Source organism: Polypterus senegalus, chromosome 9, assembly GCF_016835505.1.
Source record: "Polypterus senegalus isolate Bchr_013 chromosome 9, ASM1683550v1, whole genome shotgun sequence".
Classification (NCBI taxonomy): Eukaryota; Metazoa; Chordata; class Cladistia; order Polypteriformes; family Polypteridae; genus Polypterus; species Polypterus senegalus.
Window position 1 is genome coordinate 150,200,805 of NC_053162.1, and position 144,179 is coordinate 150,344,983.

The 144,179-nt window shown below is 37.4% G+C and overlaps 1 long non-coding RNA gene across 1 annotated transcript; it reads left to right on the forward strand.

The window, feature by feature from the left end:
* Positions 1-38,617: 38,617 nt before the first annotated feature.
* LOC120535883 lies at positions 38,618-93,147 on the forward strand. The gene is made up of 4 exons (XR_005634983.1): positions 38,618-39,000; positions 87,417-87,463; positions 87,585-87,654; positions 93,108-93,147. It is a non-coding gene; the product is annotated as an uncharacterized LOC120535883 (long non-coding RNA).
* The last annotated feature ends 51,032 nt before the right edge of the window (positions 93,148-144,179 follow it).

The following is a 144,179-nucleotide window of genomic DNA, read 5'->3' on the forward strand; positions in this document are numbered from 1 at the left end:
AGCTTACAGAGCTAAAATAGAAGAAAGATGTTTGGAATGCACTGAGCATAATTACTATACATCTGGCACTAGAAGGAAATGTGGAGAAGGCTAACACCCTGCACAACTTTTTAATTAATTTTCTCTCATTCCACCAGCACCACCACCTTCTTCTATTAACCAGTCCCTCACATGTTCATAGTGCATGAATCAACCATTGACAAACCTTGATGGACAAAGCCTTCCACCAGTTGTCAATGTAAAGGCCAGGCTTATGTACAGCCAATAAACCAATGGCAAAACTTGAACTCCTTAATTCATCACCAATTCCAAATATAAGGCCATGCAGACAGAAAACAAAGAGAGAAGCTTCTACTTTACATAAAAGGATCCAGTGACACCTTTAACTCCAAAGGGTAAGTTATTGCTGGTCTTTAAGTGTGAAAGAAAGTCTGTAATGGAGTTGAATGTGTCACATGAATCCAAACATTCCAAAAGAACAGCAAGTAGCACAAGCAAGAGAAACCATATGTAAAATATTTCCACATTGCTGAAGAAGGGAGTTGACTGATCACAGATTGCCCTGCAGATACAAGGTTTATGCTAGTAAAACTGGACCACTGTTTGTGAAATCTCAATCATACACAGTACTGCCTGCATCCACAAGGTATGACTAAAGAGAAGGAGAAGAAGAACAACAACAACAAAGAAAGGAAAAGCAAACTAAATATCCCCTCAAACATAGTTAAGAATAAACCCTGAAGCAATACCTGCACCTAGCATCAACATGAAATAAACTGTAAGGAGACCTACTTCAATGCTAAAAGCTATCTACCCTAGCTTGGTGGTTATGATTAAGCCAGATAATGTATTCTGGTTATTACTATTTCTGTAATTAAAAGTAATAACCCATTTGAAGATTACATTTTTAGCTGTTTCAAGTTTCTCTTCTTTAATTCAACAGAGAAATTCAGAACATTGTTTTACACACAGAGAAGAAGTGAGCAAACAAAGAACAGGTTCTTGAGCATCGAAAAGATGCTATATAAATAAAATGTATTATTATTACTATTACTACTATTACTACATGCTAGAAACTTTCAAACTAGCTAAGAATTTATCCATCCATTTGGCTGAAAAAGCAAAACTGTTGCAAGAACATTTCAAAGCCAGTCCAGAATGAATGATGTTTTCTGGTTAATTCTTTAGATAAGAATTAAGGAAATAGAATTCACAAGGTAGGTGTAATTTTCTATAGGGGAGAAACAAAAATCTAAGTTAAAGTGTTGTTTGTTATTGTCCTTTATTTGTATATACAGTGCTGCTTGAAAGTTTGTGAACCCTTCAGAATTTGCTATATTTCTGCATAAATATGACCTAAAACATCATCAGATTTTCGCTCAAGTCCTAAAAGTAGATAAAGCGAAACCAGTTAAGCAAATGAAACAAAAATTTTATACTTGCTCATTAATTTATTGAGGAAAATGATAGAATATTACATATTTGTGAGTGACAAAAGTATGTGAACCTCTAGGATTATCAGCTAGTTTAAAGATGAAATTCGAGTCCGGTGTTTTCAATAATGGGATGACACACAGGTGTGAGTGGGCACCCTGTGTTATTTAAAGAACAGGAGGGATCTGTCAAAGTCTGCTCTTCACAACACATGTTTGTGGAAGTGTATCATGGCACGAACAAAGGAGATTTCTGAGGACCTCAGAAAAAGAGTTGCTGAAGTTCATCTGGCTGGAAAAGATTACAAAGCCATCTCTAAAGAGTTTTGACTCCACCAATCCACAGTCAGACAGATTGTGTACAAATGGAGGAAATTCAAGACCATTGTTACCCTCCCCAGGAGTGGTCGACCAACTAAGATCACTCCAAGAGCAAGGCGTGTAATAGTTGGCGAGGTCACAAAGGACCCCAACTGAAGGCCTCTCTCACATTGGCTAATGTTCATTTTCATGAGTCTACCATCAGGAGAACACTGAACAACAATGGTGTGCATGGCAGGGTTGCAAGGCGAAAGCCACTGCTCTCTAAAAAAAAAATTGCTGCTCGTCTGCAGTTTGCTAAAGATCATGTGGACAAACCAGAAGGCTATTGGAAGAATGTTTTGTGGACAGATGAGACCAAAATAGAACTTGGTTTAAATGAAAAGCGTAATGTTTGGAGAAAGGAAAACACTGCATTCCAGCATAAGAACCTTATCCCATCTGTGAAACATGGTGGTGGTAGTATCATGGTTTGGGTCTGTTTTGCTGCATCTGAGCCAGGACGGCTTGCCTTCATTGATGGAACAATAAATTCTGAATTATATGAGAGAATTCTAAAGGAAAATGTCAGGACATCTGTCCATGAACTGAATCTCATAAGAAGGTGTGTCATGCAGCAAGACAACGACCCTAAGCACATAAGTCATTCTACCAAAGAATGGTTAAAGAAGAATAAAGTTAATGTTTTAGAATGGCCAAGTCAAAGTTCTGACCTTAATCCAAACGAAATGTTGTGGAAGGACCTGAAGCGAGCAGTTAATGTGAGGGAACCCACCAACAACCAGAGTTGAAGCTGTTCTGTACGGAGGAATGGGCTAAAATTCCTCCAAGCCCGTGTGCAGGAATAGTACAAAGTTACCGAAAACGTTTAGTTGCAGTTATTGCTGCAAAGGGGGGGTCACACCAGATACTGAAATCAAAGGTTCACATACTTTTGCCACTCACAAATATGTAATATTCTATCATTTTTCTTAATAAATAAATGACCAAGTATAATATTTTTGTCTCATTTGTTTAACTTGTTTCTCTTTATTTACTTTTAGGACTTGAAAATCTAATGATGTTTTAGGTCATATTTATGCAAAAATATAGAAAATTCTAAAGGGTTCACAAACTTTCAAGCACCATTGTATTTGCAAATATTCAGTTTTTTATATGAAAAGTATTTGGACAATGCATTACAAGTCAGATTCCTTTTTAAAGTAATGGTTAATGTAATAAAATACATATTTCTTGGAGTAAAAATACCACTGTTATTAAAAAATAAATAAATAAATAAAAATGAACCAAATCTTTACTACCAAAGCTTATTCCAAACACTCCAAAAAAACAAAAACAAAATCACTGGACTTTGCCTGCTAATGCCTGAATAACATCAGGCATGCATGTGCATTCCTTCAATTTGGTGACAGTTAGTGAGGTTAAGCACATGTGTAATTTGCAATCAAGTGAAAAGAACTGAACAAAAGTTATAAGTATACATTTAATCCTACATCTTCTTTTTCTTCTAGCTGCTCCCATTAGGAGTCACCACAGCGGATCCCTAAATATGAGAAGTAAATTTGATCTGCCCTGTCTATGGTCGTCACAGGAAGCCAGTGAGCATCGCAGTAGCAGTAAGGCAAGTAGCCAAAGGGAATTTGCAGCCGGGAGACACAATCAAAGTACTCTATCCCCCTCCGTTGCTCAGGGATTTCTTTTTTAAAGCTCTTTTCTCCAGGTTTCCCCACAACCCCTCCGACTTGCTGTAACAAATCACATTTTATAACAACTACCTAAATAACATATTTAGGTACTGTTATTTGTAAGTAAGGAGTGTTGTAACTAAAAGTACATTCCTCACACTGCCTGTTAGACACAGGCTCTCTGCTTGGTTTTTGATTCATGGCAGCAGTTGATTCTATTTAATTCAGTCCATTTTTAATATATACAGTATATAAATAGATCAAAACCTCTAAATGATAACTGTCAGGTAAGGATGTGAATCACATGAACAGCAATGGGTGCCATTATTAAGGAAGCAATATGGTTGCACCAACAATCTGAAACACAAAATAACAGCATCTACAACCAAAACAAAATGGATTTATGTGATGTCACTCTCATAACCAATAAAAATTATGAAACAAAAAAGCAGTACATGCCAAAACTGGAAAAGTAATTTCAGGCAGAAAACAGAACTCAGATTAAAGCAGAAAAATTTAAGAGAGGGTAATTCTGGAGCAACACTTCAAAACCTTATGGAATCAGGAAAGCTGCTAAAACTCTGACGGCCATCCCCTTTAGGACTCTTCTGGAGTCCACAGTCCCATACCACCTGACCTTGATAATATCCACCATGGCCTTCCACATGCCTCCTATCTTTCAGGGGAGGAGAGTACTTATTTTTTTTTGTTGTTTTTGTTTCTAATCCCCAGTGATATCCCATTCACTTCACTGCCATCAGAGTACTGTACTTCCAAGGCAGTATTTAATATGACCTAATGTCCCCGTAATAAGTACAGTGGCACCTAGAGGGTCTCCAAATACAAGCATGGCAGTGTGGGCCCTACTAAAATGTGTGGACAATAAGATTCATTCTGTGTTTTGAAAGATGTCTGCAACCACCTGCTCTTTGCACTTCAATTTAGAATGCCTTCCAGGTTCTTCTTTGTTCTAGTGTGTTAGCACTGATTGAATGCAGTTTGCATTACAGTATTCCAGCAGTAAAAGAAAAATAGATTTGAAACCATCATCCATGAAAAACACATGAAAACGTTGGGTAATGTACTGCAAAGAATACAGCTGGTTTTGAATTTCTAACCGAGTTTAGAAATCTCTCTCTCCATCTCCCACAACTACCAGCCGTTTGCTGGAAGAAAAAAAGCAGAATTCAATTAAGACTTAAGAAGTTGTCTTTTAGATGTAATTTGCTTTTCTAAGTGTTCCGTCTGGAGTTTTCTTTCGTGTGTTTTGACACTGTGGCATTTCACTGCGTGAAACAGGTGGCTTTGAGGAAGACAACTCATATTGTGAGCTCGCTAGCAACAAAGTAAAGAGAAATGTCTGACTGGCAAGAGACTTGGGAACAGCAGGGCCAGCAACAAGTGTTGTTCTAGAAATATTATTAATAGTTTCTGCACCTGAGGCCAGGTCTGCCAGCCTAGTCCTAGTTGTTTTATTTGATGCTCGACTGTTTTGCATTAACCCCATAATATACTAGCATTTCTATCAAATGCAGGCTCTTTATTTTTCATATTAACGTTGTGGAAATGTGTTCACGAGAAAAGAGAGTGAATAAAGAGTGACATATGTATAATATTATTTCATGGTGGCTGCTACTGGCCCACAGTCCTGGGTTCAAATTTCAGCTACTGATTATGTGCAGTCTGCTCATAATTTGACCATGTGTGTCTTTCCCATTTACTTTGACTTTCAGTCCAAAGACAGTTAGACTGATTGACTGTGAACTGTAAATTGGCCAAGACAGATTTCATCCTGCCCAGTAATGGTTTCTACTTGATGTTGATTGTCTGCATCCTGATCTGGATTAAGCCAGTTTGAAGATGGATGGATACTTCTTTGAGTAACACTTTTAGAACCTACCCAACTCCAGCCATCAAGTTCTGGAAGGAAATGTACTTACTCAGATATATGTTATAGAACTAAAATTTATATCAATGAAAATGACACACAACAACATCTCCAGTGTTAAGTTAGCTCTTACAGTACATTATTAAAGTGACTCTTAATAGTGAATCTATGGAAACATACAGGCACTATATAAAAATGACCGCAATTCTGGCTTCCTGACACTTGATGAAAAATATTTATGTGATAGTGAAAAGTACTATAAAAATCAAAAGTGGCTTGATTGAAAGACTTACTTATTTTATTGTGCAGATAATGCCTAGCCACTATACTAAAGGCGGCCTCTGTGCTTTTCATTCTTGGTCAGTTTTACTGCAGTTTTATCTCGGCATTCTTTTTAAGTTTGAACAAATAAAAAGCTATATTTTGTTCATTCAAAACGTCTAATGTAGTCTGCCAGCCACCTCTCTTCTCCACATTGGGGTTTGTACAGCCTGATGCGGTGATTGCAGAAGGTGAAATCAAGCGCAACAAACATCAATGTCTGTTTTGCCTCTCCCTGTCAAAAAATCTCCACTTGAGGAAAAATGTCCTGTAGTGCTATGTTAGAAAAGCAACTCTTTTTCTGCTCTGGATGGCAAGAAAAAATATGAAGTGAATATCATTTCTTGGTAGCTTTTTTTTTCCCCCCAAATGGAAAGTGTGCAGATTTTGCAACTTAAAATACTACTTAGTAATGGATAAGTGAAAATATTTATTGCATGTTTGCTGATATGGGCCTTGTGAGGGACTGGCACTCTGTTCTGGACTGCTTTCCTGCTTTGTGCCCAGTGATTCTGGGATAGGCTACAGCTCCCCATGACCCTGAAATGAACTGAGTAGGTTTGAGATGCTATGGCATGTTATCCAATATTAAATAAATCTTTTCTTCATATTTGGAAGGCATAATATATTTTTATACATAATTATACACTCACTAAGCAAATTATTAGGAACACTATTCTAATACTTTTGCTCTCAAGACAGCCTCAGTTGTTCATTGCATGGATTACACAAGATGCTGGAAGCATTCCTTTAAGATTCTGGTTCATGTTGACATGATTATTTCAAGCATCTTCTTCTGCTGCAAATCTCCCGTTCTTCCACATTCCATAGGTGTTCTATTATGTTCAGATACAGTGAATGGGAATTCCACTGAAGATCACCAAACTCAACTAACTGTCATGTCTAAGGAGACTTTTGCTTTGTGACATGGTGCATTATCAAGCTGTACGTAGCCATCAGAAGATGTGGCCATGAAGTGATAAACATGATCAGCAAAAACACTCAAAAAACCACGGCATTCAAGCAATGACTGATTGGCATTCACTGGCCTAAAGTTTGCCAAGGAAACAATCCCCATATCATTACACCACCATCAGCCTTGACTGTGAACACAATGCAGATTGGTTGCCAAATTCTTACTGTACCATCTGTGGGCCTCAACCGCAACTGAGATTCATCAGATGAGGCTAAGTTTTCTCCTGTCTTCAACTATCCAATTTTGGTGAGTCTGTGTTCACTGCAGCCTAAACTTTGTTTTTGACTGGCAAAGGCAAAACCTGACATGGTCATCTGCTCCAGGGGTGCTGTACAATGGCTGACCCGGCGTTCTGACCCCAAGGGGTATGCGAAAACTAACAAATTCCTAATACGAGAAATTGTATAAGGCAAAATAAAGAACAAAAATTAAAAAAAAAAATAGTTTGTTTTGCTCTCTCCCTGAAACCTTGGCAATTTAAAGTGCACAGACTTGGAGGATTTTAGGTCACATCTTTTAGGAGTTTCAAATATGCAAAATATGTAAATATTCCAAAATCTGAAAATAACAAAAATTCTGGTCCCAGGCATTTTAATTAGGGATGCTCATCCTGTATGTGAAATTATCATTGTGCGGAGTACTGCAAGCCTGTTACCAGTTGAGGGGGCACCAATTGGTTCTGCATTATTCCATATACCTTTGAGTGTGCGTGTGCAAACCTGAACTTTAAACTTTAACAATTGGACTTGAAGGTCATCTCCTTAATTAAAAATGAACACCACCTGTTACTATTGTTTTTATTTTTTTTAATTGCTTGTTTGCACTTCTGGTTCTAGGTACATTATGCCAGTGAAGAACTATAAAAATCCGTTTAAAAGTTAGCTGTAATCATTTAAAAAAATTAAAATAATAAATAAATAATAGCAATAAAAATCATGAAGGCATTGCTCACAAGGCATGTTGCAGCTTGATTTTTATTCATCGCTGAGAACGACACAATAAATTTAAAAATCCACCAAGAAACCCAATGTTTTCTCCTTCCATTTTGTGGAAAAGAAACTAACAGTACAATGCTCCTGTTTTTTTAAGTGCAGAGTTCTGGTAATGTGTGTATCAAATTGTTTTTTAACTGTTTACCGGCCTTGCACTGACCAGTAAACAGATAACTACACATCAGTTAGAGCTGCTCCTGGACATGCAGTGTGTCTTGTCTGCATTTACTTTCTGTGGCTGGTCCTATTTCACATCAAGCTGTTTCAGTCTACTGTAAACTTGATGTGTTACTGCTTTAGCTTAAGCTGCTCGAAACCAATATATTTTCTTGAACAGTGTGTATGTGTGTTTGTTTGTTACAACACTATCCTTTATTTTTAATAGCGTTTCAGTTAATATGTTTGTATTTTGTCAGATTTGGATGATGTCAGGGGATGTAACAATGATCTGATGTCAATCAAGATAGAGCTGGAACCAGCATCCCATTTGTTTGATTGATTTCTTGTGAAGTGAAAAGTGTAAGAACTTATATACTGTATTTTTCAAGTCATTAGCAAAACATGAACTAAAATTTTTAGATAAGCAAGTCAATGTTTACATTACAGAAGTCTGTCCATATGCAGGAAAATTCAGTTATGATCATTGTCTGTAACATAAAATCTTTTAGCTATTATAACATTTTGGTACTGATTATACAATGTATTCTTGAGAAATGCTAAAATTTTAAAAAATGATGAAACATGTTGGACCAGTAGACATTGGATAAGAAAATGAGTTAAAAGTTCTTGGGGTGTCTTTAGTGAACAGTTTTCAAGTCAGGCTGACATTACGAAATGCCCTGGAATGAGTGACTGCATGTCAATGAATGCTGTGATGAACTGCCATCTAAATCAGGGATAGGTCTTCTACTTCTTTTGGACTATACAAAATGGATGGATGAGGCACATGCTTATGGAATCAACCACAGACCTGTTTTTAATTCTGCTATTATTTAACAAGTCCAGAGTTATTAACATGTGTATTTATGAAACATTTGCTAGAACACCATATTTCCACACAAAACAAAACATATAAATAATACATTTTAATTTGTCACTCCTGTTCTTATATTAAAACAAGGCAGTAGCTTAAGACAAAGTGATACAATTTAATGTGAAAACAGCACCTGTTCTGTGAAAGAAGCACTATTTTTAACTGGAAATTCCTCTCCCCCACCCCTTCCATGGAACATTACAAGTATAGTTTCAATGTTAATATTAGACAAAAGTGTTAAAAACACAAGGCTGGAAAAATGATGCAGCCAAAATGTGTGTTCTCTGCAACTCAAATACTGTAGTTTAATGCATTATTATTTCTGTCAATTTATTCATGAAGAAGTAAATAAATACAGTAGATCAGGCATTAGGCTACAATAAATTTGAGATCTGCTGCCTGTAACAGATAGATAGATAGATAGATAGATAGATAGATAGATAGATAGATAGATAGAAAGATAGATATGCATATACTGTAGCTTTTGGAATCATAAATGATTAAAGAGGCTATCAGGGTGAGAAGAAGTTCCTAACTTTAAAAGACATCTAAAAATAAAATTAAATTCCCATGCCCCACATTCACCACTGTAGATGATAGCAAGCATGGCAAATGTCATATGTAGCTCTAACATAAAATATATTAAGCAGCTTACTAATGACTACCATTTCCTTTGTTATCTTTGTCATGGCCCCAAGCCGCCCTGAATGAGGCTACATTGTCACCTCTGTTATTTTTTTAAAAATTATGGTCACACGCTATCTCACCATTATATCACCATTGCAGTCGGACTCTGTTTCTCTGCCATACTTGATGCTGTATTCTGCTAACCGATGGCTGTAAACCTGCAGCTGAGTCAAAACTCATAATCAATCGAGATCACTAATTGTATTTAGTATAAACACAATAAATCTTCTCTCTTTAAATTTACAGTAGACTTTTCAAATGATTACTCTTTCAATTTCAATTGGCTGCAATACCCCATAAGTCTGTGTTTTGCAGCCATACATATCTGGCTTCTGTCCTTGGTAACTGTACTTTTATGCTGCCAGCTCATAGGAGTGTAAAGTAACATTTACAGTGATGTTTTGAAATAATACCCAGGGAAACACACACACACACAGGAGGCAGCTTAAGGGCTCTGGTGATGGTAATTACTCACAGAACCTAAAGAAGGTAGTTATGTTCTATTGCCTTCTCTCTTCCTTCCTCTGCAGAACGGAAGATTGACTACCATTCCTCTACCGACGTCAATTCCATTGTCTGCCCTCTGGGACACACCCTTTCCTGTCTGGAACCCATATGACTGGAAGTTCAGCCATTTTGAATCAGTTCTATTTTACATTCTCATCTGAAAAGATACATCTGTGACTTGTTGTTCTGCCTACAACCTTTGCAATTATATGGGATGCGCTACAAAGCATTTTGTATATATATATTAAAGTAATATATGCAGTATATGTATATACACACAAAGCAATTAGACTCACATATTGATTATTTCTTACTTTTCACCTCTGGTTGACAAAAATATCTAAGGTAATGTAATTCTAATGTATTAAGTAATTCTAAATATCCTGGTTTGAAGTTTTGAATCACCTATATGTACACTACCATCACAAACAAACACTGTTTACCTGCCACAGTTACTTGGTGGTGTTCTCTGCTAACCAATAACTATAACCTCACAGCTGAGTCAAATCTCATGACCAGTTCAGATCTTGTATTGTATTTATTCTTACCAAAATAATTTTCCCACTATAAATTTACATCTGTCTTTTCAAATAACACTGGAAAACATGACTATATTTAGTACATAAAGCTGTCTTAGCACAAGTTTGTACGTATTCAGGTATATTAATTCTGGCATTGTTTAAATATTGCTACAAATATTTTCATGAAAATTGGTGGATACCTCAGGGGCAGTCCTACATTAGACTATAGGCTATATGCAAATCTGATATTCTTCAGCTCACTGGCATGCAATCTGCAGACCAGTCTGTCTGCTGAATACTAAGGTAGCTATTTCAGATAAGGCAGACAGAGGTTTTGATCACGGCCTTAAGTGCTGAAGTGTTGCATATAGATTAGAACATACAAGTAAAAATTTCACTGTGCTCTGTACATGTGACAATAATGGCCCAATAACCTTTGACCTATTGTCTGGTTTCTAATATCGAACTTTAAGACCTTCCTTTATGATATCAAAGGCAACCTTTTAAGCCGATCAGCTGGATGATGTTAGACCTGGTTGGCTCGGGGACACAAATGAGTGGTCACAATCTTAATGGGATGTGATAAAGAAACTGATGCAGTTCCCTGTAAGCATGTGTTTGGCATATACAGTATATAAATATAAAGCAATTAGGTTTGTATATTGGTTACTGCTTTATTTTTCCCCTCTGGTTGACAAAGAAGTCTATAAGGAGATAAAATTATATATATTAAAAAGTAGTTCTGGATGAAATTTTGAAATGCCTAAACATGTACAAAGTCCTGACCTAATTTATTTCAGAAGGCTAACCCCATGTTACCAACTAACATTTAAAGAAGATTGGAAGAAAATGGAGAGGGTTCATCAGGCACCGTCCCCCACATAGAACTGGGAAGAATTGAAGAGGAAGAAGAATAAGAAGATAAAGGTGTTTTAATTTATTTGAAATGCAAATACGTAGTTTTACCAGACTCCAAAGAAGGAAAGATCACTTGACTGATTTATGAAAAATGAAATGTCTGGCTTCTGCCAACACAAATCTGTTATATGATGCAGGAGAAGAACATTGTCTTTGAGCAAAGTTGCAGGATGTCAAGGGAAGTCCAGATACTCCCATCCTTAACATTAACTCATTATGTCACATAATATAAGTGGTCTTGTTAGTTTTGTATACAGTACTGTTTAGAAAAAAATAATATATATATATTGGAAGATTTGTGTTCATTCAGACATTTGTGTATACATAAAGTTGTATCTTTAACTAATTAGTAATTTTTAAAAACTGTAATTGCATTTACCTGTGAACATGTTACAGCATTCTGAGCCTGAAGAGCACAATACATAAAAAAGTGAAATTCAATTGGATTACTCCAATTTAAGGTCACGGAGGCTGATGCCAAACCAAGACAGAAAACAATCCAGTCCATTGCAGAAGATACTCATACAAACTGTCAAACAGGGCCAAGTAAAAGGTAAAAGTATAATGCAACTAAAACATTAATTTGGGGCTGACATCACACAGAGACACATGAAGAACATGAAACTTGGATTTAAGGCAAGTCTCTTGGATCAATGAGAGAGCAGCCATTCACTGCACCAACTATTTGAGCACAATAAACAGACAATTCAGTTTCTTCTGGAATATCCTGCAAGTCCTAAAATCCCTAGTCATTTGGTATAAACACATATTAATTTATTTGTTAATCAGCATTGTGACACAGTAGTTGGTTATTCTATCTCATAGGACAAAAGGCCAAGGTTTAGTCCTTCATGGTCACTGTCTGTGTAGATTTCCCATTCACATTTCAGAGATATTCATGTTTGATTTACTTTCAACATTAAATATGACTGAGGGGTGAGAGAATGTGTGAGTGTGTGGTGATTCTACCATGTAATGGACTGGCATTCCAGGCAGGGTTGGTTTCTGACTTGTGCTTGGTATCATCAAGGATGAGTTATTTAAAATTAAAAGTTTTAGTGTATGCTCTTCAGTACAAAGGTCACGCTATGGAATTCAGAAAGATGAGAAGAATTGGTTTTCCCAGAACAGATTGATATAAAATAAGAAGCATCCTTAACTAAAAGTTATACACTGATAAACCGGAGTGCCATAGGATGTCCAAGAACTATAAATGCTAATGCATTTCAGTACTCTCTCAGTTCAACCTGAAACCTGCTTAAGGTAACTGTGCTGGGCTCCCTTGGTACCCTGGCATAAATAATGGAACCTTCAAATCATCTGGAAATGCCATTTATTACTTAATAAAGAGAAAATCCTGGACAATCACCAGGAAAGATTCTTGTTCCCTGCTACCCTGTAATATAATAATCAAGTTCAGAAAACTTATGAATGGCTGTTATGTTCCCATTATCTCAAGTAGAGATTATTCTACTATGTGCACACAAAATGTTACAGTCTAACAAAATATAACAGTTTCAGAAATGTCCTCAGTTCACTTCAGGTTTGTGGGGTGTCCAGAGCCTAGCCCAAAAGTAGTGGGCACAAGGCAGACACCAGGCCTGGACAAAGCATCAGTCCATCTCACAGCCCACTCAAGCACTTATCCACATATTCAACTTAGAATTCCAAATTAATCCAAAGCACAAGGGGATTTGGGAGGACAGCCAGCATAAGTGGAGAAAATAGAGGAAGAACATGTAAACTCCACACAAACAAGTGCCAGACATGAATTCAAGCCTGGAGTGCTGGATCTGTGAGGCAGCATTTCTAATTACTGCACCACAGCATTTCCCTAATTTGAATGAGTGGTATGGATGATAAATTAATGAAGGAGTAACTGACAAAAATATTAAAATAAGATTAATGTTGTCAGGACTTTTAGGAGCTAAATAATCTGAAATTTTACCTTCTGGTGGCTGTTGTTCAATAATAGGCCATTATAGTTATGTGAATGTGCAGAGCAGCTGAGTGACAGAAACAGGTATTAGTTTCAGTCATAGGAGTGTGTATTATCTGAATAGTTTGTGAAGTGGATTTGAAAAATATAGTAAAAGAGAATTCCAAAGCATTTGTTTAAAATGCTAGGAGTTGAAGCTTTAAAATGCAAATTTAATGAACAATAAAAAAAAAAGATCCCTAAGTGAATGAGCTCAATGCAGTACAAAGCATTTGTCTTCATAATTTGATTGTGACCTTCTCCCAGAAGGTAAGTCTGGTTATATTGAACACCGATACAGTTATTTTAAAACCATAAATAATATAATCAGTGAATGTCTACTGGGGAAACAAAGACGGTGTATAAATTGACCTGGTTAGGCATCGATTGCTTCTCACAGGCAGTTAAAATATTTCATTTTGTTAAAAAGGCTCCTAAAATTGTAAAACATTTCAAAAAATATAAAGGCAGAATGTTTGTCAAAGGCTGTGCAAATCATAGAAACGGCACATTAACCTGTAGTGTGGCATCATTGTTTTGTAACGGTAAGGCATTGAGCCTTCATGAAGAGGAGATAATTGCAGCAGCGTTTACAGTAGATGCAACAAATTATTCAGAGTTTGGAGAGTTCAGCTCGCCTTGCAAAAGCTGTGGGAAAATAATGAAGACTTTCTTCCTGCTGGCATATCTGACTTGACGATGCATGAAGGCTTTCGAAAGATGCTTCCCATGTGGATAATAAGAAACATGGCAGAAACATATAAATGAATGGAAATACGCAAAATGCCAGAATTCTAGTTGTTTGCGTGGAAACTTGCTTTAGAATCTTGCAACCTCACCCTAGCTTTCTCTCCAATCTGTTTCTATTTTATCGTGTTAATGAGAGACCAATGTGTTAGCATTCATGGTGCTACAGACTTCAAACAAGAAAGTCGCTCATGCTCCCATTGTCCATTAGCCATTGAGTAAACACTCTTTTAGGAGACTTATACGCCGATTGTCACTCTCAGGATTTTAATAAGGCTGTTTTTAGCTTTTTTTGCCTTTTTTGTAATGCTTTAAAAAACTGCAGTATAATGAGGCACCCGCCCTACTCATACTTGGCATTTTCGTGCAATCAGTTAAATTTAGCTGCATGCTTCTTTTGAGCATCTGGAAATCTTTTTTTTTTCTGACAAGCTGTGGGCTGATACCACTTGTCCATCCTTCTCTGTAATTATTCCCAAAGATTTCCAAATCATTGGCTATCAGATTTCTGTCCTGCTCATGGCCGTCTTTTGCCATTGGGATGCTCATCGTACTGACAGTCTACTTGATGCTTTTTTTATATACAGAACCTCTGAGATATTGGAAGGTATTTGAGGGTTAATTCATTAACTCTAGTGTAAAGACCATTTTCATGAACTTTACAAAGCCAGGAGCATATTCTGGAGTTGGACAATCAGCATCCACTATAAGTATAAAGTTTGATAAATGTTAAGATAATAAAAACATACAGAAATTTAACAATTCGGATGGCCAAGTCTCAATCTGCTACCTGAAGAATTCCATCCATATATTTTCTGAAATCATTTGTTTGATTCAAGGGATGTGGAGAGCCAGATTCTATTAAAGACATATTGAGTACAAGGTAGGAATCAAGTATGGGTGATATGCCAGCTTATGACATACTGCAGTACACTCTTACTTACTAATACTGTGCCAATCTATAGTTGCCAATTAGCAAAAGACATGTCAATTTTGTTATGCTCTCTGGTTTATGTTTATTTTCATATGTTTTGTCATTTTTATTAATTCTGATTAAATATTTGTTTGTTAATTATGTACATTTTCTTCTATTTATGATTTATTATCTATGTACCATGTATCCCTTGTATTTTGTGGGTGGTACCTCAGGACAACCACTCTCATCATATATATTGGGAGGCTGGGGATTGGATCCTTCACTGGTTCATTGTTGTTGAGCTGTTCATATAGTTGTGAATATGGATTTTTTTGATTTTTGTTTTTGTTTTTTTATTATTGCTTAAGTTTTTAGCTTTTGATTTTCAATTATATTTGGAACTTCATTGGTCTGGGCTACCATCTTAAGAAGACCCCTTTTGCCCTATTTTTATTCTTTTTGCTAAATACAAATTAATTCCTTTTGATTATAAAGATTTTGTGTGGGTTTTATCGAGCCAGATGTTTTACAGTTCCTCTCCCTTGAAGGGCAAAGATGTGTAGTTTTGTGTATTTTGGGACATTTAAAAAATAATATTGAGCTTTGGAAGCTCCATTGCCTTTTTGGGCTTGATTTGTGGGTCATGTAGACTCCTTACACCCTTGTTTATTGAATGCACTCATATTATAACATCATTGGGGAAAAGGAGGACATCAGAGTCCCCCAGAAACACTGTCTGTTTTCCTCCCATTATATATGTTTACTCTACAGTATTCATTGGTTGATCTTTTAACTCAAAAGTGTCTCATAAATTAGATTACCAATTAGTCGTAGATTTGGTTACAAGTCTCTGTCTTTTTCAATACTTAATGTTAAAAATAGCATTCATTAATTTGAATAACTAATATGTAATAATCTGTTATTCAAAGGTCCTGAAATTATGTTTATTTTAGCTAATATGATTATAGTGATTTGCTGCTGTTTTACTAGATTCCTGATCAGGTGTGATAATTTCTGTTTGCCAGTTGAATAAGTTAATTAATGTGTACCTGTAAAGAACAGATGCATTATTAGTTATAGATTGTATTGAAAAATTAAATATTCTACCTTATTTTTTGAGCAAAGATAAAAAGTAAATTTTTTGTTTCCTAACACATTTGCTAAAATTAGGGGAATGGAATTCAAAATTCATCCTGGAAACTAGAGATTTTTCTTTTTGGTAAAACATTCTTATTTTTATACAACCCTTATGTCTGAAGTTTTATATTGTACATTCCAACTTTTAAAACTATAAATTTCAAATTGTGAAAGTCAGAGAGAATATTTTATAAAGGCCTTACAGAAATTCATAGAAATTATGGTTTAAAAATCAATTGTAGACCAAAAATGCTTGCAGGTATATACAGCACTAATCAATCAAACAGCATAAGTGATCGCAAGAAAATCATCTGAATTGCTGGGTGTTCATAATCAAAACAGATTGCAAATTAATAAATATCTCTCCCTGTCCCCCCAAAATAAACTATGAACGGGCACACATTGCAATTTGGTAACTGTTTAAGTAAACAGTTTTTTCTATCAACAACGTAGTGAATTCTGCAAAATGAATATTGAAAAGTTAGCCTTAGAAGATTACCTTTCTTCCTTAACTGCCAGTAACACGGGACAACACAGGGCACAAGACAGGAACAAATCCCGGGCACCGTCCAGACCAGTATCTTTACAAGATAATCACAAATGCCTCACAACTACATACCAAATTAATGACAAAGCACATGAGAAGCCAAAATGGATTGGCAAAATCTAAACTTCTATTATGCCAGTTCCCAAAACTGAAAGCACCCTGACAGCTCTGTATCTTGGACAACCACCACCAACCAGCCTTTCCCAAAGACAAAAATAAAATTGAAAAAAAAAAAAATCAATCTAAGGGTTGTGAGCGTTTTTTGAAGCCAGAGAGTTTTGCTGTTTTCACAGTCAAACAAGAGCTGTTCTCCAAAATTCTATTTTATGAAAACAGCCAAAATACTGAGATGAAAACCAAGATGAGACAAAAGAGGACAAGTCAAAACCAAACCAAGACTGCTGATCAAACGTGTATTTCTAAAAAAGGGACTCCTGAGCTGTACTGTAATTTATTAATAAGTTTTTGTGAAGCAAGTCAGGGAAGATGACCCCACTGACGATAGCCAAAAAAAAAAAATTGCAATATTATGCACTTAAAAGGTAAGCAAAAAAATTAAGAGTGTTCTCCAAAAACATAAATAAGAATAATAAGTAAAATACAATCTCATATATAAAAACAAGGCTGAAAAACGAAACTTTCAAAAGCAGTCGCTAGTGAATAATAGTACTGAACTGGGTACATATGGTGCAACTCAAACCACCTACACCTGGACACCAGCAAAACCAAGGAGGTGGTGGTGGATTTTAGGAGGCCCAGGCCCCTCCCGGACCCTTTGATCATCAGAGGCGACTGTGTGCAGAGAGTGCAGATCTATAAATACCTGGTAGTGCAGCTGGATGATAAAATGGACTGGACTGCCAATACTGATGCTCTGTGCAAGTGAGGACAGAACCGACTATACTTCCTTAGAAGGCTGATGTCTTTCAACATCTGCAATAAGATGCTGCAAATGTTCTATCAGATGGTTGTGGTGAGTGCTCTCTTCTATGCGGTGGTGTGCGGAGGCAGCATTAAGAAGAGGGACACCTCATGCCTGGACAATCTGGTAAGGAAGGCAGGCTCTATTGTAGGCACGGAGCTGGACAGTTTGACATCTGTGGCAGAGTGACGGATACTGAGCAGGCTCCTGTCAATCATGGAGAATCCACTGCATCCACTGAACAGGATTATCACCAGGCTGAGAAGCAGCTTCAGCAACAGATTGCTGTCACTGTCCTGCTGCACTGACAGACTGAGGAGATTGTTCCTCCCCCACACCATGTGACTTTTCAATTCTGCCTGGGGGCGTAAACGTTAACACTACACAAAATTTTAGACTGTTATACCTGCCTCACACTCTCAACCTTGCATTTTTTTAACTTGCACTGTGCTTTTATTGCTCTTTAATTAATATTGTTTTTATCAGTATGCTGCTGCTGGAGTATGTGAATTTCCCCTTGGGGATTAACAAAGTATTTATCTATATTGTACAAGAACTCCTCAACTCATTAACAATCTGTCGTCCGTCAAGTCAAGGAGAAAGTGCTTGAAATTGCCTGCCTGGTTAACTAGGATATTCTGATATGATTTGTCTACATACATACACATTTAAATTAAAGATAAAATCATATAAAATTTCAACCTTATGTTTTCTGATAATTTACATTTAAGAAGTTATTTCTGTGAAGAAGGTTTTTACCCAAGACTTTTAATTGATTAATTATTTTGGGACATTGAAACAGATAGATAGATACTTCATTAATTCCTAAGGAAATTGCGTTATATTAGCAGAAACAGAAGGCACAACAGAAACAAAAATTCTAATAGTCTTACGTGTGCTAACAAGGTACAAATACATTTGCAGCATGAATTGTCTCTAAGTACGCTAACAAAGTCCAGGTATTTACTATTTTTATAAGTTACAATTATTTAATGCTATTAAAAAAGTATGATACTAAATAGCATAGAGATGTTAAAGGAACATGCCATTTACCTGTGTGCTAAAAGGCGCAATGAAATGCTTTCTAGCTATTATGTGTAACTGAACCTAGCTGCCTTTCGTTTATGATATTTCAGTCTTGCCATGGAGAACTCAGCTGCTCACATGGTGAAGTTTCAAAACTGGCATAAACGAAAGACATTCATTTTAAATTTTATTTGAAACAGTGACTTATGACTCTTCCTTAATTATAGAGTATTTAATTCTGGCAGATGAGATTTAGAGGCTGGATCCTTCTTCTTTGGTAGTCTTCATGTAATTTTCATGTGCTACATTCTGCATTAGATTGTCGGGTGAAGAATACAAATAGATAACCTTTTAAGGTGAAGACATAATCAAAGTTTCTCACAAAATACTGTGGAAAGAGCCTCGGACACAGACAGGAAGACATGGTAAATTCACCACCACACGTTTATTTACAACTATATGTACACTGACAAGTGCCACACAACCCACAGACTCCCCCAAAGTCCAGGCCAACACCACACTATGCCTCTTCTTCAGGCCGCTTCCTTCTCTCTCCTCTAGACATTGTCCTCTTCCACCCAACTCCAGCCCTGAATGAAGGGAGGTGGCCCCTTTTATAGTCCTCTGGATGTGCTCCAGATGTGTTCTGGCAATCTTCCACAGACACACCCCAGTGTGGTGGAAGTGCCAGCTGCATCCCCGGAAGCACTCCGGGTGTTTTTGCTCTTCTTCCCCCCAGCAATTCCGGGTGTGGTGGAAGTGCTGAGGTCCAGGGTCCCCAAGGCATTGGGACACCCCCTGGTGGTGACCACGGGCCCCTACAGGGTTGAGCTTCAAAGGCCACCAAAGGCACCAGGGTGGTTGCCCCCACATGGTCTAAGGGAGACGCAAGCCCTCCTCCAGTCCTCCGAGGCGTCCCGGCTGGGTTACCCCCCCCCCAGCCATCTGCGACAATACATAATTCTATACATAGCGTGTACATTTTAATTTTAAGAGTATTCTTGTATTGTTTCCAGCTTCAAAATATCATTCTTCACTGTCGTTGTAACAAACAATAGCAAAGTGAAATTAAAACTTAGTGAGGTGAAGATCAAAGAACTTTGTGTTTGACCAAATAGAAAAATCGATATGGGAACAATCAAAAAAACATATTAGAACTTTATACAAATGAACATATCTACTGCGTGGTTCAAATATTCTGGCTATACATTGACTTAGTCTAGGCAATTTGAAATACCAAGAAATAGAACATATGCAAAGTGTAACAAACGTAACAAGTTACCTTTATTATTATCCCAACAGCACTAAATGTAAGGCAAGAAGCATACATACTAGTAAGACAGTCCTTTGAATTGCTCAATCACACAGCCAAGTAGAAAAACTGAGTGTTGCATACAATCTACTGATAGAAACCTAAACAAAAAGTGTCAGTTTAGTTTTCGTCCAGCTGTTTGCTATAGATATGTTGAAACAATGTGATCATATGAGACAGCGGGCAGTGTGCCTACTACAAATCATCTGTTGCTTAGATCGAGGATTTGAAAAGGGGATGAATGTTATTTACTTCACAGCACATGAAGGTTTTTATAAAAAAAGACAAGAAAATTAACATTCTTTATTCTTTTTTTTTGGATTCGCGGATTTCTCCCATAACCAGGTTGCTCAGCTTATCTCGGTTTTGTGTATAAATGTAAATACAATTACTGATCAACAGAAAAAGACTCTTTAATGTTAAAGTGAAAACAGTACAGGTAGTCGTCAACCTATGAACACGTTTGGTTCTGACAGAATGGTCGTAAGTAGATCTGGACATAAGACAGATCAGTATATGTTGTCAAACCTGACAGTATGTATAGTACTTTATAACAAGTCCCTTAAGTCATATTGTTTGTTGTATATCCTTTTTTAATCATCATTCTTAGCACATTGTGTAGATTTTCTATCTTCTTTTTTTTTTGTAAATGATTTTTTTTTATTTTATTATTTTGCTTCATTATTATTGTTGCTCGCATGGGTGCTGATCCTTAATCAGCTTCACAAATCCTTTCTTTGTCTTTTATGTCAAGTCATAAGAATGAGCTTCTCCCAGTGTTCACTGTGTTAACTGTGAGAGGAGGAATTGTACCAGAAGTTTGAGCATTCATATGTTTTCTGTTTTAACATTTCAGCTTGTTAACACTAGAATTACCAGAGCCTACGAAAAAACTCGTAATTCCGTCCCACCTTAAACTGCTTCTTAAATCCCTTCACACCTCTCCGCCAGCGCCCTTTGTCTTCTAAATGTGCTGATAAAGAGAAGCTAGGAGCAGCCGGCTATTCCATCCCCCCACCAATTTAGAACGTGCACGAACTTCTCTCAGCTCATGCCTTGATTGAGTATCTGGGAGTGAAGTGGAGTTTTAGAGTGGAAATAATAGATTGTTATTTGGAACACACGCATTTCATGTTTGTTCAGTATCTACAGTAATCTGTGTGAACACATTGTTAAAACAGAAACGTTTTTTATATTCTAGTAGTAGATGACAAAATGTAGGCATAAACTATATAATGTATGAAGCCTGAAGTCCAAATAGCAAAGAAACATTTTCACAAGAATAACACAATTGCGCTTTTATTCAAAAATATAACTGCAGAAACAAAAAGCCGCCTTAACATGCGACATTGACACCAGTTTACTGTAACTGCTTCCGTGGTTCAATAGACTCAGCCCCCGCTTGGGAATCAAGAGGTCACGAGTTCGATCCTGCGCCCCTCCGTTTTGAAAAGTAAACTGCTCTTATTCTTACTGTTTTAGAATAAAAGCATACATTTGATTTCAGTCTGTAACAGCCGGTGCAATTTATGATCCTTGTAAAGGTTAGCTTTTTTATTCACTTTTCATTCTCTCAGTCGCGTTCAAAATCAATCCATACAACCCCATCTGACACGGCTGTTTTCACTAAAGACGCGCTATAGCTCTGCAGTGTACCACGATGCATACTAACGCCAAACACCATTCCCCCACCATCCCCGGGTTCTGACACACAAACGCTGGCGAAGCTGCCGCCTTCGTATCTCACCGTCACTTGCTTTTCTTTTTATTCAGTTTTATTAAGTGTTCCTGCCAGTCCCTGCATGTTGCTGTATGCTGTTTCTTTTGTACTCCAGGACATGCAGAGGAAAGAATGGTAAAGACCAGTAACTTCGGCGCTATATGCAATCATCAGACACTCCCCATCTGCCCGTGTCGTTCAAACACAGGAACATATATTGGTGTAAAAGTATAACAACAGTGCACTTTTATTCAAGTGCACTTTTTCCATCGCCTTTTCCACTAAGAAGCAATGTACACACTTCTCTCTATGCTGTGGTTTCTATTACACACCTGAAAGAAAGAGACAATATATGTGAAAATATAATCGCACTAATGCAATATTATTTGAAAACGAACAGCGTCAGATCGGGTGTGAATTTATGCAGGAACTGGAGATTCTCTGATGCGGGACCTTCCCCCAGGGAAGAAAGTACAGTGTCAGGTGCTCATTCAGTGTAATAGAAACCATAGCAAAAAAGTCGGCCAAAATCATTAATCATTAAAAACATTAATTTTATGTCGCAGGAAAAATGCACCTTTGCAATAGCAATGGTTCAGGTATGTCACATTCAACTATTTCCTGCATTTTGCAAACTTTGAACGCCCTTACAATGTATGAATTAATTCACAGATATAGACATTCCAGTTAATGTGCGGTAATGTTAAAGATCACTGCCCCAGTGTGTATGAACAAGCATACGTGCATCAGAAGCGACAGTATCAGCTCACTGGTCATTATGGATGCAAAATGCAATGTAGTAGGTAGCATGTTGACCTGAAGATAAGCAAGGCTGGATGGGCGCTCTGCATTCCATGAATCACTGGAACATTCACATTACACTTTACAAGCACTGAGACACTGGATAAATAGAGCTTTACAAAAGATATGAGAGGATCATGGAGAGAGGAACGGCAACTCTCTAAGACAATCAGGAACACTGAAAGAGTGAACACAACTTTGAAAATAGCACTGGAATAGCCGTGGCAAGTTTTAGTAACTGTCGCTTTACAAGGAACTTCCAGTGGCTCTAAATGTGAAAAGGTGATTCTTTGGAAAGTATGGATGTGTTAAATAAATGTACCCATAACCAGGCCTTACTCTTATTTGGAGTGTGGATCTTGGTCTTTTCATCTTGGTGTTCGGTATAATATTATTTTTAATAATGTTGCAAAGTGGCAACAATTATGTTCAGGTTCACAGTATCCTACCTTACTATGTCTTCTCTCTTTTCCTACTACATTAAATATTATTTTTATTTATTATTATGTTTGTGGTGAAGCCTTATCATTAGCATCAGAAAACTACCAAATGAGTGACATTTTGTGACTTGGAGTGCCATAACATTATTCATTCTGAAACGTGAACTTAGATTTCCTTCTGGAGTAGGTGTAGCATACTTCATAACTTCTTCTCATATTCTACTCTGGGGTAGGACAAATTCTTATCCTAGTCAGAATTTTAGTGCAATTCCTAGGATTAATTCTGAAATGCTTAATAAATACAGTCACAGGGCTCTTCAAATTTCTGTCATTGCACACAGGGCTAAATTTTATGTGAGACCGAGACAGACTGAGCACCAGGTTCAAACTGCTACAAGATGAAACACACTTGAGTGAATTCTTGCTTACAGGTGAAATGTCAATATTAACATATATCCTGTAAAACAGACTTTGAACACTAATACCAATATACTGTATACTCTGAGCACTAACAGTAAATATACTTTACCAGTAACGGCACATTGCACGATAATTTGCAGTGAATACACTGGACTTGAGCATTCATAGTTTTCATACTCTTTCTCTGTATGTTTAGCATTCGTTTGCTTTAAGGTTGATGCGTTTGCTGCTTCCTGAGCAGATCTTTTTTTCTCCACCCTAGTGGCCCACTTCTTCTCTTCTTTGGTTGGCATCTTTTTGTATTAAAACTGATTAAGTCAGTGTTTGTGCTAGAATTATTTAGTATGTTTTCTTTAAGTTTTCACTTAAACTGGCACTTAAGATTTCAATCTGCCTCAAGAATGATTTAAGATATGAAGAGGTAGGAGAAGTAACAGCGAAGGTGGTAGGGATGAGAACGGGCCTATACACATGCACCGAGCTGAGAGTTGATTCTACAATGAAAAAAAATAAAAAGAGTAATAAAAATCATCACCCCGAAAACAGACAGTAGAGGTCACGTAGTATATGTATACCAAATATCAGGTCAATAGTTCAAATGGTTTGTGAGCTACAGGTGATTCAAAAATTCTGGACAGACAAACTAATAGCCACAGTAGCGTATTATATAAGAAGATAAGTTTGAAAATTTCACAAAATAATCATGTTTTTCACTGGCTGTCAACACATTAGTCTATTTAAGCCAAATTAAAGCTGCTTTTCTTCTGTAGATTGCATTTAATAGGCAGAAACATGTCTTTAGAGCTTTCTAGTATAGTTTATGTGCAAAATAAATTTTGAAATTATAGCTTTTCAAGTTGCATGCAGATTTAGAACTTGTTTTTCCACGTCTGCTGTACTTTTTTTTTAAATATGGTTATTTCGCATTTTAATTTAATCGTTGTAAAAAAAGATAATAAATAGACCTTCTACGATGAATAAAAAATTTGGACGGAGTTTTCCCTCGCCCTGACACGGGTCACCGGGGCCCCCCTCTGGAGCCAGGCCTGGAGGTGGGGCTCGATGGCGAGCGTCTGGTGGCTGAGCCTGCACCCATGGGGCTTGGCCGGGCACAGCCCAAAGAGGCAACGTGGGTCCCCCTTCTCATGGGCTCACCACCTATGGGAGGGGCCAAGGTGGTCGGGTGCAGTGTGACTTGGGTGGTGGCCGAAGGCGGGGACCTTGGCGGTCCGATCCTCGGCTACAAAAGCTGGCTCTTGGGACGTGGAATGTCACCTTTCTGAAGGGGAAGGAGCCTGAGCTAGTGTGCAAGGTCGAGAGGTTCCGGCTAGATATAGTCAGGCTCACCTCAATGCACAGCTTGGACTCTGGAACCAATCTCTTTGAGAGGGGCTAGACTCTCTACCACTCTGGAGTTGCCACTGGTGAGAGGCGCTGAGCGGGTGTGGGCATACTTATTACCCCCCCAACTTGGAGTCTGTACCTTTGGGTTTACCCCGGTGGACGAGAGGGTAGCCTCCCTCTGCCTTTGGGTGGGGGGACGGGTCCTGACTGTTGTTTGTGCGTATGTGCTGAACAGCAGTTTGGAGTACCCACCCTTTTTGGAGTCCCTGGAGGGGGTGTTAGAAGGCATACCTTCTGGGGACCCCTCGTACTGCTGGGAGACTTTAATGTTCACGTGGGCAATGACAGTGAGACCTGAAGGATGTGATTGGGAGAAATGCCCCCCCCCCACGATCTGAACCTGAGCGGTGTTTTGTTATTGGACTTCTGTGCTCGTCACGGATTCTACATAACGAACACCATGTTTAAGCATAGGGGTGTTCATATGTGCACTTGGCACCAGGACACCCTATGCTCCATGTTCGATGATCGACTTTGTGATCGTGTTGTCGGACTTGCGGCCACATGTCTTGGACACTCAGGTGAAGAGAGGGGTGGAGCTGTCAACTGATCACCACCTGGTGGTGAGTTCGCTTTGATGGTGGGGGAGGATGCCGGTTAGGCCTGGTAGTCTCAAACATGTTGTGAGGGTCTGCTGGGAACGTCTGGCAGAGTCCCCTGTCAGAAGGAGCTTCAACTCCCACCTCCGGCAGAACTTCGACCACGTCCTGAGGGAGGTGGGGGACATTGAGTCCGAATGGGTCAGGTTCCGTGCCTCTATTGTTGAGGCGGCTGACCAAAGCTATGGCCGTAAGGTGGTCGTGCTTGTCATGGCGGCAATCCCCGAACCCGCTGGTGGACACCGGCAGTGAGGGATGCCGTCAGGCTGAAGAAGGAGTCCTACTGGACCCTTTTGTCCTGTGGGACTCTGGAGGCAGCTAATAGATACTGACAGGCGCCAAGCGGAATGCGGCTTCTGTGTTTGCTGATGCAAAAACTCAGGCATGAGAGGAGTTTGGGGAGGCCATGGAGAACGATTTTTGGATGGCTTTGAGGAGATTCTGGTCCACAGTCCGGCATCTCAGGAGGAGGAAGCAGTGCAGTGTCAGCACCATATATGGTAGGGATGGTGCGCTGCTGACCTCGACTCGGAACGTTGTGGGTCGGTGGGGGGAGTACTTTGAAGACCTCCTTAATCCCACTGACATGCCTTCCAATGAGGAAGCAGAGCCTGGGGACTCGGAGGTGGGCTCCCCCATCTCTGGGGCTGAGGTCACCGAGGTGGTCAAAAACTCCTTGGTGGAAGGGCCCCGGGGATGGATAAGTAACTCCCGGAGTTCCTCAAGGCTCTGGATGTTGTAGGACTGTCTTGGTTGACACGTCTCTGCAACATCGCATGGACATCGGGGACAGTGCCTCTGGATTGGCAGACTGGGGTGGTGGTACCTCTCTTTAAAAAGGTTGGGGGAGAGATGCTGCCTCAAGTGGAGGAGTTTAAGTATTTCAGGGTCTTGTTCACGAGTGAGGGAAGAATGAAGCATGAGATCGACAGGCAGATCAGTGCGGCGTCCGCAGTGATGCGGGCTCTGCATCTGTCTGTCGTGGTGAAAAAAGAGCTGAGCCATAAGGCAAAGCTCTCAGTTTACCAGTCAATCTACATTCCTACTCTCACCTATAGTCATGAGCTATGGGTAGTGACCGAAAGAACGAGATCGCGAATAAAAGCGGCTGAAATAAATTTCCTCCACAGGCTTTCCCTTAAAGATACGGTGAGAAGCTCAGTCATCCGGGAGGGGCTCAGAGTAGAGACACTAGTCCTCCGCATCGAGAGGAGTCAGATGAGGTGGCTCAGGCATCTGATCAGGATGCCTCCTGGACACCTCCCTGGTGAGGTGTTCCGGGCACGTCTAACCGGGAGGAGGCCGCAGGGAAGACCCAGGACACACTGGAGGGACTATGTCTTTCGGCTGGCCTGGGAACACCATGGGATTCTCCTGGAAGAGCTAGAAGAATTGGCCAGGGAGAGGGGAGTCTGGGCCCCTCTGTTCAAGCTGCTGCCCCCGTGACCCGACCTCAGATAAGCGGAAGAGGATGGATGGATGGATGTAAGAAAAGAAGCAAACACCGGGAAATATTTGGGACACATCCTTGAACTTGTATCATGAAAATAAATGAAAGCAAAGTGATTCTTTTTTACAAAGGTGAAAATAATGTCTTTTCAGACAGGAGTTCAATACAGAACTGATTTAAAATGGTCAGTCTTCCGGTTGTATGTATTCCAGGCAGGAAGGGACGGGTCTAGGATGGCAGACAATAGAAGTGATGTCAATGGTGGAAAGGCTGTCAATCTTCCTTTCTGCAGATTGAGGAATATACAAGGCATTAGAACACAGTGCCAACCCCTGGTTTGGCGGGTAATTACCATTACCAGCACCCTTCAGCCCCCTCCCAATTTCTATCATCTCTTATGTATAGCATTTTCACTTTGGTTTTTTTTTTAATTGTATTTTTTTAAACATGATGTGTCTGAAATTACAGCATGTTATTTTATAGTACAAGGGTATTAGTTTTCTCTTTATAAATTTTCTGATAACATTTTCTGTTGCAAAGAAATGAAGAATCCAGATTACATTGAAAGATATTTAATTGGCAACTGCAGGTGGATAAATGGATGTGGTCCAAATCCATCCACGGTGCAGGATTATATGGTGTCACTGGTTTACAACAAATGTGTCACAAGATTGGCCAGACCTATTTTTAAGTGGCAAATGAAGATTTTAACAGTGTCAATATAGCCAAACACAAAAACAGTCACCTTTTCAGTATGTAAAGAAGAGAGACATTATTTAATATCAACTGGGGGTCTGAGCAACACTGGGAACAAAACCAAAGAATCATTACAGCCAGGCTGTCCTGCCAGCAAACCACACAAGGTGTTTTATTAAAAATAAAATCCACCTTGATAAGAAGTAATGTAGTAATATACAGTACTTTATAATATTATTCAGTCCCTTGGCCATTTCTAAAAATTTAACAAATAACATACCCAACACTAAAATGTTGCTCTCTGTTATTTTTTTATTTCAAAGCATTGAAACGCAAAACTGTTTTTGCAATTGTACAATGCTTTATGCTAGAAAAAATCTTACAAAGAGAAATATTCTTTTTGCATGAGTATTCAGTTTCTACACTTTAATATTGTATACAATTAGCTTGCAGCAATAACCGCTTTTCAGTAAGTTTGCCCCATGTTTGCATGCTGTTCATTGGTGATTTTGGCCCATTCTTGCAGGCAGATTGTTCAGGTTAGTTGAATGACACTTGTGCACCACAGTTTTCAAATAGTGCGACAGATTCTCAGTTGGATTGAGATCAGGGCTGTGACTGGGCCGTTGTAAGACATGAACCTTTTTGAGCCACTCCAAGGTTATTGTGGTCTTCTATCATTGTAATAATGAAAGATTAACTTTTGCCCAAGCTTCAGTTTTTAGCTGGCAGAAACAGGCCTTCCTGGAGGATTTGCTTGTATTTTTCACTATTCATACTTCTCTCTATTTTAACCAAGTTTCCTGGCCTTGCTAAGGAAATGTGGACCCACACCATAATACTTAATCGTAGGTGTCATGTTTTTTGAGGTGTGGGCAGTGTTACATTATCTCTTTGAACTTTTGACCAAAAATGCTACCTTAGTCTCTTCCAACCGCAAAAAGTGTCTCTGACATTTTAACTGGGTCACAGCGTCACTCTCTTCCTTTTTGTCAGTCACCCGTCTTTGAGTTATACACCTTTCTTGCTTCTCTTTCGTATAAGTCAGTATTTTTCACAGCTCTTGACATTGTTGACTGCTGAAACTTTACTTAAAACCCAGCACACATTAACACAATTCCATGTATGCGAGTTAAAGATTAGACTCTGGGCTCATCAGAGGTAAGCAGTACCACCCCATGGGCCTCATGTATAAACGGTGCACACGCACAAAAATGATGCGTACACATGTTTCCATGCTCACATTGTGATGTATAAAAACTAAACTTGGCGTAAAGCCACACACATTTTCATGCCAGGTTAAACCATAGCATACTCCAGTTTTCAGCACTGTTTTACAATCTGGCAGCACCCAGCGTCAAAGCAGTGCCGTTATTCTTGTGTGGTTTCCCTTTATTTATTTGATTCACATCCCTGACGTGGCTTTATCAAATACACTGAAATTAACCGTATATCGTTTTTTAGTTTAAGGCATCTGATTGTAATCAACCTGTAACAATATAATGATGCATGGAATGGCCAAACTATTTTAAACACCATAGCTGCTTTAGCGTTATTACTCTTAGTGCACCTGTATTTTAACCCACTGTATCTGAGTGGGGAATCACAGCTATACAGCAGTCGATCAGAATGCTCTACGGCAGATAGTGTCAAGTATGGAGAGAATTGTCAGGTACAGCATCTAGCACACACTGCCTCAGCCATGCGCACAGTCTATTTGAACTTCTCCTATCGGCAAATGCTTCAGAGCCATTCCTGTACAGACCTCGCGGTTCAGAAAGAGTTTCATCCCAAGAGCTCTAAATGCACTCATTCAGTCCATCAAGTGCTCCCGGTAGAACTGCTTGTACTTTTAAGTACAATTTATTGTTTTAGTTATTTTACCATTTTATAGGGAAATAAGTTTATGGAGGATTTGCATATTGAATCTCATTGTACCATAGAATAACAATAAAGGAATTTAATTCAAGTAAACAGAAGAGAGCATGTATTTACAGATGATGACGACTGGCGCTATCTTCTTGGAGCTCTTGATATAATTTTTAAGATGAAATGCAGTAAAGTATACAGTATATATTACATTATACAGCTACATTTTTAACTTCATTTAAATAATGTATATTGTTAATTAAATGTCTGGACATAGTTGACAGCGCTAGCAATGAATTAGCACCCCGTTCAGGGATTGTCTCTGCCTCTCACTGTATGTTTGCTGGGACTGGCGCAACTCTAGATGTAGACATGGATGGAATAATTAAACATATACTGCAAAGATATTAATATTTCTTAAAAGTTTTGAAGAATCAGCGTTCTGACTTTTATTAAAGAGCTGATTGTTTGGTGATTGGTTATTTGGAGAAAAAAAAGGAAGGATAGGAATTGGGGGTTAGAACATTTGAAAAAGACAGTGCTGTTGCAATAAATTATTTCATCGAGGGTCGTGCACAGTGCAGCAAGCAGGAACAATCTCTGGACAAGGCGCCAGCTCATCGCTACCCCTGTGCCACTGTGGCCCTATGTTTAATACACGTTTTAATTAACTTCCTCATGAAAATGATATCAAGCATACATCTTAGTATTTAAATTGTTCAGAGAGCTGTAATATCATGAATGTAATGTATTCTGTGTCCTGTCGGTGTAAGAGAAAGCCCGTTTAATAACAAGCAAGTAGTGATTCACACACATAGAGTACATAGAAGAACACATAAAATACAAAGCATTTAATGTGCTACTTTAGTTACGATGGGATTTGAGAAACTTGTAATTCAAAAAATCTTAAGAAGTTTATGACGTTCTATTTTAATGACAAAATAAACTAGAAGATTAAAGTGGAAATTTCAAAATTAAAGTTTTTTTTCCCACTGTGTCCCTATTTTTTTTTCTTTTCTCTGTACCCTAATAAGCTTCCATATGACACTCAGATGATGGGCTATGACTCGCCTTTTCATGAAGACTTTGATATCTGACAACTTTTTTATTTTGGGCACTGTGCGACTTTCTGATTTTGAACTTTCAATCAGCTTCCTTTTGTTGGTTATACAACTGCTTAAACCAACAAACAGTACATTTGTCATTACCTCCACTTGGGATTTGTTGAAACTCTTCTTTTTTCCCCATGCTTTTGCCATTGTCTTTTTGCAGAATGCTGTACTTAAGGGAATATTTATATTGATTTGCATAATTAAAGAGCCATAATTCAGGGAGGAGTCTGGGAGGGGCAGTGGGCATATCAATGAGCTTTACTTTTCACACTGACCAGGATTTATGTAGTTGATGTAGTTGAAGAACATGGAAGTTGGCTTACGCACGGTTTTCTGCATCAGAACTTTCTGTGCATATGCATATTTCAACTTTTGTCTGTACGCCATGTTTTAGTGTGAATTCTACACACGACATTATTCATGAGGCCCTAGTACACAGGGATCCACAATCACCAACTCTTTTTTTCCCACAGTTCTGAGAAGATGCTCAAATAGGGCAACTAATCCCACCCTTTCCTGTCCATGGATTATAAGTGCAGGGCACTCCTAGAAGGAGGCATCTCACTTTGGGTACAAACAACCTGCTGTACAGAGCTACATTTTAAAGCCTGACCACTCTTCAGAACTTTTTCACAACAGCTAAAACCATATCATGCACCTATTGTTTTGCTCCAAATTAGTATTTCAGTAAACACAGTGACCTGGTTGGCACCCCCACGTTTCCTTTGGACATGAAAGCACATCTTTTTTTTACCCATTTTGGCCTTCCGTCTGCACTCAAATAATATTTCCAACCACCACACTCTCCAAAGTGGGGTTATTTGAAAATGCCAGGTCTCTCAAATCGGTGTTGATAGGGAAAAGAGGCCATTTTGAAAACGCTGACATGTAATTGTGATATGATTAGACACTGATGTTTATTTGTTCTGATTATTCCATTTGTAGCCTCATCTTTACTGTCAGGACAGGCCTTTCCTAACTTCTCAGCATTAGTTGATGGCTACTGTGGCTTGAAACACTCAGATATTTCACATTTATTATTCTAGTAGGATTCCCTCCCATTGAGGTGTCAATGTGCTTGATCAACCTTCTCCATACAGCCTGGTCTTGTACCTCCTCACCAGTCAAGTCCCTTTCCTTCAGATCTTTTACTTTATCCATCCATCTCTGCTTTGGCCTTTTTTACTTTTTCTTCCCTGGTGCTTCCATTCCCATCACTCTTTTACCCACATATTCATTGTCTGTCCTCATCATATGTTCATACCACTTCAACCTACTTTCCTGCAATTTCTTAGATGTCACTTTCACTTTTGTTGTATCTCTGATTGTCTCACTTCTTATTCTGCCCTTTTTTGTAACTCCACACATCAATATTAACATTCTCCCTTCAGCCACATCTAACTTCTCTTGTGCTCCCTTTACTGCCCATATCACATCTCCATACATCATTGCTGGTGTTACCACTATCTTAAAAATCTAACCTTTAACCTCCGCCTTAATTCTTTGATCACACAATACTCCTGCTACCTTCTTCCATTTGTTCTATCCATATTGGACTCTATGGGTTATCTCAGCATCTATTTTTAAATCTTGGGCTACCACTGATCCTTGATATTTAAATTTATCAACAATTTTTTGAATCCTGATCTTCACTAAAACTCGTATATTATGACTTCCTTCTATTTATCTTCAACCCTCTATCTTCCAAAGCCCTTTTCCATTCTTCCAACTTCCTCTCTACTTCCTCTTTTCTGTTGCTACCCAACCCATTGTACTCAGCAAAATGTATGCACTGGGGATATTGGTCTTTTATCTCATGACTCAACACATCCATAACCAGATCAAAGAGGTAAAAACTTAAGGAAGATCCCTGGTGGAGGCCTACTCTAACTTGTTTGTTACCCCAATACTGCTTTTAACTCGAGTCCTCACTCCCTCATACATACTCCTTTCTTTTTCATGCACCTCAAGACCTCTTGACATGGTACACTGTCATAAGCCTTCACCAAATCAATAAACACCATATGTGTTCCTGTTTTTCTTGATGGTTCTCTTTGAGCTGTCTCAATGCAAAGACTGCATCAGTTGTTCCCCTCCTTGGCATAAAATCAAACTGCTTCACTACTGCAGTGGTCTCTTCCCTAAGCCTTCTCTTTATAACCCTTCACCAAATTTTCATTGTGCATCAGCTTTATCTCTCTATAAAGGAGATGAATACTTTTTCAACATACTAAAACTAGGATAATTTGGTAATATAAAGAACAAGATTTTTGTTAAGAGTTGAAAAATAAGAACTTTAAAGAAACTGTTTGGACATTTTTCTTCAGGTTACTTAAGGCAGCACTTTTGCTGGAAACATTTTACATTTTGAATTGAGCTTTGTATCTTTTGCAATGATTTCACCATTGTAAAACACTCTATGAACATGTTAGCTACTGCAGAGACTTTAAATTAGTGCACAGGTGGTCCTTAACGTTTTGATGTATTCCAAGCTTAGTTTTATTACAGAATCTAACATATATACAGAATGTTAGGGCTGTGCTTCTTAATTTATCATTGGAAGCATAGTACCATGCTGAGTCTGCAGTGATTTCAAATATCAAACAAAACTCTAAATTCTGTGACAAAAAAGTTGAAATTCTAAAATACATCAATAATCTTAAATGTATTAAATGCTAAAATTTATTTGTTTATGTGTAGCTTATGTTTTACTGCACAGTATGTCTTGGAAACTCATTTTTAGTAAATAGTAATCTCATCACAGGACAAATGTTTATAAAGTTTTGACACATTAAAACTATTTAAACCTAATGAATTTTTGAAAAGTTAGAATGTATACTTAGAAAATAAACTGTTGTGGCAATTTTATATTTCAATTATAAATTAATCTGCGGTTTCCCAGCATGTAATTCTATGCCTCAATACTTAGATTGCGTCCATGTATAATACTAAAAGCTGTTTTCTTTTGAGGTAATTAAATTTATAGAGCATTTACAATTTTTTTATCAACGAATTATGGTGCAGCTTGATGTGCTAAATCTTGTAATTGTCTTTTCAATATCTAGTTATTCCAATTGAACTATTCAATATGTTAGGTAATGTGATTCTTTCTGTACTGCAGGATTCAGAATTTTTTTATGTAACAACCTACCTAAAAGAGTTTAAATTTATTTTGTTTGTTCAAGATCATTCATCTCTTATTTCGAGTCTATATGCATCTAACTAAAGAGCAGTAAAATCAATCATTTGTGAGTGTAGCATTACTATTGCAATTAAGAAAAACAGAAAAAATTTGTACTTTAGCTTTTTATTTTACTGTATTGGTTTCCTTTAATTCATAAGAATTTTCTAATATCACTGTGCAGAAGCAACAATATCTATTATTTCGTTAATATGCATAAATAAAATTGACTATTGCAAGGCTAACCACTTCACTGTATACTTAAGAACTGCTGATATTCAACTTGTTGCTGCAAATGATTTTAGAAAAATGGAGCTGTAAATGAATGCCATTTTCAGAAAATAGGGACTTGCAATTGAAGTTATTCTACTATGTGTTCTCCTTTTAAGAGCTTTCCATGCATCCATCCATTTTTTGAATGAATGGTCAAATTAACTGATGTGCATAGAATAAAGAGCTAAATATTCATAAGCCAATGATGCACTGGCCCCCTACATACCTGAATTGTATTACATCGGTTTCAGAAGGAGATTACATATTCTTAAGTATCGAAGGTTATGGAAATAAATACTAATGCAACTAGTGTAGTGATCAAAGCTAAAAGAAAAGGAAAACTCACATGTTTCACACTAGAATTCCTGAAGCCTACAAAAAAAAACTCGTAATCCCAGCCTACCTTAAATCCCTCCACACCTCTACCATCAGCAACTTTTGTTTTGTGAATGCGTCGATCAGTGCAAGCAGCCCGCTGTCCCATCCCCTGCCTTCACGGAGCTCAGCTCACGGGCAAAAAGGTCTTCCAGATTACAAGTATTTTTGTAGGCTTCAGGAATTTTTGTGTTAAATAGGTATAAATCTATGAAATCAAGCACATGTGGGTTCACACAGTGGATTTTGAAAGTATTCAGACCCATTTGCATTTTTTACATTTTGTTGCAGAGTTGTGCTGAAATCAACGGACACTCAACACACCAGAATGAGAAAAATGAAGACTGGAGTTTGACATTTTTAAAAATGTATTAAAACTAAAAAAGAATTAAATATGGCAGCCCTCATCTATAAAATATTCCCAATTTATAAAACAAATTCAATTCCTTGTAAACAGAAGTATTTGGAAAGATTATGAAAACTAGTTTTATACCTTTTACACATTTAATTTAAATTCTTATTTCCCTGCTTCTGTAAATACCTACATATACAAAAATAGTCAAAGTAATTTATTTTCAATGAAATGTGTAAATATTTACTGTTGGTTTGTACAGTGAGGTAGTTGGATGCTGTTTTTAAGATGCTTATGACAAAAGGGCTCTTCCAAATTGCCACACAGACAGGTTTCTTGAGGTGGTTCAATCTTTAGTGCCACTGCCTCTCAGTCCCAGGGGACTGAGTCCGATTTATGCATGTTTTTCGTGTGTCTACACCATGTTTCTCTTGAGATACTGCAATTTTCCTGCTACCTACATCCCACACGTGTAAAATGAAAATATTACATAAAATATGTACTGAAAAAAAACTATACTTTTTCTTCTCTAGGTTTAGCAGTAATTATTATGTATGTATCTCTACTTGTACCACACAGACAGTCTCCTTTATTTGCCGGTAATCCACTGACCTATACAGACTTTATCAGGGAATTTGACTGCCCCATAGGAGACGTGTTGGAGAACCCATGAGACAAACTGTGTGTCTAACGGAGACTTGGCAAAAACTGAACAAATTTACGTCTTTCACGGAGGCGACTACACCTGGTTTCACTTTCCATACAGAACCTCGCAGCTCCAAACAAGGAGGTGGGCTTGCAGTAATTATCAGAGCAGACTTAAACATCAAACGAATCCCAATTGACTGTCCATCGTCTTTTGAGAGTCTGGCTCTTAAACTAATAACGGAATCAGGTCCTGTCTCATTCATTGTTCTTTATCATCCACCAAAATACAATGCATTCTTCTTATCTGATCTGATTGAACATTTAACCCACCTAAGCTCTTGTTCTCATGAGAATTATCCTCCTCAGTGATTTCAACATCCATATTGACACTACTACATCTAAACTGAGAAATGAATTCCTATCCTTAATGGACTGTTTTGACTTGACACAACATGTTGATTTTCCCACCCACTCTGGTGATCATATATTGGATCTGATCTGCACTTCTGGACTATCTGTTGCCAACATTTACAGCACTGATTTGGGACTCTCTGACCATAAAGCCGTATTTTTTACTGCCTCGCTGCCTTTCCCTCCTCTTACCTGTAAACAATCTTTCTGGATCAATTTCTGATCTCTTATTGTCTGTACCTATTTTGTCAACACTAGATAGTCTTGTTGACCACTATAACTCAGCCCTTCATTCAGCATTAGATAAAACAGCTCCTTTAAAACAAAAGGAGGTTTCCTTTAAATGATCAGCTCCTTGAGAGAATGTCACGTAAGACTGGCCTCACTGTGCCCATCCAGGCTTTCTCTGACCACCAAAGAGCTTACAGAGAAGCACTAACTGCTGCTAAGAACACCCGCTATGGCAGAATAATAGAAAGTGGCCACGATAACCCAAGGGTTTTGTTTTCTGTAGTTAATAAACTACTCAAACCCGCATATGGCCCAACTACCTCTTCTACTGAAGTTTGTGAGGAATTCCTCTACTTTTACATAACAAAATCAAAGATCTAAATAATTCAACTAACATAAATACATCTTCTGTTTATATCTCTCCCTGTTTTCCCACTCCATCCAGCTCCTTTTCTAAGTTCTCACCAGTCACATCTGCGTTTGTTAATAACCTGCTTTGTAAGATGAGGCCAACTATTTGTGTATTGGACCCCATCCCCAGCACACAACTTAAATCCTGCCTTCATGCCATAATCCCGACTGCTACAACAATAATAAACTCATTCCTTGACACTGGCTCTGTGCCGCTCACTTTTAAAATCTCTTCTCCAACCCCAATGTTAAAAAAGTCTGGTCTTGATGCTGACAATCTTAACAACTTCCGACCTATTTCCCACTTACCTTTCCTGTCAAAAGTTCTTGAGCGTGTTGTAGCCACCCAGCTCACCAATTACTTAACCACTAATAACTTGATGGAACCCACTCAATCTGGTTTCAGGGCGCGGCACAGCTGTGAAACTGCTCTGCTACGGGTAACCAATGATTTGCTTATGGCAGCAGACTCTGGACAAACCAGCATAATAATTCTATTAGACCTCAGTGCAGCATTTGACACTGTCAGACATGACATTCTACTGTCCAGAATGGAGAACATGCTGGGTATCTCTGGCACTGTCCTCCAGTGGTTCAAGTCCTATCTGACTGATAGGCAAGAGTTTGTTAGTCTTGGTAACAGCAGATCCAGCTCGGCGCCAATCACACAAGGGGTTCCTCAGGGCTCTGTCCTCGGCACTCTTCTCTTCTGTATTTATATGCTTCCCATTGGTCATATTATTCACAGCTATGGACTGGGCTATCATTTTTATGCAAATGATGCTGAACTCTACTTCAATGTTAAAAGTGGAACTTCATCAGAGCTTTCTCAGCTCACAACCTGCCTTAGTGAAATCAAAACCTGAATGGAGCAGCTCTTTAAAATGAAATTGCAACAAAACTGAACTCCTGCAAATTGGGACTAAAATGCAACTTAATAAAATGAGCTCCTTCCCACTCCATCTTGGCGGTGATCTCATCAGACCTGACTCTACTGCAAAGAATCTTGGTGTCATTTTTGATTCCTCCCTCTCTTATTCTGCCCACATAAATCACATTAAGAAACTTTCTTACTTTCACCTCTGTAACATATCCCATGTTTGCTCCTTCCTCTCCTTTTCTAACGCTGAGAAATTTGCCCATGTTTTTATCACATCCTGCATCGATTATTGTAACTCGCTGCTGGCAGGTGCACCTTCTAATCTTATATCACAGCTCCAGCTTATTCAAAACTCAGCTGCAAGAGTCTTTACTCGAACCAGCAGCAGCGAGCACATCACACCCATCCTGCTCCATCTTCACTGGCTTCCTGTGTCTTACAGAAAAAAATATAAAATCCTACTAATAACCTACAAAGCCTTAAATAACCTCGCGCCAAACTACATCAGTGACCTTCTCCATCACTATGTGCCTGCCCGCCCACTAAGGTCCTCTGATTCTGTCAATCTTGTTGTGCCCCACACTAATCTACACTCCATGGGTGACAGGGCCTTCAGCTGTTTAGCGCCCAGACTCTGGAATGACCTACCGAAATTAATCAGATCAGCTGACTCCATGAATTCTTTTAAAAAACAACTCAAAACTCATCTGTTCAGGAAGGCTTTTAGCTCTACTTGACTTTATTACCCTTCTCTCAGTTTACCTCTCTGTCAAGATGCTCATGTAACCTGTATGTGTGTGTGCTAGACCATCAATTATGTTGTCTGCTAGGCTTTTTTTTCTCTGAAATCACTGTCATAATCTTCTTTATTTATTTATTTGGTTTGTACAATGCTATATACTGTATACCCTGCCGTTCTTTCTTATATTCTGTAAGTGCCTTGAGCATGGGAAAGGCACTATATAAATAAAATTTATTATTATTATAATTAAACTGGATTATTTAGAGCAATTTACAATAGGTATATACCTACCACCAGAGGAAGACTACAAAAAGGCCAGGAAGCAGCTTGAAAGCTATTATGGAAACCAGCTATAGATAGCAGATGCATATCTACAGAAAGCAATGAAGTGGCCTCAAATAAAATCAGATGATGGAGCAAGTCTGAGAAACTAAACAGTCTTTCTTAATAGTTGAATGAATGTGATGGATAACGTAAGAGAAGGACAAGAATTTAATAACAAAGCAAATATTTGTATAATACTCTAAAAGCTTTCCCATCAGCTGTGAAGCAAGTGGGTAAATACAGCTTGTGATATTGATGAAAAGGAAGGCCAAAGTGTTTGACTTGGCAACCTAGTTGATTTTCTAGACCGACAGGTTAAAAGACTGAATAGGGTGGGTCTCCTCTGAAGAGTGGCCAGAGAACAGGAAGTATTTTCACTACAAGTATTTCTGATGTTGCTGTAAAGGAGATTCGAGAAACCTTAGTCAAAAAGACTGCAACTCCTGTCTGGGCATTTAAAAGGCATTGTATATTCTGCAGTGGCCAGCATTCTCTTGTTGAGTGTAGAAAAATCAAAGAACTGCCACATAAAGACAGAATTGACTTTCTAAAATCTAAAGGTTTATGCTTTCGTTGTCTCAATCAGGGCACAACTATAAAGAAAAGAATGAAATTTCAGATATGTTCTTTGTAGCACCCACACATCTTGCAGCTCAAAAATGAGGATAGAGCAACGCTACAGCTACATCCAGTGAGGCAACACCAACTGAAGGAGAAAACTGAGTGAAGACTGCACTTGGATGGATGATTGGTGGGCCATACAAAGAAATTGATGACTTCACCAAAGCACAGTGGTAAGCTGCTTAAACATTCAATCAATTGTGTGTCAATAACAGAATCAGCAATAGTGTTTAACATTTTGGTAAAAGCAAATACAGATTAAAAATATATAAGAAATAATGTGTATAAGTATTTTTTCTTTAGCGTACTTGCTATGACATTTATGGTTCAGGCTAGTTTCCTGCTAACAGGCTGCTAAGCTGGAAAAGGGAACTTGTGGTTAACTGAACTATACAAGATGGTTCAAGATGTTGTGGATCAGCAGAAGCACCACATGGCAGTGCAGTCTTCACACCTAAAGATCATGCACTTGTGGGTCAACGAAATTGATGGACTGTTTATAGGTCTAATGGACTAACGGCACCTTGTTACATTTACTCACTGCTATTCTTGTGTCCATGTTTTTCTGTGAGCATGGAACCTCTTGCAAAGTTAAGTACAAAAGACAGAGCCTCCTCCTACCTGTTTTACTGACTGATTGGCTTTTTCAAGTGGGTTTTAGGGGTAAGGCACCTAACTTCCACAAGAGAAATAGCTTGGCCTCCTCCATGGATGGAACCAGGGAGAAACCTCTCTTAAGGGAGGAAAATGGCAGAGACAGAGTATGGATTTATAGGCCTTGCTTACCAAGTCCTTGGCACACCTCTTGGACTAGTGGGTGTGTAGTTCCCAGTGACACAGCTCAGGCATACTCATCATCTCCACCAAATCCAGCCTGTGCATGTTCCTACATGCAAGCATCCTTTCCAATTTCGGACAAACAAAAAAGAAATGATACACAGGTAATTAAGAAAGAAACTGGCTTCTCAAACCTACTTCTCTTCTACAACAACAACATTTATTTATATAGCACATTTTCATACAAACAAGGCAGCTCAAAGTGCTTTACATGATGAAGAAAGAGAAAAAAGACAAAACAAATTAGAATTAAAATAAGGTAGCACTAATTAACATAGAATAAAAGTAAGGTCTGATGGCCAGGGAGGACAGAAAAAAAAAAAAGCCTGTAGGCCGTCCAATCCCCTCTAGGCATTCTACCTAACATAAATGACCTCAGTCAGTCCTCATGGTATTCAGGATTCTCATGGAAGAGATAATGACGGTCATGTGGACTTCTGAACTTTAATCCATCAATCATGGTGCTTAGATCAGGTGGTGGTGGTGCAGGTCGCCACCCCAGAAAACCATAAAAAGAACAGAAGAGAAAGTAGGGGTTGGTACGGACTTTGAATATGAATACCATGAATAATAATGACAATTAATTGAATATACAGAGCATCAGGATTAAACTAAGATGAAGATATGAGAAAGCCATTTTAAAGTAATGTGTTTTCAGCAGTTCAGCACTTTCTAGAGTCATAAATGGACTTACCAGGAAATGGCCTGTCATTTTTTATCTGGAGGTCATACAACTAAATCCATGCTTCTAATATCACAAATAAAATATCAAAGCACACGCTTTATTTTCAGCAAGTCAATTGTAAACTGCACCAGAAATGGTGGTGTTATAACAAAGCATTCGTATGCAATGAGTTACATTAAATGTCCTGAATCAGTACTTGTGATGGGTTTCATTACAGGATTTAGTTGAGGGATAAAAAGGCAACTATTTATAACTTTTTCTTTTTTAAATAGTTATCCAATTATTTGTTAGAAGGAAAAACATAAAAGAGTTTCAGGTCCAGGGAATGGTTTACAATAGTGCTTACCGGATGATGAGACAGGGAGAGAAGCTTATTTTTCTGCGGATGGATACTTACATGCAGAATTCCAGGAAGAGGGAACATGACACGTGGCTGACGTCACATCAAGAGATCTTGATAAATGGAATGAGAGCAGCAATAAACATGAATGGTTGTGGCAATCTTGTTATCTTTCTATCTTTGATGGGGAGCTGCATTCAAGGAAGAAACCCTAGCACATAGTTGAATGACTGTCTTGGTGAGCGGTTTGCTCATACATTTTGCAATAGCTTTCTAGCTGCTCTTTGAAGATCCTTTTTTTGTTTTGCATAAGGAAAGAGAAAGCAAAGGATTCATGAGCTTTTTGTAAATATATTTTACTTTTTGGCATTTGTTTCAGGAAGTGTCATCGAGACTATTTGTTTTCTTTTATTATTATTAATTGATTACACAACACTTATTTTGATTTCATTTTTTGTTTATTTCACCTGTAAACAAAGAAGCACTATTTTTCACTTTTATATTTTTGGTTTGTATTTCGTTTCTGTATACCACTGACCCGTAGCTCATGACTTATTAGATGCCCAAAGTGAATCTTGTTGGGGCTTGGAGCCATCACAGTACTTAATTTCCTAAAGACTCAGGCGAATGTAAAATAAACGTCTGTAACATCATAAATCATGGATGTTCTTATCACTACAACACACCTTCCTAAAAACTATCTTTTTAAATTTTGACACTTTTTACTGAAAACCTATGCTTACTTGTAAGAAAGCTGTTAATTTCTTTAAAATAATCAGTTTAAGCTCATTCTTAAATAATAGTTCACAATTGTAAAATATCTAAAATATTAATTTCCATTACAGTAGGAGAATTTGTATTAGTGCTACTTTAAAGTCTCATATTTGCATGAAAATTTTACTTTTAAAAGATTATAGGGGTACTTTTGTTTGTTATATTTGTTTTTTATATAACAACAACAGCATTTATTTATATAGTACATTTTCATACAAATGGTGTAGCTCAAAGTGCTTTACAAGATTAAGAAAGAAAAGTTTATAAAGAATAAAAACAACATTAGGAATTACTAAATAACAACGAATGAAGTAAGCTGCATTGATAGAGAGGACAGAAAATACAAAAAAACTCCAGAGAGCTGGAGAAAAAAAAAATCTGCAGGGGTCCCAAGGCAACGAGACCACCCAGCTTCCAATGATCATTCTACCTTACATAAATGATCTAAATCAGACCTCATGGTTTACAGGATTCACATGGAAAAATTAGATAATGATGGTCATGTGGACCTCTGGCCTTGATCAGGTGATCCATTGGACCAGAAAAAGAACAGCAGAGAAAAGTAGGAATTACTATGGATTGTGGAGCCATGATAAAGATGATAATTCAAATCAGAATATCGTTTATTAGGGTTACCCTAAAATGTAGCTAAAAAAGCAATGTAAATTTACAAATCCAGACATCATTATTATGAACATGGAGAGAAAGCTAATAAGCTTTTAGCGCAACAAATTCACAAGCAAGATGTGCATAACGCAATCTCGGTAATCACTAACACAAACGGAGATAAAATCATCGAACACAAAAATATAATGTACACTTTCAGAGACTACTATAAATCCCTATATACTACTGAGTTTAAAGAAGACAATATACAATCTAATGCATTTCTGGATACATTACAGATACCACAAATTGACGCTTTTAGTGTGGAGGAACTTGATAAACCTCTGGCATTATCAGAATTACTGGATGCTATAAAGTCACTCCAAGGTGGAAAAGCAGCAGGCCCTGACAGCTACCCTGCAGAGTTTTACAAGAAATTCTCCCTCAGCTAGCTCCCTCCTATTAGCAACATTTACAGAAGCTAGAGATAACCAATTTCTTCCACAAACCTTTCGCCAAGTCTTTCCAAAACAAAATAAGGACTTATTACAATGTGCATCATACAGACCAATTTCACTTCTGAATAACGACGTTAAAATACTCTCTAAAATCATAGCTAGAAGGATGGAGAAAGTGCTCCCCTCGGTAATATCACAAGACCAAACTGGATTTATTAGGGGCCGGCACTTATCTTCAAATCTTCGACGCCTGTTTAATGTAATATACTCACCAACTAAATCAAACACCCCAGAAATATTATTATCATTGGATGCAGAAAAAGCATTCGACATGATTGAATGGAAATACCTTTTTACTATATTGGAGAAGTTTGGGTTTGGCCCGAACATTTGTGCATGGATTAAATTACTGTATACTAACCCAGAAGCTTCAGTTTGCATCAATAACATTTGCTCAGACTACTTTAAACTAGAACGTGGCACAAGACAAGGATGCCCTTTGTCACCGCTGCTGTTTGCAATTGCCATTGAACCACTGGCAATACATTGTCGAAATACTGATCAGATAAAGGGGATTAGCAGAGAAGGACTGGAACAGAAAATCTCATTATATGCAGATGACATGGTACTGTATATATCGGACCCAGAAAATTCTGTGCCTGCAGTCTTAGCAGCACTCACAGAATTTCAAAAGCTCTCTGGTCTCAGAATTAATCTGAATAAAAGTGTACTCTTTCCAGTGAATTCTCAAGCATATAATATTAGATTAGACACCCTACCTTTTATCATTGCAGAACAGTTTAAATACCTAGGGTAAACATCACAAGTAAACATAAAGCTCTATCAACAAAATTTCTCGTCTGCATGGAAAAAATTAAACAAGACTTGCATAGATGGTCAACCCTTCATCTCACACTAGCTGGAAGAATTAACACTGTTAAGATGAATATTCTTCCTAAGCTCCTTTTTTTATTTCAAAACATACCAATATACATTAATAAATCATTCTTTAAGCAATTAGATTCAACAATAACCTCATTTATTTGGAATTCAAAACATCCACGCATCAAAAGAGCGACCCTACAAAGACAAAAGGCAGAAGGCGGCATGGCTCTACCTAACTTCCAGTTTTATTACTGGGCAAATATACAGGCGATAAGAACCTGGACACAAATAGAAGAACATACACAGGCATGGACCGCAATAGAAGTAAAATCCTGCAGTACTTCTTTGTATTCCTTGCTCTGCGCTCCAATAAACACGTTATCGGCAATACACTAATAACCCAATTGTGCTCCACTCACTTAGAATCTGGAACCAATGTAGAAAGCATTTTAAGACGGAGAAGCTTCTATCTGTGGCACCCTGCAAGAGAACCACCTCTTTCAACCTTCACAAACATATGCAGTTTTAATATCTGGAAAAATTTGGAATTAACTTGCTTAGAGATCTTTATATAGACAACGTCTTTGCATCCTATGAACAATTACATTCCAAATTTAACATTCCAGCTACACATTTCTTTCACTATCTTCAAATCAGGAACTTTGTTAAACAGAACCTTCCAGATTTTCCTCATCTTGCACCCTCATCCACGCTGGAAAAATATTGCTCAATTTCAAGGATTAGACTCCATCTCTACAATATATAAAATCATTTTACAATCCCTTCCTTTCAAAGATCCAAGAGGACACTGGGAAAATGACCTCTCAATTAATATATCAGAAAAGGAGTGGAAAGTAGCAATGCAGAGAATTCACTCGAGCTCCATATGCAAAGCATACAATTATACAACTCAAAATTATATATCGAGCACATCTGTCTCGACTAAAACTCTCAAAATGTTTCCAGGGCATGATCCAACCTGCGAACGTTGCAACCAAGCCCCAGCCTCACTGGGTCACATGTTCTGGGCCTGCACCAAATTAACATTATTCTGGACAAAAATTTTTAATTACCTCTCAGACAGCCTTGGACTCACAATCCCTCCTAACCCATTAACAGCTGTGTTTGGGGTTCTTCCAGAGGGGCTTAAAGTGGAGAAAGACAAACAAATTGTGATTGCATTCACTACACTGTTGGCACACAGACTTATTCTGATAAACTGGAAGAACCCAAACTCTCCTCTTTTAAGTCAGTGGGAAACTGATGTGTTATACTATTTGAAATTGGAAAAATCAAATACTCAGTTAGAGGATCCGTACAGACGTTTTTCAAAACATGGCAGGATCTAATCAGTAATATTTTAAAATAAGTTTATAAAGCACAGAGAACATATTTATTTAGGTATGTATACAAGCCTTAAATTTAACACCGTTTGGCTTGCTCTCTCTCTCAGGGGTGGGGATCGATCTGTTCTTAACATAATTCTTTTTTTTGTAAAAACATGATTGGTATGTATGGATTGTAATAAAATTAATTAAAAAAAAAAAAGCCATGTTAAAATGATGGGATTTTAGCAGTTTTTTAAAGTGCTCCACTGTATTAGCCTGGCGAATTCCTATTGGCAAGCTATTCCAGATTTTATGTGCATAACAGCATAAGGCTGCCTCACCACCAAGTTTAGCTCTTGGAATTATCAGCAGATACTCATTTGAAGATCTAAGGTTAAGATTTGGAGTGCAAGGTGAGAAATATTCTGAAATACAGGATGGAGTGTGATTATTTAAAGCTTCATAAACCATAAGCAGTATTTTAAAGTCAATTCTAAATGGCACAGGTAACCAGTGTAGTGACATCAAAACTGAGGTGTCTGCACATTCTTCATGTGTCTGTATGAGTTTTTTTTTTTTTTTTACCATATCCTCAGAAACATGGAGATTGCTTCAAATGTTCATTCCAAACTATGAAGTGTGCATGTGAGTGAAACTGTTTCTTACCATATGCCCAGTGATGCCATGGTTGATTCTGGCCCCCTACCACTCTAATTTGGATTGAACAGGTTTCCAAATGCTGCTGTATATACGTATCTTTATAGTACTTTTTTTTTTTTGTTTTTTTTAACAGTTTATTAAATCTTTGGTGGCTCACACATACTATGTATAAAATTTAAATGAACTGAAAATCATGCAGTGCATTCTTTCATTAATATTTTTATCAACAGCATCATGTATTCTTTGCTGTTTTAAACTTTTTCTCAATTTTTTAAAACGAAGGACAATGTGTAGGCAGTGTTGCCTCAACTTTATTTTTTTTTGCCACACTGCATTTTTTTCTCTTCACTCTTCATTTAAAGAAACCAGACAGCATTGAATGTTATGTGTTGTGTTTGTGGGAGGTGAGCACAGGTGCCTGGCTACATTCTGCTCCTTTTACAAAATCTCTAGATGCTGTAAGGCAAAGAGAGGGCTGTTATGAATTACAGATTACTCACTCTTAACTATAAGAGGACGGCTTGGATAAAAATAACTGTAATGCAGACAATGCTCAGAAAATAGATGGAGGGTTATACTTTATGCTCAGCCCAACACTGCAGCAGTGGTTATTAATATTTTTACATAGGCCTGCAGCTCTAGTTGTCAACAAGCTAAGTGGCATTAAGAAATCAACATGTTGCTAAATGGTAGGTATACATGTAAAACAGAGCATAAATGTTTGCGTGATAGTAACATTAGTATTTGTTTTTCAAATCAAACAATTATGAAAAAACACTGAACATTTAGAAGTAGAAAATTTAAAAGAACAAAATCAATCCTCAAACTTGTTTGTTTAATTTAAAAATACAGTAAATCCTCACCGTTGCTGATTCTGTTCATGCCTATACCCTACCCACTATTATAAAAGTGTAACCCATTTTGTGACATCTCCGGTCTTACCGCACCTCTCACTGCGGGCTGTGGGATGGGGTGAGGGTGGACATCAAGGGTTGTATTCACCTCCATACACAAAAAAATTTACACGCGACCAGCTGCAAAATGTGAGATTTACCAAAACAGGTCTGTGATGCCTTTAGATTTCTGGGGCTGCAGTAGTGGTATTGTGAATTGTACAAAGTACAATGAAAATAATACCTGCACTTCTGACCAGCATGTAACATGTTGCCAGGGCCATGATAAACATAAATATTATTTACAACCTTTTAAGTATTATTCTTTATAGGTGTTGCGAAACACAAGAGTACAATATGGTTTATCGAGGATGAATATCAGATTCGGGGTGACCTTGGTGACTCGAGCATGATCATCGGAGTGGCAATTCACCAAGATTCACTCGTGACCCACTGGCAGCAAACACGTAACCACAGCTTGAGAAACACTGATTTACAACATTTGCTGAACAAGTCACACCACTACTTATATACCCCTCTTCTCAGAGTAATTACTAATTCTGCAACTGTAATTTTGCTTTCTAATTTCTCACAGTACTGTTACATTTCAAACAACCTTGTGTTAGAATCAATAAATGCATTTGGAGCAATTAACCTCCTTTCCTTACATCTACAAAATGTCTACCAGTCACCTAAATTTCTTTCCTTTTGATAAGGCAATGAATTTAGTGGTAAGGAAGGGCCAAAAACACAAATTAGCACAGTTACAACATTGGATGTGGCAAACACTGGATGCAATTAAATTGTAATGATTGTGAAACAAAAACAAGACATATATAACATACGGTAGAAAATAACAATGAGAGAGAACAGCAAACAGCAAAATTGACACACTGAAAATGATCAGAGAAGGAACAGACTGAACCCTGACTCTGCTGGTTTTTATATTTTACTGATGCTTGTTAGTGGTTTGGCTCTTGTATTATTGCCATTTGTTATGATGTTTGAGCAAGGACACCTCAAGAATTTTAAATAGTGACCAAGGGATAAAACATAAGTCCAATACCAAACCTAGTCTGGAACGGTTAGTTCGTCCTATCTTTCTTTAGTTCCAAAATATCAAAAACAAAATTGCAGTTACAGAGTCAGAGCCAAGGCTCAAGCAACTCATGAATCTAATTGTAACTCACACCACCGTGAAAGACTTTGATTATCCGTAACCTTGAATGTAGCACTTTGATATTGTTCATATAAAGTGCAGTATAAATAAAATTTATTATTATTATGATCTGAAAATCATATGGCTTGACCTTTGTACGTTTGCATTCATGGCATCACGCATTGTGCATTGCATGTTGGTTATCATAACAACCAAAGAACATTATGCAGCACCCATTCAAAAAAAACGACTAACATCAAGACCATGCAAAAAATAATATAAATCGCAAAAGTGAACTGCAACTAGCAAAGGAAAAAATAAAAACAAAGTGAATTGTAATGCCATTACTGAAATAATTGACCCTAGTTCCCCACCACCATGCAAAGGAATATGCAGGTGTAAAAACTGATGAAAACTTAAAGTATATGCTTATATGATATTCAGAAATATATAATGTATGTATGTGTGAATTTACATATTAACATCGAAAATGTAAACCCCTTTTGTTTGCCAAAGTAAGATAATTTCCTGAAATTACAAACTAGGTTGAAAACATGTAATTTATTATAAGTTTCGGGATACTCTTCTTTTCAATCAGAATATGGAAACTTTTAAGATATTTCTCTCTGCCTCACTTGGTGAGACTCACTTAAATAGCAATATGAATAATACATGTATGACCCAATTAAGTCTGGATTTAATTTTGCTTCTTTTCAAACCTGATGAACTCCTGAGTGCCTTCATAAAGACATGTGGTATTAGCATCCTTTTGTTATGCGCAACACATTCTAAGAAATAAAAAAACTAAAAATAATCCTGTATTGCAAGACCGCTGTGGAAACCTAGACCTTTTTAAAGCTTCTGAGCTTTTGTGGTGATCATGTACAATAGAGGGCTGAGCTCCTAGGGACATCCTTTTGAAATACATGAAGAAGAAGAAGCGATGGCTAACTATGTTGGACACTGAACATCTGCAAGGCCTCACAGTCCTCCTCCTAGTGAGTTTATATACTGCTTTAAGAGACACACAGAAAATAAATAAAAAACACAGTTTTGTGACAAGCTCTTTCACATGTTCTTTATTTAGTGAAATTAAAATTTTCAAAAATCATTAATCTAAGGTGCACTAAACTTTTCTTTAAATGATTCCTAAAGATGTCATTGATTGAGCAAAATGTCAGCTGGTAAAAGATAGAAAAATAGTACAGTAAATAACGTGTTGACTGAGATTTAATAAACTGGGACTTTTTGTCACTGAAAAAAAGAAAAACGATTTAAATTTACTTTTAAACTAAGTGCCTTGGATCTTGTCTGCTTCTCTTCTTGGATTTTTGTAATAACAAAATATCTTAAAGAAAAACAATTGATTACATCGATTGTTGTTTGTATGTCACAATGTCGCCTGATGTTTAAGCTCTGATTATTCTTCAAACAATATTATTTTATTTTGTTTTGTTATAAGTGTATTGTTAATTGACATTTTTTACAGTCATATATTATTTTGTAATTATTGTTTAAAAAGAGGCAGATTGAAATTTTAGGTTTAGTTTTCATTTTTTTATTTTAGTGAACAGTGGTTTACATTATTGCCTTTAAAGAAATAGGGATTAAGAGATAACATGATTGAAGTGTTTAAAACAATGAAGGAAATTAGTATACTTTTGGGGCTGTTATACTTTTACAAAATATCTTAGTAATATTATTTTTTTTCCATTTAACATTATTAAATTAACAGTAATATTTTAAAAATTCTTAAATTAATATTATTGTATTAGGTGTGTTTGCATATAATAGGTTATTGTGGTAGCCATGCTTGTCTGTCTGTCTGTCTAAAAGTGTATCCACATGAAACCACTATGTTCCCAGTGGAACAATTTTGTTGAAATTTGGCATTGTTATAAGACCAAGTTCAAAACAATGTGAAAGTGTGTGAGGCCTCCCAAATGTACAAACAATGTAGGTCAGTATTTCACTAGCCAACCCAGATGAGGCTTACCCTAAATCAGCTAGCTCCCCAACTACTACGCTTTAGACTTTGGACTAGACAAGACTAAAATTGAGAATTGGTTTTGAAAGTTTAAAATACAAATACTGTTCTAAGCCTCACAAGGAAGATAGAAATTGTAAGACTTTGGCTTGTGAGCAAAAAGGCAGCATTAAATTTTATAAACAAAGAATTTATTTGACAAAAAGAAAAAACAGAACAGAAAAGGATGCCTAGAGATTAATACAAGGCAAGAAAGTCTCAATACACCTTCCAATATTTGAAATTCAAAAAACAGTACAAATAGTCACAAAAATATTAAATCTAAAAAACAAACAATACTCACAAACTCTCATAGTAACTTAATGCTGCACTGCCGAGTTTCCCTTTTCCACCGGATATAAAACCAGAAGGAGGAGAATGTCAGTGTGCCCTTACCTCCTTGAGCTCCAACCACAAAATACAGAAAATGGCAGTATATTTAAAGTCACAGAGTACAAATTGATGCGCCTGCACACTTCGTGAAACCCAAGCATGTGCCAGGCTGAGTGCCGCAAGCATATACTGATATGAAACTTCTGGAGACAATTTTATGGAAAAGAGGGAAACACAAATTCGAAACATTCAAATTCGAATCTGAGCTGTCAGATTTTCTAATCTTATTAGGAGGGTTAGACACCATCTTTATGACATTTTCCTTACTGTTTATTGCCAATTTGCTTTCTTTTGTTGCAAATTAAGAGCATTGTTTTAGGGGAACTCGTGCTCCTTTGGTCTAATCAATAGGTACTTGCTCAGGTTAATGGAGTACAGTAATCCCTCCTCGATAACCCTAACCCTAACCCCCGCGATAGATGAAGATCTGTGAAGTAGAAACCATATGTTTGTATGGTTATTTTTATATATTTTAAGCCCTTATAAACTCTCCCACACTGTTAACATTATTAGAGCCCTCTAGACATGAAATAACACCCTTTAGTCAAAAGTTTAAACTGTGCTCCATGACAAGACAGAGATCTTCTTTCTCACAATTAAAAGAATGCAAATATATCTTCTCTTCAAAGGAGTGCCTGCATCAGGAGCAGAGAATTTCAGAGTGAGAGAGAGAGAGCGCTCGCAAAGAAAATCAAAAAATCAATACGTGTGCTTTTTAGTATTCCGAAGCACCGCAATAAAGCGGCATGTTTTAGAGGTGCGTCAGTATCTTCTAAGCAAACAGCCTCTGTGCAAACAGCCCCTCTGCTCACATCTCCTCCGTCAGGCGCAGAGAACATCAGAGAGAGAGAGAGCGCGAGATTAAACCAAACAATCAAAAAATCAATACGTGTGCTTTTGTGCTTTTAAACATGTGCTGAAGCACCGCAATAAAGCGGCATTTCTTAGAGGAGCGTCCGTATCCACTAGGCAAACAGCCCTTCTGCTCACACGCCCTCCGTCAGAGAGGGTGAGATAGGGTGAGATAGAGGCAGAGACAAACAAACAATCAAGCACCGCGCGGGATGCATATCTTATATCATTGAGGAGTTTTAGTTAATATGTAATACATGCTCTGATTAGGTAGCTTCTAAGCCATCCGCCAATAGCGTACCTTGTATGAAATCAACTGGGCAAACAAACTGAGGAAGCATGTACCATAAATTAAAAGACCCATTGTCCACAGAAATCCGCGAACCAGCGAAAAATCCGTGATATATATTTAGATATACTTATATTTAAGATCCGCGATAGAGTGAATCTGCGAAAGTCGAAGCGCGATATAGCGAGGGATTACTGTACAATCTTAGACATAAGGCAAACCCTTGTGGATGTGCTTTAGGCTTTTTGTTTACATATTTTGCCCATTCAGGTTAGTTTAACACCTGATTGAGTTGCAGAACATGCTTCTTCACAATTAAGAGTCCAACTCTTCTAGTTCCTACAAAATAATTATTTTATTGCCAGTTGAAATGTTATTAGAATATTAAAAACAAGTTATTGTGTTGAACAGAATCAATAGATGATATTTCGGTATCAAAATACAATGTTGCGTCCAAAAAATTTGATCACGTGTGGGACATGATAGTGTATGATTAGTGAAAAATATCTTTTGTTCTGTCTTACACATATTATATGACGAAAAGGAAAACAAAATATTTTACTTTATTGCAAATTGATTACTATAAACAGAGCAAGTGTGTGCCACATGCTAATACTAATAATGCTAAGAGAAAACTCATACTACTACTGCACTACTAATAGAAATTGTTTACTCATTTCCTGTGTTATCCTCTGAAGCTGTGGCTATACTTTGTTGTCAACAATTTTCTTATTGTTTTCATGCACCTAAGTGGGCTCTGATCATAAAAAGTATTCTAATTTAAAGCAATGCAAATACTTATTTTGAAATATATTCAGTTCTTCTTCACCCAAGCATATGTCACCTTAGAAAAATCTGTAAATTCATCGATGCTGTTAGAACAAAAATTGGGAAGCTGCCCTATGCCTTTTCATCCATCACTTTTCCATGCACATTGGCAAGATAGCATCCAGAACCCTTCTATAATGCATAACATAAGGAAGAATAATATGAAAAGAATTCAGAGATGCAATATAAGTCCTTAAAATGAAGAGAAATTGAAAACTGAGAAATCAAGAACAAGTATATAGCCAAAACCAAATTCTTCTTTTATCAGCTGCTCCTGTTAGGGGTTTTCCACAGCGGATCATCTTTTTCCTCTGCATCTTGCTCCATCACTTGCATGTCCTCTCTCACCACATCCATAAACCTTCTCTTAGGCCTTTCTCTTTTCCTCTTGCCTGGCATCTCTATCCCTAGCATCCTTTTCCCAATATACTCAGCAACTCTCCTCTTCACATGTCCAAACCAACGCAATCTCACCTCTATGACTTTGTCTCCCAACCATCCAACTTGAACTGACCCTCTAATGTACTCGTTCCTAATCCTGTCCTTCCTTGTCACACCCAATGCAAATCTTAGCATCTTTAACACTGCGACCTCCAGCTGTGTCTCCTGTGTTTTGGTCAGTGTCACCGTCTTCAACCCACATAACATAGCTAGCTGGTCCCACTACCGTCCTGTAGACCTTCCCTTTCACTCTTGCTGATAACCGTCTGTCACAAATTACTCCTGACAATCTTCTCCACCCATTCCACCCTGCCTGCACTCTCTTCTTGACCTCTCTTCCACAATCCCTGTTACTCTGTACTGTTGATCCCAAGTATTTAAACTCATTCACCTTTCCCAACTATACTCCCTGCATCCTCACCTTTCCACTGACATCTCTCTCATTCACACACTTGTATTCTGTCTTGTTCCTACTGACATTCATTCCTGTCCTCTCTAGAGCATATCTCCACCTCTCCAAGGTCTCTTCATCCTGCACTGTACTCTCTCTACAGATCACAATGTCATCAGCAAACATCATAGTCACAGGGACTCCTGTCTTATCTCATCTATCAAAATGAAATTGCTAACCCATAATCCTAGTCTTAAGTAGAGAACAGCAAGATAACCAAACACATATCTAGAACACACGCTAAAGTGTCTTGTTTAATTTCACAATCTGGGATGCATGAGACACGCTGTGCTGGCTATCTAAAGTGTCATACCAATGATGTCAAAACATGCAATACCTGTAACTGTGCCCCCCACAACCAAAAAGCATGTTGTAGCAACTTTTCCACAAAATGGCAGCACCAAAAAGAAAAACAAAATGAAAGCATAATATTTTCATAATTGTAGAAGTTTAATAGAACTACAATAATCATACCCACATGAGTGGTGGCTCTGAGGCTAAGGATCCGCGCTGGTATCCCGAAGGTTGCCAGTTCGAATCCTCATCACTCCCAAAAGAGATCCTATTCTGCTGGGCCCCTGAGCAAAAATCTTAACCTGAAATTGCTCCAGAGCGCTGTACAATAGCTGACCCAGTGCTCTGATCCCAAGGGGTATGCAGTAACTAACAAATTCCTAATACAAGAAATTGTATAAGGCGAAATAAAGAACAAAAAAAAAAAACACAACAAAAAATGTATCCAAAGCAGAGAAAAGTTTCAAGACATTACCAATTACAATACGTTTCACTGATTTGTCAAAGTTCTTTCTTGCTGAGTTATGCCATTTTTCAATATTAGCAAACTGTACTTTCCTTCACTGTTAGTTGATTTTTTTTCTAAAAATCATCTTAGAGTACACTCATTAGTACCAAGATGTCTGGGTAGGTGCGTTAGCTGTTTTTAACTGATCTTTTTATTACTGAACGAACACATATCTGAAATATATGAACATTACCTATACTCTATGCATCATCATTTTCAACCACATTATATAACTAGCAAAATACCCGCGCTTCGCAGCGGAGAAGTAGTGTGTTAAAGAAGTTATGAAAAAGAAAAGGAAACATTTTGAAAATAACGTAACATGATTGTCAATGTAATTGTTTTGTCACTGTTGTGAGTGATGAATGTTGCTGTCATATATATATATATATATATATATATATATATATACACACACACATTTAAACATATATATATACATATCCATATATATATATACATATACACATACATATACACACACACATATATACATACATATATATCTATAATAATAAAAAGCAAAGCCCTCACTGACTGACTGACTGACTCACTGACTCATCACCAATTCTCCAAATTCCCGTGTAGGTAGAAGGCTGAAATTTGGTACTTATTTCAGTGGTATGATGCCACTGTCGGCCGCCATATTGAACTTTTCAACAGTCTTTGTTACTTATGGTCCCATCTTCAAGAAATTTGGTACGCGGGTTCCCAACTCTAACTGAATCCTACTTACGTACATATATATGTCCATAGCCTGCAGCTCAGTCACCATGTGAGGCGGCGTTGGGTCCCCCATCCCAACGCCTCACACCTTGTTGGCTGCCTGCCTATATAAGGCCCTCCGTCGCTCCAGTCTCTTCATTCCCTTTCTTGCTTCGCCACTGGATTCACGTCTCTCTGCTGATACCTTCAGCCTTTTTATTTAATCCACGGCTTCTCCGCTGTTTTATTGTTCATTTATTACGATTATAGTTATTGTGTAGGTATTTTAGACTTACTTTACATTGTTCAGGTACCCATTTACTTTATCATTCCAACCGTACCCACATAAACATGTCTATCGAGGTGATCACCATCGATCAAAGAACTGTCACTTACTGAGTGGTTTCCATGCTCGGAGATGGCACCTATCTTTTCCATTCTCTGTGTTACATATTGCATGGCCATATCAGGCTCACTCTTGATATCTGGAGAAACATTGTGTCTTATGTATTGAATGACTGGGACAGGTTCAAGGTGTGGACTGATGACGGTACAGGAGATAATTATACTACACAGGAGCACTATAAGAGTGAAATGCTTAAGCCCTTCACCTATGGCTCTACATGTGAGTTGATGGCTGCCGCTGAATTTTTCAGTTGTCGCTTTCAAGTGTTCAAGTGGCCAAATATTTTACACCTTTTGACAACCGCCAATGCCTCTTAAACATCTTAGATTCACAGGTGATGATTTCAGTAGTGGACACTTTGATGTTTATGAATGTTTAAACTCTCAAAAGCTGAATGTGAAGTTATCGATGAAACTGGTTGTATACTTACAACGCTTGACAGATGCCGAATGTCACTTCAACACAAGTCCTAAAAATACTGTCGTAATTGAAACAAACCATGAAACTCAAACTGATTATGACAGCAGCAATCCAAGCTGTGAGATCTGAAACAAGATTACTGTTCACATGGCCAACTGTACGTTGCATGCTTAAGAGTAAGCTCAGCGCACAGCTTGGTCATATTACAACCGGAGGGCCGAACTCACAATGTGGTATACAAAGAGATCCTTAACAAATAATTATTGGTATATTTTCCCTCAGTTTAAAAATGTTTAATTTTCTTCTTAATAAAACTTTTAAGGCAGTACTTCGCTGCTGCGTAGCACGGGTATTTTGCAATATATGGTGGACATGGTGGACATTGTCGACCGTTACGGACCGTTATCACTGTTACGTGTAGAATTTCGAAATGAAAAGTGCTTAACTTTTGTAAATAAGCTGTAAGGAATAAGCCTGCCAAATTTTAGCCTTGTACCTACACGGGAAGTTGGAGAATTAGTGATGAGTCAGTGAGTGAGTGAGTGAGTGAGTGAGTCAGTCAGTGAGGGCTTTGCTTTTTATTAGTATAGATATATATAGATACTAGCAAAATACCCGCGCTTCACAGCGGTGAAGTACTGCATTAAAATTTTTATTAAGAAGAAAATTTTACCTTTTTAAACTGAGGGAAAATATGCCAATAATTATTTGTTAAGGATCTCTTTGTATACCATGTTGTCAGTTCGGCCCTCCGGTTGTAACATGACCAAGCTGTGCGCTGAGCTTACTCTTGAGCATGCAACTTACAGTTGCCCATGTGAACAGTAATCTTGTCTCAAATCTCACAGCTTGGATTGCTGCTGTCATAATCGATTTGAGTTTCATGGTTTGTTTCAGTTATGACAGTATTTTCAGGATTTGTTGTATTGAAGTGACATTCGGCATCTGTCAAGCATTGTAAGCACACAACCGGTTTCAGTGATAAAATCACATCCAGTTTTTGAGAGTTTAAACATTCATAAACATCGAAGTGTCCACTACTGAAATCGTCACCTGTGAATCTAAGATGTTTAAGAGGCATTGGCGGTTGTCGAAAGGTGTAAAATATTTGGCCACTTGAACACTTGAAAGCGACAACCAAACAATTCAGCGGCAGCCATCAACTCACATGCAGAACCATAGGTGAAGGGCTTAAGCATTTCATTCTTATAATGCTCCTGTGTAGTATAATTATCTCCTCTACCGTCATCCGTCCACACGTTGAACCTGTCCCAGTCATTCAATACATAAGACACAATGTTCCTCTGGATATCAAGAGTGAGCCTGATATGGCCGTGCAATATGTAACAAAGAGAATGGAAAAGGTAGGTGGTATCTCCGGGCATGGAAACCGCTCGGTAAGTGATAGTTCTTTGATCGATAGTGATCATCTCGATAGACATGGTAATGGGAGTTGGAATGATAAAGGAAATGGGTACCTGAACAATGTAAAGTAAGTGTAAAATACCTATACAATAATTATAATTGTAATAAACAAACAATAAAACAGCGGAGAAGCCATGGATTAAATAAAAAGGCTGTAGTTATCAGTAGGGAGACGTGAATCCCGTGGTGAAGCAAGGAAGGGAATGTAGAGACTGGAGCGACGTACGGCCTTATATAGGCAGGCAGCCAACAACGTGGGAGGCGTTGGGATGGGAGACCCAACGCCGCCTCACACAGTGACCGAGCTGCAGGCTATGGACGTATATATGTACATAAGTAGGATTCAGTTAGTGTTGGGAACCCGTGTACCAAATTTCTTGAAGATGGGCCCATAAGTAACAAAGACTGTTGAAAAGTTCAATATGGCGGCCGACAGTGGCATCATACCACCAAAATAAGTACGTACATTGGTTTCGGTTAGTACAGGGAAGCCGCCTACCAAATTTCATGAAGATGGGGCCATAAATAAGAAAGTTCAACATGTCGGACGTTGTTGACTGTTATGACCGTTATGCGTAGAATTTCGAAATTAAACCTGCTTAACTTTTGTAAGTAAGCCGTAAGGAATGAGCCTTCCAAACTTCAGCCTTCTACCTACACGGGAAGTTGGAGAATTAGTGACGTTGGAAAGTTCAATATGGCGGCCGATAGTGGCGTCATACCATCGAAATAAGTATGTACATCGGTTTCGGTTAGCGCTGGAAAGCCACCTACCAAATTTTGTGAAGAAGGGGCCATAAATAAGAAAGTTCAACATGGTGGACGTTGTCGACCGTTATGACCGTTACGTTTAGTATTTTGAAATGAAACGTGCTTAACCTTTGTAAGTAAGCTGTAAGGAATAAGCCTGCCAAATTTCAGCCTTCTACCTACACGGGAAGTTGGAGAATTAGTGATGAGTAAGTGAGTGAGTGAGGGCTTTACCTTTTATTAGTATAGATTCAAAATATTCCATTGCATGCATTGCTAAAAGACAATATGAAATACATGTTACACTGGTGGATGTTTTCTACCTGTTACTACGGACTCTATACTGTAGGCTAGCTTGTATTTCTTGTTTTTATTCATTGGTGGCCAGAAAACAATGTATGTTACACTACTTGGCAAGCAAGAATGACAGCTGGCATTTGAAAACATGGTATATTGATGACAGATACCTCATATGCATGAACCTCAATTTATTTTTTAGTCTTTGTTACCTTATAGCTAATAAAATAAAACAATTCACAATGCATCCACAATCCAACAGATGACTTATTTCAACATTTAGAAACAATTTAACCCTTCTATTCCCCAAAGTCGAAGTTGGTCAAAACTTGCATTAAAACAGTTAATATCTCTGTGCACCTAACCCTAATTTCCTCTATCACCATATATAAACTTGAATAAGAGAATTCAGATTATTTTAAGGGAGGCATTATTTAACTACAGATCAAACAAAAGTGCAACACCATATGAGACTAGGACAGGGGCTTCACTGATGTAATGTTTTCCAATTAGATACTAAGTTTCTGTTTGATCCAGGTAATGAAAACCACTGCAGTGGTTTATTACTAAAAAGTAGTAAAGGAGAAATATTTCCATGTATTCAAATATAACATTGCCCTTTTTAAATACTGTAATTATCCTTTCATATTTTTATTCCTATTTATTAGTTGCATGACATCTGTAGTGTAGGTGGCAGAATGTGACACTCAATTGTTTTTGCTGAAACCACTTAACCCAATTGTAAAAAGTCAGGGGGTCTGGAACCTAATCCAGCAGTAGTGGACATAGAGAATAGCAAGAGCCAACCCTGGGTATGATGCCAGTCCATTATATGAGCACTCAATAACACACTGAGCCATTTCTAGAGTATTCAATCACCCTAATTATGTAATGTAAGATGCACAGTGAGCTCTGTGGTTGCACAGTTGAGCAAGATAAATAAAGGCACAATGCACAGGAGCATCAGTATCTTAGAGTTCTTAGTCAATATATTGGCACTGAGCATAAAGCAAGAACAATACAAATGTGTCAACTTGCTTTACAGCAAATTTAGATGTCAACAGTAGAAACATCAAAACAATATTTTCATAACATTTTTTGTGTGCCGCTGTACTATGCAGATTTTACCTGCAATGTAAATACTTTTTTTAAAGCCTGCTATCAATTTATACATTTAACATGCATTTATACAAGTGTGGGATATTCAGTTTCTACAAAGCATAAACAATCAATTATTTTTAAACACCATATAGAAAGTATTCTTGTTCCTCCAGAAATGGAGGTTTGATGTAATCAAGCAGTGTTTTTGTCCGTCCAGCTCTGACGACATCACTTCCCGTCACCCTCTGATGACATCACCTCCGTCACCTTCTACTTACGTCACCCCTTCCTTCCTCCTACTTCCGGTTCAAATCATATAAATTGCTCTGTTTTTACGAACTCATTTGTCAGCTGTTTCTTTCATGAACTTGACCATTATTTCAGTGCATACTGACTTGTTTGGTACAACAGTACACTGGGACGGTTCCCCAACCCTTAATCTGTTTTCCTCTGGCATTTATTTCTTCACACTGGAAATGCCCAGAAATTTTTGCAAACTCTGTGAAATGCATTGAATAAGTGGGGAAGGAGAAACTAAGTTAGTTGTGATTGGATTATGATGGTGCAGTGGTGTTTTAAGTGTCCCCAAGGGACAGGGAAATGTATGCCAACTATGCTGGACTGATAATTGTGGCAAAAAAATCTAACATGGGGTGTTGTGGAAATGAGGACAGAATTGGATGCCATCATGAAACATCTCCTCCATCCCCTCCTTGAAGCAGTTTTAGCAACAGGCTAATCCCATCACAGTGTGCTAAGGGCCTCTGGCATTTTTTTTCTGCTCACTATTATCAAACAATTCGTAGTTTCCTCACAACATATTCTTTAGGTTCATGTTGAAATTTCGCCGCACTATACATTTATTTATTTATTTATCATTTGATCAACTGATTAGCTGTATCCATTGTTTTACATTTCTGCTGCTGTGTGCATCTGAATTTCCCCTTGGGATTAATAAAATGTATCTAATCTAATCTAATAGTGCTGGCTACACAAAGAGCTTTATAACATAAAGGTTGTTTGCTTGTAGCTTTATTCTAACAAGTATAGATTTGTCAGACATGACAGAACTATCAAACAGGATGAGTTGTGAATCAGAAAGAGCCAACAGTTGATCATTTCATTTAACCTGAATAATCAAACGGCAATTCAGAGAGAGGGGTTTTCTCTGTACAATACAATATAATTGTTTGCGCTAGAAATGGATCAAACTCCGAGGGAAACTCACAGGCTCTTTGATTTTTGTTCTACACTGATAGAGAAAAGTAATATTACTTATATAATATCCAGCTGTGGTAAAATGTGTATGTAGATTGTCATTTCCTCCTCACTTTCTCTGAGTAGCAAATGAATGGCATTATGTAACAACTAGAAAATAATTATGCTATTAACCCATGGATAATCCAGGGGAACAAATGTACAGCTGGCTACAGGAACTCTTATATTTCACAGACACCTCCTGAGAAACCAATGGAAGCCGTTTCCCGGAAATATTCAAACTGACACACGAAAAAAAAAAAAACTAAATGATCTTCCATGAGTCTTAGGACAGACAGACCGTTCCATTTATACCGATGGAAAAAAACTCCTTATTTGGATTGTGAAAGCTCTAATTCTTGCTTGTGTACTTTCACAAAAACTTAGGTCTTGTACTTAGGGTTGCACTTTGGATGCGTGGATATTTTGAATTCCAAATATATGAGGTTATAATTGAATCTAAGTTCTTAAAAAATGATTTTTTAATGTTTATGGGACTGCTTTGAAATAGTAAAAGAAGCTTAGGAACAATATTCATCTTGACAATGTTAATTCTGCCAGCTAAAATAAAAATGAAGGGTAGACCATCTATGCAAGTCTTGTTTAAGTATTTCCGTGCAGACAGCAACATATTGTTGATAAAGAGCGTTATGTTTACTTGTGATATTTACTGTACCCCTAGGTATTTAAACTGATCTGCAATAATAAAAGGGAAGGTGTCCAATCTAATATTGTGTGCTAGAGAGTTCACTGGAAAGAGCACACTTTTATTTAAATTAATTTTGAATCCAGAAATCTTTTGAAATTCAGCTAGTGCTGCTTGGACTGCAGGCACAGTACTTTGTGGATCAGATATATATAGTGCCATATCATCTGCATATAGTGATTTTTTCTGTTCAAATCCTTCTCTGATAATCCCCTTTATCTCATAAACATTTTGAAAGTGAACTGCCAGTGGCTCAATGGCAATTGCAAATAGCAGTGGTGACAGGGGACATCCTTGTCTAGTACCATGTTCTAGTTAAAAGTAGTCTGAAATAATGTTAATACAAACTGAAGCTTATGGACTGGTATACAAATCATTATTTAAATGGTTTAGCTGCATTTCCCTACCTGATCAACTATGATGCCATTTCACATTTTCTACAAAATACTGTATATGAATGGGTCAGATTTCCTGCAAATATACACACATTCTCTTGCCAAATGTTCTTTTATAAATCTCGAATCTTGCATGGAGTTGTGTAGACACATTCTGGGATTCTTTTTGTGAGTTTTATAAATCTGACCCCAGGAAGGTTTGGGATGTGCCCTATGTGCTAATAGAGGCCAAGACATCTGACCATGCAGACTGACAATGTCAGGCCACACACAGCTGCTGTGGTTACAACTGCCCTGAGGAATAACTTCTGCTGTGCAAGTGCCATCTTGGCCTACCTTCTGTTCTGGCCTTTATCCCAGAGAGCACCTTTGGAATGCCCAGGATGGCAACATCTGGAAACACAACCTTCTGCATACCAAAGACAAAAAACTTTGCTAAGCTATGCAGTGAAAATTGTACTTCTCACTATTGTGAATCCCATTGTAAAAACGTCCAAAGGGGGTGAACACGTCTTATAGGCACTGTAATCATTTCTTCCAACATTCAAAAAATGTGTGTGTTAGGTTAACTGGACTAGTATAATGAGTGTGGATGTGAAGAAGAGTTTGTCTCCTGATGGACTGGCATCATATTTTGTGGACAAGTTCCTGCGATATGATTGACTCTGTATTGTGATTGATTGTTTTCTATAACTGGAATAGCTGTGTTAAGTCAATAAACAGATAGGTAATATAGAAGCAGCTGCTTCTTTTCTCTCACAAAGGCTAGTGGTTGAACCTTTCTAGCCCCCCATATAGCTGAAATTGTTCAGTGCAATTACATATCTTTGCTAATCAACATATGTAAATTAGAAGACAAATAAGAAGCAGCTGAAACTACTATTTTCATGTGATTAGCAGAAACGTTGGAATGTTTGAAGACTGATAGAGCTAATTTCTCTATGCAAATTAAACTAATTAAGAAGAGACATAAGGAATAGTTGACCTTCTGCAATTTTGATCTTTAAAGCCAATTAATAAAGAAAGTTTAAAGACATATTCCTAAAGCAATTAGCTAAAAGTTGGGTAGTAATAGTGCAGATGGAATTAATATCAGTATCCAAACATGCGTTAATTCAAAACAAGCTTCTCTCAGCAGTTAAAGGCCATGGATTTGTTTTCATTAGGCAGTCATTGATATTTAGGAAATTGGTTTACATATTGCTCTCTGTTTCAAATGCTGGAATTATTCACGATGTTACCATTAAAAATGTTCTGCTTTAAAAGTGACAGATGGCTAATAAACAAAGCAAAATTTCCAGAGGTGAGAACAAACCCAACCTGGAGGGCCAAGAAATGCAGCCAGGGTGGAACGTGACCTCCAAGCATTTTCAGAAATTGGAGAATATACAAAGACACTGAAATTCCAAAAAATATATACTTGGCAACATATTTCAGTTATTATGTTTCAATAGATATTTACAATAAATTTTTTTTTAACAAAATCCGTTTATTGTTTGAGAATGATTGAGTAAATGATGTGTGTAATTTTGTTAATTTCAAAGATTATTTTCACGTTGAGATAATAAATATTTGCTTGCATCATTTCTTTAACTCACTGGCTACACAAAATAAGGGTACCTTTTAAGAAGCACAGCTGGTTTATTGGTGGGCATAAATATCACAGATGGAAAGCTAGGTTAGCATGTTAGCATGTTCTGTGAAAAAGAAAGCAATCAAGCAGACAAAGAAGAAGAAAATAAACAGAGTGTGAGTAGGAAGAAAAGACACAAGAGAGTAAAAGTCTAAGGCATTTTGTGAAAAGTCAAGCATAAAATTGAGCAAAAGTTAGCTTTCAGGTAGACTTTCTACTTAAAGAGATCTTCTCCAATTAGATGGACACACACATGCCCATATTCAAGCATGCATGACCTAAGGATGCTAAGGAGGAGGAGAGAAAGGCCAGGAAATACCAGGAAAGTAAGTCGAGTGGAATGAGAATTAAAGCAGGTGGGACAAGTGAACCTGAATGGGGAATACACACAGACACATCTGTAATTTCTTCCAGTATCCTCTGTATCATGGGTAAGCATGCCAACATTAAGCAAGCCATGATTATTACAAACTCACAAGGATTTTGGCCCTCAGGGGGTTCAGCTTCCGCCCAAAAAAATCAGATCACTACTTGTTACTCTTCACTACTTATTTTATGTTTATTTTTTTGGCTGATGCCTTTATATAAGGCAATTTACAAATTTTGAGATACAGTTGCCTACATTTCTTTCCTTTTTCCAATTGAAGCATGGGCAAGTGAAGTGACTTGCTCAGGGTCACACAGTGTCAGTGGTAGGATTTGGACCTCAACCACAGGGTTTAAAATCGAAAGCCTTAACCTACATAACACTGCCTGCCTTTTTCATTTTTTTATTCATTCTGTCAGTGGTTGCATAATATTTGTGTGACACTTGTGATCCTTCCCCCCCCTCCCCCCCCGACATCCAATAACACCTGTGTTTTATGTTAACTGCCATTTCATTGTGTTAAACAATGACAATAAAGTGCGTGAACTTGAATTTGAACTCTTCGTAGCTCTAAAGTAAAAACTTATCCAAGATTGATCATTTCATTGCTCCTAATGCTGCTTGCATAAGCTCTTGACTATCAAGGCCAACATATTAAGCTAAGTGGACTAGGAAAATAGATTAAAAGATGTTACATGATGTTCGAAAAATTAAGTTATATATAATATTTTTGTAAAAGTGTACCATTCAAAGATATTAACCTCAGTTTAGTTTGCTTCTGATTAAAATGTGGCCTAGAGACCTTCGGATATATTCCTGATTCAAAACAACCCACACATTAACAAATATTGATTGATAATGAGACAGCCAACAGTAACTATACAGTGCATAACCAATATAAAATATATATATTTTGGTCTGAATATTTGCAGCATTCATTTTACTGTTATTAGGTTAACCTGTGTTGAAAATGTATTTATTTATTGGATTTTTTTTTCTCTTGCACAACTTTCACAGGCAGATTCATTCTGATATGGAGATACACATGTAGGCACTGACCATGAATTGGAAAATTGAATGACAAGACTTGATTGAGAATCAAAACACAAATATGGGAGCTATGCAGGTGTTATAAGATGCACAGCTGCTGGCCAATATGTGGTTTTCTCTTGTGGTTTGCTCTCACACTTATTATTCTCAGGTCAGACAAAACCAGAGTATTTTCTTCACTTTCAGATGGGTAAATCAACACCACTGGCTCCTTAGATCTCTACACTTTCTAATGAAATACAGACACATCCCAAGTCTATCATAATTTCACCAGCCGTCCACTAGAAAAGGGTCACAACAAAGCCATTATCAAAATATGCTACAACTATTTGAATTAAGAAAAAGACTTTAGAATCTATGTGGAATTTGTGGTGATTTTTCAAAGAGCCTCTGTTTATTAAACCTGAGATGAGTTTTATGTAATCTTAACATAAAATCTACTTAAACCAATTGAAGTTTTTTTCATGACTAAGCACATGGCACATAGTGCCCACATAAACTATTCACCCCTTGGAAGATTTCACATTTTTTATCATCAGACATTGAATCACAGTGGATTTAATCGGGCTTCAATGTGAAAATACAATCTCTAATAACAAATTGAAAACAGATCTCTGCAATGTGATCTAAATTCATTATTCACCCACAATATCTGAAATGTTCAAGATGTTGTGAGTCAGTATGGTAATCTAATTTACACAATGAATAAATAAGAGCACAGCAACTAACTCCATGAAAAGGTAATTGAGAAGAACTAATTAGTGAATAAAGCCAGGAAAATATCCAAGTCACAGAGTGTCCCTTGCAGTCCAGTTAAATCAGTGATTAAGAAATGGAAAGAAAATGCCATAACATTAAATCTTCCTAGAGTAGGTGGTCCACGAAGCTGACTGTTCATGAAAGACGAAGACTACTGAGGCTGACCACCAAGCGGCTTACAGGGTGGAGATTATGCAGAAAACAACAACACCCATCCCATCGTAAGGAATGGTGGTGGGAGCATCATGTTGTGGGGTTGTTTGTTTTCAGCATACCCTGAAGGCTTGTGAGTGGAGAGGGTAAAATGACTGCAGCAAAATACATTACATGAAGGGAATTCAACGTTTGGTGCAACATTTAAGAAATGGTTGGTTATGGCATACCTAACTCATTGTTATTTCAAAGTTAGATTTCCCACCAGTCCAAAAAAATGTGAATTTACCAACACTTTCATTTCTGGTAACAGTGCTTGGCTTCTCTGTGTAGATGGAGCAATCACATTTACAAGATTTGCCACGAATATTCTTCTGTCTCTGTCAAATTACTGTTGTTTTATGAGTTTATCGCTTTCCAGCATCTTCAAAACATTTTGCCTTTCCTGGAATATGCACAGCAATCTCTGTCTGAACACAATCTATTGTAAACTCCTGGCAAGTTAGGACAGCTTATGAGCTCTCCTAAATCCTGGTAAATTTGGGAGTGCTTGCCTAAACTAGGAACACTGGCAATATGCTATTACAAATACCACTAAATTTGTGTGATCAGCACCATGTTCCCATTCTGAGTTAGTACCAGTTAAGACCATTTTCTCATTCTGAGATGCTTGATAAATTTGGAAAATGGTCCAAAAACATTGTGATCTAACAAAATCCATCAGGCAAAGACAAATAGTGATCAAGATAAGTCAGAAGTCATAATAAAGATGAAAAAGAATTACAAGACAGTACTAGAAAAATCACATACTTAACAAGAACTTCAGACTATTTCATGTTCAAGATTGTTATTGCTCGAGAACACACTGTATGTGGGACTTTCCCTTTTAGTTTCTCCGGCCACCTCATCATATGACTGATATAAAAGAAGGAAGAGCTAGGGGCTATTAACAGGCATAGAAAAGGATCAGGTAGTCCTAACCCATTTCTTACAATTGCATTTTACTGCATTTCATGTCCACGTGTTTGACTGGTTACATTCAAACACAAGGGTGAGGATTTAGTTTAAAAATGTAGACTTTTGGAACTCTTTAGTATCATGGCAGGGTTGTTTTCGTCTGTTTGTTTCATTCATATATATATATACCATTGCTTGTTGCATTAGTAAATGCATTATACTATAAAATCCTAATACAGTGTATGTTACTTTTTAGCTATGTTGCCATGTGAAAAAAATAATGTTACTCTTTCACATTAACTATAAATAACAAAATGATTTCCCTTTCTGGCTGTGACACATCTAAGTAGGGTTCATCACAAACAACTATCTTTAGATGTTACATTATGATTTAAGTAGAGTGTGCTCTACTTGATCTGGAGCATTTAACAGCTGATTTGTAAAAAACAGTCAAGTCTATTATAAGGAAAGGGAGATGTTAGCTATTTGCTGAGCACAAAATCTAAATAGACTGTCCCTATGCCTATTTATTGAACTCTAATATAAATTTACAGTCACAGTAGCTGTGATTATACATTCATAGTCATTTACAAAGTACATATTTCTGTGTTGACAGCAAACGAGGTCACCAACATTTCAAAAATACTACATATAAAATAGAACATGTACATGAAAATTGTAGTGAGAAGTCTACAATCATAAAACACGTTGCAAAGGAAGCCAGCAGAGGCACTGATGTTCACAATTAAGAGGGTTATGGAACAGGAAAATGGTGAAGTGGAGGAGCAGGCTGATTCAGAGAGACGCTTGGTAGTAGAGAAGGAAAAAATGTCATAAAACAGTACAAAGAGCAGTTGGGGAAATTAAAATATGCTTTGTGAAGAAAATGAAAAAAGAAACTTCAAGCACAACAACACTTGCATCTCTTAGGAGTTTACATGAATGCACAAGCATCAGCATGCTGTCGCAATGTGTGAGTGATATAATAAAGGGAATGTGTAAGCTCTTTTGAAAGGAGAACAATAACCTAATATGTGTGAGCCTGCTGTTTAAATTAATCTACCAATTACCCAATCAAAGAAGCAGCATAACATTTTTAAAGCTACTTAAATAAATGCGACAGAGGACCAGCGTCTATCCCACTATCTTCAGGAACAAGATAGAAAGAACTCAAGGTGGACCATTAGCCTGTTTCAGGTACCCACTTACACACAAACTCACAATCACACTCACACACAATCAGTTAAGAATGGCCAATTAACATATACATGTTTTTTGGATGTGGAAAGAAAACCAGAGTACTTGTGGAAAATAATTATAGATACAGAGATGAAGTGCTAACTCTGCACATATAATAAGAGTAAAAGATTCAAACCCAGGATGCCTGGAACAGTGAGGCAAAATAATATGATATTTTGAATATTTTTTAATACTCCTATATATAAACTCCATTCAGGAAAATATGCAGTGTGTAAAATGAAGAACTGAACAAAATGAAATGTAACGGTCCCAGAGGATACTTCATTTTATTTTGTTGAATCAAGAATGACAAAATCTAGCACCAATAAGCTTAACAAAGGTTTGATTAAATGCCTGGGGATAAAAGAGAACTTCAGATGGTCAGAGCTCTGTTCTCCACTCTTTATTGGTGAGAGCTTTGTTTGAATAGAGCTGAAACTGGAAGCGGTGTGACTTCATGCACATGGGAATTGATCTTGTCGGTGCTTTATCCTCTGTCATTCTATGGAAACAGACAGAACAAAAGTTAGCGGTGATTTCACAGTGTTTTCTTTCCTGATATTAACCCAGCACAAACTCATAAAATGTTCCCGATACTCACGTGTCTGACAAGTGTCTTGACTAGCTGTTTTGTTGTGTAATTAGATCCCATAACATGAAAGGTGCCAACTCACTTTTTAGATTCTTTTCTCAATGGGAACAAAATAAATGTCAAAACCAGTTTTGTATAGTATCTGTAACCTGGCGCCTCGCGTGGAATTCACACTAAAACATGGCGTACAGACAAAAGCGGAAATGTGCATACGCACAAAAAAAATCCAGATGCATAAATTTATGCAAATGCCAACTTCCATGTTCTTCCGCTCCATAAATCCCAGTCATTGAGAAAAGTAACGCATGTGCACGCGCCTACTGCCCCACCCCAACTCCTCCCAGAATTACACCTCTTTGAATATGCAAATCAATATAAATAGCCCTTAAGATCAGCGTTCTATGAAAAGGCAATGGCAAAAGTACAGGTGAAATAAAAGAATTTCAGTGAATACCAAGTGGAGGCAAGGAAAAACATACTATTTGTTGGTTTAAACAGTAGTATAAACAACAAAAGGAAATTGATCGAGTGACATATAGTGTTGGAGAAACTCGAAAGCTCAAGTTCACAAAGTCGCACAGTGCCCAAAATAAAAAAGAAATTGTCAAATATCAAAGTCGCCGTGAAAAGGTGAGTCATAGCCGACCGTCTGGGTGTCATATGAAAGCTTATTAGGGGTACAGAGAAAAAAAAAGGCACACAGTGGGAAAAAAGCATGAAATGTCAACTTTAATGTCAAAATTTCCACTTTAATCACAGAGTTTATTTTGTCATTAAAGTAGAACATCATAAATTTCAACTTTAAATTGTTTCATTTACCAGTTTCTCAAATACCATCATAACTAAAGTAGCACGTTAAATGCTTTGTTTTGTATTTGTTCATCTATGTGCTCTATGTTTGTGAATCACTACGTGCTCCTTAAACGGGCTTTCTCATCCTCCGACAGGACACAGAATCCATTACATTTGTGATATTACAGCTCTCTGAATAATTAAAATACTGAGATGTATACTTGATATTTTCTTGATGATAGGAGTTAAAGCATGATACTAAACATGGGAACACGGTGGCGCAGTGATAGTGACAAGGTGGTGCCCTGTCCAGAGATTGTTCCTGGCCCCTTCAAGATGCTTGCTGCGCCGCGCGCGTCCTTCAATGAAATAATTTATTGCAGCAGTACTGTCTCTTTCAAATGTACTAACCTCCAATTCCTGTCCTTCCTTTTCTTTCTCCAAGTAACCAATCGACACACAATTAGCTCTGTAATAGATGTTAAGCCATCTTTAAGCTTAGAATGCCGATTCTTCAAAACTTTTAAGGAACATTGAAATATCTTCGTAGTACGTGTTTAATTATTCTATCCATCTATTTTTCCAGTGTCGCACCAGCCCCAGAAAGTATACAGAGCGAGGCATGAACAATTCCTGAACGGGCGTCAGCTCCTTGCTACTGCTGCGACACCATGTACTCACATGTTTAATTGTTAAATAATATAGATTATTTAAATGAAGGTAACATTTTATCTGTATAATGTAATAAACATATTTTGCTGCATTTCATCTTAAAAACGATATTGTCATCATATGTAAATATGTGCTTTATAAAGTGGCTCAGGTTGTGCAATATTATAACTATTACAAGTTTACAGGTAATTGTACTAATAAGTACAAACAGTTCTACAAGGAGCACTTTATGGACTGATTGAGTGCATTTATAGTTCTTGGGATGAAACTGTTTCTGCTAAAGTAGCTATGGTATTTGGAATAGTTGGCCATTCTGTGGACCATTATATTGTAATAGGTTAATTACATTCAGATGCCTTAAACTAATAAAAATATGCTGTTAATTTCAGTGTGTTTGATAAAGCTATGTCAAGGATGTGGATCTAAAAAAAGAAAGGGAAAGCACACTTGAACAAAAGCACTGCTTTGACGCTGGGTGCCGCCAGTTTGCAAAACCAAGCAGAGAACTTGCATACGCTAAGCATTTAGCTGGCATTAAAAAATGTGTGTGGCTTTATGCTAAGTTTAGGTTTTATACATCGCGATGTGAGTGTTGAAACAGGAGTACGCAACATTTTTGTTCGTACGCACCATTTATGCATGAGGCCCCTGGTCTCACTGCTTTACCCATGTATATTTTAACCACAAGGACCCCTATAACAGGCTGCTTGCTGACTGAGTCTGTGTTTACTGTCACTCCTTTACTTCAACCCAGTTACCCACCAGTAGAGGACTTCACAAGAACATTCTCTCTTGCCCTTTAGTTAGACAAGGAATGAGCAATCCACACCTCTTGGCGACACATTAAAAGCAAGTATATAGTGATACAAAGAATCTCACAACTTGGGTGTGTTAGGTTTTCATGTAGTCTCATAAGTAGCAGTAACAAGATGATGATTCTATTCCCAAATTATTTCTTTTTTTGTTTCAGATTATTTGCTCTAAGCAAAACAAAAATATAGAGAGAACTCTTTGGAAAGAAGTATCGGAAGCAGCAGAGAGAGAAGAAAGATGTGTGGTTCCTCAGAAAGGCATGTTCCTTAAAAAAAAAAAAAATACTCCCTTCCTGTCCAACATGACCAAACACACAGAACATCTGGTGCACTGATTTCCATTAATGGGTGTCTTGACATTTTCTGCAGTTTCTCCCAAAACAGAAAATGTTACAGACATAATTATCAGTTAAGCTCAAGGTTACTCCAAACTAAGTAAAAAAGAAAAATAAACTCTAGATTTCCACTTCCCATTCTTCCCAGCACGCACTGCACTCCTGTTTAGCTTGCTAAGGCAGTAAACAGTCCTATTTCCTGTACAGTTTAAAGTGTCTCTTGCACATTGGCCATTATTATGTTTTTTGATACAGGGCTATGTTTCTTGAGACAGAGGTGTCTGAATCTGCTAAGTGCATTAAGTACAATTCGATTAGACTCTGAATACAAATGGATTTCATAGCTTTATTCTAAAAATAATGATAAAAAAGTCAATCTAGTAACCGCGGATGCATAGTCAAGAAAAGGCAGTTGGGACATGTTTCAGATTATTTCATGTATGTGAGAATCAGAACCTTAGTATGGTGTTTCTAATAACTCTCATCAGTGTTTGCTTCAGTTAGTTTGATGTCTAATTATAATGCAGGCAGGAGATGATTCCTATTTCCATTTTGGAACTGGCTGTTTAATTGTCTACCTTTGTACTACTTACAAGCTTATCTGTGGGAGAAATAGTTATAGAAATACTAGTTGCATTGTGGGAATTTTTTACACTTTAGAAAACCTTACAAAATAAATTTGTCAAGGTCTAAGACATTTAAGTAATATGGAAAAATACTACAGAGATACACTTTGAGCAGAGTTATACATGAGTTATAATCAGGGTATGGAACCCTCTCAATCACAGTAAGCTGCAGCTATTACATGTTCAGCTAAGTTATAAAACAAAGCAGATATGTGTATTTTATTTAAGGAACATTTTCTGCATGCTTTTCTATGTAATCATGACTTCACATACTCATAACTTTAAGCACATTTATTATTAAAATGCATAAAATCATATAACCATTGTATTCATATACAAGACATTCCTATTCATTGACAAAATATCTTGCCAAAAACTTTTAATCCATCTAGATATGCCAGTGCCTTACTATCTCTGCAAAACTAGGGTGTAAGAAGGTTTATTGTTGTGCAAACATAATAAATAAATAAATAACATGAAATAAGGAAAGGGTTTAGGAGAAGAGACTATGTCAGGAGGCAAGCACCCAAACCATTAAGATGAGTTCCAAAAATCATCAAAAACAGAACCATTCATTACCATAGTGAAAAGAAAACTTAGATTCAAAAATAGAGACATGACCTAAAAGACAACCTTTTATCCTGTGACATTACAGGCCATTCACCTCTGGGTTGTTACCAAGGAAACTGGTATACAAATGATGATAAGTATGAGTGCACAAAACGTCCACAAATGATAAAAATAAAAATACATACATTTTGTCGAAGGGTAAAAACCAAAAAGACCATTGTAATAAATAGAAACCTTATATTTAAAATCCCAATTAATAAAAGACAAATTCCGGAAAAACTGTGTGGAAAGAGCAAAATAAATTGAATATGAAATAACAATATAACCACTATACTATTCTCTTTATTTGGATTGGTTTAAAATGTGTGGCTCATAGCTAACTGTATATTATACGTATAAATTACTCTAGCCTTTATAAGCTAAAACATGTTATATACCCTTAGGTCTATTATAATAAAGGATGTTGATTAAAACCATTGTAAAGGTGATCTAAGCTGTTATTTAAAAAAAGATCCTTAACAGTGAACCCTGGCGTTTCTGTCTGCCGCTGCACGCCGGTGCTCTGTTTATGTAATTATTTCTATTTGTCTTTTACTCCTTTTTTCTGTTTTTCATCGGATCTGCCTTCATCTTTGTATTGGATTAAAAACTGATATCATGCATTCCTGTCACTTGCTTCTTTTGGCCTTAACACAAGCCCTCATAGAACTGTCCTCTGCTGACTGCAATCTGTGTGGGTAAGTGGAAACTATCTTGCTGATCCTCTGCTCAATATCTAGCTTTGATGCATTGGTGGTGGAAACTGACCCTTGTCAATTGCTTAGTACTTGTGGAAATCCCAGTGGCACCGGTCTACTGGCTAACATGTTATTTAAACTGGGCCGAGTAGGTACACAAGGTGTACATTGCTTTGCTGCCAATCTGATATTGGCATGTGTCATTTTTGGAAATCTACAATGATAAACCTCAATTGGTTGTCATGGATTACTATGTCTACTCTGCTATCTAATGCAGTCACATCTACAAAGTTAAAATACTCATCGGATGAATTGTATCGACTTTAAACAAACTATGAATTGTCTGCTGATCTCCTGCTGCACCACGGCATTCTCCGATGTCCAAAGTACATTCACTGGGGGTCTCGTCTTTGGTTTTTTCTCAGGAGGAGTAACAGCGGGTCTTTTCCTTCACTTTGGTCTGAAGGATGCTATCGTCCACGTATTTTTGAGCAATGTGCTGATTCCTCTGGTAAAATCACCGGAATATGCATCCATAGACACTTTGAAGTTTGGATTATTTAACAGCCGATCTAATTAAGCTCTGCTGATTGGTGATTTTAATATAGACACTAAGATGGACTATTTATGTCTTACAGAGACTCAGCAGTAATCGGTTGATCATTTTCATCGAAATCAGGCTCTCCCTCTGGGGTTTGTCTGCATCTCTAAATCCCATTCTTCAGTGGAGGTGGAGGCGGTCTCACAATAATTCACTGCAAAGACCTAATATATTCACCGATACCTCTTCTAGCATATCCTTCCTTTGAACTGTTAGCTGGCAAATTCTGTGGACCTTCACCTACTATAATTACTGTCTTATACTTTATAGACCTCCTAAACTATTGTTTCCAGAACTTTTTACTTTATTCTCAGAGTTCAGTTTACCAGCTGAAAATTATATCTCTGAGCATATAACAAAATCTATTTCTTCCACATGCCAATTGAATCCAATACCTGCAAGCTTTGTTAAGTCCTGTCTGTCACATATTTCCCCCATGATAACTACTATAATTAATTCTTCCCTTACTACAGGCATGGACCCCTCTCACTAAACACAGCCTCAATTACTCCAATTCTGAAAAAACCTGGCTTGGATCCTAATATCCTTAACAATTATCGGCCTATTTCAAAATTTCCAATCACATCTAAAGTTCTCGAAAAGATAGTTGCCTCCCAACTTCACTCCAATCTTTCAAAAAATAACCTTTTTGAACAGTTTCGATCTGGTTTACATTCTAAATACAGCACAGAAACTGCCCTGACCAAAATTGCAAATGATCTTCTCCAGGCAGCTGACATGGGACTTTTATCAATTCTTGTACTTCTTGACCTCAGCTTCGTATTTGCCACCATATCTCATCAAATACTTTTGAAATGACTAGCTAGTTTTGGAGTCTGTGGTCTTGTCTTCCAATGGTTTTCTTCCTACCTCACTGATAGGAGGCAACAACATTAACACAAACATCTCTTCCCAGGTTAAGAGCCTGGGCGTCATTCTAGACAGTAGCCTCTCTTTTTTTTCCTATATAAGTAATGTTTCTTGGACTGCATTCTTCCATCTCTGAAACATTTCTTGACTTCGTCCTGTTCTTATGCAACACAGTACTGAAGTACAGTGATCTCTCGCTATATCGCGCTTTGCGGATTTTATATGTAAGCATATCTAAATATATATCACAGATTTTTCGCTGGATTCTGCGGACAATGGGTCTTTTAATTTATGGTACATGCTTCTTCAGTTGGTCTGCCCAGTTGATTTCATACAAGGGACGCTATTGGCGGATGGCTGAGAAGCTACCCAAACGTATTATGTATTAAATAAAACTCCTCAATGATATACGATATGCTTCGGTGCTTCGCATACTTAAAAGCTCTAACAGCACCTATTGATTTTTGATTGTTTGCTTTTCTCTCTCTCTCTCTCTCTGACATTCTCTGCTCCTGACGGAGAGGGTGTGAGCAGAGGGGCTGTTCACACACTGGCCTAGAGGATACGGACGCTCCTCTAAAAAATGCTGAAAGTCTACCTTCACATAGCTCCCTTTGCGGCAGCTTTGTCGGACGGTGCTTCACATACTTAAAAGCACCTATTGATTTTTGATTGTTTGCTTTTCTCTCTCTGTCTCTGACATTCTCTGCTCCTTACGCGCACTCCTTTGAAGAGTAAGATATGTTTTCATTCTTTTAATTGTGAGACGGAACTGTCATCTCTGTCTTGCCATGAAGCACAGTTTAAACTTTTGAAAAAGAGACAAATGTTTGTTTGCAGTGTTTTAAAGTCCCTGTCTCTACAACCTCCTGTGTTTCTGTGCAAATCTGTGACCCAAGTGTGACAATATAAAAATAACAATATAAACGTATGGTTTTTACTTCTCGGATTTTCACTTTTTGCGGGGGTCTGCTTCGGGGGTTATGGAACGCAACCCCCGCAATCGAGGAGGGATCACTGTATTGGTTAATGCCCTTGTCACTTCATGTATAGATTACTGTAATGCTATTCTATCTGGCATCCTACAAAAGCGTATACATCGCTTACAACTTATTTAAAATTCTGTTGCTAGGATAATAACCTGTTCTCTCCCAGATTCATTGGCTCCCTGTTTACTACCAAATACAATGCAAAATACTGCTCTTAACATTTTAAGCTCTGCACAACCTTGGTCCTCCCTACCTCACTGATCTCCTACAGACTTACACTCCCTCTCACTCCCTCAGATCCTCATCTGCAGCTTTACTTTCTGTACCACACATCAAACTCTGTTTTATGGGGGCTTGAGCATTCTATCATAGTGCTCCTTAACTCTGGAATTCTCTTCCCACTCATTTCTGTCAAATAGACTGAATAACACATTTTAAAACTGCCCTCAAAACTTATCTGTTCAAACTGGCATACCAATTATGAATTTAACTCTGTTGTGTTTGTTCTGGTACTGTGGTATTTAGAGATAAAGCATGCAAGGCTGAAATAATAACTTAGATCTTTTCAGTTTAAGCAGAAGGAAATTAGGAGTTGACATGACAAGTGTAAGTATTTATTAACAAAAATAATAGGCTAGATGCCTACATTATTTTATAGTTAGTTCCTTGACTATAATATGGAATCAGAAATGGAAACTACTACAGTAAAGGTAAATTTTTAACAAATCTTTGAAAGTTTTTTTTCACACAGAGATCTGTAGGAAGACACATGGAATTAGCAGGGCCAGCGCCATCATTAAGGCAAATTAGACCTTTGCCTAGGGTGTGGATCAAAAAGAGGGGGGGCCTAACCATATGGGTTAGCTACCGAACAGTTGGTTGGCGCACTATTAAGCTTCGCCTAGGGCGCAAAATAACCTATCACTAGCACTGGGAATAAGCTACCAAGCAGTGTAGTAAGTAGTAGTACTTTGAGGATATTTAGTCTTCACTACGCATTTTTGAATCATGTTCTGAAGTAATTGATGAGCTATGCTGGCTGAAAGTCCTGTAGAATTAAAAATTTTCCAATATGTAAATGATCATGTTTTTATTTTAAATTTTAATATACTGTATATACTTTATTATTCCCCTAGGAGGAATTGTCTTTTCGCTTGAACTTTGCTTTGTCAGTGCACAGGGTCAGCATTATACAGTGCCCCTGGAGCAATTTTCAGTTAAAGGGCCTTTCGTATTATGGAATATATCAATGTAGTTATGGTATTATGGAAAGCAGTTATTCCTTTACAATGCTGTGATCAAGAGACAGAAACAGGACAAAAGTGGGACATTCACTGGCCTGCCCAGATGAGACTAACCCCACAGCGTCAAGTATCACGTCTGCGGCCTACATAGACCTAACAAAGGGAGCTTGCTTTTAAAGATCAAAAATATGACAAAATTCCCAAACTTAAAAAAAATGTCTCACATGGGAGAAAGAATTAATGAAATACTGGTTTAGAGAGGCGAGTCTTACAAAGAATCTGTGTAAATGAAGAGTTTATTCGCAAAAATAAAACAAAAAAATATAAAAAAATATGAAAAGAGCAAAAATAAGCAAAAAATGGATTGCTTAAAAAGAAAATTTATACCAACAAAGTCCCAAAACACAATTCATAAATAGAAATTAATAAACGCGCAAGAAACATGCAGAAACTTGATCAAAGAAAACCACTACTGACAGAACTCTGACCATAACAATGCTCCACCAGTGGGTTTCAATTTCTAGGGAGGATCCAGCAGCAGGGATATCAGTCTGGCCCCACTTCCAAGGGATCCACCCACAAAGCACAGAAAATAGCAGCATATTTAAAATGACTGTGCATAACTGTTAAATCATAAACAATGTCACAGACCACCTGTGAGACGAGATGCCCTGCTAGTAGCTCTGGGCAGACTAGGACCTAAGGTAGAAACTAGAGACAAAAAAGGTGGGAGTTGTTTAAAAAAAGGTAGATTTTATTACATACGGTCATTTAAAAGAACACAGGGTTTATAGTGCATTAATTTATCAATTAATTATCAAAAAATTTACACAAAACAAAAATATTCTTCTGGTGATATTTACAAGGAAACAAGAAAAATTAAAATAAAAAATCAAAGCCTCTCACTCTGATATGAACTGATAAAAATAAAAACAAGTGAACCAGGGCTCCTTCATATTATAAAAATCAGGAGCCTTTATTGGCTAAAAAGACCATCCATCTGTTCCTATGATGTACACAATTGCTAAGTGTCCCAACCCTCATGTGACTAGTGTATTTTCCTCACTCACTCTCTCTCTCTCTCTCTCACTCTATTAATCACCCGATGATAAACATCATCACAATAGCATTCACAGACTTTATGAAGAAAGTTATATTTCCCCAAAATCTTACCCTCACATAGACAGCAACCATTTTGTTGATGGAGGGGAGCTAGACTGATTCAATAAAACAATATACGGTACAATTCAGGCTGATAAGTAAAAAAAAAACCACTAACAAAAATCCAACGTTTTAGCATTAACCCACCAATATTCACTGGAAACCAAACTAAGGATGTTATACCAAAACCAAAGTTATTAACAAACAATAGCAACCTCCACCATTCCTGTATTACTTCACTCCCATCTGTCTGTTCTTAACCACAGTGCAGTGTTTAAATTATTGGATGATTTTGTGCATGAGATACAGAATATGCCAGAAACTGGCAGTGAAAGATGGAAACTCTTGACAAAGTTACAGAGGTGAGTTCACTGTCTGCTGTTCCCTTTTCATTTCACTATTAATTTAATCTTTTATGTTAGGCAAAGCCATTGTATTGCTGCTAGCGCTAGTGCACAAAAAGTAACTTATTTTTTTGCAGCTATGGCTGTAGTACTAGCAGTGTGTTGATGCAACCACAAACACAACTAACCAAATGATACTTCAATTATAGCAAAACTACAACAAAACTGAAAACACATATAATCCCAGGCTGACACATAACACACAACAGTTCACACGCATTCCACTAAGCCACCAAGCATAACTGACCACTGCAGCAAGTGTGACAAACAAATGGGGAAATACCACCTAGAGACCTCGTAAGCTTACTGTAATTGACGAGCTCAGTTACATTTGAAAACTTGGGAGGTGACAAGTCACTGTTATATCAGTAACATTTGCAAGGCTGCCAGATGATACAATTCACCATTCCACCTTGACTTGATGAGCTAAGCCAATAGAAAGATGGAATTGATGCCTAGTACCAGCATTGTTAAACTGATTTACTTTTCATTTGATATTGAAATGAGTCACTAAAATACAGAAGGGAAAGCATAAAATGAGAGAAAATAGCCTTTTGTACAGGCTTTTCCACTGAAGAATCTATTTGAGCCATCTCTAAAGTTTACTGGAGGAGACCTCTATTTGCTTAATTTAATATTGAACAGTGAAAAATGCCATGGATACAATCATAGTAACATAGTAAAGAGATGAAAAAGATTTTCTTCCTCTCTGCATGTTTGATGTAGGTTTTGTCACATACAAATCTAAACGTGCTTTGCGTTTTCACATTCACACACTAAAATTGTAGCCCTGTGGAATTTTTTTATTCCCAGAAGGGAAATAATAGACAAATTATTTTGCGTTTACGCATCAGTTAATGTCACTAGAGCCTATTTAAGTCACTCTTGCATGGAGACATGAGATGGTTGGTTTGCAAAACGTAATGAGACACAGTCACGAACTTCATTTTAATTCAGCGCCATTTCAAGTCAGTGGCCAAGTAGACTAATTGTGTCAAGCACTCTGTTTGACATAACAAGCTGAATGTCCCGTGGAAGCTTAAAGCTGATCCACTTATCATCAGATCTTAATGTCAAATTACCTGTGCAAACAAGGTGTACTTATTAACAGCAAACACATTTTTTTTGTTCTAAGCTTTTGCATTTTTTTACCTAATCCTCTTAAGTAAAGTTCTTTTCATTGTGAACTTTAAAGCTTTCTAAATATTCCATCTCCCAGTGGAGGAAGAGAAAAACACAGCATTTTTTTCAATACTTATCATTCTTGTGATTAGCTTTTTTTTTTAATAAATGATTTGGATTGAAGCGGCTAAGATGTAGTAATGACAGCTTGCAAGTATAAAAATTCACTTTGTGCATCATTTTAATTTTTAGAGAGTCTGTCTTTTCTACAGTACTGATTTCAGAATAAAATACCCCGACTTATCTTTAAAATAGAATAATAGACTTTAAAATGAAAAAAATAAAAGCTGAATAAAATTACTGCAACTGATATTTACTGTCTCTGATTGATCTAGGATATATAAGTATACTGTATACATATATACAGTAAATATACCAGGTTTTGGAAGAAATGACCAATGAGCCCCAGTGTGAATAATTCTGGGTGCCTGGCGGTGCCATACAATGAGCTGATGTTCCATCCAGGACTCTATTCTGTAAGATGAGCTATAGATTCTCACAGCTCAGTGATGAAAATGTTGGTCTAGAAGAAGGCTGGATCAATAAAGAGGCTTTTACAATTGAGTGGTACAAGTAAATGTATTACTAAATTGTGTTAAATTAAACAAATACTGAAATCAAGTTCCTTTATATGAAATGCATATTGCATGTTCATGTGGTAGCTACTCGAAGTAAAAAAAAAAAAAAATGAAAAACTACTTTTAGCAATTTATGTTTTTAAATGTTAATTCTGTCAGACTCTGTATTTTCCTTTATATCATTTCAGATCTTTTGAGATGTCTAAGCAATTGCAAAGAGCTTAACATGCTGATATGCATCTTTGGTCCCTTTGGCTTAAGCACAAGTTTATGTACACAAGTCAACGCTTACAGTAGGCTCTTGTAACTCCTGCGTGAGAGATTAGCGCTGTTTTCTGAATGATTGACAGTTTGGCTGAGGAGAACAAGTTACTAAATTTGCATGTTTTCTCATCCTGTGGATTTAAGAGTCTTGCTTTATAAGCTGTGGGTCTGAAGCAAGATCCCTCGGCATCTGTCAAGCTTTGCTATATGTTGTTGCCCTTATTTTCAGTCAAAATTGCAGATTCTTGAAATAAATTCAATTAGCTCCTCGGTGGTTTTCTTAGTAAATGAGTTGTGCAGGTAAGTCATCTATGGGACCTCTCCTTTGCATTGCTCTAACAAGAAGGTAAGCATTTCCAAACCAGGAAAGATGTATGGGATGGAAGATCCATACTTGTGCACTGAATGTGCCCTAACCCACTATAATATATTCTTTATAGCCAGAAATCACTTTTAAGAGCTACACTTAGATTATTTAGTAAAGTTTTAAGTTATACAACTGAAATGGAATTTGCTATTAAATCATGTCTATCAATTATTAGTTCTAATTCCTGAATCAATTTATTCTGTATTACATATACAAGGGCACGGAGAACCTTATCCTGTTCCATCAGGAATCAACCTTTGCTGGATTGCCAGCATATTACAGGGTCCACACACACACACACACACAGACTTCTCCACACTGAGACATTTCCTGGCACAATTCACTTAAGCATCTGCTTGAGTTCCCATGGCCAGTAAGGAACCACTAACTTACAAAGAAAAGTGAGTATACTGCTTAGGGTGCCAAATTGGCTAGAAACAGCCCTGTCTCCAGCAAACAATAATGAAACAATTTACAGTTGCCAATCAACCTAATTATCACATGACACATACATTGTTCCCTGTAATGCACTCTACAGCTTTGTTGTTTTCCTTAATTTTACTTACTTCAGATTTTCATTTTCTAATTGTACTATAGCAGACAAGTTTGCATTTTCTCATCTCTGCAATATAATATGGCAAGCAAGTAAAGCAGTACATTCAGCCCTCCATTTGCACAGGGGATTGGTTCAAGGATCCCCCCACAGATACCAAAATCCATGGATACTCAAGTCTTTTATATAAGATGGAGTCTGCATACGACTTACACACATTCTTCGGTATACATTAAAATGTTTCTAGATTACTTATAATATCTAATGCAATTTACATACTTTGTAAAAGGTTGTAATACTGCATTGTTTAGGGAATAATGCCTTCTGTATGCAACATGCTACTTTTAACATTTTTATTTTCTCATCCAGAAATAGCAATTTCGAAGAGTCCTCTTCGCTTTGTATGATTGCTTTGACCACTTTGTTGCTTTTTAGGTGCCATCTTTTCACGGTAACAAAATGATGCAAAGGGCCTCATAACACCTTATAGTTGAGACTGCTGACTGAACAGCTTTTGTTTAATCAAACATGGGGTAGACCTTGCTACTGGTGTCCGATGTTGTGCGTTGAAACTTCAGTATTTAATTTACAGTGTACTGATTACCTACCGGCAGTTTGTGTGTGCCCAATCTGTTTCTTGTCTGGACAGCTTTTTTCACATGTGCCATGTAGAGGTAACCTTACCGAAGTTTAAAGCCGGTGCCTGAGCCAGGTGTCTGTGGGCTGATGAATGGACTCAATTTAATTGGCTTGAGGGGAGCAACAGTTTAAGGAAGTCCAATTTCAGTTTAAATCTTTGGTTAGTGATGTGATTGTTTATTCTTCTTTGTTTGAGTGTCTTTATTTTCTTGAATATATGCATAACTATTGTGTTTTGTCTAAGAGCTGCAGTGCTACAGGCAGTATAAAGATGGGAACCGTTTCCTACTTTGACAATTGGTAGCGCTCAGAAGCTAAAATAGGATATAAAGGCAGCGAATGCAGCAGAGCCGGGTCGTTCAATCTACAAAGCAGAGCAAGGGTGCTTTGTGTGGGCAGAGCTAGATAAATGAAGAGCCGTATGAGCTGTTAGTTTACTCCTTTGAACCATTTTATTCAACTCTTATGGCAGGTGGCTGCATCACAGTATGCCTACAGATCACTTCATTCACATGGATTAAGCGTATTGCTTAACCTGCTTCAAATTCAGGTTTTGCTTTTTGGAACTGTTTTTTGTTTTTTTATGAGTATTTTTGATCCACGGTTAATGCACAGAATCACCAAGTGATATACAGTATATACGGTCCAGCTCTGAACTGAATTAGGCCTAGCCTCATACACACTGAGAGATGATATTCTGTCTTGAAGTATTTCTTTTATAAGTTGTCACAAGTCGGGGAGAGCTTTGGGTGAAGCGAAGTTACTAACCTATCTCTCCAGCTCTAGGGTTGAGGAGGAACCTTCTGAAGAGCAGTGCCATTATTTCTGACCTGCCCTGGAAGCTTTGCCCCTTCTTGTCACAATGCTATAGAAATAATTCAACTGAAAGTTACTGTTCATATATCTGACCACATGTGATGGAACGAAAATGCAGAATCATTCAAAACTATATCTCAAAAACAATCCCACAACATCTTTATATGTATTTATTTTTTTTATTTTGTCCTTGAGCCTAATTAGCATTGTTGCTATTAAACAGGGATCACTTTGGGGATCCCAATGCTTCATTTAGTCCTGTTTAGTTTAATTTTCTCACAGTATTAGATTAGTATAATATGGCAACCATAATGAATGAAGGAGAGAGATTAATAAAATCAAATGTTTTAATTATAATTTATAGCTGCGGTAAAGTAAAAAAGGACGCAAATCTGTTATCAGTGGGCATGAGTGATCAGCCAGTTTTCGGCCTGAATCTTGAGGTATTCTATGGTTATGTTATATGTGAATGAAAATTAGATTATATGTACTAAAAGTTGAATTACACATTTTTAACCTTGGTGGTTTATAGAGTACAATGTATGTTTCTTTTTCCAGAAGCAAATCAGGAATCTTGCAGTTGTGCTATCATGGAATAGAGACATACTCATGCCATTCACATGTGCCAGGACTGGTCCCATTTATATGGAACAGTCAAAAATAGGCAGTAGAATTCCTTTATTGCAGGGTGTTGCATAGTTAACTCACTATCTGGTGGGAATTTAATATCAATGATAAGAGATATTGTTGGGTTAGGCATAGGGTAGGGGATATTGGCTATAATTAGCCGCACACTGGTCCACTAATCCAAGCATTATACTATAATTAACATCGTTCTTAACCTAATTGTATGAGAAAATTGACACACGTAGTATTTTTCATTAAGGCCATTAGGAAAACCGTATCTAAGGCCTTAATCAATTCCCTCTCTTTTTTCACCCTATACTTTTTGTTCCAATATGTCTGATGTTCTATCCCAAAATATATAGGTGAATGCTCTGGCTGTCCAAAATGCCTATATAATTCCGTATTTTTTGTCTGATTCTCAACTAGGCAGAGATGTTGTATGCAACGTGCTTTAATGTAATTTTTTGTTTCCCCTATGTAGATCCTTCCACAATTTTTGCATTGTATCCCATAAATACAGTTGGTTGAATTACTATTCAAATCTTGAAAAATTGGGAAAAGGGGTTGTTAATGATTTTTTTATTTTTAAAAGGGATGAACCATGCACATTTATTTTTATTTTTAGTACAAGACGCCCTTACTATTAAGTCCCTTAAGGTTTTATTTCTCTGAAAGACTGCCACCAATTTCCATTCTCTCTGATCCTCATCTGTTGTTTAAACTTTTAAGAAGTTCTCACGTAACTCTCTCACTATACGTTGGGCCTGTGCTGAGAAGGTAAATATCATAGGTAAACACTTTTTGTTGTGATCCACCTCTCCTTCCATTCTTTCCTCCACCTCCCTCCTGTATGTATTTCATAATTATGTTATTCCTATTCTCCTCCCCCTCCTGTCCTCCTTCCATCTGTGTCCTTTCAGTAAACCATTGCTGTAATCTGTCCATGTCCGCCATCAGTCCCTCCAATTCTATGCTATCTCCAACCTCCAACCTCCATTCCATCATCCATTCCTGTATTAATAACCTTCCCTGCTGCTTATCAGGACTGTCGAATTTTAGGATCCAATTCCCCTCCTCTGTCACTTCCAGCCAAAAACCTTTTAACTCATACTTCCACTCTCCATAAAGCAAATCAGTCCTGGCATTATTTATACCCAAGATCTCAATTTCAGGGTACAATTGTATACCTCCTGAGGGATTATAAGGATTATCTGACCCCACTATGATCTCATTAACATCAGGGCCCCCCCTACAGATGTTAACCTCAGTAGTGATTGAGGGGTAGTCCCTATCCACCATGTCCAATTCCCTATTACTTCCAGGGTTATCCTTAACATTAGGGCCCCCCAAGTGTTTTTAACCTCAGTATTGAGCGAGGGGTTGGCCATATAAATCCTACAGAGATAATTATTCCGCCCAAGATAACTAACTTAACATCAGGGCCCCCCTTATAATTATCCTTAATATTAGGCAAGGGGTTATTATTATCAATATTAGAACAATTATTAACCTCAGGATTAATTTTAACATCAGGGTCACCTATAATATTGTTCACACCAGGGTTGAACATGGGGTTCTCACTTTCTCTGATGGTAGAGTGATCAGGAATCAGGGGGTTATTTTTAAATTCGATGTTCACAAGTTCCACCTGCTCAAAACTATACTCGGGCTCCAATCTCGGCCTACCAACATTTATATCAAAATTCGTCCACTGATAGAACTTAGAGAACTAAAATTTTGAATTAATGTTCCAGGACCAGATACGTTGCTGATGATATCGATTTAACTCTATCTGATAATCATACTAATCCTTTTTAAGGTCCCATGGTCCACGCTCTATAGGGATATTGCTCAGTAAAATTTTCCAAGACATGATCATATCCACTAACCTTTTAACTACTGTAGAATTCAAAGACAATAAGCAGTGGACATTACTACCTTGTGTGAAAATTTTCTGGCACATTTTTTTATTGTGTAGCAATGAACCATTGCCTTAAACATACCAGATAGGCAAGATATCCAAAGAAGGAACAGAAAGAAGATTAGAATAAGATAAAGGATCCCATCATCCGTTACAATATCGTTTTTTTTAAGATCCTTCACCATGAATTATACATATTTCTATAAATCTCAATAGCACTAGGTAACCAATGTAACTTCTGTTTGTACTCCACCCACAATTGATCACACAATATTTGGTCCTCAGATTCATTACCTGTCAACCAAGACAAATTCACACCATCGGAAACATCACGCCCCATCTCTGGAAGCTGGGGTAACCCTGTATTTTTATTTAGAGAGACATACTCATATGCCAAATAGTTCTTATGAGTCTAATTTCACTATTTATCTTTTAAATACGTCCTCGAGTATCCCCTCTTTTTTAACGCTGTAAATAATACATTTATTGCTTCCTCTGTATCTCTAATTTCAGTATTGATCCTGTAAAACCGAATCAATTGGGATTTTATGATGCCCCTATAGGTGTGTTTGGGGTGGAAGCTCTTTTTATGCAAGAGAGCATGCGAATCGGTTGGTTTAAAATACACTTTTGAATTCAACTTTTTAGCAACCTCTGATACTTGACAAAAATAAACTTCAGTGTCCAAAAATGTCACTAAATCATAACTGGCCTCTGCCGTTAATCTGATCATAGGAAGGACCTCATTTAAAGTTTTCATAAACTAGTCAAATTCTGCCATGGAATGCGTCCGAACCCCGAAGATGTCATCCAAATACCGTAAATACAGTAATGGCAGTTTATGACAATTTCCAAAAGCCTCCTGCTCCCATTCCGCCATATAAATATTAGCGCAAGCCGGGGCATAATACTTCCCCATAGCTGTTCCATGGACCTGTAGATAATATTTGCCATCGAATTCAAACTCGTTAGTTTTTAAACTAAGTTCCAATAACTGAAGTTAATAATTGTCTGGTCTTTTAGCATCAGGAAATTTATTAAAGATCTTTTTAATTGCTTTTAATCCCAAGTTGATATCAATATTTGTGTATAACGACTCTACAAAATTGCAAAAACAAAAGCTTGATTAGGAAATACCTTATCTCTAATAAGTTGCAAAAAGTGATAAGTATCCCGGACATAACTATTGTAATATTAAGATAACGGATTTAGATGATAATCAATAAATTCTGAAATACCATATGATTCCGATGAACAGTCCGACACTATAGGTCTCCCAGCCGGTATTTAAATAGGAATAGTCAATTTTTTTGGAGACTTATGTACCTTAGGGAGTAATTAGAATTTTCTAATTACGGGCTCTGATGGACCTAACAGATATTTCTTCTGTTTACCACTAATAAAGCCATCCAAATACAAACCATTCAAAATATCCTCTATTTTATTTTAGGTTTTAGATTGCAATAATTTTTTAAGGGGATGATAATGAGACCTGTTGTTCAATTGTCTCTGAGCCTCATAGATATACTGTGACCTATACATTATTATGGTTATTAACCCCTTATCCGCTGGGTTTATAATATTTTTATTCCACATCAGATAATCTAAAGCACATCTCTCCTCTACTGACAAGTTATCTGTTGGTAATGGGATGACACCGACAACGGCCAGATCCTTATGATCTTTTTTAATTAGATCTAAAATTTCCATGCCTATGTCATCCTCCTTTGGTACCCAGTGAGAAGGTTTGATAAACTTTCTAGGTGCATCATCCGTCTCATAACCAAAAAAATCCAGAAGTTTGAGTCTCCTATGGTACTTGTACGTATCCCTTCTAATCTCATCTAAATCCACATCCACAGGTGTTTGAATAAATGTCAAACCTTTTTGTAACAAGGTCATCTCGAATTGTGTTAATCTAAAGTTATCACTCAGATTCATAACATTTGCCTCTAAACAGGGTATAAATCTGGTTGACCCCTCTAACAGTTTAACTTATCTAATCAATCATCCATAATCATATATGCTTGTGCCTGCTCCCAATGTACCAGATCATCCTCTAGCTCTACATCACCCAGACCAAGGGTACCCAATACATTGTAACATGGATTGTCTTGAAGGTTATTATTCAGACTACAAATATTCTGACACAATTCTAATTTCTGTTTTGTAGAAGAATATGGAATTTTTGCAAATCAAATCTTAGCTCCATAAATTTACTCTTGGCTAACCGACACAATTGTGACAACTGTTGTACTATTTCTACTCCTCCAGGACGGTGCATTTGTAAACAATCATTAAAGCCTATACAAAAAATCACATTTTTAACTGTAGTGAAAGGAATTTTACATTTTTGTACCATATCCACTATGTCCTTAATCATAGCTCATCATTTATCCACTACTTCCACCATTCCAAACTTTCTTTCCAAAATAATCTCAGAGGGATCAAAGTGGGACTTAGGCCCCATATCCATCTCAGAAACCATCAATTCCCCTTTCATCTATTCCCATTTCCGAGCTGTTTGTAAACATTCCTCCACTCTATTCTCAGAAACAAGTAATGACATCGTCCCTGTACTCCCTACACAAGAAGGCAAAAGAAAATCTAAATTCACCTCTTCTGATGTCTGTATTATTTCATCCCCTGTATTTCTCCTATCTCCCCCACACTCCATTTCCCATTCCACCCGTCCATCAATGTCCTGTTGTTCACTTTATCCCTGTTCTTGTTGTTCCAACGCCTCCTCCACTACTTTTGCTACCTCTCCTCCCGACTCCTCTGACCCATAACAAGGGCCTACTGACCTTGGAGAAGAATAGCCACCTATTGATTGACTATTCCCCTCCTCCGGCGATTCCACCCCCACGGTAAGTTCTAAATTTTTCTTTTTATTCCTTCTCTTCCCAGGTATTCAACACCCTTCCCCCTCAGAAGACCCAGAAGCCATCAGATCGGTAAGTACGTTCTCTTTATTCTCCTTTCTTTTTATAGTTACAGTAATAGGAATTCCATCAACATCCAATTCTTCCACTGACCCAAAAATAAGAGAATCTTTATTTTTACTTTTCACTCAAGAAGGAGATGAAGAAAAGGAAGATATCTGCGACCCACTCGACCCAGAAGAGTTTGTTGACACTTTAGAAAGGTGAGTACAATTTTGTAGTTTTTTCATCCCTCTAGTCTCAACCCTGGACTCCAACACACCCTGAGTGCTTATATTCCTAGCCACTGGGAAATTATACTCCGTCGATTTGGTTTATGTGCTTGTTGGGTGCCTGGAATGTTTGCTCCTGAAATAAAGCATCACTGCATTTATTGTTTCAAAGTGTGTTTCATAACTACTAATAGCACCAGGATAAATCAGTGTGGCCCTTACAGTAATTGGAAGCATGGTAATTGTCAAAAATCAAAGAAAGTAAAGAAATTGCTCTCAGTATTTTATGATATTCAAGGTGTAGTCTATATTGTTTACATGTCCAAAAAGGCCCACATAACTAGTTAGCATTATCCTGATTTGATTTGTCATTTTCAGTAATAAATCAGGGAAATGGTGTGTGGAAAGCTGTCCACATTCTGGTTCAAGACACTGCCCTGCACATGCTATACTTTTTGCAAAGTTTGCTCTCTGTTCTCCAAAATAAATGACTATCTGGAACACACTATTCCAATGATCTCAAAAGAAGAGAGTTGGCACAAGCAAGATATAATGTTTTATTTAAGTGGCATAGAAAAGACTTGTAAATGTTAGTGTGCCAGATTAGATTTAATGAGTCTATAATAGTACCAGGACTATAAAGGTTTAATTGATAGTAGCACTTCTACCTTCAGTTGTTGAATATATTGCACTAACCTCTTAGTGTTTGGCTATCAGATTATTGATACATTTCTAGCAGTCTTAAATTGTTAAATGTTGGTGCAAGGAGCTGAGCAAGTTAGCTAAGCAGGAGTGGGATCTTTGTCATTTGCTGTGCAGCTGACAGATCTCTAATGGTAGTCTGTAGCCTGAAAGTCTTCTCAAGCTGAACATGCATGCAGTGTGTTCTGGAAAAGTTGAAAGACAAAGCAAGATTTAAAGTTTTTTACATAGTTAGAATTTGCAGTTTTTAATTCCCATGGGAAAAGAATCTTGAGCTTCTGACACTGATGTCTGAAACATTTTGTGTGTTCAGAAAACTGTGAAAATGTCATGCCATTGTGCTAATGACGATGAACACAAATTTGGCATGTGTTAATTGTGTGTTCTCATTCGGGGCAAGAAGCGAGGAGGAAAGTGGCTGCTTTTTATTGGCCATTCTTCTAAAAAAGTTCTTTCTCAGTTGCTGTTAAGGACACTTGCAAGGCGCATTCAGCTCAGTTGCTGCTTGGTGAAAAAAATAGACACTTTTGCAAAGAGCTCTCCATTTCTCTGGCAAGAAATAATTTTCATTTAATTTTTGGATTGATAATATATATAATTTATAATTAAGGAATTAGACCACCTGGGAAAGTGTCATCTGCATCTTGCTGTTGCAAATGGAGCTGCATGAACCCTGCCAGGTTGTATAATTCTTTCTCTCACTTTATAATTTCTGCTATTTGTTTTGATGCTAATAAATATAAGTTTTACTTAATTTTTAATTGAAAGCTTAAAACCAGTGTATCTGTTTGACTGTTACTAGAGTTGTTATGCAGCTTAGATTGTTCATTGCTAACATTCATTCCTTGAAGCCTTAAATGGCCTTTCACCAGACTATATCAGTAACCTTCTGCAGCACTACAGTCCTCTCCACCCACACTAGCCCTCTGATGCTGGCAATGCTTTCTCTGCCCCAATATAATCTTTGCTTTAGAGATGACATAGCCTTCAGCTTCAATGCACCCATGTTTAAGATTTATTTTCCAGTGATCCCCCATGAGCCACCATTGGAAAGCTCCAGTAAGGGCAAGATATATATTTTTTAATTTATAGAAAACACTTAACTTTAGAACACAACTTCACATGGCAAATGCATATATACTATGTTTGTGAAGAAATGCATTTGAAGTGAAAAATACTGCAGTTATCCCTTTAAGTGTACATCATTGGCAATCTGATAACACAATTAAACACTTGCTTCTCTCAGTGTTGCAAAGCATGCATCCTCAACCACTCAGTATAAAAATTGATAATTAAGTGCAGCCATTCCTAACCTTTGCTTTTGGATTCTGCTTTTCTGTTTTTTAGTCTGGGCTTATTCTCTGTTCCATAAAAATGAAGTTAGAGCTGCTTCCATTTTCAAAGTAAACATTTTTCCACCCATTTTTTTTTTTGGAGACTCCTTTTCCGTTGCTACTCTCATTGTATTATAGTGGCATTGACTCTTTCATCAGCTGGGGATGACATCAGCATCGAGTCAGCAGCAGTATGCACTGTTCCAGTTGTATACCAGATTTAATTGAGCAGCTTCAATGCCAGCTGCAGAGGAGCCTATAAAAAGGACAAACCTGTCACAGTCACACAATTTCCACTGTAGTGTGGCTAAAGCAAGCGGTTTTTCTAAGGATAGCAATCTACCTAAAAGGGCAAAGAAATTAGCAAAAATACACTGGGTAGGCAATGGCAAGTACCTTGCAGAGCTATAAAACTTTTAGTTTTTAATTCAACAGTTTTCTTTTTAATTTACTTTGTTTTTCTTTCCAACCATTTATATAAGAACTAGCCTTGTACAAATTAGTTCAGTACCATTATTTATTATATAGTATATTCATTTTTGGTGAAAACATTTAAGAAAGATAATTGAGTAGAAATCACCATGGGAGTCAATAAAGAGCATCCAGGCATATATGTTAGGTGATTATAGAAACTGAGGAATAGCCCTAGGGACACTGTGTCCTCCTCTGATCTATGTGCTCAGCACACAAATTGGTGGAGGTCCAAGTGCTCATTAGGGAGGAAGTTCACTATGAGTAGTACGAATATCATCATTATGATGGATGTTAAGTCTGTGGCTAACTCTGAACTGTTAGCAAGTGCAGATGTTTTGGTGAAAAATTGTCCTGAGATTGAGAGACCTTTCATCGAAAAATGGTTCCTGCAGTACCAAGTACTTGTTATTTCTTTTGCCCTCCATGCTAACCATGAAAGTGGATGCAGCAACAGATATTGTGTTTTGGACCATATCTTTAAAAAACAGAAGGATAAAAGTGTCACGCCTTTCATTTCTGTGTTATGGGGCATTAATTAAAAAGAATTTATACACTGGAGAGGATAAAAATGTGTTCAATGATGCACTAAATTCTTGTCTGTATAGTTAATGGGTTACTGAAGGCTTTGTCCTTGTCAGCTGATCCAGAGGTGTAGATTAATTTATTGATTTAGTGATGTACTGACCAGTGTGTTGGCATTCTTAGAAAAGCAAGCAGGATTTTTTGATATTGCAATCAAGACATATTTGCAAAGCTGACTGCAGACTTGCTGTGTTTTGTTTTGCCTGCTATTGAATAACTTTCCAGATGATGTCCCACTTTCCATAATATACATTTATTTAACCATCATAATTCTTGCAAGTTCCCACATTCAAATGGCACTGAGCCATCTCTGCTGCTTTGCAGAACCTCACAGAAATTAAAATACATCTAATTCGAATACGTTATGCAAAAATATACTGAACTTGAGATGACCTATCATCATACATCTGGATGGTGACTCTTCTTCAGACCCTGGAGGGGATGTCATGTTGGCAAAAACTTACATAAATTGACAAAGACCCAGGCATAAAAAAATCTTTCTATTATGCAATAATTAATGGCATCCTCTGTGCAAGCGTAGCATGTCAGCTTATTTTAAAGCATCAGACATCAATTTACGTTGCAAAATGCTCTGTCATGCATAGCCAGTACTCTAGCAATTCTGAGATTAGGCTGCCAGCAGAGGATTTTCAAACTGCCTGTATGAAGTCATTTTAAAATGCATTCTTTCCTTGTTGAATGCAACGCCCACTATAGGAATTATTCAGTGCTTTTTTTGAGTCTCTTTCTGCTATTATTGAAATGACACTACGGTTATTTCAAATTGTGCATGTACAGTATTTATATTTTAATTGATTATGCATGCCAAAAGTGCAGCTGTTTAAATGGAAATGAAAAGGCGTTCTATCAAGGGCACAGCTTTGTCAGCAAACCCTACGTTTAGAGCGCATGCAAAAAATATCCCACTGCAGTGAAATGAAACAGAATGAATTATACAAGGGCTGGCCAACCTACCATTTAGAAAGTTCTACGAGATGTCGGAGAGAGAGGTAAAAAAGGTCAATAACTGAGAGCACAGAACCTTGCAAATTAAATTTGGCTTTTAGTCCTTTCTTAGCCCAGTTTAAATTTGTGTCTAATCTTGTGACCAAAGCCTTAATTTCTGAAGAAGCGCTCTCTCTTCTCTTCTCATGATTGCATTTAGTGCAAACTCCGTGTTTGGAAAACTTCATCCTCCCATAAGCATACACGGTGACATTCAGTAAAACTATTAAATGAGGAACAATACTTTTTTGAAATACATACTGTATTGTCTATTTTTTATAATAAGCACTGCTGTGTCAGGAAAGAGAATTCCAAATCAGAACTTATACCTTTTCCAATGTCAGAGTTTGGCTTGAACATTTTGTTGTAATTTTTGTAATTTTCTGTTTTAAATTAGATTCTTGCTCTTTCAGATCTTGATGTACAATTTATATACATAGTTTACTTCATGAGTTAGCCATTTTAAAAATGTATCTTGTTTTAAGAACAAAATGAATTAAGAGAAGGGTCTCACCTCAACGCAGCTCACTTACCTTTCTTTTACTTTTTGTGTCTATCTGTCTTTCATTTTTCTTCCATCTCTAAAATATTCTCCATTGACAAAATGTTTATTTTGCATGCCAATGCACATATTTCTTTTCATACTGCTCCTTTAACATAATTTCTGTTTATCCATCCATTTTTATTGTCCATATATTTGTATTTGTCTAATTTCATTATGCCTTTCATACATTTACATATTACTACCAGGAGGAAACCTTCTTTTACGCTATTCCATACATTCTTAGTTAATTCACATTCTCACATAACATGTCTTGTTTTTTGCTTGCTTGTATTAACTTTTTTTATTGTTTGAATTTATTCTACTTTTTTATTTCTATATGCCATGTTATGTTTGGCATCAGTAAAGTAACTATGGGAAGTTGCTGTGAGCTTATTTTCTGCCATATTGTTCTATACTTTTCCTGATTACTTTACAATACAATACAATACAATACAATTTATTTCTGTATAGCTCAAAATCACACAAGAAATTCCGCAGTGGGCTTTAACAGGCCTTTCCTCTTGACAGCCCCCCAGCCTTGACTCTCTAAGAAGACAAGGAAAAACTCCCAAAAAAACCCTTGTGGGGAAAAAATGGAAGAAACGTTGGGAAAAGCAGTTCAAAGAGAGACCCCTTTCCAGATAGGTTGGGCGTGCAGTGGGTGTCAAAAAGAAGGGGGTCAACACAATACAATACACAAAACAGAACAAATCCTACATACAGTTTAAAAATAAAAAATTTACAAGTACAGAGTAGAATTTAACAGTAGATGATATCACATAATATGATTTGGATTTGTTTAGAGTCCTGGAGACCTCAGCCATCAAGCTGCCTCCCCACTTGGCCAGTGCTGGGCCAGCCAATCTGATGAAAGAACCCCTCTACCCCGTGATTCCTGTGATCCTCCATCAGAGATGACTTTACCTTAGGCAAGCAAAACAACTTGGCAGGTAGGCCGTGGCACCAAGTGCTACATTTGAGTACCGAGAAGAGAAACAGAATAGGTGAGGTTTAGTAACAAATTATAACTATTATGTTACTTATGTTGTGCTGCTAATGACTAACAACAGAGATGCAGTCATACTGCTAATCAGCAGCTCTAGTCAGGATATGCTAAACTGAAGTAGTGAGTCTTCAGCCGGGATTTGACAGCTGAGACCAAAGGGGCAGACTAGACATTTCTTTTATTCAAATTACCTCTTCTTTTACTTTATATGTTTATTAAGATGTTTCATTCTTTCCTCCTGAAACACCAATTTTGTAATACACTACACAAGTTTTTGTTTGTAAATTTTAGGGATCTCTGTGGGTATCAGTTTCTTATTGGACGCTGTAAATAGCCTGGAAATGCCCTCCTTTCAAATTATTTTGATATTAGCCACATTTACCTGGTGAAGAAAAGTAATACAATAAATATTAAAATATTTTAATATTTCTTGGCCTATGTGTACCTTTTCTGTGTATCCTTGTGTGTCTGGACCTCTCATAACTGTCAAGCACATTCCCAGCTGCCATTTTGAGGTGCCTTGATTGCTTCCTGTCCACTTTTTTATGTCCCATCTTAGAAGGTGACTCTCTTTATAACTCTTACTCCTTTACTCTACCTTGCGTGTCTGACACTTACACTTTGTCTTTCTATCATGTCACCAAACCAAACTGACCAATCATAATACAGCCAAATTGACCAATCAGATCTCTTGGAGTAACTGGTCACACACTTTAGCATTTTATTATAAAGACGATATGTTATGGTGTATTTTAGTTTTGCTAATGTTTTGAAATCTAGAAAACCTTTATCTCCTTTAGTCTTTAATTTTTTTCAGATCTACTGTTGAGAATTTGTACCAGGTTGAGCTCCAAAAGAAATAAGACATAATCTTTTAATTTCATTAATAATGTTACCATGGCATAGTGCCGGCATATCTTTGTTGCTTTGTAACATTTTGCCAACATTTTAAGGTCCCCTCTTTATATCCCCAGCACCTCCCATCATGTGACTGCAGTGTAATTTGAGTAGACTGTCGACAAACTTGGTTAGGAGGGACCAGGAATGAACACCAGATCAAAGACAGGGCTGGGGGTGTTGCCAGAGTCAGCTACTGAGAGCTACTTAGCAACATGTGACAGAAACTCAAGCATTAACTATGGATTACAAATATGTGCAATATAATCAACAGACCTATAAAAGAATTCATGTAAGACTTTTCTTTGTTGATGTAATGATCCTGCCACAACTTCTTCTTCCTCTGGGTTTAGGCCACCAAAAACTCCCCACAAAATGCCAGACTTGCCCTTTATGAGGCCTGGTTCCACTGAATTTCCCACAATCCAGACAGCCAATCCCCAACCCAACAGACAGGCTTTGGGCCTGCCTAGTTCTAAAAATGAGGCAGTGTTTCTTTACAAATCATAGTCTATCAATGTCAAGAATGGAGTAGAGGGGGGACCATAAACCTCCCTGATGCAAAGGCCAAATTAAACAAAGTTTCTTTAATATTGAGATATTTATTGAGGTGATTCTAAAGGAGATGCACAAAAGAAGAAGCAAAAAAGGAACAAAAAGCAAACAACTTCAATAAATCTTTAACAAGTACATAGTACCTGAAAGATGAAGCATGGGTCAAAATTTAAATCTAAATAAGAATAAAAAAAAAACACTAAAATGGAATCAAAAAAAAAAAAAATCTTGAACCTGTTTAGCCTGACTCAGCTTTGGCTCAAATACCTCTGGGACTAATACCGCATGGGCCTAATTAGGTGGATCTGCCTCCTTAGGCTCCACATACAGACAGCAGAGTAGATAGCATAAATCACTAAGCACAAAGTTGAAATAATTAAGAAACATCATACCAGTAAAAATCACAATATTGCATAAATACAAAGACAAAACATAATTAAAACAGAATTAACCACATAATATGAAAAAATATACTTAAAAAATATTTAAAAGGTTAATAAGCAATAAATAAACTTGAACACAGTCAACAACCATGACTGTACCATAAAGGTTGAGAAACTGACATGTAGATTGTATCTTTGTGTTGGTATAAAAATGATTCATGGTTTGTGTGCTATAGATTACTATGCAGAAGATTTTATTTATTCCTGTAGCTTTTTATTCAAAATTTTGAGTTTTCTACCATAAGGAAACCATGGCTTTAAAAGGGATTTTTATTTTCAATTTTTTTTTTATCTGAATGTATGTAAATGAGTGATTATATCCTTCAGCACTAGTATAAAAAATGCAGTGTCATAGTCCTTATCCAATCATAAGGTTATGGAGAGTCACAATGCAAATCCAAGACGATGTTCTGATCTTATCAAGATGTCCATGAAGGAAAAGGGCAATCTGATATTGTTGATATACTGGCTGAGGCAGCAAGAAGGGGAGCATCATTTTAATGGTATGATAATGGGCAAAAATGATGTGGAATGCATTAAACACAGGAAATAAATTATACAAGGAATACTTCAGATTTATTAATTTTCCTATTTATTAATCTTACATACCGGTAAGTATGAAACAATGTAGAGATTATAGAAAATAAAACATTGCTAAAAGATTGTAAAGGCTAAAACTAATAAAATGACAGGAAAGACCATTATTTATTCTAGAATGGTCAAAGTTAGTGAATTTCTAGCTCAACCCTTTCAGAAATGACTCCTTTCTATGGAAATAACCTAAATGCTGGATGCATTTTCCTTTCAAATAATGACACTAAGACCCGTTGAAATCTAAATAATCAATGTAGACCTCAGCTTTAGCATTTGCATTACAGCATATATTGGAATGTACTTAATGTAATGTAATAAATGTAGTAATGTAATGCTTTGCATTCGTCATTCCAACAGATGGCATTTGTAGTGATAAAATGAAATGTTTGTGAAGCATCATGTGTTGGAGTGACAAATGCAATGCATAAGCCTCTGTTTTTTGTCATTTGGTATGGGATTTGTGAAAGCAGTGTTAAGGTGTGAATTGCGCTATCCGTTGGAATTAATAGCAATCAGATGGACACGCAGACACTTATCCTTTCATTAAAGTGGATAATTGCACCCGTCCTGATAGAGAAATTAATACAACAATTATAGAATAATGAATACAGAAGCATTTGAACAATTAGTAAATACCCAAGAGTCAGCAATAACACTACATTAAAAATGTGATGGAATTTAGATTTGGACAGATGCAGGATGAGGCAACAAGTAAAAGAATAAAAATGTAAAGCAAATATCACCTTTGGGGACCAAGATGTCTCAGTATTATTAGCACATTGTTTGCTAAGTTTCATAACACAATATTCTCAAAACTGCTTCAATAAGTCAGGGTTGGTGGATGTTAAATTTCATAGCTGTAGCTAATTATAAATTCATAGATGGAGTAAAGGAACAGAAAAACAATAAGAATGGCTAACAATGGAGTGTGCCTGTATTAGGCAATTGTCCTCTGCATAAGATTTAGTTACATTGAATATGTGTAGCAGTTTCAGGCAGCTTTACAATGAATTGACTAGGCCTGGTCTAAAGTATAAAATGATTATCTGCTATTGAATTACACAGAACCACAGATCACCTGCAATATTTTATAGTGAAGCTTGAATAAAGGAACAATGATTTTTTAATAAATCTGGGATCACATTTAAGGCAATTGCTTGTGAGTGATAAAAAGTAGTAGTTTTTACTACTATTTTATATCACTGATAACAGGATATAATCATTTTGCCCCACTGACACTAATTACAGTATCTTGGACTTAACAATAATATATTTAAAAATAGCATTTATTGAAAATAATAAAAAATAGCAAGGTAACTTATTTTCCACAGAGCACGTAATTAAATCTGCATTAATTAAGCACATATAGTATATCATTTATTGCTAAAGTATATTATAAAAAGTGTGCTCTGAAAATATCCTGTTTTAACTAACATATTTAAACTTTGCCATTTTTCTGTAATTGAAGCAAGAGCTGATTTAGGTGTGTGCAAAGTCTGAAGTGGCGGAGAGGATTGGAATGACAACCATGTGGGTTGCAGTCTAAAGTAAGTTTCAGCTGCCAGGCTGCATTGTTTCAAATAAATAATCAATGGGTAATATGGCATTAAAATATAGTAAATGTTTGCTTTTGTTATGTTATTTATTCATTACACAGCTTTTTTGTTAAAGGCAACTTACACAAAGCAAACCATAATAAACAGTTTGTGTTTTGTATCTCAGGTAATAGACACCGTACAGCTGTACAATCAATTTATCAGCCAATATACATTTTATATAGCATCTTTCAAAGAAACCAAGCAAGAACACATTTATAAAACGACATTTACAATTCTATTTGATTCAACAGGTCTGTCTATCCTTGATGTCCGACCATTTTAGGGCCCACTCATGCACACTACCACACTTGAGACCTAGTTGGACTCTGCAAATTTCAGCATAAAAATGTTAAATACCAACAACTGTTAAGTCATGAAAAAGCTGCAAGAACAGAGTTAAGTTTACAGTACACAAATAAATATAATGTAAAAATGTGTAGTGTAAATGAAAACATTTCTCTTTTGTGATTCAATATGTGAATTCAGGGAGAGTGCATCTGTTTTGTAGAGTTATTACTGGAAGGATAATAAAGACATATTCTTTGATAAAAGGTTACATTGCTTCAGCACATTTTATGTTAAAACCTGGCAAGTGCAAAGAGTATAGTACATCTATGGACAATGTATTCCATTTAAAGAGGTATAAAGTAAAAAAATAGTATGCACAAAACAGAAAAAATAATGGCTTACCTCAAAATGTCAAATATGAGCACAGTTATTCCTGTAAGAATCAACGGCGGTTACAGTGATTATAAACACTGACCGTTTAGAGCAGACACTGTCATCACCACTGTCGTCGGACCTGAGATATTTGTCCTTTAGATACAAGGGGAAAGCAATACGTAACATAAATATACAGATAGATAAACAGACAAACAGATAGATAGATAGATAGATAGATAGATAGATAGATAGATAGATAGATAGATAGATAGATAGATAGATAGATAGATAGATAGGTAAAACACATAAAACAAATAATCTTTATCTTTAATTTTAATGTCAATTTCTATAATTATATCCAAAATCACCTTTTGCAATTCGAAAATAAATACAAAAACTGCTTTATATATATAAAAACAAATTTCAGGAAGACAACCTTAAAATACAGCATACATTTAAAAGCAGTTTTAAAAGTCATTCCAAAAAGTCCATGCTTGTACAGAGCCTGTCTATATTTCATTCTGCTGTGCTTATGGTCATATTTATAGTTAAAATGCTATGTTCACTAGGAATAAAAAGAATCCCTGAATTGACTTACATGTGGCCTCTAAAGCAACTAACTTCCCTGATCTGCTGAAAGTGCTACATAATACTCAGAAATATTTAATTTTTGTATGAAACTGTTTGACAGAATACATAAATGGCCTGCCTAGGGTCACACTTTTAACCAGCTATAGGGGCAGAACTGATGACATTGTAGACTCTGGTGCAACACTTTATTTAATGGACTCTGCTGTCTTGAGAGAACCTGTCTAAGAAAACACACTTAGTTGTCAGGAGATGAAAAGTTACTGACGATCAATGACCTCCAGCAAATTTGGTAGGTCCATCAATCTTGTTGTAAATATACAGTGAACCTTAAACCACAAATGTGCATACTTTTTTAGTCCCAGCTACATTTGAGCTCAAAGAATTCACAAAGCAGAAAGAAACCATTTTATAGTAAAGTGAGAAAACTGGGGAGAATATTGGCTGTTTAGAAGGCCAAGTGAAGCAGATGCTTCCCTGCAGTTTCTCGCAATTATTAAGCTGCCTTGGCCTGATGTGGAAAACTATACCATATATGATGTGTTACAAATAATCCAGATGATCTTAGACTGTCATTAAAGCTTGAAAACTGCCAAAGGTCAAAATAATTTTTTTAACCATCATCTTTTAAGAGTAACATAACAGTGCTTAAAATATTCATTTCACTGATCCATGAATGTCTCTGCTTTATTTTCACAATAATTCAGCTGTTCTCCAAAATAACTACCTATGCATACAAAAATCTATATGTTTATCAGCGTAGCCTTTAATGGTGTTTATTTTTACTTTTTTTCAAGGAAACTGAAAGGTCCATTCAGGCAAATCGTATGAGAGATACTGTGTTTTAAAATAGGATGAGTCCTTTTGGCATTAGTTGTGCGTTACATTGACATTTAGTTATTAGTTCTGCCATAAGGTTCAAGATGGCTTGGAATGTCCTTTTGCAAACAGGGATTCACATCTGTGCTGACAGATTCATATATCATTGATGCTTGTTTCACAGTGACACTCCTGAAGCAGAACTTTCGGGCTGTTTTTCTGTTCGGCTGGTTGATTTAATATCTCATGTTTCTAGCTGAGGTTTTAGAGCCTCATCATGCTTGCTTTTGATTTCCTTTTTCAGCCCATGCATTGTAATTTTGCAGTAAAATATAACCATCCTAGGGCAAGTAAAGGAAACATTCATTTTACAATTTAGGCAAAAATTGTCTTTTCACAGAATAAGCCTGCGATTTCATTTACTAATTATCTGATCTGTCACATGTACTGTTCTCCGACTATGATAGCAACAATCTGCACGCTCATTTATACATAAAAGTATTAAGTACCAAATGAAGGCATTATTGTGGTACCCTTCTGTGTATACTTAATATATGTGGCTGAGTATCTATGCACACAGTGGATTCAAGAAGTATTCAGACCTCTTCACTTTGTGGACACTTTACTGTGTTGTAGATTTAACCAATAATTGACAAAGTGAAAGCTTTTTCAGAAAGGTGTGCAAGCTTATTAAAACTCAAAAACTGAAATTCTCAGATTCATATAAGTATTCAGACCCTTAATCCAGCCCTTTTGGCAGCAGTTACAAATTTGAGTCTTCTTGTGTAAGTCTGTTTTGCACACCTCAATGTGAGCAGCTTATTTCATTATTTCTAGAAGATCCTTTCAAGCTCTGTTAGATTGGCTTTTGGTATGGCTAAGGTTCATGTTCCATCTCTATCATTTTGTAGTGATCTGCCTTATGCTGTCACAAACAGAATACTTACACATCACCATGTCATCCTCCAAGTTTGTATTCAGATGCTCCTAATGGCATCTTTTATTTTATTGTCAGAACTGTCAGAAACAGACTCCTTGAAGGTGATGTGAGGGCCTGAAATTCTTTAGTGGGACCTGTGCTCACAGCTCATCAATGGCATTTCCCAGACAATACCATAATTGGCAGTTCAACTATTGTTGCCCCATTCTCTTTACAGATGAGAGCAGATTAACACTCATGGAGTCTGTTTCTGACAATCAGAAACATGCACACCACTAGCCAGCTGGAGGTCATTTTGTAGGGCCCTGATAGTGCTCCTCCTGTTCCTCATTGCACAAAAGAGCAGATGCCAGTCCTGCTGGTATGTTTATGCCCTTCTATGGCCCTGGCCAGTTCTCCTTGTGTAACGGCCTGTCTCCTGGTATCTTCTCCATGCTTTTGAGACTGTGGTGGAAGACACAGCAAATATTCTTGCAGCGGCACATATGGATGTGCCATCCTGGAGGAGCTGGACTACCTGTGCAGCCTGAATCAGCTGCAGATATCGCCTCATGTTAGTAGTAGTGACCAGGACACTAGCAAAACGCAAAACTAGAGAACAATTAATGAGGAAGGATAAGGAGAGAGCAGTTGTCTGTGGCCACCACCTGCAAATCCATTCCCATTTTTGGGGGTGTCTTGCTGTTGCCTCTCCAGTGCACCTGTTGTCACTTTCATTTCCACCAAAGCAGATGAAGTTGATTCATAATTGCTTATGCTTCCTAACTGGACAGATGCACAGGCTTGATTGACTTGAGGCTTAATTGACTTGATGTTAGACTGGGATGTTTAAGTGTTCCCTTCATTTTTTGAGAAGTGCATATATATGCATTATGCCTATGGAATTCAGCATGATTAGAAGATTAGAATTATTTATCCAGGACAGACTGATAATACAAAATAAGTTTACTTAACTAACAGTTATATTCTAATTAACTTGAGCACCAAAGGATGTCCAAGAATTCTAAATACTCATGCATTTCAGTTCTGTCTCAGTTCAGCTTGAACAATGCTTAAGATAACTGTGCTGAGCTCCCTTGGTACCTTGGCATAAATAAAGGAATCTTCAGTCTTCCAAAGCTTCAGCTGATAATTTAAGAAAAATCCCTGACACTAATTAAACTTATATGTATTTTACTATTACAGATCAAAGAATCACTGCCAGCCTCACCTAAGATATGGTAAATGTTTGACCATGTGATGTTATTTACTTTAAGCTTCTAAATTTCCTAGTAATTTTTCGCAGTCTATAACATAATTATATAGTTTTCAGCTGTCATTTCCTATCTATATCTACATGTATGTAATCATAAGAATTCTTTTGGCTAGTCAATGGCTCAAGACAAATGAAGAATATCTACATACTTCTGTCATATCACCTACAGTGGTGTGAAAAACTATTTGCCCCCTTCCTGATTTCTTATTCTTTTGCATGTTTGTCACACAAAATGTTTCTGATCATCAAACACATTTAACCATTAGTCAAATATAACACAAGTAAACACAAAATGCAGTTTTTAAATGATGGTTTGTATTATTTAGGGAGAAAAAAAATCCAAACCTACATGGCCCTGTGTGAAAAAGTAATTGCCCCCTGAAACTAATAACTGGCTGGGCCACTCTTAGCAGCAATAACTGCAATCAATAAGAATAAGAAATCAGGAAGGGGGCAAATAGTTTTTCACACCACTGTATGTCCATATATTCGATTTCTTTTTGCTGTTCCATTATTTCACCAAGTAATAATTTACGTTTGTTTGTGCTAATGTGATTTTTACTATCATATTTTCGAGACTTTCAAATTTTAGTACTTTCATTATCTCTAATCTGCTCTGCATGTGTATCGCACCAAAGTTTTCTGAACCTCTTTACAATATTCTACTTTGCCATCTACTCTTTGTCTTTTATTTCCGGCCCCAGGCGTGCTTAAATCTTTTGGCACAAAGTCTCGTCTCGCGGGACATGAAATTATCTCTCTGAAAAAATCTTGTTTCATCCCAAGGATTTTTATATTATACAGTATATATATATATATATATATATATATATATATATATATACACTGTATGTATATATATATATACACAATACTCTGCAATGCAATGGACTGGCACCCTGTCCATGGGATTGCCTTACACACTTAACCAGGCTTAGACAATGGTATGGTATGGTACGAGATAGATCTCGATAGATATATATAGATACACATACACATAAAGAAATCCATGAAAATAGATAATTAAAAAAATTATTAGATGTATGTTGTTTATGCACAACATATTATGTATAAAGTATTTATTTTCCATCTGAATACAATTTTCTTCAAATATTTTGCTAAAACAATGAAAACATTATTTTTACTAACTTAAAATCGTAAATGGTAAACCTAAATAATTTTTAAAAATTTATTTCTGTGTGCATTTATGCATTTACTGAATACTATGTACAGTGGAACCTCGGGTCACGAACGTCTCGGACCAAGTACAAATTGAGTTACGACCAAAAAGTTCGCCAAACTTTTGCATCTGTTCACGACCACACACTCAGATGATGAACAAGCCAGTTTCCCCTTCCTGTTCGTACGTGCCAATGATTTCCTAATGTGTCCAGTCTCTCCCTGTGTAGCGATCGAGTGAGAGAGAGAGAGAATACGAGCGAGCAAGAGAGAGAGAGAGAGAGCACGAGAAGGCAGTTAAAGAAGGCACCAGGCTTGTTTTTAAAGAGACTGCAAAGTTAGTTTTCTCTGTTCAAGGTTTTCTCAGTGTTATTCAATGTTTTTACATTTAGTTTACTATTACACTGTGCATTATATGGTATAAATAACTATTTTTGTGCTAATAAATCCTTAAAAAATATATATTTACATATTTACATACAGCTTGTATGATCCAGAACAGATTAATTGTATTTACATACAATCCTATGGGGAAAATTACTTCGGGTCACAACCAAATCTGGTTGCGACCAGAGTTTTGGAATAAAATACAGTCGTGACCCGAGGTTCCACTGTACTGTTTAATGCATCCTTTAATCTGATATTATTTAAAGTAAGGCGCAAATCATATTTGTGATACAAAGCATGCTAAACAGTTTCTACTTTACATGCTTATTTTTGTCATAAAGCATTTTTTTCTCGTTTCCTTTTTATCTTTGTCTTTTCGTATTTTCTCTTCTCATACAATATGTAAAATTATATACTTTTAATGTAATATTTTGAGGTTGTAATTAAATTGTTCTTGAAGACATACAATGCATTTGTATGTAACCAAGGAGTCTAGTAGTGCAGAACAGGAGTCAGGATTCTTCTCTTTGAGGAGATGTCTCGTTCAGCATTGAATTGTTATTACTTGTTGCACTCGTGCTCTACCCAGTAACTGCCATTAGTATAACATTATCACACTTGTATATCACAGTTGAACCAAGAAAGGAATATTTTAGTATTAAAAATTCAAAGTGTATGAGCACTAATCAGACCATGAGTTACCCTCAATAATTTTTTCTTTCTTTGCATTACAGTTTGCTCTATGAAGCTGATTCTTCGCTACCATACCTAAGCACTGTTTTTACCAACATTTAACAAATAAGGTTGTTGTGTTCAGAGAGTGAGGAAGTGTTGCAGCCATTGCTGCCTGCACATATGTGGTGGCTCTAAAACCCTTTATGGGATTTTCCAGGCAGAGACAATTAATGCACAGTGAATATAATAATAACCATCATGTTTTGATTAGACTTTAAGAGTTAAGGTGAATGTCATGCACTGATATGATGCTGAGCTGTCAGATACACAACACATTTAATTATCAAGAAAAAAGAAAATTCATGAAGTAGCTTGGAGTATTTTTGTAACATTTTATTAAAATGGTTATTTTTAAACTTCCACATATCTTATTATTTGTGTTTTATTATTTATATACTGTGCATTAATTCACAGCATAGAGATGCCAGCTTTCCTAATGCTTCAGTAATTCTAACTGCTTTTGCAAAGTAGAATTTCTAAACATAAATAATGTAGACCAAGAAAAGCATCTGTGCAACTTTACTAACTTTTGTGCGCCAAGCCTCTCAATCATATATCTCTTAGATACTGCAAAATATTACATTCAGTATGTGTAATGTCCACTGGCAGGAACTGACTTCAGAGACTAGCAACTCTCTCAAGAATACAATGAAAGGCCTCATATTCAGCATGGACACAATGGTCATACAGTGGACACAAACTGACATTACATTACATTCATCAACTAAATAGAGCAAATTGGTGTCCTTTGGTATTTTAAGATTAGCTGCTCTCACTGACATCATGGGCAGTTTTACATATAAAATATATATATATATATATATATAACTTAACTGTAGTGCCATGTAATGATAATGGCGGGTTTATGTCAAAAAATGATCTAGAGTTACTTTGGTTGCTTAGGACATTTAATTTGTTATGCATCAGAACATCTGTCTAGGCAACTACTGAGTGACCTAAACCAACAGTAGTACTAAATGAATGGAGGTGTAACCATTTACTTTAAGGCGAGATCTGAAACATTAAAAAGTACACATAGAACATTCAGGTCACAAGTTCAAACCTAGATTAGTTATTCAACACTTGGCCGTACGTCTGTTTATATTAAACCAAAGTTCTTAATGGCTTTTAAAGGGTTAAAATCTTGTACCTATAATGAAATACAATTGTCATAGCTCCTGACTGCACAGCTCCACCGACAGTGGAAGGTGAAAGAAGAACAGGCTGGTCAAGGGTTCTACCCAACAAATACAGAGAAGTGATAAGCAGCACCTTCTCTGTTTAGGTCATTGAAGAGGGAAGGCAAAAGATGTGCAACTGCAGCCCACCTTCAAATGCCACTGTAATGCAGTGAAAGCCTTATATTTGTAAAACAGTGATAAAAATCTCATCAACTAACTTTTGTGCCCAAAATACTTGAGATATTAAATATAATATCTTAACTCTTTGAGGGCTGAATATTTTTTCCAAAAGTTTTCTGAAAAGCACACAAACCAATGGTTTCACAGATAAGTCAGTATAAAACACAATGCTATGTATACGTTCCTAAGTGCTGTGGCTGCTGTTGGCACATGTTCAGCATCTCTGGCAGCAGTGACTGCGTGGGCGCACCTTGATGGTCAGCAGGAATGCATGCTGGGCCAGCTGCCTGGCTGTTTTCGCACGGCAGATGGGTGGCGATGGCAGTTGTAGTGTGACGCAATATGGTTTGTACCTCTTGTCATTGTAAGTGGTGGTCCTCCCAGGCATACACTGCTGTAGGCGCATCAGCTAAACAAAAGTGTTCAGCACCAGTGATCAGCTTTGGACCGATTAGATGATGTTGGTACCTCACTTTCGTTTCAGATATCCATCTCCAGATCACTCGCTTCAAACTCGGAGTCTGATGAGTCAGAGTCCTTTTCAACGAAATTACATAAAACGTCCAAGGAGTAATTAGCTTTGCACATTCACTTTAGTCTCTCACCAGATGTCAGTGCCATTTTAGAGGGTGTTTGCTCTTCGCTACACACGCACGCATAGGGAATCAAGGTTAAATCAACAAAGCCACGTAACTTTCCTTCTAGCAACAAGAGTCGAACTAACATGTAATTTTTTGTTGCAGTTTACAGGTGATTACCATCCTCTACTCCTGAATTTTGACAAAAGTCGACATCAGCCCTGAAAGAAATAAGCACATTTTTTGTGTCTTGTCTGTTTTATTTAAATGTGCAACTATTATTTAATGCCTTAACAATGACTAATATACTATCAATTCCAGACTTTTTGCAGGTGGTTTCAATACAACCACATCCAGTCTCAACCAGTAATATCCTTGAAACAATAGCAATACAAAACCAAATCCAATAACATTTTAATTGTCACGTACAAATTATACGTATAGTACCCCATGTAGTGAAATGCTTAGCTGCTCAACTGTGCCTTTAAGAAGGATAAAAAGGGGCAATAGCAATTATACATGACCTTATAAATGTTCAAAAACCATAAATAAATGAGTTATAAATATGTTATAAATAAATAATAACTAAATAAATATCAACTTAAACAACTTAATGTGAGTTAGCCATAGGGAATCATGTAGTTCTAGACACTTTTCATTTTGCCCATATAAATTGTAATATTTAAATATATATGGTAGCCACAAAGTGGACCACACAACTGTATCAGAACTGGAAAATAAAATATTATTACTTATGTCCACACAAAAGCAAAGAATCTTTAATAAATTACTTTACTATAAATATATTTACATAAACTAAAATATCAATATATTGCTGTTTTTTCCTGTATTTTTAGTTTGTCAGAGATAACTAGGGAATGCTGGCAATAAAAAACTAATAATCAAATTAAAACACATTAAAGAGCTGTCAGTTATGAAAAACGTTTCTACTCCTTGCCTTGCACTTATTTGCTGCACAGCTTTGAGGTAGTCTGTCAAACTTTCAGGTAATACTGATGCACCTTTATGGGGCTTTAACATGAGAACATGACTGCTCCAAAATGGCAGGTCTATTTATATGCCTGGCTGAAATTAATGCTGCATCTATCTCTGTGTATATCTATGCTGAAGAGTAGATCCTTGAGTGGGCAACTGGCATTTTATTCTTTGCTTTTTGGATTTATTACTTAAATCTTTGGTTTTTGAATCTTGGATTATATTGCCTTGGGTTGTTTTTTAAGTTAAACCCTGATGCCTTACTTTTTCCTTTAGGTATTTTTGTCATCTTTTGTTAAAATTAAACAAATGTGTCATTTTATAAAGATTCTGTATTGGACTTGTCTCTCAGGCCAGATGTTTTACAGTTCCTCTCCCTTGAGGGTCATTTTGTTGGTATATTTTGGAACATTTAAGATATATTTGAACTTTTAAAGCCAGCTTGCCCATTTTGGGACTATACAGGCTGAATCCTGCCTGTGAAATTTAGCATCAGGCTGCTTGGGGTGAGATCTATCGAGACAGGTCAGTGAAGGTCTCAGATGATGTTACATCTTTTGAGCTTCTAATTTTGACATTAAAAGTGAAAAGAATTTACATAGATTTCATGAATTATTCCTCATTTCAAGTTTAGATTATGAACCTTCTGCCTATTAAATTTGTGATAGGTATATAAAAATTGACATTTTGTTATTGTATTTCCTACATCCTGTTACCATTTTTCCAAACTATTAAAAGTTTTATTTGCTCTCATAATGTAACATGATTTCTAAGAGTTTGTTAGAGATACTAGCTCTTCTATTCTATATATGGACTTCAAAATATGTCAAACAGATTATTAATTTTTATATAAAGCAACCTGACATAATATAATAGAAAAAATGAATTAAAAAAAACAAGTCAACAAAAGCAATACTGTAGAAAGGCTGTATATATTGGCACAAATGTAGCTGTTGAAAAAAGAAGTATATTATTTCATAAAACATTCACTGCAACACACTCAAGCAAAACCCATCTGCATGTATTACCTCCCTGTATCAATGTTAAATATCTAAATACTCTGATGCATCATTAGTTTAGATTAATATAAATGGAAAGGAATGCTGAAAAGCTGGGTTTTCTATATTGCTTAGATATTATTAGAGTTACATTTTTTGTAGCTTTCTAGTCTTCTAGAAAATAAAGATGTCTAATTTGATTTCTTCATTAAAAGTTACTTTCCAACTTTCATACACATTTCAGCAAATAGTTGTTTTCCATTTTATACCATAAAAGGTTAAGCTGCTGTCTGTGTCCTGCAAAAATAAATAAATCATTCACCAAGACCCTGACAACACAGTGGTGTAGCACTTATGATGCAGTATCTCAGTTTCAACTCTTGTTCATGGGTGTTTTCTATGTAAAACTTTCACGTTCTGCCCATACCAACATACGTGTTCTTTAATGTACTATGTTGTACTTCCACATCCCAAAGAAATCCAGGTTAGATATATTTCTCAAGTAAGTATGCCTGTTGTCACCAAAGAGCAAAAAAAAAAAAAAAGTGAGGTCTTTTAAGAGAATTTTGAGGAAAGTGCATAGGTGTTATGATAAAGGATGCTGTATAGCGCCCGACCCGACACAGACTCACACTGAGGCATGTGTAAAACACAACAAAAGACTTTATTTCTCTTCAGCTGGAGGGCACATCTTCCCCATGAAACCCAGGCACAACACAGTCCCAAACACTGAAACTACACCACAACACTCTTTTTCATGGCACCACCACTCCTCCCGTCTAGCTTCGTCCTACTCCTCCTGACTCTGGCCGCTGAGTGGTGGTTGCTGGCTCCCTTTTATTAGGCACCCGGAAGTGCTCCAGGTGGTTGATTGCCAACATCCGGCTGCACTTCCGGGTAAGGTGAAACCAGTGCCCAAAAAGAGCCAGCCACTCCTGTTGCAGCACCCGCTGCAGAACCCCACAGAGCTGCATAGAACTCCAACCTCCATGAAACCCTGGGGGAGTCCAAGGCACCGCTGCAACCCAGGGAGGCTACCATCTAGCATCCAGGGAGAGATACTGGGCTTCCCACCCTTGTCTCCCTGGTAGATGTGGTGAAAGGGAGTCCTGGCCAGGCACAGTGTATAGGTGCATGTTTGGATGGTATAATGTAGGAGTATCTTTAATAATGTCTGAATTCACTCCAGATACTTTCTGGGTGTTTCTTACTCCTAAGATTTGATTTAGAGTTACAAATTGGCCCAACACAGGCGCAGGAGGAAGACATGAAAATATGAAAACTCCATAGACACAGAAGCTAAGCTGAAAATCATATGTGTCCCTGGGACCAGAAGAAAGCAGTGCTAACAGCTGTGCTATGCTAAACAAGAAGCATTAGGCACTCCTATACAGAAGTGGTGCCCTTTATAGGGTACCCTCCATAATGTTGGAGACCAAGGATATTAACTTACAAGGACACTATCTTACTCACTATTTCACCTTACTTTCCCAAAGGGGACTAGCTTTTTTGCAGAAGGTAATGTGATTTTGACTCCAAGATTGATTCTCTGTTGTTCTGAAAGGCCATTTTTAAAAGCTTATGTTCTGGGCTACCCTTTGAATTGTTTTCCTTGGTCAGAAAAAAAATATTTCTAACAGGAATCAGCTTATTTTTTCTGGGTTGTCTGTCATTCTGGAGCTCACAACCCAACCAGCTGCAACTGGGTAATTCTTCCTACTACCAAATGCCTTTTAGGTCCTCATTAGTCAAATGTTGTGCCAACATGTTGTTCATCTGATCACCACCTCCTTACTCCAACTGTTTAAAGCTTCTTGTTCTCTGGCCTACAAACCCCATGCTGGACTGGTTCCCTATTTGAGTATTCTGTTTGCTGTTGTCAGGAGCTATCAGTTATTCCATTACTAGAGGGCTTTACACAACACTCTGCACGCCTGCCACTTCCCGTCTCTGCCACTCGCGTATGTGGATTTCACTTTCACCAAACCTTTTAACTCTCGCAAATATGTCTCTTCATTGGGAAGAAGCACTACTTTTCCCTGATGGCAACATGATATAGACGATCTACAAGTCTCTGATTTAAAGTTTAAATCCGAACAATATATTCGATCTCTTTTTGCTGTTCCGTTATTTCACTGAGTAATAATTTCCGTTTGTTTGCGCTAATGTGATCTTTACTATCATTTTTTGAGACATTCGAATTTTAGTACTTTCATTATCTCTAACCTGCTCTGCATGTGTATCGCGCCAACGTTTTTGAATGCTTTACGGTGTTCTACTTTGTCATCTACTCTTTGTCTTTTATTTCCTGCTGTGGTTAAATCTCTTGGCACAAAGTCTTGTCTCACGGGACGTTAAAGTATATCTCTGAAAAAAGTCATGTCTCGTCCCAGGCTAAAAAGCCTCATCTCGTCCAAAGATTTTTTTTATTATAATAGAGAGATTAGCTTTTTATTATTTACATCACAATTTTCTTTTTACTTGGTAAATTTTTAGCCTAATATTTTTCATGCAACAACTTTTACAACAATTAAATTAAATTAATTCTTCTTCATAAAATGTTGTCATGTAGCTTTTTATTTTGGTATTATTCAGCACTCTATAAATATTTACAATTATTGCATTATCAAATATATGATGATCAAGATTGATTTCATGCCTTTAGCTGTTTGTCTGAAGTCAGAAACTAAGATTACTGTTGTCAATTATATACTTAGATGTTAAAATAGTTAAACAAAGAATGGATTTGTAAGTGAGGTGAGAAGAAAAGAATATGTGGCAACATAATGTATTTTTTCCAATAGCTTTAGAGACAATTTAATGTCACATGCTGGACACCAGAATAATAGAAAAGTCTTGTATTGATTAATTGAACAAGCTACACCAGTTCCATGGGGCATCCTGTTTGCTCACCAGTATTTGCCTTCACAGGCAAACACATCCTAATATATGTACACTCGACTTCTTGCTGTTTTTTGAAGATAGCTGTGTAAGGTGCTAGAGGATTAGCAGTGGAAAATAACTAGAACAAAGAGATTTTTGGAAAAGAACATAAAAATGACAGATTTAATACAGATTTGAATAATCTCCCAGTTGAAGCTTTCTTGCCGCCACCCCCCACCCCCAGTCCTTTCACCCAGCAATGTAAGGGCCTGCATAGGTACAGTAAATTTGTCTTGTGCATTAATTATGTAGAGTATTACCATTCTGTCAGGCAGAGTGAGTTATTTTTTTAGTGTCTCATCAAACTTGTATGCAGTACATGGGAATATTCTTTCTTCAAAAGAAACTTCAGAAAATTTCTTTTATGAGATCAAAGGAAGTTTACATAAACTGAGGATACGGCTTGACATATGACACATTTTTCCGTACAACATGCAAGTTGTTGTAAGTCTTGTAGCTTTCCAAAAGACTAACACCAGAGGATTTCTTCTTAGGAGCAATTCCTTGTAGATACGGCTTGTTTATTTACTGTCATTCTACACTGGCTTACACTACTAAATCAAAGTCTTATTTCTAACAGTTTTTGGCTGCAGTCTTGTTCTATTAGTTAAAATTAATTGGAAACAGTTCTACACTAGCTTTCCTTTGCTCCACACCTGGATTGAGAGATAGGCTCTAGTAAGAAGCAAGGATGGCAGGAAATGTTCTATACCTTTACTTCTTTCTGACACCTGTTTGAATCAAAACTTTGCATTGACATATGTGGACTTAACATCATTCTAATTTTCTGTCTATTTTTATTTTGGAAATGAAATGTAGCATTCATTTCTGCAGTGATCCTCCTGGAAGGTATTGTTATGTGACCCTGCTTGAATGAAGACAATAGAGGCCTCTGCAAGAATGAAAAGGAAGTTCAGGCTGTTATTCATTGGAATCTGTCTCTTTCGATTTCTACAGTTTGAAAGTTGAGTTAAACAGTGCACAAGCTTGAGAAATCGATTGGTTTTAATCTTGAAGGCCAACTGGAAATACTGTGACCAAAATATATGATTGATTTCCTGTCTGTGTAATCTTGATAACTGGAGAATCATTATCAATGGATGGTACTGCTCTTGTTAGCATTGGTTTCATGACATCTAAGGTAATTCAGGTCTTGCTATGCAGAACAAGTATGTAAGAGGAAAGCAAGTTTTGATACGGAGGGTTGCAGAAGTAATTCATAGTTGTTGTCAATGCAGCTGGTTGTTGTGCCTTTATTATAACAGACTCCCTGGTTTAGTACCACATGCCCACAGTATTTTGATGCCCACCTACTTAAGAGCAACTGGCCAACATTGAATTTGTATTGTATTTACCCAAAATCTAATATCTGCACTTTTGCATTTTCATTTTTATATCTTGAAACCCCTTCATTTCAAGTAGCTTCCAGATTTGACATCCATCAAATTATAGGCTTTAGACTGCTGACATGCAACACATATATTTTTCAGTGGAAAATCAGTCACATCTTGTTACTTCAGGATCCACATGTATTCAGAAGTAACTCTTTTCATTTTCCTGACTGGAAATCTAATAGAAATGAAGTGCCAAATTGTTGAAATCAAAGGGCAATGTGCTGGGCGACTATTATGAAGCGATTGCTATGGCTATCATCCAGAAAAGGAAGGCGTGTTTGATTATTAATAGTTGTAACAATGAGTGTATTTATAATACACATTTCATACATTAAATGCATTTTAAAATGCTGTGCACATCTGATGCAGGCTATACAACTGAAACATTGTGTCTTTCACCTTCTTTTCTTTTCAGTGTGGAAATAACCTTTAACCTTATATATAGAGTGCTTATAAAAATGAAGTGTTTACATTTTGTTTTTGTACAACATTGCATTACAGTGGATTTCATCTGGCTTTTTAACACTGATTAACAGTAGAAGACTCTTTAATGTCAAAGTGAAAATAGATCTCTATGGTTTACATGAATTATTACATTAAATGCAAAATAACTGGTTGTATTTAAGTATTCAGCTCCTTTAATATGACACAGCTAAATCATCACTAGTGCAGCTAATTGGTTTTAGAAATCACAGAATTACTTTAATGGAGATCACCTTTCTGGGTTTTCAGTTGGATGTAGTATAAATGCATCTGATCTGGAAGCTATGGTGGGCTAACCTACAAAATGAAGACAAAAGAACACTCCGAGCATCTCTGTGAAAAGGTGATTGAAAAGTACAAGTCAATGAGCGGAGACAAGAAATAGTGAATATTAGTCAATATGTCTTGATTATGCAAGAAGTAGACTAGTGAGGGATGCCACCAAGAGATCTATGAGACCTCTAAAGGAGTTACAAGCTACAGTGAAAGAGATGGGAGAGACTGTGCAGGCAAGAACTGTAGCATAGGTGCTTCATCAGTCACAGCTTTATGGGAGAGTGGCAAAACAAAAGCCACTGTTAAAAACACAGACATATAAACCCGGCTGGAGTTTTCCAGAAGGAACATGGTAGACTCTGAGATCAGCTGAGAATAATATTGAGCTTTTTTGACAATTAGACTAAACACATTATCAAAAAAAACAACATCTCCATCCTTAAGCATTGTGGTGGCATAACCATGATGTGCTGATGCTTTTAAAAAGCAGGTCCTGAAAGGCTTGTAAGGATAAAGAGTAAAATAAAAGCAGCAAAATACAGGGATGCATTAGCAGAAATTCTGTAAGAAGCTGGCAACTTGGAAGAAGATGTATTGCCTAGACTACAACCCCAGGCATAAAGTCAAAGTTACACAGGGATGGTGAAAAAACAAATTGTGAGTGTCCTGGGTGAACAAGTCAGAGTCCAGATCTGAAATCGATTGGGAATCTGTGGCTGGACTTGAAAAAGGCTGTTCACTGACGATCTCCATGCAACCTGACAGAGCTTGAGCAGTTTTGCAAAGAAGAATGAGGAAAAACAGCAGTGTCCAGATGTCTAAAACTGAAAGAGAAAGACCTGGGCATACAGGCTCAAGGCTGTTATGGCTGCCTAAGGTGCTTCTGCTATGTACTGACTTGAAGGAGGTGAATACTTATGTGATCAATTATTTTGCATTTTATATTTCTAATTAATTTAGACCAGTTTGCAGAGACCTGTTTTCACTTTGACATTAAAGAGTCTTTTCTGTTAATAAATGTCAAAAAAGCCTATTTAAATCTACCGTGATTCAAAGGTGTATAATAAAAGACCATAAAAACTGTCATGATGTGAATATGCAGCAGCTATTCATATGAAGCAGATGGCCTATTAATCAATGTAGTGGCGTAACCAACAATATCAGCATTCGTATTATTCTAAGGGTCTGTATGACAAATATTTTGGTCACCACCAAACTTTCTCTTTCTCCTGAACCAGAACCACATAAGTAAAAGTCATTCACAAGATAAATATTAGGTTGACTTTGACTTTTCCATCCTTGTGTAGCATAATGATGCACTCCTTTTCCTCAAAACACAGATGCATATTTATAGATATTACTATGTTTCACTTCTCTTGGTAGGTTCTGGACCCTGAGATGGCAAATTCTCTTTGTTAACTTTATTTGTAGAAAACTAGCATTCCACCAGCTTATACTCATGCCCATATTTTTAAAATGGACAGAGTTTATAACCACAGTCATTGATTGAAAATGAGCTGCACATCAAAAATCTCTCCAAAAGCTAAATTGAAAAAGCCAGAACGAACTCTCAAACATATTTAGGAGTTTGTTTTTTTTGGTGTGAGTCAGTATTAATGACTCCATCACCAGAAAAATACTAAGTAAACATGGCACCCATGACAGATTACCAAGGCAGAAACAATTACTTATTAATAAGTCTGGCAAAATTCAGGGGTAATCTCTAAAGTCCTTGAACAGTTATCTGGACACATGAGTGGAAATTACTTATGATTTCAGCTCTTATGTCTAAAGAAAATCTAGAACTGTATTCCATAGTAAGAACTTCATCAGTACTAGCAACTGAGATGGTGGTTTGGGTAGGCGTTGTTGCCCAGTGAACCTGTATGACTTGCTTCACTATAAAATCTTCTTTATATCAGAAGATTTTTAATGAGAACTTTAGGAATTCTGTCTGTGAACAATGATGAGAATCACACACGCGTCATGATCAGGCTTTTTGTTTTTGATTTTTTATAAAAAGTTGTTAGTACAGATGAAGTTCTTCACTTTACCATTATGAATTATTGAGAACAGATCGATGGACAAAAATTCTAAATACACCCATTTCCAATTAAACCTACAACACCATAAAGTGTACAAAAGGAGAAAGGGTCTGAATACATTCTGAATCCACTGCATATAATATTTTTTAGTTATGTTGTGTTTAGCAATTGTTTTTCACTGTTGTACACTTTTAAATTTCAAGATGTTAGCTTTCTATGTTATCTGCCCTGCTTGTTGATCTAAAGAAGGAAGCCCAACCCAAACCCCCAATTACACAGCGATTCTCACAGCCACTTCTCAAACATCTTTGTTGGTTTTAGATTGCCCTCTGCTTTGATTAAGGTACTGTTTTTGCTTTATGTTATTGGCTGTGTTTGCCTTTATTTTTGGCTCTTCTTTACTGTTTTGCCTTTTTGTGTATTTAATACTTACTAGTGAAACTTTGCCTAGATTTTGTAGGCCAGAGGTTTTTCATGTTTTTCCCAGTTTCTTTGATATTTTCTGATATTTAGACTTTAAAATCCTTAGTCTCATTTCTGGGCCAGTGAGTTTGTGACTAGTCTGTCAAGGGTGAGACCTACCTCTGCGAGCAAGATATGGTGGAGCATCACTGTACCTTTTAGTCATTTTGAGGATTTGAATCCTTTTCACTATTATTTTGTATGGAAAGCACATAATTCCTAAGTTCATATAGGCAGCTAAATTTAACCTAATTTTATTTCTGTCGTTAACACTAGAATCCCTGAAGCCTACGAAAAAACTATTAATCCCAGGCCAGCTTCAATTCCTTCACTCCTTCACACCTCTCCATCAGCGTCTTTTGTTTTGTTTTTACTAAGTGACCCCCTAGTATATATATTTATTTATGTGCATGGGAGGCAGCTAAAGAGCTCAAAAGGAGGTAATTCCATGCCGGGCCAGGGGGTGGCAGAGTACACTTTTATCTCTGCAGACCATATATGGAAAATTCTGCCTGGAACTGAGGATGCCACTTGCAGTTCTGGGCCTAAGGAAGTAATTTCCAACTCAGATGACATCACTTCCAATTGTGGGCCCAAGGACATCATTTCCAGATCCAGGCCCAATGACATCACTTTCCTGATCAACCTTGTAAAGCACCATAATTCTCCAGTTTGTCAGTTCGGTGTTGGACTTTTGTTCAGCCAGACTTCAAGTATACAGGGAGGCTGCCCAAAACTTTTTGTGGTGTCAAGGTCACTCATCTCACTACACTATATATATATATATATATATATATATATATATATATATATATATATATATATATATATATATATATATATATATATATACTGTATATACATATATACGTTGAAAGAGAGAGAGAAAGTGAAGATTTTCTGACAGCCTCTTCAGCAGTATTCTCTGGTTTATTATGTTGATGTAAAGTAAACTTCTTCAATGAATCTGATTTTCTTTGAAAGCAGTGTAATGTATGACCAGTTTCTTATGAATGATAAATGATAGAGAAGAAAATACAGAATATTCATTTCATGTTTCAGGCTTCTTTCAAGTTAGATTTATAACTATAGCACTTTCTTTCTCATTTGTCTATGTTAAGAAGGGGGTGGAGATGGTAAAAACGAGGTGAATGTCAGCTTCAGTTACCATCTCACTCTTCCTTCAACCTGTTTGGAGTGATGTTAGACTGTTGGAATCTTCTGTCAAGAGACATACGGAGAGCAATCTATCCTGGAAAACACCTGACGGCTGGCATCAGAACTGTACAAGAAAATCATCCAGCAGTCTGACAAGAAATAGCATACAGTTCCATTAGTATTTCATCACAGCTAGAGATACGCAGGTCCTCTTCTAATCTGTAGCTGGGCACTAAGCAAAAAAAGCATTGAACCAGAGAAGAAAAAATGCAGCATGAAGTCTTCTGAGGGGACCATGAAGCTTTTGGCAAACACACAAAGGCACTCAGCTGGCTAGGTACATTTATTGCTCTCAGAGGCTCTAAACTAACGATGGGGAGGTGTTTTCTTTCTTGATTTTTCTTGCAGTGGTTTGTAGATAGGCTACAGCATGGTTCCAGGAAGCATTAATTGATTACCACCTACCAGTATAATTCCAATAATAATTAGAAATTCTTATTTATGATTCTTTACAAAAAATGTACATTATTTCAAGAACCCCCATGACCCTAACTAGTTTAGAAAACAGATGTGTGCATTCTTTTTTTTTATTTTATTTATTTATTTTTGCACCTTTTACAGGCTCTGTAGGGGAAATCAATTGTATCCATGCTGATTTCAGTAAAATAGTACACAAGTAAGACTATAGCTTGTTCATCTTTTCATATTCCTTATTTATGCAGCGAACTTCAAAAAAATGTTACAGAAATGTTCTCATATGCGGTGAAGTGGGTTCAATTTCCCACTCAGTTACAGTCCACGTGAAGTTTCAGTGTTCTGTCCATGCCTCACTGGACTTTCTCCAGATTCTCTGGTATGTCACCCAATGGTCTTTTTGGCTTGAAAACTCTGGTGGGATCACATGGATGTGGGAGAGATATGCTGTCTGCCATTCTAAAAAAAGGAAGGTGTGTGTGAGTGAGTGAATGTACGTGGTTTATGTAGGATCAAGCATTTAAAGAGCAGAACTTATGAGAGCTGCTTCTCTGGTTAAATTCATTAGCCTGGATATTGGTGATTCTTGGAAAGGATACTGGCTTGAACTGGTTCACAAAGTCAGGGAAAATGGGTACAGATGGTATTGTTTCTGACCCAGAGTAAGTGGTGTAAGTCAGAGACAGCAGCATGTACGTGCAGGCACCAGACATGGAAAAAAAAATAATTGGAGCTGCATGGAAGGAAATGTAGGAGATCAGAGTGGCAGCAGAAGAAATAGACCACCTCCAGTAAACTTCACATTTGAAAAGAAACACATCGCTTCAAACTGTATTAGGTTACCAGCCCCAGTGATGATAAAACAATAGCCACATTTCTTTAACAAAGTCAAAAAGAAATCAGTATATCAACATGAGAATTAATCAATATGTGAAAAAACCCACCGAGTGCCCCCTTACCCAACCTGTTCCGTATTCCTTGCCATATCACCAGGATAAGCAGCAGCAGTGCCAGCTTTCCACTCACTTGACCAAAAAAGTAACTGCTTCACAAGCCTCTGCATGTAAAAGACCTAACTTTTTAACTGGCAGAATCCCATTTGTGAATGGATTTGCTGGATGTTCCATTCATTTATGATGCAGACAGCCTCAGAAGAATCATATTGCAAATTTAGACAGCCAGTTCCTCTGTGTAATTTATTCAGGTGTCTTCCACCTAGAGTCAAGGAGAAGTTTAGTAACTGTTCGACAGAACAAGGCCTGAGTGTAAAAATATGTGGCAACAGTAGGAATAGTAAACTGACGAAACCAAGCAGAGAACAGAAAGTGATTAAAGGAGGACAAAACCATTACATAGACATAAATGGCCAGTTTTGTGGGTTAGACTCTGGCCCTCAAAGTAGATACAGAAATGGAATAATGGATGGAGAGGTTTGTAAAATGACAGAGTAAATCTCTTTGGATTAATCACCATGGGTTTATGGTGGCCACAAAAATATTAAAGCAAACTGGAAAAAAAATCAAGGGATAACTCACCTTGGGAATCTCAATTAACAAAAAGCCAACACCAAATCTTTGTTTTAGATATAATCATTCACAGGGATCACAATCACTATACAATTCGCATACCATTAGAAGCCACTATAATGAAAGGCTTGACTGCTTTGCTGTAATTCTGCAGCTTAATGCAGTATATTAGCTCTTTACATATTAAACACTGCTGCATTACCCCCTCAGTCGATTCCAAGTTTGTAAGGACTCTCAGTCATAGTATGCCATATGAGCACAGAAATGCTTCACATTGTGGTCATTTATGTCCTTCCACCTAATTTCTGCATTCAGATCATCCATTATATAGTAACAGGGAGAATGGGGAGATTCCACAAAGAAAGTCACTTGGACAATTGAGTTGAGCTAAACATTTCACCGTCTTCTTGCCTTATAATCATATGCAAATATAAAGAGATGGCTTTTTTGTGACTTTAGTGTTTCATTGCTGTGCATACACTTACTGAGCAAATGTTGTAAATGACATTTATACATTTTTGTTTATTATGGCTCTGGATAGTTCTGATGTGTTACATGTTGGCTGGACATTAAAATAAAGCTGGCATCACATTAAACAATTTTTCTAGTAATTTTCACATGTAGCCCTCAATTAAATAATCTTAGTCATACATGAGAAGTTGCAAAAGAGAGATTGTGACTGGCAGTTGTATAGTGTGGCATCTTCAGTCATTCAGTCATACCACTCTGCCACAAGCCGGTCTTATGTTGAATCAAGTCATAGGAGAGGCCCCTTCTTTGTATGTGAGAGGTGACAGCCAATGAGTGCTGAGCTGGAAATATAATGCCTACTGTGTAGTTGCAAGGAATGAAGAAAAGCAAGTGTTCTTGAATAGAAGACCGGCTTGTCTGTCTGATGTTTTGTATTTGTTGTATTAAAGCAGAATGGAAAAAGGAAAAATGTGGGCTGATTGCAGCTGAACTCACCATACCTGGAAAACTTTAATAAAGCCAATATGGAGAACTCATGATACTTGTGAATTTAAAAACTGTGCTTAAAAGTCACAAGGGAGTTGTCTAAACCAATGTTTCCCAGACTTTTTGGTCTTACAGTGTTTATTGGCACCCCTCCATGAAAAAAGAAGAACCCACAATTGCCTCTAAAATAACTTGAAACTGATAAAATTAATTGGCACCCATCATTGTTTATTCCACATTTAACAAAAATCAGACTTTGCTTTAGAGCTTTGATTCAACAGAATATTTCAAATAATAACACAAATGAAAATGGCATGGACATAAATGATTGGATCCTTAACCTAATATTTTGTTGCACAACCTTTAAAGGCAATCACTACAAATACGAGTTTACTGTGGCTCTCAATGAGACTTCTGCAGCTGTCAACAGGTAGTCTGGCCCATTCTCCCTCAGCACACTTCTCCAGCTATGTCAGATTTGAAGGGTGTCTTCTCCAGACTGTAAGTTTCAGGCCACTCCCTAGATGTCTAGAGGATTCAAATGAGGGCTCATAAAAGGCCCCTTCGGAATAGTCCAAAGTTTTGTTCTTAGTCACTCTTGGCAGCTTTTAACTGTATGTTTTGGGTCATTATCCTGTTGAGGGATCCATGACCTGCAACTGATACAGAATTTTCTGACACTGGGCAGTATGTTTCACTCCAGGATGTCTTGGTAGTCTGAGATTTCATTGTTCCCTGAATAGACTCGAAATATCTTGAGTTGTGATGGGGATGGGAGCATGCATTTGTGTCCCACAAATGAGAAATTCCCAGTAAGTATGGGTCATAAGCTCGCACTTGTTAAGCCGCTGCCCTTTGTAGACACCACCTTTTGCTACTACCAAATGGATGGGATAGTGAGGATCTCAAATTGGCGCTGCCACACTCGCTCACGGCCTTTAGAGGAGCACCTAGAAGACAGTGAAGTAAAAGTCATAGCAAGTTTTCAGCAAGGTAAATCTTCAGAATGATCATTACTGAGACTCAGGGGGTGAAAGCAGCTAGTTCGCCTGACTACGTCTTCCCATGCCAGTCCAACCCCCAGAACCTAACCCCATTTTTCACATGTGATAAATGCTTCTTCAGTATTAATTTGTGGTTTCTGTAACCATGGGGTTTTACAGGAAAGTAACCTTTACAGATTGACTATATTCAGTTTTATCCAGGATGGACATGGAACGTATCCCCTACAAATGCCGGGGGACTATTGTATATCTCATTCAGATTTCCTTATTAGAACACTTTATATACCTCTCCTGCTATTTCAAATATTTACCCATGACAGTATAACTGGAGGCATCACAGCCGGGTTAGAAGGCTGAAGTGATTGGGTGTTGAAAATCCACATGCCTGAAGCATGTATGAATGGTCTGTGCATGGCTGTGACAGCTCTGAAATGTCAAACTGGCCTTGCAAAGCATCATGGGGTTCTGGGGAAAAAAATGTTCCAGTGCTCTGTATCTTCCATTATCATTGTTTTTGTAGGTACATTTTTATTTCTAACTGATATTTAGAACTTCTCTGTATCATTTTGATTTTCAGAGTGTGCTCTATTGCTTACATGACATAAAAGCAGACAAAGGATGATAAAGACAGAGACATTTCAGAGAACACTAAACAATCCTGGGTGTAGGGCTGTGTCACTGTCACTATGTATGACACTTCTCTGATGGTTTTCAAAAGAATTGTCTCCTGTTTTGAGCCACTCACTGTGATAGTATCAATACTCCTGGCAACTACTTGCCAGTCTGGAAATGTACTATAAATCTAGAGTAACAGGTCAGACATGATGTAAGCAAGCCCCTGGTTCACCTCACATCATTAAAGGAGTCATGAATTCTGTTTTGTTTTTATAGTATTCCTAAAGGTAATGCTAGGTCAGCTGAACTGAAGCTAAAACAAAGCTGGTTCATGGAGCAAAACAATGAACCAAACATACAAATAAGTCTTCATCAAAAGAAATGCAGGGTTTTGATATGTATAGTTAAATTATTAATGAATTCATGTGCACAGATGTAATGGAGTTGGAATGCTCCTACAACGAGAACGGGGGAAAAATTTGTACAGAATTCTGTAAAAGCCAGATCAGTAATAACAAGAAATCTACAAATGTGACAAGAAAGTCCAAGTTAAACATGAAATGTCTATTAGAAGGTATTGCTGTTGAAAATGGCAAACCAGGTACTGAGTCCACCGGGGCAAATTCATTGGGACACTGGGTATGGTATAATAATCCTTAATAAATAATTGAAATTACTGCCGTAATTTTCAGTTTCTTACGCACAGACTCTCACATAATATTAGGTTTTGGTTGACAATATGATATTGATATTTATTCAATAACATTTAAAATCACAAACTAACCAATGGGGTGTTTTTTACTGCAATGTATACTCCTTCAATAAGATGGAAATCAATTTGAGATTTTGCATTATCCTTTTAAAAGATTATCAATGAAACAACCTAATGGACATTTTCATAAAGTGCATTTAAAAATATACTCTGTTTATAAATGTGTATCTTATATCTTATCAAGTAAAAGATGGCAAAATATAATTATAAAGTGAGTTGGCTTAGCTAACTCTTGAAAATGAACTACAGTATATGTTTCTACAGTTTTGTCTGTGTTTTAGATTTGGTAAGAAACATTTTCTGACATTTTATATATTCTAGTTTTATAAATCGATTATAACTGCATATAATTCCTTAAATTGCAAATCTTTTTCAATACTTTCTACCTATTATAAAACAATGCAGGTGTAAATGAAATGCTTTCAGTTCCATTTCCAAATCAAATCATTTCCCAATGTGCCCAATGTTGAATTAAGAGTGTATAAAAAGAAATGAAGCACAACTTATGCACTGGAAGATTGTCATGTCACTCTGCCCTCAGTTTTATTGCTTTGATCTGTTCCAATAATGCAACTACAATCGGCAATAGACCAAGGCTTTATGTTGCCTAGCACTTCTAAATGCCAATTCTGTTCCATAGAGATTTAATACTATGAACAATAGTACAATCAGACATGCATAATTTGATTAAGTGGACATTGTGCTTGATATACTCAGCGACTTCTATGTAAAATTTCTTCTGTTGAATATACAATTGAAAGATTCTTTCTTATTCTGATGGATTATTGCTTTTTCAGTTGGAAAAAAAAGTCTGTGGTACAATGATTGGAAGAAATGAATAACTTGAATCTATAATTGTAGATCTTCAACACTGAATCTGAATGAAAAAACATCAATCCATCCATTTTCTGACCTGTAGAAATAAATATTGGGTTATGGCAATCTATCCAACCACCAGCTGTGGATAAAGTAGCTGGAAAAAACATTCATAGCTCCTTTTTCTAATTTTTATTGATTATAGGTTATCATCGACTATAGTGTATTCTATCTGTCTTAATAAATTATTTATTTTATTAATAATAATAATAATAACAATAATAATACCTTTTATTTGTAGGAATCTACTGTCTTCTCATTTCCATCTCATTTCCATCGTTAGACTTAATCATAACAATATTATGCAAAACAATCTAGATCTATCAACAAAGTCACAAAAATTAGGCAGAACTATAAACCAATAAACAAATTTGAAAGTAAACATTCTTTCATTCAAACACTCATTCATTTTCCACCACTTACCTGAAACTGTTTTGTGGAGGCAACAGTCTTAGTACATCCTATTCCCCAGCCACACTTGCCAACTCATACTGTGGGATCCCGAGGCATTCTCAGGCCATCTAGGAGATATAATTCTCAGAATGACTCCTGAGTCTTCCCCCAGAAAAGTGTCTGGGAGGCATCCATATTAGATGCCCAAACCACTTCAATTAACTCCTCTTAAAACAGTGGACCAGCTGAGCCTCTTTCAGATGTTTGTACTTGTCATCCTATCTCTAAGGGAGAGCCCAGACACTCTTTGGAGAAATCTCGTTTTGGCCGCTTGTACATGTGATCTCATTATTTCAGTTAATCGGTAAATCAAGAGTTTTGTCTTCTGACTCGGTTCCTTCTTCACCATTACGGATCAATATAGGGACAGTATAACTGCGCTTGCTGGCCCTATACATCTGTTGAATTCAACCTCCCTTTTCCTCTTACTCGTGATTTAGACCCCGAAGTACTTAAACTACTCCACTTGAAGCAGTAACTCACCTCCTACTTGGAGTGGGCAGTTGATCTCTTTCCTACTGAGGACAATGGCCTCACATTTGGAGGTGCTGATCCTCATCCCCACCACTTTACACTCGGTAACAAACCGTCCCAATGTGCGCTGGAGTTCACCGCCCAATGAAGCAAACAGGAGTATGCCATCTGCAAAAGGTAGTGATGCAATTCTATTGCCACCAAACTAGACCCCCTCCCCTCCGCTGCTGCACCTAGATATCTTGTCCATGAAAATCACAAATAGGATAGGAGACAAAGCACAGCCATCACTTTAATTATACAGGTATCAAATAGACAATATTAAGGACTCCTGAACCCAGGACTCTCCTATCACCCCCTATTGATTCCTTTGAGACACACAGTCATGTGAAGTTCACAAAATACATGTAGATCAACTGCCCATGCCCCATCTAGAATTCTCAAGAGGGTAAAAAGTTGGTGCACTATTCTGCGCTTTTAGAAATAAAATGGAATTGTCAATCCACATTCATTTCAATTCACTTATTGTCCAAAACAAGATCACAGGCAGTAGGGAATAAATCCAAGAAGGGTACTGGCCTTTCTCAACATACACTCATGTGCCAACATCAACTCAAACAGAGTCAATTTGGATTCACTAATCAACTTAACATACTCATCAATAGATGCAGGCAGAAACTGGAATGCAAAGGAAAAACCAACACAGAAGTGCAAACTCCATAGAACTAGAAAACTGACAGTCAATAGCACTCACCACCGTGCCCCCATGTTGCCTATCAAGATTGACGTATGTGCCAAAATAAAAATCGCAAGGAGAAAGCATGCTGCCCAAGTCAGAAATGAGTGGTCACAATCAGTAATATACTGCTATTAATCTGTCCATATATACATTTTGTTCCAATATTATTTAAATGTTTATATGTTGTTTTGATTTGCCATTGCTTCCTAATGGGCATTTTCATTATGTGGTGTACGATACAAAGTGTTAAGAGGGACTACAGCCCTACTATAAAAGAGGGCTTTACTTACAGGAAGCACCAATACTTTGGTTCCAAAAAGGAGACCATGACAAGAGAAAAATGTATAGTATTATGCCACAACATCATCTTGTTTTGTATATGTGATGCAACTCCTGCTTGCCAGGGGCATTGTCGAGGTGGTCACAACATCTGACATCATTAATACAACAGGTTTAAAGGTCAGCATTGGTAGCCATGTTCTCATTTGAATTTGTGGGTAATCTGTGTGTCTGTGTGCAGCTCTTTTGGTGGTAATTATCTTCTTGACTTTAGAACTCTCCTCTTGCTTTTGGGACCTCGATTTTCGGTTAGTAATTTAAACTTGACAACTGATTGGTGTGACTTTTGGTTCAGATTTTGGCTTCTACCCCGACTATGTTTTATCTCCTGATCCTTAACATTATAAATGTTTATTGTCTTGCTCTGAGTCAGAGCACTGTGCCCTTATCAAAAAAAAAAATATTACACCCTCTGTTGCTCACAAATAAATAAAAGCTCTGTTTCTTGAGACTCTAACGTCTTTCACTAAGCACTGCACAGAAAAAATAAAACAGTGGTGTTAATAACTCTGATGGGCTCAAAAAGGAACATAACAATTCAGCTGAGGCTTTAATGAAGGATTTAATTAGAGATTTCAAAAGGTTGCTACACCTATCTGACCTTGCTCAGTCAGTGTGAGCCCTCAGCTACATTTACTAAACAAGCTAAAGATTACAAATCACTAAAGGCCTTAAAAAACAGACAAAAAATAAGGAACAAAATAAGTATATTCAAAAAAGGAATAGGTCCATAAATCCATTTTCCAAGGTGGAACTCAACCCTGGACAAGGCACTAGTCTGTCGCACCACATACTCATAAACACCCATGCAACAACTCCCCCATGTCCCTTTAGTGTCTTGATTTAACATGACATGACAGAACCAGGGTGAAATTAAATACTCAATAGTGACTATGAGTGACTTGGAATATGAACCCATTCTTCTGGACCTGTGAAGTGACAACCCTAACCACTGAGGTACTAAGCTGTTCATGTGTTAAGATACAAACATGATGTTAACATCAGCTCCTTTCATTAATATTTTCTGAGTTTTGATTGGGTGTATATCAAATGTTTCTGAAGGTAGAATATGTTTTTGAAACCCAATGAATCTATCTCTGCTATTTGTTAATTGTTTTAGATTAATTTTTCATAATGTTAAAATACACCATTTTGTTTTGCCTTGAGATCCACCATTTTCAGAAAATTTTGTTGTTATTTGCTATGCCATCATTTGGCAAGACAAACTGAAAGTGTGCAGTTTGTGACATCACTGGATCAAAGGTATAAGATCAGCGTCATTCACTTGAAAACATGCTTTTTCTAAATTTGGTTTTTCTGCCAAACGATTCCATGCATGTGTTTTCCTGACCAAGAATTCTGTTTTAAAGTTCAGATTTAGATGTTTTTGGTATGGAACTTGGCCTGGGTTTTTTGACTAACCTTCTGTGTGTCAGCAGCCATACCACCTGCACTTAAGAACAGGGAAACATCACCCCAAAGCTAAGCATGTTTGCACCCAACCAATACTTGAATGGGAGACCTACAGTTTCTGCTCGGGTTACTGCTGGAAAAGATGTTGGAGAAGCCAACCAGGGGCGCTTACCCTGTGGTCTATGTGTGGATTGCAATGCCCCAATGTAGTGACGGGGATAATGCAAGTATTGCACTGTCCTTCCCATGAGATGTAAAACCAAGTTCCTGAATCTTTGTGGTCATTAAGATGTTCTGGGGCAGCTTTCGAGAACATGGGTTTTCTCCCAACGTCCTGGCTAAAATGTCCATTTTAGACTTCTAATTATCCCCTGTCTTTAATTAGCTATCTGTTTCACTCCTTCACAACCTAATGGGTAATGTTTGCTGAGCGTACTGACGCAATAATGGCTGCCTTCACATCCTCCAGGTGGGTGCTGCACATTGGTGGTGTTCGAAGTGGTTCCCCTCAGTCTATGTAAAGTACTTTAAATAGCGAGGAAAGTGTAATATAAATGTAATCATTTATTATTGTTATTTCCATCATCTTTCATTGAAAATAATAAATTGTTCACTTTACCCTTGAGTTGCAGAATACATGGTAATAGTCTGAAAATACGAACACCTTAATTTTCTTTCTTTAAAAATAACGACAGGCGTATGTAAGACTAAACCCTTTCTCCATTAAATAAATCTTTACAGCAGTCTTGTTGATTATGAAAAACATTTCTGCATAGATGGGCAAGGTGATGACATGTTCTAGCCCTCAATTTATTTTCTTTTTCTTGTTTTTTTTTCTTCAGAAGGTTTGGGCAACAAAAAATCATTTTCTGCTTGTTTTTATATCCTTAACTTTGTTTTGGTGGACTCAGGATTGGGTCACTGCTTTTTGCAGATGATGTTGTCCTGTTTGCTTCATCAGGCCGTGATCTTCAGCTCTCTCTGGATCGGTTCGCAGCTGAGTGTGAAGCGGCTGGGATGAGAATCAGCACCTCCAAATCCGAGAGCATGGTCCTCAGCCGGAAAAGGGTGGAGTGCCCTCTCAGGGTTGGGGGAGAGATCCTGCCCCAAGTGGAGGAGTTCAACTATCTCGGGGTCTTGTTCACGAGTGAGGGAAGAATGGAGCGTGAGATCGACAGGTGGATCGGTACGGCGTCCGCAGTGATGCGGGCTCTGCATCGGTCTGTCGTGGTGAAAAAGGAGCTGAGCCGTAAGGCAAGGCTCTCAATTTACCAGTCGATCTACGCTCCTACCCTCACCTATGGTCATGAGCTATGGGTAGTGACCGAAAGAACGAGATCGCGAATACAAGCGGTTGAAATGAGTTTCCTCCGCAGGGTGTCTGGGCTTTCCCTTAAAGATAGGGTGAGAAGCTCAGTCATCCGGGAGGGGCTCAGAGTAGAGCCGCTGCTCCTCCGCATCGAGAGGAGTCAGATGAGGTGGCTCGGGCATCTGATCAGGATGCCTCCTGGACGCCTCCCTGGTGAGGTGTTCCGGCACGCCCAACCGGGAGGAGGCCCGGGAAGACCCAGGACACGCTGGAGGGACTATGTCTCCCGGCTGGCCTGGGAACGCCTTGGGATTCTCCCGGAAGAGCTGGAAGAAGTGGCGGGAGAGGGAAGTCTGGGCCTCTCTGCTTAAGCTGCTGCCCCCGCGACCCGACCTCGGATAAGCGGAAGAGGATGGATGGATGGATGGATGGATAACTTTGTTTCTATGTTTCCTGCTACCCGTAATAATCCTCACTAGCACAACTTACATTAGTGTTAACAGTCTAAAGTGACAATTATCATGAATCAAAAAAGAAATCCCCATTGATGCTTTATTAGTGGTTTCTTCTTTGTCATGGTGTTTAAAAACATTTATGTATTATATGCAGTTTACTGAATGTGTGTTATATAATCTTATAATTTTATTATTTTATAATGTTAATTCGTCTTCATTATATTCAGTATGTACTGACAGTCTCAGCTGATGCCATAACACCTGCCAGTCCTGACTAAAGCCAATCTCCTGTCTCCCCTTAACTGGGTTGGGATCTTTAAAGCGAAAAGAGATATTTAGGTGTGCCTCCAGTTTAGCATGTTTTTAAATCTTCATTTCATTATGTTATGCACATGCGTTTATAAATTAAGATATCTTTCTTTTCAGAAGAGTAGAAGCCTTATAGTTCCTGACAGCAGTATCCAGCTCTTGGGATAAGAGTGATTATCTGTGGGATTGTCTTTGTAATCTTTCTAAGTCCTTTGATCTTCTTGATCACAGGATGCTACAGAAGGTACTTGTTTTGGGCATAAGTGGAAAGGCCTGCTGCTGATTTCAAGTCATACTCAGATGCAAGATGTTATTTTGTAAGCCTTGGTGATATTAAGTTTAAATCCTTACAGTATGTCATAGGTATCTGTTGCTTCAGGGTGTTTTTCCATGCCCACCAATATCGCCTTTATTTAAAAATCATGCAAGATAAATGGAAGCCTTAGAGGAAAAAATATGTTTTCTGGTTAATTAGGTATTTTTCAAATACGTCTCAATATAGAAATTCAATTCAAAAAACAAAAAATGAAACATAGTCATGCTGCTCTTCCTGCATTGCATTAGTTTCTGGGTTATTTAATCACATTGAGTAAATTTTTGATGCTCAAATTCTAGTTTCTCTGGCATAAATAAGATTTCCCACAACAGTGAATCTCATAGCCCCTGCTGTGTGCCTTGGCTGTACTCTTGTGCTCGGACATGATGTGTTCTCTGAATTTATTATTCACCTTTTTTGCTTTAGGTAATTGAATTCTCTAATTTCTGTTTAACAACTCCAGTATATAATGTATTTTAATTCTTTCAAAGGCAGTCTAGTCTTTCTGTGTTGCAACAAATGCCTACTTACAGAGAAATGATTATTTTTAGGTTGAACAGTCATTAATAAAGTATTTTAATTATAGAGTGTTTTTCTAGGCTCAATGGAAAAGTTTGATATTTTTAAAGTCAGTGTTATTTTTTCTGCATTTATTTCTCTAACGGGGGTGCACTCCTACAAGTATTTGGGAGTCCATATCAATGACAGGTTAGACTGTGTTGGAACACATGCTCTTCTTCCTAAGGAGACTGTGTTCTTCTAATATGGAAAGTGACATCCTTCATATCTTATACAACTCTGTGATGGCCAGTATAAGTTTCTGTGCTGTTTTGTACTGGGTTGGTAACATAACGTCAACATAGGACCAACAAATCTTCCCGCTAATTAAAAGGGTAGACTCAATTATGGGACACACTAATGACCAACTGGAGGCTGTAGCAATAGAAGAGAACTAAAACAAAACTGTGTGTCATTATAAACAAAGCTGCACGTCCTCTCTCTGACACATTAACACTGAGGAATTTCAGCCAACAATTCATTCAGCATAAATCTGTCAAGAAACGTTACTGGGGCTCCTTTATACTAACAGCAATATGCCTTTATAATAACAACAACAATGAAGTCCTTGTATAGCCCAAAATCACACAAGGAATGCCTCAATGGGCCTTAACAGGACCTGTTTGTTGCCAACCCCACCCTCAACTCCCTAAGAAGACAAGAACCCCAAAAAAAAAAAATACTCTTGCAGGTGGAAGTGGAAGAAATCTTGGTAAAATGCAATTCAGAGCAAGACCTCTTACATGTCAATTGGGTATGCAATGGGTGTCAAAATATTAGGGTAAATACAACACACAACACAGAATACAAGTAATTCTCTTCACTGAGTTAGATGGCCAATCCATCATTGCCACCGCCGAAATTCAATACAATAGTTTAAACTACATAGTGCATCTCATGCCAAGCTACTGTATAATGCCTCACTGGGACTGGGACTGTCTGAAGTTTTGTTTCTTTTTAAAATTTTCTTCCTTATTAGTCATTCTGGTGTATGTTCAGACCATAGTGTGACTAAGTCATGTCATATATATATATGTATATATATATATGTATATATATATATATATATATATATATATATATATATATATATATATATATATATATATATGTTGTCACACGTGTGATTGGTAGTCCGCTAGAGGGGCTAAATATTAGTGTGCACTGTCTAGTGTATAAACACATTTAGTCAAGCCCATCTACTGCCTCACATGTGTGCGTGTGACAACACCTACAGAGCTAGTCTTGATTTTTGGACTTGGTGCAGGGTTCTCAGGCCATCAGCGTGATGTAAAATAAAGAATACCATGGTGTTTGTTCACTCAATAGATTATTAACACTGTTAGAGAGCCTCTGTATATGAGGTGGGATCAGGTGGGAAGCCACAAATGATATCCAGAGATCCTAATTGAACAAATAGGCCCAATGTTTTGCAAAGTAGAGACAAATGAAGAGGTACTGTGACAGCTTCAGAATTAGATCCACCCTAGGCATAATTAAAAGAAATGGGGACTATCAACTAGTTGATAGCTTTAGTGCCACAGATAGAGCAGTAGAAGACACCACACCAGCTTTTCAAAGCACAACAATGGAAGCAGGTCAGTCCACTGTTCTTAGAGAGAGTAATGCTCTCAGATGCCTTAAAGAATGTGCGCATTTACACAGAGAATATTTCATTTGGGTGTCTGAATGGAGGACAATGAGTTAAAGACCATTATGGTATTCTTTTCTTGGGGGTCTGTGTTAAGAATAAATAGTTTACTGAGGAAAGATGTTTAGAAACTAAGGGGAGATTAAAATGTTATAATGTTGAGAGATTATTTTGGTATTTAAAGGCATTTGTACGTACAGCCCAAAAAGTGAAGATGACTAAAATAGGCTGAGGCCCTGTGGATTGTGCAAAAATAAGCAGAATGATGAACAAGCAACAATGCTACCATTAAATGTGGTCAAATAAACTTATATCCTAAAAACTCACTACATGCTTGGATATTACATATGCTATTCCCATTTTTACTGTATATATGATGTGTTCCTTATTTCCATCTTTTTTGTATATATTCTGGTTATACTTCACATTTAACACATTCTGCTCTTGTCATTTTTCACCTTGTAAAGTGAATCTTTTAATTGTACTGCTTTTCCTGAATTAAGTTTTTTTTTAACTATACTGTTTGAATACTCTGGAGCCCGAAAGTTGCAATGTATTGAAATTATTTTTTCTTCATGTAAACAAAAGATAAAATATGAGGAATTTGCTGTGATTATTTTTTTTTCTTCACATAACAAGGATTTTAAATCCACATATTAAAAATAAATTGATCATCTTTATGCTTTTTCACATATGATGATCTCCAGTCCTCCAGGAACAAACAAAAAATATCATTATAATTCTGTCATTGGACACTTTATCAATTAGCATAATAGCAATACAAATGCTGTGGTAACTGATTAGAGTTACCGCTAAAAATCTACTCATTAGCATTTAAGAGTCTCAGAGGAAGTTTATCGAATGAGATGAAGATTATTAGAATTTAGGTTTAGCTGAAACCCAATTGGCAAAGAATGACAGCTTGGCCATATGGACGAGGCTATCGGTCACTCCCTGTGTGTGAAGTGGGCAGCTGCAAGAACAGTAATGTGGGTCAGAGGAAGGATGCTGCAAAATAGATCAAAAAAGAACTTACTGAGTTTAAATATTGCATTTGGAGAATCTAAATGGAATTAGAACAGCTTGAGTCTATGCTAATTTTCTTTGCATAGTATGTGAATATCAATGAATATTCTAGAAACTAATGATCTCTAATGATATCTTTTTATTTTAGATGATTGTATTAATAATTAAAGACCAATAAATAATAAGGTCATTTGTATTACAGTCTATAACACCTTTAAATGCATTTAACCACGTGAGCATTGTCAATGATAGGGCATTTAATCATTGTCGCCAACTGAACTTCAGTTCCTGCCCTTATCATTTTACTCCTTAAAGTCATAGCCCTGTGTAAGCAGTTCAGTTCCTTAATCACCATACCTAGCGGAAATTTCAGTAAATACTCATTTCTGGAGATATTGGTCTTGCTATAAAACACTTGCCAACCATATATATATATATATATTAAATTGTTTTCTTCTATTAAATTTATTAAACCTAGGAAAGTTATATAAACATGCAGAGACCAATCAATCCCTCAGCCCCCATTAGTTGAATAGTAACCAGGATGTTTTAATACCTCATCCATACTGTTAAGAGATGCATTAGTATCTGAGTATTATAGTGAGAGAATAATAAGGAGATCAAACTAACTAGGCAACCAGGAATCACATGATAAGATAGTTAATCAGAAATTGTTGGCAAAAATAAAGTCAAAAACCCATAAACTAACCTACCGCTAGGGGCTAATTAGAAAATAAGATAACTATTCTGCCCTAAGTAACACTTTATTATCCAATGTGGGATAATGCAGACTGACACTGGTGCGAATTTATAACATAGCAATGTCCTCATCAAAAATGTATCAGTAAGGTAACATGATGTAAATCAATAACAACAAACTGGTTGCTACAGTGGGAGCCACGTCAAACAGCTGCCTGGAGCATGACAGGTCCATGACGGGACCTTGACAGGACCGTGCACGGAATGTGATCCCCCGCGATGACGCAGTTAATGATGCCCCGCCCCATAAACGCCCCCATGCGCTTTCTAAAAAGATGGTTGCAATGCTGTATAATCCCGCCAGATGGAGCATTGACTGCTTCAGTTAACTGCAGTGTCCAGGAAGCCCTATACCGTATCTTTAATACACTGTACATGCAGTTCTTGTATTGTCAACATAGTTTCATAAATAGATGATGTGGTAAAAAAGGGAAAAACGATTAATAAAACAGATTTAAATCACTCAATACACAACTCATGATGCTCATGCTATTTTTAATTAATTAATTAATGAAACTACTTATTGCAATATTTTTCACGACATCCTTCCCAGATAGCACAGGTACGTCGTGGAGACGTCTGCTAAAGAGCGTATCATCTGGTAAACATCGCGTTCGTTTTAAACAAACGCCCTATGCCAGACATCTGCCAGATGAAAAAGATGACGTAGCATAGACGTCTCCGCGACGTGTGTGTGCTATCTGGGTTAACAATCCTTAAAGACATGGTAACATCTGCAATTTATCTATACCGGTCGTTGTAGGTACGGAATACAAGTTTGGGCTATGTACAGTATTTAACATTATGGTGTATTTTATCTATTTCCGTTCAATACAATGGTAGATAATATTTTGCTGCAAAGTAAAGCTTAAATGTAACTTCTGCTTGGGTTTGGTTTTGTTATATTTTTGATATTTTCGCCGATGTTTTTTTCGCTGATAGTCATAAAATGGCATAACAAATCAATTAATGGCGCATAATATCTGGAACAAATATCTGTCCATACGGATCAGTATTTCTTTTGTCATTTAACCAGCATAACATTCCCCCATCAAAGATCAGATGGGCCATTAATCACTTATCACAACTGTGAATAGATGAGGCAGCAGAGACAGATTAAATCCCCATAAACATTTACACTTGAAAACAATACTAACAGAACTAAACAGTTCCAGAGGGTTAGCGCCTGTTATCGCAGGACAGGAATCACCTACAGGATACTACTGTATTTTTCACTGCTTATATATATATTTGGTTTTACGGGATTTCATATATTTGTGTGTGTGTGTGTGTGTATGTGTGTGTGCAAGAAAGAGTGAGAGAGAGAGCGCGTGTGCGAGAGAGGGCTTATATTGTGATTTGTCCACGGTTAAAGCCTGGCTTACTACTAATAATAAAAAACATTTCAATGTAGCCCATGGGTCTCAATCACAAAATCAGCCAACACTGTAAACAGATGACACAACAAATTATATACTCTGAAACGTTCATTTGAACATTTAAAAATATATACAAAAACATAAATATAAAAACAATCAACTATTATTGTTAAAGTCAGTCCTGGCTGTTCAGGATCAAGTTTACGGGGCTTCGTTTAACGCTGAAGCACTAATGGTTAATGTGCCACCGGTGTGTGTGTGTGTGAGTGTGTGCGCGCTCCAGCATTCATCAGGTTTGTCTGAGCTGGCTTTAACACAAACACATTTGCGCGCCGGCAGGACGAAAAAAAAACATTTTAGCACCATCTAACAGTCAGTAATAAGGAGAAGTCAGTACATTCTCCGTTAAGATTTCTCACATTCCACTCCTCTTAAGTTTGTCTTTTAATGAAGTTCTAAGAAAACTTAAGAAAAATATTTTGGGTCACTTAAGCACGAAATAGCACGGACGCAAATGATCAAGATTTTAATTGTTGTTGTCATTTTCTCAAACATGATTTTCCAACTTGGCGTTTATAAAGATTCAGACAGACTGAATTTAAGAATGCACCCCTAGTAACCTAAAAAACACACACACACACACCGAAGAGCAAAGCAGAGATGTGCATTCACACCTCAGACTGTCTTTTGTCTTGTAAATGATGTATCCTAATTCACCTTCCAATCCCCACCAGCACACACACTCTTTGTCTGTACTGTACACTGTTGCTGTTTGTTAGGGCACTTGGTTATAGGCCTACAGAGTACTTTAATGTATAAAACACTTAATTCCTAGTTTGTTTTATTTTAAATATAGCTTATTACCTTATTCAGCAAAATAAACAATGTTATCTTTGTGTTAATTATTAACATATTGATGTCTTTTAATTAAGGACAAAAATAGACCATGTGTTTAGGACTGCTGAACAGCTGTGTTCATAGGTTTAATCAACGATTTACAAGACAACAGTTAAAGCATTTGTGGATGAGAGGTGTGTGTGTGTGCACTCCTGCATTACTCCGTTGGCTTTAACACAAACACATTTGCGCAGACAGGTCTAAAGAACCCCTCCCCCCACCAAAAAAACACACACAGAGCAATTAGCAGCATGTCATAGTCAGGAATCTCCATTGAGGTTTCTCACCTTCCACTCCTTCTAAGTTTGTGTTTGCTCTTTTGATGGAGTTCTTAAAACCCAAAAAATTATTATGGGTCACATAATCACAAACGCAAACTAGCACAGATACATATGATCAAGTGTTTAACTGTTGTTTTCATTTGTTTCTATGACCAGTAATAATATTAATAATAATAATTATTATTATTAGCCCAACTCTTTGACTATTTAAAACAAAGGCGTCTCCCATTTTTTGCCCATTTACTATAAGTAGTTGGTTCAAGTAAATGTTTTTTTAAAATACCCAAACAATCCCCCAACAATTAAAACACGCACACACGACTTTAGAAATAAAATTTATTAACATGCGACTTTGACAATAATTACTATGCCTACCTCCGTGGTGCAAATGACTCAGCCCCCGACTGGGATTCAAAAGGTCGTGAGTTCGATCCTGCACCTTTCCGTTTTGAGAAGTAAACTGCTCTTACTCTTACTATTTTGGAATAAAAACATACATTTAATTTCAGTCTGTAACAGCTAGAGTAATTTATGATACTTGTAAAGGGTAGCTTTGTTTTTTTTTTTTTTAGTCAGTTTTATTATCTCGGCCGCGTTCATGAACCCAAACACACCCCAACCCCGCATCTGATACTGCTGTTTTCACATAGACGCGCTGTAACAGAGGTAAACTCAGCTCCCTTCTACATCGGAGCAAGAATGCACATACCATTGCTTGCATACTAAACTGTCAGCAGGCACTTTTCATGGCATTACACACAGTTTTGAACATGCCCTCTGCTTTAGGAAGTAAGTAAATAAATAAAGGTAAATCGTGTCATAAAATGATTTCTTCAAAACGTCGAATGTTATTTATTTGGCACGGATAGTAGTAATTATTGTCAAAGTCGCATGTTAAGGCGGCTTTTTGTTTCTGCGGTTATATTTTTGAATAAAAGCACAATTGTTGTGTTAGATTTGTACCTTCAGTGAAAATATTTCTTTTGATATTTGGACTTCAGGCTTCATACATTATATAGTTTATGCCTACATTTTGTCATCTACTACTAGAATATAAAAAACGTTTCTGTTTTAACAATGTGTTGACACAGATTACTGTAGAAACGGAACAGACATGAAATGCGTGTGTTCCAAACAACAATCTATTATTTCCACTCTAAAACTCCACTTCACTCCCAGAAAATCAATCAAGGCATGAGCTGGGAGAAGTTTGTGCACGTTTGAAGTCAGTGGGGGATGGAATAGCCGGCTACTTGCAGCTTTTCTTTTATCAGCACATTTAGATTAACAAAAGACACTGGCGGAGAGGTGAGAACGGTTTTAAGAAGCGATTTGAGGTGGGACGGATTTACGAGTTTTTTCGTAGGCTCTGGTAATTCTAGTGGTAAGCCGCCATCTTAATCCCTGTAGTGCAGTTTGGTAGCGTCAGTTCGGCGGGGGAGGGGGTGGGTTGTTAAAATCACGTGATTGCAACTCAGCGCAGCTAAATTGCTGGCGTGTGTTAACGTGTTCATGAGAAGAAAGCGCCATCTAGTGGTGGAACCAGGTAAATGAATAAATAGGGCATGAATGGGCGTGTTTACTGTGAAATCTTGACATGCCTTCTGTCAGTAGAGGGAAGGGGGGATCACGGCGTGCATAGGGCAGCCATACGCCATTCGCATGCCATTCACACGGCCGCGGCTATTTGACGTGGCTCCATCTGTAGATTAAAATTTTTCAAAATTAATCAAAATGTAATCTGTAACTATAAAATGAGTGAAATACACATATGAATGTGTCTCTTATTACGCACTAGCTGTCCCAAGCAGGCTCTGACCACATAGTAGTAGTGGAATAGGAGAAACTTTAAAAATCAATAAAGAAATAGGTAACACTAGCTAATCGTGAGTGAGGAGGGCCCTGCCTGGCTCCCTACTCCTGACATCATGCTTACCCCTCAGAATAGCACAAATATATCGCTCCTGCAAGGGAACTATGATTCTTAGCATGATGAGTGAAGTCACAAAATCAACCAGAATGTTCAAGCAAATTATAGAAAAAAAAATTATTTAAATCCTTTAAGTAGCTCTCTCGTTCACTAGCTAAGCAGAGGTAAGGTACATGCCCTGAGGCTGGAGCATGAGTGAGGAGGGCCAAGATTGTCAACATAACTGTCAATGTCGATGTCCTCTTACCATTACTAACAGAACTCACATCTGATAGCTCAACAAAATGTCTAAACATGACAGAAAAATAGTTTTTTTATTTTTTTTTTTTTCCCGTTAGAGATATTTATTTAAATAGTAAATTACTGGCAGACATAGGCAGATATACTGCATGAAGATACTTCCAGCAGGAAATAAACTCCTTTCTTCTTCTGTCAATGTCACAAATTTTGATGAGGCTGAAACACTAAGTTTCTTTGCAAGTTCAATTTTATGGGAATAATTTTGCTCACACTAGTGAGGACCATGAAAATACTACACAAAATGGTAGCCAGCAATGCATAAATCAAAAACATGTATGACATCCAAAAAATTACCAAACCTAGATCAGTTTGAATTGTTGACACCATTACTCAGTTAAATCACCAAGTGTGAAGCAGAAGGGATGAAGATCAGCAGCTCCAAATCTGAGGCCATGATCCACACTAGAAAAGGGTAGACTGTCCTCTCAGAGTGGGAAGTGAGTTACAGCCCCAAGTGGAGGAGTTTAAGTACCTCACGGTCTTATTCATGAGTAAGAGGAAAAGGGCAGTTGAGATCAACAGATGTATAGGGCCAGCAAGTGTAGTCAGGGTTGTTCAAAAGTTTGTGGAAAAGGGATGGCGAGACGGACAAATGGATCTGGGCAGTGAGCACAGTTATGCAGTCTCTATACCGATCCACATGGTTAAGAAGGAGCTGAGCCATAAGGAAATTAATTTACCGGGTGATCATTGTCCCTACCCTCACCTATAGTTATGAGCTTTGGGTAATGATCGAAAAGGATGAGACCATGGGTACAAGCGGCTGACCACTGGGTGGCTGGGCTTTCTGTTAAAGGTAGTATGAGAAACTCAGATATCTATTAGTAGAGTTGCTAACTCTCCGCATCGAGAGGAGCCAAATGAAGTGGTTCGTACATCTGATACAGATGCATCCCAGACACTTCCCTGCCCAGATGTTATGGGCATGACCAGCTGAGAGGAAACCCCAGAGAAGACACAGGGCTGACTGTAAGGGCTGTATCTCTCAGATAGCCTAGGAGCACCTTGGGATCCCACAGTTTGAGTTGGCAAGTGTGGTCTATTGCCCCCCATGCCCAAGTGTTATGGGCATGACCAGCTGAGAGGAAACCCCAGAGAAGACCCAGGGCTTACTGCAAGGGTTGTATCTCTCAGATAACCTAGGAGCACCTTGGGATCCCACAGTTTGAGTTGGCAAGTGTGGTCTATTGCCCCCCATGCCCAAGTGTTAAGAGTTTTGACCTTGTTGAGGGGTTTACGTACCTTGGCAGTGACATTCATGTCTCTGGTGACTCTTCCTATGAAGTCAGTAGATGGATTGGGACAGCATGGGGGGTCATGAGGTCGCTGGAAAGGGGTGTGTGTCACTTCCGATATCTATGCAAAAGGACGAAGGTCCAAGTCTTTAGAGTCCTGGTGCTTCCTGTCTTGCTATATGGTTGAAAGACATGGAAGCTATCCAGTGACCTGAGACGAAGACTGGACTCCTTTGATACTGTGTCTCTCTGGAAAATCCTTGTGTACCGTTTTATTGACTTTGTGTCGAATGAGCGGTTGCTCATAGAGTCACGAATGAGGCACATTACCTGCATTGTGAGGGAGTATCAGTTACGGCACTACAGCCATGTGGTGCATTTCCCCGAGGGTGATCCGGCTCATAAGATCCTCATTGTTGCGGACCCGAGTGGCTGGACCAGGCCAAGGAGTCGCCCGCATAATACCTGGCTGCAGCAGATAAAGGGTCATTTCCGGATAGTGGGACTGGACCGTGTGTCTGCCTGGGGGATGGCACACCGGGATCCCGAATTATTTTGTCGTGTAGTGGATGCGGCAACGCACTGTAACAGTGCATGCTCCCCGACATGACTTTTCTTGATAACAGATCAAATATGAATGGCAAATCACTTTTTTCTTTTATACATGTTATGGGCATGACCAGCTGAGAGGAAACCCCAGAGAAGACCCAGGGCTTACTGCAAGGGTTGTATCTCTCAGATAACCTAGGAGCACCTTGGGATCCCACAGTTTGAGTTGGCAAGTATGGTCTATTATCCCCATGACCCAGTCTTGGATAAGAATAAATAAATTAATGAATTAATGAATTACTCTTCTGAAAGATTAATAAATTCTTGTTGGTTTTCAAATATTTTAATGATAATGAAGCTAACTATTTTAAATTGAACTTTTATGCATAGATAATTCTTTTGCAAGATAGTAAGCAACTCCCAAAAATAATAAAACATAAAAAATCTATTTAATATGAGAGTTAAATTAGGGATGTTAATTGTGTTTTGAGACTATAACTAATAAATAGAGTGAAGATAAATAAGACTACCAACCAAGAGGGCCATAAGTGTAATACAGTATGAAAAGAAAAGATGTTGATACTTGATGATAAGGAATGCATTCTCTGTCTTCAAGCATTTATTGATAGACTGCCCTCCTGTTCATTCAATATTCTGAAGTTAGCAGCCTGTGAGATGGTGCTGTTGACATACAGAATTAAGGACAAGCTACAGTTCACAACAGCATACAAACACAGGGTACTTTATAGTAATGCAAGAAATCTTTGCGAATCCAAGCATAATACATCACAAACACATTTGTTAGACAACTCCCTTGTAGGAATAACCATTCTAAAAATGTACCATTGTGAAGCAGTTTAATAAGTAATTAGGGTAAAACTACATTTAATGAACATTATACCAGATCTGAAGGTTGCTGAGGGTTGTGTTGGTGTTACCAGTGTTCTCTGAAGAAGGTGTTTCATTTCGCAGGGCACCCTGGATATCATCCAGAGGAGTCACAGCGCACGGCTGAATGGCAACTGTGGTCTGTACCGAACTGAGAAGGACGGCTGCGAGAGCTCTGAGGGCAGATAAAGAGGAGTTTGTTAGAGGAATGTGTCAGCAAGTGATACACCATCTGTGGTCTAGCGACCCACGTCCTGCGTACAGTGGAATCGAAGCATTAGGCACACCTGAATCTGTTCCTCGAGAGTCGCAGTCAGGGCAGCTGATGGAATGGTCCTTACGGATGACACTGCAGTTGTGACCCGCTGGACTGGCTACTTTGAGCAGTTGTTCAAAGCTGATCCTCCAGCTAGGATGTTAAACATCTCTGGGTCCACAGTTCTTGAGGCTGATTCTCCAATTAGCTGTGAACCACCCAATCTCACTGAGATTGCACAGGTAGTCAACCAGCTGAGGGGAAAGGCTGCAGGGATCTGTGGTATCTGGGATTAACTTCTCCAGGCTGATGGTAATACTGTCCTCATGGCTTTGCAAGCAATCTTTGCTTCCATGTGCGAGACTGGCATCATCCCAACTCACTGGAAAACAGTACTTGTCGTCCCTTACTGGAAAGGGAAGGGTGATTGCCTGGATTGCAGCAACTACAGGGGATAACACTGCTCTTGGTGCCGAGTAAGGTCCTTGCTAGGTCGTCCTCAATAGGGTCCATGATCACTTGCTCACCTACCAGCAACCGGAACAGTCTGGTTTTACACCTAAGAAGTCTACCATCGACCGCATCTTGGCACTGAGGGTTCTCAAGGAGCCGCAAAGCGTGAATATCGGCAGAATTTCTTTGCAGCCTTTGTCAATTTTCGCAAAGCATTTGACTCAGTTGACTGAACTGCCCTGTAGGACATCCTGAAGGTTCGCTGGATCCCCTTAAGGTTGCTGGATATTATGGTCGGCCTGTACACTGGTACAGTGAGTGCTGTGCAGAGTGGAGGCAGGACTTCTGCTTTTTCCCAATTGATTCTGGGGTTCGTTGGGGTGTGTTTTGCTCCTATTTTGTTCAATGCTTGTATGAACTGGGTGTTGGGCAAGGTTGTGGGTTCCAGCGGCTGTTGGTGAAGAAATATTCATGCATCTTGACTTTGCTGACGATGCTGTGATCTTTGTGGCGCTTGAGAGACTGAATGAGGAGTCTGAGAGTCTGGGCTTGTGAGTGTCCTGAATAAAACCAAGATCCAGGCCTTTAATGACCTCGTGGGCACAGCCATCAGCAGTGTGTCTGTTTGTGGAGAGAGTTTTGACCTTGTTGAGGGGTTTACGTACCTTGGCAGTGACATTCATGTCTCTGGTGACTCTTCCTATGAAGTCAGTAGATGGATTGGGACAGCATGGGGGGTCATGAGGTCGCTGGAAAGGGGTGTGTGTCACTTCCGATATCTATGCAAAAGGACGAAGGTCCAAGTCTTTAGAGTCCTGGTGCTTCCCGTCTTGCTCGAATGAGCGGTTGCTCATAGAGTCACGAATGAGGCACATTACCTGCATTGTGAGGGAGTATCAGTTACGGCACTACAGCCATGTGGTGCATTTCCCCGAGGGTGATCCGGCTCATAAGATCCTCATTGTTGCGGACCCGAGTGGCTGGACCAGGCCAAGGAGTCGCCCGCATAATACCTGGCTGCAGCAGATAAAGGGTCATTTCCGGATAGTGGGACTGGACCGTGTGTCTGCCTGGGGGATGGCACACCGGGATCCCGAATTATTTTGTCGTGTAGTGGATGCGGCAACGCACTGTAACAGTGCATGCTCCCCGACATGACTTTTCTTGATAACAGATCAAATATGAATGGCAAATCACTTTTTTCTTTTATACAGAACCTGAAATGTTCTAATCTTGATCAGCAGCAAAGAATGAACAATTACAAATTACTTAATATAAAAGCAGCTATTTGAGAAATAGACTATGGTCTCTCAAAAGTTGTCACCAACATTGTCATAGTCTGAGATAGACTTATTTACTATATATTTTTTAAACACTTTGCAAACAGAAAAATTATTTTACGTTTACTTATAGTATCTACACTGTTCCTGTCATTCTCACCATCACATTACTATTCAGTTTCATTCTGTGCTTCAGGGAATTATGATAACACGGTAACATTTGTATGTCATGTGTCACTCTTTTTGTGTGGCTTATTCATTTTTTTAGTGAGATCTAAATGAAAAAAGAGACATGATATTACTACTACTTTATTTTTATATTATTTTACTAAAATTAACTAATTAAGTTTATGTTGTATGTGTGTGTCATTTTAAATAGAATACTGTCTGAATAGAATTTCCATCCATTATCCAACCTGCTATATCCTAACTACAGGGTTACAGGGGTCTGCTGGAGCCAGTCCCAGCTAACACAGGGCACAAGGCAGGAAACAAACCCCGGGCAGGGTGCCAGCCCACCTCAGTGAATAGCATTTCTGATTATAAAATCCCCTTTAATATTCAAGGTCATTTTAGGGTTCCAGAAAGATAAAACCTAACCTGACATCAAAAGTTGTCATATAGATGCAAGTAAACACAAGTCAAAATCTTTCCATTTTTTGTCCTACTCAGTGTCAGCTCTAGTTTTTTTGCTGTCCTAGGAAGAAATGAAAATGTTGTGCTGAAACATGGAGTCCTGAAGGCAAATGCTATATGCATTATCGAATATCATAGAGTGGTTTCCTCTTAGGTGTTTTATGCGAGTTGCACACAGATATTGCATCGAGCGTGATAGGGGTGTTCCCCCTTGAAGATTCACATGAATTGAAAATGCATGTCACACCATAGATCCAAGGGTAAAGGGTCATTGGAGATTCATGCAAGTTCCACAAACATTAGGGGAAATCAGGGTCTGGTTGCCAATGATTACCCAAAGCTACCCACTCCTAACGCCAATGGCTACATTGATATAGTTCAGAAAATGCTGTCCCCTGAAAACTTTGCCACCTAGATGACTGCCTAATTTGCCTATATGTTAGAGCCAGTCCTGGTCCTACTGTGCTCTCCTTGATGGCGACTCTTTTAGGTACAAAAGACTGCAATGGAAAAATCAAATAATCCAAAGGGTGGTCTCAGATTAATAGCTTGTATTACCAAAGCACAGCAGAATGTTATGTGGATAATTTTACACAATTAAGTGGGGATAAAAAGTGTAAAAAGGAACAGATGAGGCAGAAATATAAGACTGAGAAAAAAAAATCAAGAATGATATAGAAATAAAAACAGATATTGCAAAGCCAAAGCAAAACAGGAATAATAAAATTGAAACATGCCAAAGTAAGTTGAAAACTAGAAATACCAAAGAAAGCATTACAAGTAAAGAGGTTGAGCAATAATGTCAGGTAAATCAGAAAAAGACAGGACAAAGATAAGTCCTAAATACAGTATATGATAGGGATAAATGCATGTTACATGAGGAGGTCCACTAATGGGCATGAGCATGGGGGTCGCAGGACCGTAAGATCATATTTTCAACATATATACTCACTGTATATAATATATAAATAAAAACTTCTGGTTATCTATAGTAACAGTCTTATGATTATCTGGGGGTATGGCTCATTAAGCTTTGTGATTTGATTCCAACCTAAATAGGTCAGGTCATTTGTGAAAACAAATGAAACAAAAACTTTTAATTCCTGTTTCTAATACATGGAAAACAGTTTTTGTTTATTTATCCTGAATACATCCAAGTCTGAAAGATAAACTTAGGTATGGATAAAGCTCTTACTAAGTTTGATAACCCTAAAACCAGCTTAGCCTTGTAACCAGTGACCCAATAATGGTTTGGTAACCAAACCCCAGGCCCAATAATGTCCTACACAGTCACAGCTTCAAATAATAGATTTTTAGTCTACCAAGCACCAAATACCATAAAATACAGCCAATTATCCTACAAACATTGACTCATTTCCTGTCCTTCTGCTTCCCGACTCTGATTCCATAAGG